This window comes from Brachycentrus maculatus, unplaced genomic scaffold, assembly GCF_059751285.1.
Source record: "Brachycentrus maculatus isolate JH-2025_06_01 unplaced genomic scaffold, ASM5975128v1 h1tg000186l, whole genome shotgun sequence".
Classification (NCBI taxonomy): domain Eukaryota; kingdom Metazoa; phylum Arthropoda; class Insecta; order Trichoptera; family Brachycentridae; genus Brachycentrus; species Brachycentrus maculatus.
This window is the reverse complement of record NW_028280937.1, coordinates 1243869-1388047: the sequence shown is the minus strand read 5'-3', so window position 1 is coordinate 1388047 and position 144179 is coordinate 1243869. Positions and strand designations below refer to the sequence as shown.

At 32.5% G+C, this 144179-nt stretch overlaps 6 protein-coding genes across 17 annotated transcripts in view; 2 read left to right on the top strand and 4 right to left on the bottom strand.

The window, feature by feature from the left end:
• The window catches only part of hlk (hulk), a 49887-nt gene extending 2485 nt beyond the window's left edge, over window positions 1-47402 (bottom strand). The window contains exons 1-24 of one of the 4 annotated variants that reach the window (XM_088262682.1): window positions 47192-47402; window positions 31785-31967; window positions 29556-29696; window positions 27144-27173; window positions 21579-21761; window positions 21357-21500; window positions 20570-20752; window positions 20242-20373; window positions 19483-19797; window positions 18480-18794; window positions 17055-17369; window positions 16344-16532; window positions 16124-16264; window positions 15696-16016; window positions 14856-15038; window positions 8568-8699; window positions 7746-8069; window positions 6905-7093; window positions 6560-6697; window positions 5093-5206; window positions 2608-2790; window positions 1667-1798; window positions 912-1068; window positions 629-795 (exon numbers count right to left, since the gene is read on the bottom strand). In XM_088262682.1, the coding sequence (XP_088118808.1) occupies window positions 629-795; window positions 912-1068; window positions 1667-1798; window positions 2608-2790; window positions 5093-5206; window positions 6560-6697; window positions 6905-7093; window positions 7746-8069; window positions 8568-8699; window positions 14856-15038; window positions 15696-16016; window positions 16124-16264; window positions 16344-16532; window positions 17055-17369; window positions 18480-18794; window positions 19483-19797; window positions 20242-20373; window positions 20570-20752; window positions 21357-21500; window positions 21579-21761; window positions 27144-27173; window positions 29556-29696; window positions 31785-31967; window positions 47192-47381 (4501 nt within the window). In that variant the 5' untranslated portion in view covers window positions 47382-47402. The remainder of the gene's footprint in view (window positions 1-628; window positions 796-911; window positions 1069-1666; window positions 1799-2607; window positions 2791-5092; window positions 5207-6559; window positions 6698-6904; window positions 7094-7745; window positions 8070-8567; window positions 8700-14855; window positions 15039-15695; window positions 16017-16123; window positions 16265-16343; window positions 16533-17054; window positions 17370-18479; window positions 18795-19482; window positions 19798-20241; window positions 20374-20569; window positions 20753-21356; window positions 21501-21578; window positions 21762-27143; window positions 27174-29555; window positions 29697-31784; window positions 31968-47191) is intronic. The other 3 variants (XM_088262684.1, XM_088262683.1, XM_088262685.1) reach the window with 3 other exon arrangements.
• Window positions 47403-56110: 8708 nt separating this feature from the next.
• Window positions 56111-67403, top strand: cn (Kynurenine 3-monooxygenase cn). Its single transcript, XM_088262631.1, has 10 exons — window positions 56111-56232; window positions 58090-58159; window positions 59150-59340; window positions 60400-60448; window positions 62295-62382; window positions 63229-63400; window positions 64034-64285; window positions 64804-65040; window positions 66214-66375; window positions 67062-67403. Exons 1-10 carry the CDS (start codon window positions 56164-56166, stop codon window positions 67191-67193), a joined length of 1422 nt encoding a protein of 473 aa, XP_088118757.1. The 5' UTR covers window positions 56111-56163; the 3' UTR covers window positions 67194-67403.
• A 357-nt stretch (window positions 67404-67760) lies between these two features.
• LOC148307889 (2-acylglycerol O-acyltransferase 1-like) lies at window positions 67761-79406 on the bottom strand. Of its 3 annotated transcripts, XM_088262632.1 has the most exons (6): window positions 79306-79406; window positions 78485-78579; window positions 73164-73391; window positions 69883-70326; window positions 69224-69423; window positions 67761-68546 (listed from the first exon to the last, which is right to left on the bottom strand). In XM_088262632.1, exons 1-6 carry the CDS (start codon window positions 79306-79308, stop codon window positions 68389-68391), a joined length of 1128 nt encoding a protein of 375 aa, XP_088118758.1. In that variant the 5' UTR covers window positions 79309-79406; the 3' UTR covers window positions 67761-68388. The 3 variants fall into 3 exon arrangements, with proteins under 3 accessions (XP_088118758.1, XP_088118760.1, XP_088118761.1); XM_088262634.1 differs by lacking the exons at window positions 78485-78579; window positions 79306-79406 and adding an exon at window positions 77138-77337; XM_088262635.1 differs by lacking the exons at window positions 78485-78579; window positions 79306-79406 and adding an exon at window positions 74254-74308.
• An 843-nt stretch (window positions 79407-80249) lies between these two features.
• On the bottom strand, window positions 80250-85494 carry LOC148307888 (uncharacterized). The gene is made up of 3 exons (XM_088262636.1): window positions 85132-85494; window positions 82473-82836; window positions 80250-81203 (listed from the first exon to the last, which is right to left on the bottom strand). The coding sequence occupies exons 1-3, from the start codon at window positions 85346-85348 to the stop codon at window positions 81053-81055; spliced, it is 732 nt and encodes a 243-aa protein (XP_088118762.1). The 5' UTR covers window positions 85349-85494; the 3' UTR covers window positions 80250-81052.
• An 826-nt stretch (window positions 85495-86320) lies between these two features.
• On the top strand, window positions 86321-90873 carry LOC148307887 (uncharacterized). Of its 2 annotated transcripts, XM_088262680.1 has the most exons (3): window positions 86321-86674; window positions 86821-87036; window positions 88869-90873. In XM_088262680.1, exons 1-3 carry the CDS (start codon window positions 86468-86470, stop codon window positions 89442-89444), a joined length of 999 nt encoding a protein of 332 aa, XP_088118806.1. In that variant the 5' UTR covers window positions 86321-86467; the 3' UTR covers window positions 89445-90873. The 2 variants fall into 2 exon arrangements, with proteins under 2 accessions (XP_088118806.1, XP_088118807.1); XM_088262681.1 differs by lacking the exon at window positions 86321-86674 and having other exon boundaries at window positions 86781-87036; window positions 88869-89586.
• A 3514-nt stretch (window positions 90874-94387) lies between these two features.
• On the bottom strand, window positions 94388-137310 carry LOC148307886 (uncharacterized). 6 transcript variants are annotated; one of them, XM_088262675.1, is made up of 10 exons: window positions 137265-137310; window positions 131612-131759; window positions 112788-112897; window positions 111262-111408; window positions 101707-101786; window positions 98960-99475; window positions 96369-96474; window positions 95398-95516; window positions 95007-95082; window positions 94388-94612 (listed from the first exon to the last, which is right to left on the bottom strand). In XM_088262675.1, exons 2-10 carry the CDS (start codon window positions 131731-131733, stop codon window positions 94599-94601), a joined length of 1290 nt encoding a protein of 429 aa, XP_088118801.1. In that variant the 5' UTR covers window positions 131734-131759; window positions 137265-137310; the 3' UTR covers window positions 94388-94598. The 6 variants fall into 6 exon arrangements, with proteins under 6 accessions (XP_088118801.1, XP_088118804.1, XP_088118800.1 ...); XM_088262678.1 differs by lacking the exon at window positions 111262-111408; XM_088262674.1 differs by lacking the exon at window positions 94388-94612 and having other exon boundaries at window positions 94663-95082.
• Between the last annotated feature and the right edge of the window lie 6869 nt (window positions 137311-144179).

Below are 144179 nucleotides of genomic sequence, written 5' to 3'. Positions count from 1 at the left end.
CTACTTAACCATAGATGTCACTGTGCATGCATTGTGGTTCAATTAATTAATGTATTATCCATAATAAATATCCACAAATATTTCACAGTTATGCTATTTACTATAGATATCATGTGTTCATGGCTGGTTTGATTCGTAGATATGATAGTAATAAATCAGCAAGATTAAATGAATGTTACTTTTGTATGTTTGACTTTTTAACCATAGATATCAGTGTGCATGCATTGTGGTTCAATTAGTTAATATATTATCCATAATAAATCTCAACTAATATTTCATAGTTTTGCTATTTACACATAGATGTCATGTGTTCATGACTTTGGTTTGATTCTTAGATAATTTATATTGCTAATGAATCTACTGAACTAGAGATGGCAGTACAAGGTATAAAATTATTTTAAAAAAAACATTAATTTCATACTTCCAACCAGCATAAAATAATACTAGCACAAAATTTCTCTTTTCTTGAAGATATCTTAATCAACATAGTGTAAACTCATTGAAATTTTCTACTAGGTGAGTATGTATACTTTATATAACTCAATTTCCTCTAGTGTGTACACGGCAGAAGATATTTTTTTGGGGGATGAATGTGAGCTAATTATACATAAATAAGAATAGTACTTACAGAAAAATACAACTAATAGAGGTGACTCATCCATCAGTCTTTCCAGCATCCTATCATTTACAGCTTCTATCTCGTCCGCTAACTCTCTATTGTCATCATCTATCAACCACTCAAGAACAGATTCTTCATTTTGTAAATCTCCTTCAAATAATAAAGGATTTCCATTTCTGTAATACACAAAGAGTAACAATAAATGCTTTTTGTTTAATTTTTTTAGAATGCACATCCTCCCTGTGCTTAAAATGGCAGGATATATAAAAAATGCAAAAAATCTAAATTTTACCTGAAGTACACCATAGCAGGGAATGTTTTGATAGAATAACGTTTAGCAAGTTGTGGATCTTGTATTTTGACCATATGAATTCCAAAAACATCGCACTCATCATCCACTGTTTCCAAGCCTTCTAATATTTGATCACATATATTACAATTTGGTTTATCTGCGTAACAAAAAGAAACAACAAAATATTAGTGTCAAGCTCATTACCTGTAGGGCGGTATTAATGTACTTTTATGTTTTATACAGTAAGACACAATTAATTCTGGTGATACATTTTAATATGTTCCAGCGTTAAAAATCATCTTAAATCTTAATCCATATACTAGTGTGATATTAAATCAGACAGCGCTGCGAAATTGCATGTGTACCTGATTCCGAGCGAAATCAATACGATTTTGAATAATCTCAATATAAATGCATTTGTAATACTAAAAAGTTGTAAATATTTTGCTTTCAAAAAAATGTTTTTCTGTGCATTAGCTATTCAAGAATAACCAATTATGGTTCTTTTACCAATCAAAGATATCCTTCATCAAAAATAAAAATATTCAGAACATACTAATTTGCGCCTGTGTAGTTTTTATTGCAGTTCCCTTCTAGATTTTGAGATTAACTGAAACCTTAGTATTATGCAATATAAATTAAAGCTACACGCTGACCATTAATATAATTCACCCATTCCGTGTCAGAATGTAAACAAATGAGGTCTTTTATATTTCTGGTCAGACTTTTATTACACAAATGTGTTTGAAACTTACAAAAGTACACTGCGAGATATTGTGTTTCTTCTACCATTGTTTCTAGCATGACTCTAGTGATCAATTCTATGCGATCTTCAGTTTTCTGAGTTATTAACCATTGCAACACTTCTTCTTCTTCAGCAAGAGATCCTAAAACAAGAAATAGGTTATTAATTTTTGAAAAATCATATGTTTTTTACACAATAAAGATTATTAATATTGATTAATTTTTAAAATTTGAATACAATAAAGGTAATTAGTTTTTGGATACACAATAAAATGTTCGTAACTGTCAGTTAGATTTTAAAAAATCTTTCAAATGCTTTTTTATATATTATTGCAAGCCATACATTGATGTAATGAAAAAAAGAACACAATTAATTACATTTTTTTGACGCAACACTCGATACATATATACCGGAAAAATGTGTCTATATCAACATTTCTATTTGTTTTTCCATATATGTCTGCGAATGAAGCAATAAAATGATAAACATTTCACCTACAACAAATTATTAAGAGAGGAAATGATTACAACATGAAATAATTATCTCAGAAAAAAGTAACTGCTTACTCCAGGACTCGAATCTGGGACCTTTGAATGTCGCGTCCCCTTCTCTACTCATTGAGCTGAGCAGTCTGTTACCTAACTCAAAAATTAATCAAACCTGTTGATTGTAATACACTCTCAGAATTGAAAGTGGTATGGCTGCTATGTTGGAAGTTCGGGACTCGATTCCCAGGGAATCAAATAAATATTGGCGATTTTTCTCTCTAATATTTATTAAGTACTAAGACTGGTACCTGAAGCATAGGACTGATCCTCTTACCTTTATTTATTTAAAAATCAAGATAACAGTGTGTCAATATGATTCAATTTCCCATGCATTATTGGATTCGGATAAGGGTTAGCGGGAGTCGTTAATTAAAGCTGTGGACTATTTATATTATTGACCAACCTTCGAAAACATTGGGTATATTTTCCTCAAAATAGACTAGAACTGGGAAATCGTTAACGCCGTACGATTCTGCTATAGAGAAATCTTGAGTTTTTACAAACTTTATTCCGTGTCTATCGCAATCATCGTCAATATTTTCCAACTCCTCTAGTATTCCAGTGCACTGCTCACATTCATCAGAATCTGTAATACATTCGAAAAACATATGTTAAATTCAGTAATATAAGTTCTATTCACTTTTGTTCACAAAAATCTCACTAATTCTTTTCGGGACTTTCCAGCTAACATAAAAAATTAAAACATGAATGTATTTTTTACAATTACATTAACATTTTATTAAGAGCAGGATTTGTTTTCTACGTGTAAGAAAACTCCTGTATTATAGAGATTATTTGATAATAACATTTGCAGACAAATGGTGAAGTTAAAAAACAAACAATTTTAGGTATTTTGATGCGGCTAAATATTCATTTTTGTGCTATTTTATTATAAGTTTTAGTTTATGACAGAGGACCTTGAGTCCGAAGTTACTCTACTGCTGGATTAATATGACATTAAGATATAAGTAAATAACTAACACTAATCTATTAAAAACAAATGATTAGTAAGTAGAGTAGCTTACATTTAAATAATAATAATACATTCACATTAAAAGTTGTTCAAAAGCACGTGAACATTTAGTAAAGAATCTAACAAGAATATGGTAAACAAATGTACCATTAAACATATAAATATTATATATATTTTTGTTAACTCTTTTATCAAATATAGTAATTTAAAGATACTCACACAATATTTTGATATGTATGAAAAACAATGTGTTGTAGTAATTTGTAAATTTGTTGTAATGGGCTATTGTCATTTGGGACAAATATTGGATTTAACATACTTTACGTATAAAATGATTATCAAGATTCTCTTTGTATTTATACAAATGTAATACATCTTTATTTTTGTGTATCATTTATTGCATTACTTCCAATGTGTATTAAAGTTTTCACGGGCGACATTTCCACATTTTCAATGCGTCAAAAGGATATGTAAAATCGTTGTAAGTTTTGTAGCTTGTATTATTTGGCGTCAAATAACTAATGACATGGCTTGTGATGACATCACAAATTCTTATTTTTACTTATCTTATCTGCCTGATTTCCTTACAGATTTCAACAAAAATAGCACCGATTGAGATTTATGAGTAAATTATTTGCCAAAACTATCGGTAAGTCATGAAATATATTGTAAATCATTTTTGCGACCAAAATAAAAATAAATTAATAGGTGAATATTATTCATTGATTGGTGAAAAATATCTAGCAAAGTATTTTTTTGTAGAGTAAAAATTAATTGACTCAATTACAAGATTTTTTTCTCAGGATATATATAACTTAGTTTTGTTTACTCTTTATGTTATCATTGTGATATAGTCGTAGTCAACTGTATAAAGTGTGAAAAGCATTCTATTGTCAAGTAATTGCAGGTTTCTAATGTATGACATGCTATGGCGTTTTTATTAGTGCTAAATTGTGTTCAGAGATAGATCTAACAGTAAGGCATAAAATAAAAATGTCAAGTCTGAGTTTTTTTTAATGGTAGATAATTTTCAGGTTACTTGGATTATATAGAAGATTTCTGTATTTTTCTGAAATCATATGAATTATGCTCTTATTCTGGGAATTTTACCTCTTGGGGAAACTGTAGTAAAAATAATAGTAAATGAAAACGAAATTTTTTTAGTCATCCTAAATTTTTAAATTTTGCATTCTTCATCTTTTTTATACATAATTTCCAATTATGTTTTACTACATACCTTAAAATTTTCAACTTATTTTTAATCAACTTTATATTCCTTATTTTTACTTATATCTTTAATCTTTACTCTTTTTTACCATATCTTTTTAACTCCGTAAATTTGTATACACATGCAATAACTAAATAAAACGTACGCTTATTGTCTACATTGTGTATGTACCTAAATGCTTGAATAAAATAGGATAAAAAATTACATTAAATTGAAAATTGCCCTCTGCATAGGATTACCACATTAGATGTAAACTACCTACCTGGCAGAATCAGTTGATCTGAATCTGCAGCCCAGAGTATTGAAGTTATGTATTTGTCATTATTCCATTGAAAAGTAAACTTGGAGGAAGAAATAGCATTGGAAGATTTAAGACATAGTAAAGTGGTATTTGTAACAGTCAAACTGTTGAATCTATGTTCTGTTTAGGTTAGCCCTAGTCTAGATGAAGCGATATGGCGCGTCCCTAAGAGATAAAAAGAGAGGCCCATCTCTCGATGAATTAAATTGTTTTGTTAAACTTTATGGATGTAATCTGGGAAGAGCGTTATCTACTATAGATGTAATAACAAAAAGTAAAAGTGGCACGCGGATCGCTTCACCCTGACTACAGGCTCGGGTTATATGGTGCGTGGTTAGCGTGTAGCGTCATGCGAGTTAAGGCAACTGGAGAGGGGTGTTATGTACCCTCGTCTGCTGGGTGAGGATCCTCTTCAGAGTGGACGGCCGCCTCGTGCTCTTTCTTGGCGCGTAATTTACGCATCACTTTGGAATTGCAAATATCGCACAACGTTTTGTTCCCTAAAGCAGTCGATATAAAATAAAAACAGTGAAAATAATGTTAAAACAACAATGAGAGGCTGCATATTATATTCTTTTACATGTAACACAGCATTATTGATTATTCAAAAGTGCGTTAACCCTCTTGCTACAAGAGAAATTCCTCAGTCACAAAAACTATTATACACCACGTTTCAAACCCATGTTGAATAATTTCATGATTTTTACCTATGATAATTTCAACATGAGGATACATAAGTGACCACTGCATATCGCGCATTATCAGTATTGAGTTATATCAAATACATAAATATTTGTTGGAAAAAACATTGAAAATACCTTACCGGGAATCAAACCCGGAGTCTCAGGTACCCAAAAATGCCAACCACTGCATAATAAAGGCGGACATATTTGGAAAAATTATTTGTAACGGGTCTATAACATGGTGTATGGATTTATAACATTAAGATATTACAGAACTTGCAACCATATAACATATATTTTTGGAATTATTCATGTAGTGAAAGGGTTTAAGCAAGCGATTTATTTCCTTTTAATGAAGATGAGAAATGACAAAGTTTAGAAGCGAAGATATTCACAGGGACAAACATTAACTCTCAGAAATGATTTATTTTGATTTGCAGCGCAAGAAAATTCAAAATTGAATAATTGATTGAAGCGATCTTCATCACAGACAAGTTAAAAATAAATGGACGTGATTCAAATTATATAGTTATGCAATACTTAGCAATGTAAATGTAATGACAAAATGCAGCTTCAGCAAAATAAAATAATTCAATAAGAAAACCACCAGCACAAGACATTGAATGGTAGAGAAGGAGTATGATGAACAATTACTAATGGGTCATTAAAAGACAAGGAAATAAATGATTTAATAGATATTTCTTTTAACAGGTATCATCACGGGAACTCTCACCAATGCATTTTTAAATGGAATAATATAAAGTGATAAGTGAACAATTAACAACCTTTACCTTTTTAAAAATAGTAAATTTGTTTTAAAAATGAAACAATAAGTTTTCACCTTTTTACAATATGTAATTTAAATTAAAAAAGTAAATTGAATTCAAATTTACTACTGACCGTAGTGGTTACAGGCCATTTATAACAGGCATTATTTTGATTAGTATGTGAGTTTTAAATAGCCCAAAATGAAGCCATTCTTTACATTTATATGCACATATAAATGTATATATATTCACTACGTCTCCACTTCTTATCCTGGCAGAGCTCTATCAATTTATCATTTACAATGGTATAATAATATTATAAATTTCATGAAAGCTAAAAAACCCTGATGCATTTTATATTTATTTCTGGTTTTATAATTAGGGCGATATTAAACCTTCTTACAAAAGTAAACGGCGAGGGATCCTTCTTCCTCGATGAGCTTCAAGAGTTCCTCTCCTTCAAGGGCTTCTATTACATCTCCGGCTGGGTCCTTTTGAGTCAAGAGCCAGTTGAGAATCTCCTGCTCGTCATATAAATCACCTAAACCAAAATGCATTCTCAATTCAATCAATTCCATCATATAATATAACAAAAGCCTGTCATTTTGGTTGTCTGACATGCAAGATTTTCGAGGAGCCGGTATATTAATTATATAAGAATAACATATACAGTACAGTAATATAAATTTGTCATTAGAGCTATTTGTTTAATCCATTAAAAAGTACAGTTCTAAGTATTTTTACTTACCGGCGTAAATAACTGGTTCTTTGGATCCCATTTTAAAGAAGAGAATAGCCGGCAAAGCGAATACACCAAATTCTTTAGACATTTTCTTGTCGTCGATTTTAACAAAGTTTATTCCCGCGCCATCTGCTTCATCATCAATGTGTTCTATTTCCGACAAAACTCTCGGACATTGTTTGCAATCATTGCTGTCTGCAAAAGTAAATGATTTAATTATACATGATGGCTGATTGTACATCAGGGAAATTGGTATCCATTGGATGAGAGATCTCTGCTAAGAGTTATCTTACTTCAAAAACAACAGAATATACTTAGATAATGGGCTAAAATTAAATTGAAAATAGAGGCAAAAGAAGTTATTTTGCTGTAAAAAAAAATCAGATATTGCTTGGATTCATTTTAAAAATACTTGCCAGTATTAAACACTTAATTCTAAATGTTGGTTTGAGTTCGGTACCAAAACTATATTAATTATCAAAGAAATTTCAAACAGGACAATGAATTTATTTATTGAAGTAAATATATTCCTTAAGATGGGGGCCGTGAAGCAGAAATACGAAGCAGGCAGATGGATCAGTTGAAAGAATTAACCGGGTTCACACTAAACACCGCCATCAATTTAGCCTAGGACCAGGGGGAACAGAGAGGAATTATGCACCGAGTGCCAAACATCCCAGAAGCCCACAATGCTCGGCGTTGTTCAAGAATGCAAAGAAGAAATTAAAACTATAGCACTCATAAATACATAGGGATGAAAAGACATGAAATCAGAAGTACAGGAAAGTGCATTAAAAGATGTAAGAACAATGATACATGCAGTATTATAGCTTTGTGGATAACTTACAAAAAAACACGGCCACATAGTCAGACGTTTGCCTGATCTTTTGGAACATTTTTCTGTTGACCCTTTCTATATGGTCCGTGAGCTCCATGTTCTCCGGATTAGTAAGCCAATCCAGGATTTCTTCTTCATCATCGATGTCTCCATCGTAGTTGATATACTTTCCCTTCCGGAAGTAGGTGATGCCTGGAGGGTCCCGGAATCCATACTTTTTGGCCATCAAGCGATCACTCATCTTCACAATTTTTATTCCATATTCTGCGGCTTCGTCATCTATCAATTCCAAATGACGGAGAATCCTCGGACTGTCCGGATTACCTTCCTTATCTGAAATATTCGAGAGATACCTAAATATTAAGTGAATTCAAGATTTTTTTAAATTGGTGTATGGGTTGTATTTTTTATATTAATCTTCCTTATCCTTACTTACCTCCAAACAAGCCTCTAAGATAAAGGCCTTGCGGGTTATTAAAATAATAAAAAAAAAGCATCACTGTTTAAGAAGAATGTTCAAAATATTGTGAGTTGAGAGAGTTTAAAATGAAGAAGTAAGACGCATCAAAAAAGACAGAGAATTTATGGACACGATGAAATCTAGAGCACTTTGGCTATTTTGTGAAGGGAAAGTATTACATATTATATTACAAGGCAAAATCAAAGGTAAACTATAGAAAGAAAACGTTTATCCTGACTCAAAAACATGAGATAGTGGTTCCCCTGTAGCACTAAGTCGCTTTTTAGAGCGTCTGCAGACATAGTAAAAATAAGCGTGATGATTGCGGCCTTCAGTGTGTTCAGCGGCATAATAAGATGTAGTATACTTACAAAAAATGACCGCCAGGAATTCCTTGGTCTCGATATACTTAAACAGCTTGTCTCGTTCTATGTCTTCGATGCTCTCATCATCTTTTTGTTTTATCATCCAATCCAAAACACTACCTTCATCCAATAAATTTCCTGGAATCAGTTTTCAATAACATTTTACAACCGCACTTGTACAAAACGATAAGTATGTATAATATTTCATTTTTCAGAAATTGCTGGCATTCGCAGCGCAAATCCGATGTTTGGCTTTCCTGAAATAGTTTTATGTTCTGGAATATATTATTTGTAACGTGAAAAAGCCTAGAATCCACATCCTTGGAGTACTTGAATATTATATATAGTAGTGTAGAACTCACCGAGTGAATGATGAATACGTCATGCGCAACGCGCTCACATCAGGGCATGTGAGGTAACTTGGTAATGTGAGGAAGCATGCTCAAGGAAACCAATGGATAATGAATAACATCTGTTTAGTAATATAGTAACAATTTATTGATTTACATAACACGATGTAGAAGTAAAGACAGTTCTTCGATAACACTAAGTACTTCCGATAAGGATTGCAAGATCATGTCATAAAATCGTCAATTTTGGATGCTTAAAATTATGAGAAATCGGCTGTATCACTTGAATTTGTACTAATCACTAGCAAGCGTGGTGTGAAGCACTCTGCCATTCAAATATTGGTACATTTCTCTTAGCCCAAATTCAAATATACACATTTTTATAAAAAATAAAAGATTTATTTATCAAAATACGATGTTCATGTATGAAGGAAGTGTCTGAGATTGTTGTGAGATTAGACTTCCGTATCTTTTTTTACAAAACTATATAACATATAAGATGGTAACTGACAAAATCGATTCCTGATATAATAGGAATATAGAAATCTTTTGGATTCACTTTGAGGAAGTGTTACACGATGTTAAAACGATATGTGTTTGAAAAATACTAAATATAACACTTTACTCTATCAATATGTTATTATACTAAGTATATTATTATCAACAAGAAAACATAACAGAATATAACAACAAATTGATTATGCACAATACTACTCCGTTCTCTAAACGTTTGTATAACAATTAGGATAGATTTAAAATCGCCTTTATTCTACAAGTACTTTTGATTCCGGATTATCAAAACGATTCAACGAGGGGTCTCTATATTTAATATTTACATCTAAATTAAGTAATTTACTCAGTTCTGTTTAAAAATTTTGAACTATTTTCGGAACAAAAATGCTTTAATCGAAGCGGCTAACTCCGACTGGCCGGCAGTCACCCGGCCGTAAAATGCTGATCTAGGTTACTACGAGTGTTCACTAGTAGTGATGTCTGTATGGAGAGTGGTGTCGGTGGAGGAACTCAAGGGGACACAAGTTTGGAGTGCAATGTTAATATTCGTAAAGCAGCGAGTTAGATGCACACTGAGTTGCGGGTGAGCCGGAGGTTTGGAAACAGACCAAAGCATTCGAAACTCGTGTCCTCTCGAAGGTCCCGTCACGAGTGCGCGGGGTGGAAAGTGGATACCGCGGCGGTGTTGCGCAAAGGCGATATCGTCGCGAGATGAAGGGATGACGGATTGTGTTTACCACCACCAGATATTACCGCTCCCAAATAAACCTTTCTTCCCCTTGGCTCCCTTCTCCGGCTTGGTGGCCACGGCCTTGTTCTTGCCGTTCTTGGCGAAGGCCACCGGCGTCATCTTGTCAGCCGTCTTGCCGTTTCGAGGCGTGGCTTTCGGCACTTTGGTGGAGCTTCCCACTTTGGTCGGGCAGCATTGGTACGGTTCGTAAGCGGGTTTAGGAACGGCCTTATTCCCTCCCAGCCCGATGTAGAAACAGCCATCGCCTGCAGTCAGTAAACAATATGTCAGAACACGTACAAAGGCCGCGTGCGAGCACACAAGCGAGAGAACACAAACGATGCCTCATGCTGTCGCATACCAAGCATTATTTGTTCATTCCATCAATACGTGTTGTTAGTATAAAAACATCAGATCATTTTGCAAGCAGAATGTAAAGCTCGAGTTGACATTGTTGGACTGTCTGCAGACGACAACTTGATACAGTTTACAGAGAGAGATTAGAGGACACGGAGCGCGGAGCGGGTACTCGGAGTGGCCATGCAACTCGGTCGGATGATGTTCGGTTAGGTGGCGGTGGCGCATGACCATGGCGCATGGCGCTCCCGAACCTTGGAGGGGCACAAGTCGGGGACATTACCGGGGTAACTCATCTCCAATTACCTGTGAAGAAACGCTTGATCTTGGAAAATATACTTTCGTCGTCTGAATCGTCGCTGTCAGTGTCGTCAGAATCGTCACTGTCCGACGAGTCGGAATATTTTGGTAATTTCCCTTTTTCTGACTTCTTTTTAACATTCGGTTTCGAAGGTGACTTTTCTTGGGCATGTTTCACATTGTTCACATGTTTCTCTGTCTTCATTTTATTCTTGCTTTTAATTTTACTCTTCTTATCACTGGTTTCGTAACCGGAATCATCTGAATCATCTTCGTCTTGAGAATCATCGGTTTCAACATCTCCATCGCTGTCACTGCTTTCATTAGAATCTTCATCTTCAGTGTCACCATTTTCATCATCATCAGTGTTATCATTACCGGTGTCAGAATCATCGTCATCATCATCATCATCATCATTACTATCACTGTTATTATCAGAATCATCGTCTTCTTCGCTATCATTAGATTCGTCACTATTATTATCACTATCATCACTATCATCATCATCATCATCATCCCCATCATCGTCATCATCATCACTTTCATCATCTTTATCGTCATCATCGTCTTCATCATCGTCATCGTCATCCTCATCCTCATCACTATCATCATTATCTTCTTCACTATCGTCATCATCTTCTTCGCTGTCATCATCATCATTTTCATCACTATCATCATCATCGTTGCTGTCACTTTTATCGTCATTATCGTTACCTGTTGGCATTAGTATTGATCATGCATATTATAAGTAGTACTCAATTTGCCAGAAACTAAATATATTTCATTACAATAATTAATGACAAAAGCTACGATAGCAGTAAGCTTTAAGAAGATGAAACATTTATAATTAAACATTATAGCTTTAACAGACACATGCAAGTTTATCTTTGAACGAAAGACAAAGTATATTTAAACGAAATAAATGATATGTATTTTAATATATTTCAAACTATCTCATTTTAAGGATGTGGATTCTTACTTTTTTGTTCTACAAGCCACTGAAGAACTTTTTTCTCATTCTTTAGACTACCTAAAAATATATGGATTCATACATTATTGCCTGTATATTGATGGGATATCGCATGGGCAGTGCTGTAGTCGGAGGGGCTCTGTGTGACATCTTCTGCCATACTCGCGAACATAGCATGCATCCTCTCGTCCAATCAACACATTCTCTACCCGCCATTGGATCACACAACAACGAGGCATGTGACATTTATTTACGGGAAACACTTAAAAGTGTCTTAACATACTGTTGGTAGAGAGCGGGAGACGCTGATAAGCGTTCTATTTGCTGACCTTTGCGACTTTTTTAAAACTAATAAAGAATATGCTATTTTAAACCATTAGATAATACTTTAATGCACATCCACCGTTGTTCTATGATCAAGACTCATCGTACTTCATTTTCATTTTCTTCCATTTGCCCTTTTTCAATTTACAGTACAATCTAAAGTACAATACAATAGTAAAATGCTTATTTATGAAGTGATGTAATAAGTGTGTAAATATAAGGTGTACAATATCTAGGGTTGCCATATTTGCCAAGCATTGATACGAGACGTTTAAGTGATGAATAAAATCTAAAATGAAAAAAGTAGGTACATTATGGTTTATTTTACGCTAGTAAAATATAAGGAATCTTATTTAGCCCAGTCATATCACTGAATACAGGACTATCCTAATTGCGTACAAGGAAGAACAGAAGAGGTAATCAAACTTTTGAAAGTAAATTATCACAATAATTTAGTAATTTCTTTTAAATATTTAGATTTGGAATGTTTGAATATTTTTAAATAAAGTTAAAATTTTATGTTTTTATTATTAACAAATATATTTCAATTTTATGCTCTTTTTGTGGACCTAAAAATAAGTAACGGACTGTGGTAGAGTGGGTTCGAATCCAGAAACTTATAGTCCATGGCACCAACCACAGGACCACAAACCGACACAATATTAGCAAAGTTAAAAACCCTCTGCACAATAAAATCAGTAGCATAATGTACATAATACGTGAATTAAAGACTAAATTATGTTATATGCAATTGAAGATAGTTTTGGATTCAGATGATGATATTATAAAGTTGATTTGATTTTTTTTGCAAATTTTTCTTAAAGAAGTATCGACGTTAGTGAACGTCAAAATCCGTCTGTCAGTTGGTATGATGTATAGCAATGACATCTGTGGAAATTCGTATGTAACTTGTATCATAGCACATGAATTTCACTTTTAAAAAAATTATCATTTAAAAAGAACTCCCCAGAGAAAGTTGGACATCAATTATTGTACTTCCGGAAAGGTTAAAGTGATAAAAAATAATAGCTTTATTTTACTCCCAAAGTTTAAAAGAATTATAGGAATAAAATTGAATATGTGTAATTTATATTTAACCTTTTTTTCTAACATCTTTCTACACTGTACGACTAGCTGAGTGATCGTTGTCACCGCCGGTTATCTCACATAAAATTTGGGGAGATAATGGCAAAAATTATGACAGTCCCATATATACAAGACATATGACAACCCTAATAATATCACGCAAAGCTTGCGTTAATGTATACCCTCTTCCTTGTAAAATTTACGACTACAGCACTGATAATAGGAACATATGATATACATTTTAAGACAAGTAAATAGCTATAATTATACATGTAAAATTTTTTTAGCCCCATGAAGTAAATTATGATTTCCAATTTTCTAAATTAAGAATGTCTGAAAAGGTGGAGAAAACATCTTTTTGCCATAGAATTAATTTTATGTTGTATGACATCATGCTGTGTAGAAAGAAATGTTGGTAGAACAATATTAAAAGGAAAACTAGACATGTGAAATTATTAATGTGTTATGTATTCGTCTCGAATTCTGATTTATATTTATTTTTATGTGTGACTTACTAAGTACTAACTCGATAGTGGAATTGAAATCCTGAATGAAAAGTCTTCACCAATATTTTGCAAAGAAAAATCATTTTGAAATAAACCTGATTTGCAGCACTGGAATTAAACAACAAAAATGCATTTACCCTTAATCTTCCTGACTTTTGGAATTATGTAATCTACGAGAAAATATTTGCATTTGCAAAATAATAAAAATGAAAGGTGAAAAAACTAAAGCTGAAAAAAGGGGTAACTTAGTTTTATAATTAAGTAATATTCAAAAATTTCTTTTCATTTGAAATAATTAGTATATTTGTTTACAAAATTTAATACCTGGTTGCAGGTTAAATACAACTGTTACCATTTAGTAGCGGTTTCATTGATTTTACGCAAATTCGGTACTAAGATTGTAATAATATTACATAAAGAATTGACATAAGAAGCTAACTTTACCCAATCTAACCAAACGTAGTTAAATCATACCTCGCTTAGACTGTGAGATTGGTTTCATTTGTCAAATTCAGGATTATTTCAAATTTTACTTGTTGTGGAAGTATTTTTTTTCAATCATCAAAATATTAATTAGTTCATTGTTGTAATAATACAGGAGTATACCAAATGCTTCTGCTAACCCCTATCTGCAACTAATGGTGCATAGGGTAATGCATCTCATCACTGAGATGTTAATTACATGAAGGCAAATTGATCGGTCCTGCAGTTAAGTTGGTACATGGAGTCAAGGGTGATTTTAAATAAATAAAGATCAAAATGAAAAGTATTAACTTTGGGGTTTGGGACCTGAGAATCGAATTCACAGCCTCAAAAAATAGGAACTAAATGCTTGAATTGAAACAAATATACATTTAATTTTTTCTTCTTTCATTATAATGTAAAACCTTTCAATCAAGTCTAAGAATAAAAATGTTTTGGTACATTGTACTTATGTACTAATGCACATTTTTCAAACAGCACTTGTACATTGTACACTTAAGTTGTGCTTGGAACAGGTCTGTCCGCTTCTATCTACATTAATAAAAATTCTCTTTCAAGCTAGACTATGTCTGTTTCAAAAAGGTGATAAGTGTGAAAAAATTGACAAATGGTCAACTGGACCAACTGTAATTTTCAAAGTACAGAATATTATCAGAGTTGGAAAAACATACTTACCATCATACATTATTGGTACGCCAGTCTCATAGTACACCAGGGCCGGGAAGCTGAAAATGCCAATCTCGGAGGCAAGCTTGGAATCTTTGGACTTGACAAATTGGATACCGTGTTTGTCTGTATCGTCATCAATGGTCTCTAGTTCTTCCAAGATCTCAGAACAGGTATCACAATCATCACTATCTAAAAGAATACAAAAGGTTAGATATAATATCACAATTATATTCATAAATTTATTTTGTACATTTACCTGGTGATTAAACAATGATTGAAAAGCTAAACTTTTTACTGTGGTTATTCCGAAAATATCCATTAATTTTAATTGTAAATCGGCCCTAACTTTTTACTTTTAAAGGCAAGATCGTAGCTGTTTTCAATTTCAACTGGCATTAGATTACAAATGGGGAAAACAGTTATTAATGGCAACATCACTCAATAATGGGAATACAGTTGCTAATAACAGCATATTAAACAAAAAAAACTTATAGGTTTAGCACAATACTAATTTGATATGAAAACATTGAATTGATATGAAAACATTGAATTGATATGAAAACATTGAAACATGAAAACATTGATTTTTAACCAGGTCGGGGTAAAATATTAACATTGTCGCAGACTGTTATTTGCTCCATCCAAGAATAAGACAAAATTTAGCACAGTAAAACAACCCACATAAATTGAAACCTTAGTGTATCGCTAAGATAACAACCGTCACAGACAGCATGAAACGTCTTAACTCTTTACCCTATGACATTTGTAGATCAATAATATATGATGGATGGATATTGATTGAAGAATTTAATCATACAAACAAAAAAGGTAATGAAAGATACTAACAGAAAAACACCGCCAAATGTTCGACATCATCGATAAGAACCCTCAATGTTTTCCTGTCGACGCTTTCGATCACATCCGGTTGCGAGTTGTGAAGATTCAAGACCCAGTCCAAGATGGCTTCTTCGTGCATCAAGTCACCATCGTAGATAGTCCGGAACTTGTGGCGGTAGAAGGCGAGGGCAGGGAGAGATGGGAGATCGTACTCCTTGTCGATTCCCTCGTCAGATGTCTTTACGAAATCAATGTCTTTTTCCTCACACTCGTCGTCAATATTTTCTAACTCCAAAAGGATTTTCTGGGACTTCTTATCTCCTTCTTTGTCTGGAAAATAATGATAATTTTGGTAAAAAAATATGCAAAATTTGAAATGTTTTCAAACGGGTGTTTGATACATGAACACAAAATGACATGATGATTATTATACTTACAGAAGAAAACGACAATATGTTCATTTTCCTGAAGAATTTTTTCTAACATTCGTGTGTTGACTTCTTCAATTTTTCCAGGAATTTCGAGCGTATTCTCATCAGTCAACCAGGACAATACTTCATCTTCATCCTCAATATCACCTGAAAAATATGGTTTTAAGTAATCATATTTTCAAATAAAATTATTCACTCTAAACAAACTAAGTAATTATTTGTATACCTTTGTACACAAGCGGATCTTTATTTCTGAAGAATACAAGTGTAGGGAAGTTCTTGATTCCATTCTTCTTGGCAATTGTCAAATCTTCAGTTGTTACAAATATGATGCCAGTCTCATCCAGTTCATCGTCGATGTTTTCCAGCTCATCCAGGATGTTGTCGCAGTGTTCTCCTTCTTCGCATTTACCACCTGGAAAAAAATCATTACTTCCAAGTAAAAGTTATCTAACAAATTTGATACATGTTTTCAGTATTATTATTACATTTTAGGCTGATTGTGATTAATTTGTTAAAAGTTGAAAGTTTTAGTTTGATCCATTACATCTTGCTCATTTTATTCATGTATGCTAATATCGTAACAAGAGTTGTGGGTATGGATTATATTGTGATTTGAAGAAAAAATATTTGCTGGTTAAACAAAAAAATAAAATAAAAATTTCAAATAATAAAAGAACTGCTAGATAGCTTTTCCCAGTTTTATTTTATTTGACTAGTAACTGGGTTTTATCGTTGCCGGTATCACCAGTCTGATGATGTCGGTAACGAAGAAACCCAGTCCCTGAACATACAAAATAAAAATGGAAAAAGCTTCATAGTTGGAAAAATAAATATATTGTATTATTTTATTATATAAAAAAACAGTTCCACCAAAAAATGCCATAACAAAAGTAAAATCTAATATGCATTTATTGTAAATTAAATGTTGACTTACTGAAATAAACCACTACATATTCATATTCTTCAATGAGGTCTTTTAAAATTTCATCAGTAACTTCCTCAATCGTCGCCGTGTTCTTTTGTTTGATGAGCCACTCCAAGACTTCTTCTTCGTTCATGAGTTCTCCTTCATAAATGGCTGGGATTTTTTCTTCGAAGTAAACCAGAGCTGGCAGGTGATCTATACCGTATTGTTTGGCCTCGGCTTGATTGTCCATTCGGACTATAACAATACCTTCTTTCTCCAGTTCGTCGTCAATATTCTCCAACTCATTCAAAATTCTTATGTCTTGTTTATCATCCTTGTCATCTAAAACAAAGAAACGAATATTACTAAACAACTTTGCCCTCCACACTGTTTAGAAGGACTATGATTGTTTATTATGTAGGTACTATAATACCTAAGCAAACTTTTATATTTCTGAAAAATTATTGAATGTTTAGAACTGTTCAATATCTTTCTATTAAATGATCTTTGAGTTTTGATTTGGTTTCCTAGCTAGGAGATAAGAAATAAGTGTAAAATATCTATAAGGAAATGTATGGAGCATTCCATTTCAACTAGAGCACCTACTTCAATCAGGTGCATATTTTTTAGTTTGTTTTTTATAATTTTTTTTATGAGATACATATAACATAGCTACTTTCCATATTAGGGTGGGAGTTAACAATACAAACAATTATCAAATGTAAAGCAATAAGTAAAAAGGATTGGAATCCCGTGGTTAGTGCCTCAGACTCTGAGTCACTAACTACACAGAGTTCCTGGTTGGAACCCACTCTACCACAACTTAATACTTATATTGAATAATGGGGGGCCTGAACCTACAAACATGTTATAAATTTAAATATTTTTGTGTATAATTATAAAGATTGAACACAAATATTTTGTTTAAAAAAAATACAAATAATTACTTATAGCGTATTTACTATTATTATCATCAGAGAACTTAAAATAAATAAGTGATGAAATATCGCTTTTATCTTTTTTAAAAAGAAATATTTATGTTCTTCAAACTTAATTTGTGCCGTGGACTCAAAGTCCACTACACTAACCACAGGACCAAAACCGGGCTCAAGCAACTAAACAGTAATAAATCTTAATAACAGCCCTTTGTAGATTATATAAATATCATGATAAATGATAAATATTGTACCTATAGATTTGGCATTTAATTTGTAGAACTCCATTTTAATTTATGTACGTTAAATCAAACAGTGATTTTTTGAGTCTACAAAGTTGTATTTTATTGTTAAAAAACACAAAAAATCAGTGTTTGATTATTAATACATAAATTAAAAGATAAATATTGTATTTGTAAACTTTTAAGGAAAAATATTTTTAATTAATCAATTAAATGTCGACAAAAATTAACAAGCAAAAGCCTGGCTTACTAAAGGAATGATCTAAGGTACTCACAAAATATTACCGCTAAATATGGAGAAGTCTCAATGAGGCGGTCCATCATCTCGTCGGTGATTTCTGGGATCTCGCTGTGTCTCTTCTGGTGCATGAGCCAGCCGAGGAGCTCGTCCTCCTTCATCAGGTCCCCCTCGTAGATGTGGGGGATCCGCTTCTCGAAGAACACGATGGTCGGGATGGTGTCTATCCCGTACTCCTTGGCCTCTTTGTCATCGTCGATCTTGACAAAGGCGATGTCGTTCTGGTCACATTCGTCGTCGATGTTCTCCAGTTCAGCGAGCACCTTTTGACTTTTTTTTTGGTCCTTATCGTCTGTAAAACAAAATTCAATTCAATCAACTTGAACCATAAATTACATTGAATTTTTAACTTTTTGAAAATTTCTATTACGTTTGATAATCGAAAACCTCATATTGTTTTTCTGAAATGTAAATGGAGATAATCAAAGCGGAAATGTCTCATTTCTTTTTACTTGTACACATTTTTATTCTGGGGTTTAAGTTTTTTTTTTAAATTCACCTTAAATTATAATCATGTCTTGGATCATGAAAACATAAACATATAAGTAGAAAAATTTGATTATTAATTAATTTTATAAAAACATTTTTGATTGTTTTTATTGTATGTATATGTAAAGATTTTTTTCAATTAAGTAACTATGACTACTGTTACTTTACTTTTAGATTTCTATTTCCAAAGACTTTTAAAGATTTTTTGGAGCTTTGATGTTTTTCTTTTTCTTCTTCTTTATCTTGGTGTAGGCTTGTGGCCTGTTTTTAAGAGGGATTAGCCTACTGCGATGTCGATTCTCAGCTATCGACCCATCTCTGTGGTGGTCTGCCCAGGAGTCGTCTACCATGGGGTTGGCCGTACAGTGCTATGTGGGGGAGTCCGGATGGTTCTATTCTCCTCACATGCGAAGGACACATGCGAAGAAGAGAATGGAACCATCCAGACTTAAATTTTTTTTTTATCTGGTTAAATTTGACATGTTACTTACAGAAAAGAACAGCGACATAGGGCATTTTTTCAATGATCAGGTCCAACATTTCATCGGTGATATCTTCGATTTCATCACTCTCCACTTGGTACTTCAGCCATTCGAGAAGTTTCTCTTCATCCTCCAAGTTGCCTTCATAAACGGTGGGTATTCCCTTCTCGAAGTACAACAGAGAAGGTATCTTCTCGATGCCATACTCCTCCGCCTCGTCGGGGTTGTCAATTTTGACGAAAACAATTCCCAGAGCGTCGCATTCGTCATCGATGTTTTCCAATTCATTTAAAACTTTCTGGGATTTTCTGTCATTGTTATCATCTGCAAAATAAGAGATTCAACGAATATTAATTAGTCAAATATGAAATACAAACCCCTTTCTCTAAATTTAAAAACTATGTCACAAAAACCATTTGAATATGTTGATGTTTTTTCTTCTGGATTTGAAATATAAAATTTAAAGTATACCGTGTTTTTGATTATACATAGTTTTATAGCACATAAAAGTTGTAATTTTTGTTTTGTGGAAATCTAAAGGTGGAGACTGACCCGAGCATTTTGTCGTAACAAAACGTCACAACGCTCGCGGCGAGCATCAGCGAGCATCCGAAACTATGGATGGAGCGCTCGGCTCGCTGTACTGACTGCCTGAATGCTCGCATCGTAACATGTTACGTTACAACAAAATGCCCCGGTCAGTCTTCACCCTAATAATCGTACTCAATTTAAAAAATTGTACTCAATAGCAATAATAATTAAACTTACAAAATAAAACAGCCATCGTTTTTCCTTCTTTAATGAGGCGGTCAAGCATCTCGTCGGTTACATCTTCAATTTCGTCCTTCTCTAGCTGATCCACTAACCATTCCAGGATTTCATCCTCATTTTCTAGGTCACCTAGAAGATGAAAAAATTTCATCCATGATTAATATTTATTCCTCTTCTTCCAACCCCTAGTGTACCCGAGTGGTGTGAGTTATAGTATACATAACGAGGAAAACAGAAACATAATCAATTTCAAAAATCAATATACACCAAGAGATTTCTCTTGGTGTATTCTCGCTATTTAGAGAATACTTAAAATGCCAATTACCATCGTAAACGTTTGGAATTTGCTTTTCGAAATAGACTATGGCCGGGACTGAGTCAATGCCAAAGTTCTTGGCTGCAGCGTCATCATCGATCTTTACAAACTGAATGCCATGTTTGTCACAATCATCGTCGATTTTTTCCAGTTCGGCCAAAACAGTCATAGAATCGTCGTCTCCGTGGTCATCTGAAATAATAAACAGGTATCATTACTTTAATTGTTTGATATTAACATCAATTCATCATTTCCTCTCACATATTCAGAATGGTGAATTTCTAAATTGTGAAATCCTTTATACAGTTTTGTATCACTGCATAGGAACTTTGTAAAACCGATATTAACTTTAACTTTTAAAAATGCCTTAATAGCTTTATAAGTGTATTATTCCTTCATCAAATAAAATTACAAAAATGTCAAAAAAACAAGTTTATGTTAATTTTCATTACTATATTTAATGTCATATTATTATTTAAATTCTTTATTATTATATTTTTTTAATGTAAACAAGTAAAGTATGATGAATTATGCTGAGTATTGTAACAAGTTATTTAGATAAATCATGAAAAATACTGTCCACTTAGGGAATTCTGTGGTTTGAAATCATTTGGCAATATATGTTAAGTTCTATGAATGTTGTGTTTTCTCATTTTAAATGTAAATCTGCATGTTTTTCATGCAAGAGTAAAATAGTGATCATTTATGATAAGAACCTCATGACAAACTGCTCAAATAGCTTGGAACATTTTAGACTAGTTTTGTTGAATATTATATATTTCTTGAAATAACTTACAGAAAACTACGACTAGATTGTCAATGTTTCCGATCAAAGTATTGAGGGTCTTGGCAGTAACATCTTCAATAACGTCCTCTTCGTCTCCAGTAGATTTGTTCGCTACTAACCATTCTAACACATCTTCTTCCCTGCTCAATTCACCTGTAAATGTGGTTTTGGTTAATTAAATAAATCACAAGAAGTGTGTTCGATTTAAGTGACCATCTTCAGTCGGCTTACTTTCATAAATGATGGGTATTTGATGTCTGTAGTAAACGAGCTTTGGCAATTCCCCGAGATTGTATTCTTCCGCCAGATCCTCGTCGTAGATCTTCACGAAGCCAATCCCGAGCTGGTCCGCTTCATCGTCTATGTTTTCTAATTCTTGTAAAGCCTTCGAACACTTTTTGCACTCTGGTTTGTCTATCACACAAATAACAAGATATTATAGACAGTGCAGTGTCAAGATCATAAAAAGTAATTTACATTAAACTATTTCTTGTTTCTGTTAAACATTTTTTATGGGTGAAGTAAAATAAAATAAAAAGGTAAAAATCACATACAAAGTTAAATATTTACATCACGTATTTAATTATTTTTATTTAGGGAAAACCGGGTACAAACATAACACTTTTTACATCTGACTCAGGTATTGTTTTTCTTGTAGCTATATCAATGAAATGAATTAAACCATCATATTGGTACCTAGTTCACACATTCATACAATGGTTTAAATTTTATCAGTAAAGTTGTAATAATGATAAATTTGAATAACTTATACAGCGCTATTTTTGTAAAACAATACCTCAGGAAGTTATGTAATGTTTTCTGTGGATGTGTTTGTGATTATTTTAATCCTAGCCCAGTTGCAAAAAGGGACAAAAAAATTTAAATACCTGTTGAGATATGATTTTTTATGTTTGCATTTCCAAATAATCTTCTAAAATGCACAGAAAATATTTTGTGATACTGGTAATATAATTTTTCATTAGAACATCAAATTGATATAATATTCAGTGATAAGAAAGGGTTTTATTACAAAAAAACTAGCATAGCAAACAAGTAGGGCTATATTACTTCATAACGGTGTTACTTTTGTACCCAGTCTCTCCTACCCACTACATTCTTTAAAAAAAAAAAACTATGATACATTGCCAAACGCTATCACGCTCCAACCCTGCCCACTTGGCTGTTAGGCTAGTGTGAAGTATCGCCGAGTTTTGGAGTACTATTGCTACAAAGTGTAGATGACTTTCATTTGGCAGCTTTCCATAATAAGACCTACATATGTATGATTAAGAGAGAATGAATGAAAATTGAGTTGGCCAAGATAAAAATGACATAATACATGATTTATCTTCTCGCCATTCGTCACCTAACATTTTCTCACGTTCATAATATGTTCATAAATAGATTGAGATTGCAATGAATATTGCCACCAATATGCATACAATATGATGGAGGAATTATGTAAGTGCCATTTTAATAATTATACTTATACGACTTACTTTAATGGAGTCAGTTTGTAAATGTCTTATTCAAATGATGACATAAAACGTCCTGACATAAACCATATAATGGAAGCGTAACGCTTTGGGTCACAAAAGAAGCCTAGGAGTGTGAGAACAAGACCGAGAATTAACTAACATGGAACTTTCATAATAAATTTGCACAGATCTCGTTGACTTCAAAAGCTTTGATTGGCCCTGACCCCTACCTAGATTTTCAATCAATGTGTTTTAAACGAACAATCAAAAGCCTTTAACACATCCTTAATAGAACATGAACATGAATTTAAAGGGCATGTTTTTTTAAGGGTTATTGAAAGTAAAAATATTGTCAAAGACCATCCAATGTGCCAACAAGCGAATCTTATTAGGAGAACAATGGATTCTGCTATCCTGGATAGGAGAGGTCAGTCTTAGAATATCAATTGTATGGGTACTATGATGAAATCAGTTGCCAAAGAACTTAAATAACTGATATCATTAAAATCAACTCTGAAACAAATGAAATTTCAGTAGAAATATGGCTGGTAAACAATGAAAAAATTCACGAGTAGATTGATGTCATGCAGATCGCAAGTATCCAAAGGATCTGTGGACGATTTGTCAAAAGATAGATAAAATAAGAACTGTCGCAAGAATGACATGGCAACAGGATGTAAAGAACAAGAAATAGTTGAAGACTTTAAAGGGTATCCATGCTGTGTATTTAGAAAAAGGAATGCATTGATTGAGTTTGATTTGATATCTCACAATGTAGGTTCAATTAGCGATAGAAAGGATGGTGTAAACAATAGTTCTGGTGGCTAGAGATGGCATACCAGACGTCCCGTGATTCTGGCAAGGCGCCACGTTTTGTCAGACTATTTTACCCTCTGAGACATCATTATGTATCGAAATTAACATTCTTCACTAGACTATTGTCAGGCTCCCCGATTACTGGATTCCGATTAGATATGCATGTTTTAAATATAAATGTAACATACAATGTGTCTTGTGTTAATTGGATACATTAACAGTATGAAGAACATAATAATGATTTCAATAGTTTGTATTATGTACAACGGATTTTAACACATTTATTTACAAAGGTTTTTGAGATTCGCTAGAGACGGGTATACTTTTAAAATTTTGCTTTTAAAGCAGATGTTACGGACGTTCCAACTAAATAATTACTAAGGTGGGGTTAAGAAAATCTGTTCATAGTTTAATACTACGCGTAGTTGTTGTATCGTATCTACGATACCATAGTAAAATTAAAATCTAAAAATCAAATTATTATCTAACTCAATAAAAAGTACACTGATTCTGTAATCTGTAAATATGACACATAAACTTTTGTAATATCTATTGTTGGAATGTCTATATTTATACGATATCCGTGTATGAACAAACCATATGTTTGGGTCACGATATGAGTAAAGGTAATTTTTCATGTTTATTGGTAACAAATTACAGGTCTCAATATAAGCAATACTCCAGTTATCAAAAATTAGCTAATTTCAGATATATATGTACCTACACATAATTATTTGATACATACACGGTATATATTATAATTAAGGATACCCATCGCTAAGCCAATCAAAGCAAAAATTTTAGATGTTATACGAAATGTTACTAATCCTGGAAACGCACCAGATTTATTTTGTCATTGAAATAGTAAAAATAGTTATTTACATTAAATACTGAAAAATTGTGTGCAATATCAATTGTGTGTCGAGTGCTCCGGCACTCGATGTTTTTGTGTAAGTTTTTTTGCTTGTGTGGAATATTGTGAGAAACATAGTAGGTATTCTGGAAAAACACGTGAGAAAAAACACAAAATATCTTCAATAAACTGGAAAGCGGTGCTCGTGCATCGTGTCTGAAAGGAAAGTATAAGCGGTAAAGCTGTGGAAAGGTTCACTCATTCTTCTGCAGTCCTTCTGTGCTCCTGGTAATTCGAGACTCTAAGAGCCGCCACTAGATACTAGAAACTTTACTAAACACTAAATAAAGTGCATATTTTCAAACCAGGACCAGACATACATCCCACTAATGTGGAATAACTATGTAAGTTCGATAATGTGGACCACTTTCATTTTGTTGATACCCAACAAATCTGAGTACAATCAAATTGTCAAATCTAGATAGTTTAACATCCCTATATGTGCTATCCCAAGGGTAAGTGTACTGATATATTTCTATTAGTCCCATAATAATCAACCTTCATCTTGAACTTCATCTTAATTAAGGGTAGAAGTCACACAGAGCTAAGTAAGAATTGTAGAAGTGCATAAATAACAATAAAAATTATCCGCATGGTAATTAATATTTGTGCCTTCTTGCATTTTTTTTAGTTTTTTTTTTTCTTGTAAAAATTATTTCAAAAATCAATGGTGGCTTTTTACCATCATACACCATACATCTTTTAGATTTCAGTGATTTTTTCTGAATTTGACCAACAAAGAAAAGTTCATCTAAAAAACTTTATTAACCAGCTTTTGTACCATTTCAAAACGCCATTTCTCAACAAATTTATACCTCCAGTGTATTAAATTACTTCGTTAAAAGTTAAAAGTTATCCACGTTACTTCATAATTTGGATAACTTTTACTTAGCTTCTGGCTTTTGTTTCTAATGACATTGGCATTTTGAATCTGGTTTTGGATCTGTATTATCAGGATATTATGGTTACCGAATTGAAAAGAAATTATATTAGTTTTTTAATGAACATAAGTAAGGTAAAAGTTATCTAAACTGCAGTAGCCAACTCATTAACTTCTTATTGGAATCTACTTGTAGTTGGTGTTCTGATGGACTTTTTTTTTATTCCTCCATATAATGAGCTATTAACTCCATATAGCAATATGGTATCTTGTGGACATAACAATAGTTGACTTTTAAATGTAGACTGAAAGTTTATGTCTCTATCCATATACTGATGATATATTTACAATGATTGAGTATTATGCTTCAGGTTTTGAAAAGGACTACAGTACACTTACTAATGGAACTGTATATTATATCCTAAGGATATTAAAATAGATATCTATTTTATCACCCATTAAGAGCTAATTTAACTATTTGTACTTATGCCTTTGTAAATATAACTACTAGAGGTGTAATATCTTTATATCGATTTCATCAAAGTGGATACCATTTTAGCATCATTTTCATGTCCCATCCATTACTTTTAAGTATGTTTGTTAAATTTACTTCAAAGTGTTTTTGCTTGGAACGAAATATATCACAAATATCTCATTACTTTGTGAGAAAATAATATATAGGAGCAAGGTTAAGCTTCGCACTATTAGAAATTACATAATGTTGGACCAGACGATATATTATAGTTTTCCACTTTGATATATCTTGGCTGCTGTTCTCTTCGTATTCCATTAATGTTAAACGCACAATGAAAGCAACACATAAAAAATGCATTTAACGCATCTTCTGTACTACTCCGACTGATCTAAAACCAAGCTTTTCCCTGCCAAGTTGGTGGCAAAATAGATATTATACTTACATTAAACAGATTTAAAAATTATCTTTTTTTATTTCCCCTTCCAAATTAACAAATAATAGATATTCAATGTACAATTATTGTCTTATATTACAGTATCATTCACCTTGAATGTATCACGCAGATGTTAATTCTTTTCTACTCGCACCACATCTGACTAAGCACAGTTTTTAATTTTGAGTTCCTTTTTTAGTGAAAATGTGGAATGAACAATAGCGTGCAACACTCAGAGAGTGAAAACACTTGAACTCTAATCAGTGGGTATTTATACAACTTCACATGTATGTGAACTTCACATTCACATATTAATAGTATTTGATTCTAGTATTTTTAATTAAGCTAAAATAACATAAAATTAAAGTAACTTTAATCACAAAGAGTAAACCCACATTTAGGAAAAGGTTGTAAAATTTAAAAAGTTGGAGCCTAAGTGGGGACATGATAAGCATCGTTGTATGATCCGTAGATATAACTCAGAGTTACTTGAATGTAACGAAATTAAATAAATAAAAAATAAAAAATGACTGTCAGAGTGTCGTCATGTTAAACTATGAGGGTTTCAGATAAAAGCTGAAAAAATGCTTGATTGTACCTAGGTGAGGGTAGAATGCGTGTATTTTCTTTACACTTTTAACATGAACGGAAGTCTTTGAGAATAGCACAAGTAAACGCCTCTCCGTTAAATTAATGTCATGTTAATACAGTGAAGCGAACAGCCCTCGAAATGCAATGTAGGTAGAGAACATAAGAATACTAAACAAACACAGGAATGCCCTGTTATCTGTCATTACTTACTGTTGGAGGCACAAGTCTTGGCGTCCGGACCTAAGCGGAATAAAACAGTACTATGATAATCACTATACGAAATGTAATTTAATATTTTTTAATTCTTTCTCCTGCTTGCTTCATTAATACAATAGAGGTGTTTGGTAACTTGACACATTATACGTAATACTGACAACTAAATTGGACAAACAACAAATATGCGGGACAACGGACACATGTACAAAACATAAATGATGTAAGATTAATCCCCCTTACAGAGGATCCATAAATTTGTCTATATTCACATTACTTCAATGTCACTGATAACATCAATGAGTATCAATGTTTTATTGACAATACATTGACAATTTTATTGATTTTCTCCAGAGGTCTTAAGAATTTTATAAAAAAATCTAAAACAGATTTCGAGACTAGGTACACATTTTTTTCATATTTTTTTGTTTTCTCTATCATATTTGATTTTGTTTAATGGTGTTGGCATCAACATTGTCACGCTTCATAATCAGTTATGATTTAATTAACTTAGTTAAAAGTTTTACAAAATTTTAATATTAAAGTAATGCTACTAGTTTCGGGAGGGATACTATCCCGAAATTAGTAATGTTAATAAAAAATTAGAATAACTAATACTTTTAACTTAATTAAATTAATCAAAATAACATGTTTTACATGTTAAATAATAATATTATAAATAATTAGCAAAATTTATCAAATTTAGGATAAAAAGTTTTTAGAAAATAATGCAGTAAAAGAAAAGTTATTTAAGAGTTGATAAATTTCATTCTTGTATCTTTTAATTAGATACAATATTATCTGGATCACCAGTAAATATATATTCCATTTTTTTATTCAAGACTGTGGACTTTAAGACTGATCACCTTGCTTTCATATAATCACATTTACATCAAATGAAGAGATGAAGTTTGGTTTACAATGCCCTCAAAATGTGAAGGAATAATAAATTAATTGGGTGTATTCGCTCAAAATCTGTACGAGATTATAATTCATTAATTCTTGTTTTTAAACTATTTTTTTCATAAGTAAACATCATAGCTGTCATTTACACAATTATATTTCAACATTGCAGCGTATTAATGGGTATCAGTGAAGGTATAGTGAGAAAGAAAAGAGAAGAGTGTTGTGGGTGTGTTTTTGCCGTGTGTAATATATTAATAATATATTAGCATCACATTTATTATTATATATCTAGATATTGATAATTATATTTTCAAAACATATATATCAAAATTTCTTTTTAAATCATAAAATTTTGCTTTATTCTGTACAAAAACATATAGCAAACAGTTAGATACAACTAAAATACTCTATCTTATTTATACGAGTATAATACACACAATGTGTTTACTGTCATTGAATAATCTCTGTTGTGGAAAATTTGTGTTTTTTTTCATTAAATTTTCGTCATTACGAAGAAAACAAAATAGAGAGATTTTCCAGTAAGTTTGGACGAAATCCGCTAGATGTGCTATACAGAATTGATAATAAAATTTTAAACATAACCTAAAAATTAAGCCGATTTCGACTATTATATACTTAATCGATGTTTGGTCGTATTTTTACAAATGGAATTACAACAATGCCTTACAGACATATTATGATTAAATTGCAACATCCATGTTACATTAAACTATAAATAAATAAAAAACGGCGGGCTAGTGACATTAGCGAATATTCGCGGTAGAATTTACGTCTGTGGTTTTGTTACAACGTCAGATTAGACAAAAATTAACGATACAAATACAAATATGGAATATTATTGATACAAAGTTTTTATCTAGGGCTTTGCACCGAGTTTTTGCACTCCAAAGAATATTTGTTTATCTCGTATTCAGGAAGATAATAATTTTAATAAAAATAAACAAGATTGTAGATAAGAAGTATAGGATTTACATTATAAAATCTCAACAAAGATGAAGAAGAATATGGAAATCTGGTTATTTACAAGGCTGTAATAGGCTGGTTAAGTGATCACTTTACACACGAAATATTCACCCATGATTGACAACCACGCTATATTTTTTTATGGAACTCATACATATATAAGTGATCAGCTAACCAGCCTATGACAGGTCATAAGTCCTGTAAATATTCCATATTCTTCTTCATTCATGTTGAGATGTCAAAATGTAAAAAGAACTCATAAGTGGAGGAACCCAGATTTGTGAACAAGGATTTGGACACACCTAAAAATGTTGTCATAAAGTTTACATTATGTAAATATTCTCACATAATACCAATACACGTATATTATCCAATGAAACTGAAACACATTGTTTATATTATTTCTAATTATATTTAGGTATCTAGATACTGCTTTGTGTCATGTTTTATATAATAAATGTGTGCTTTGTAGTGCTGTGGCTGTATTTTGCTATAAATGCATGGTAAAGTAGTACTTACAAAACAGCACAGCAACGTATTCAGTGTCCTCGATAATTTTCCCTAAAATTTTCTTATGAACTTCTTCTATTCTGTCGGGCCTGTCCATTGCTTCTAAACTCGTCAAGAAATCCAAAACATTCTCTTCGTCCATAAGGTCACCTAGAATTACAAATAATCACAAATAAAATCAATTCAAAATGAATTTACATGTAGTTACATTTGAAAAAATAAGTATACTCTTCTTCTTCTTCTTCAAACCCTCACATAAACGAAGTGTTATCTTGATCCTTAACACATGAAGGAAAGGTGATCAGCCCTCCACTTCAGGTACCAGTCCAGAGTTATATTGAATAAATATTGAAGTGAAAAAATCACTTATTTTATTCGACTCCCCCTGGGAATCGAACCCAGGACCTCCAACACGGTAGCTAAACGCGTTAACTATTACACCACGGAGGCGGACAAGTATATTCATAATACGATTTATTGTTATTATTATATTATTTTTATTATTATTATTGCCATAATAAAAATATTTTAAAAACTTAAGCCATCGATATTATGTCGCTCACTCCTTTCAAGAACGTCATAAATCAAAATACTTGATTTTTCAGGAGAGCGTTTTTAATGTTAAATATTATAATACAATGTAATAAAAATAAATATGAAGCCACTTTTTGAATTTTTTACTGTGCAACAGATCTGTTTAGGTAAAAGCTGAAGGTTTTTTCTCCATTTGAAAAATATTTAGTATATTTGAAAAACAATTGAACAATAATTTTTCTTAAAAATGCAAAAACAACACTTTCTGCCCTGTAGCGGGTAAATATTAAGTTTAAAATATGCCGCTTTTGCTGGGATATAGTACATTTTCTGGGCATTCCGAAAACATAAACAACTGAAAATTGACAATTTTTGATTTATGACGTTCTTGAAAGGAGTGAGCGATGTGTTCCCGTTATTTAATAAAACTTTAAAATTTTACTACTAGAATTGCAAACAGATTTGGCTCTCAAGAGAATTTTTAATTGTGTATTATTTGGTTCTTTGGCTAAAAAGTTTGCCGAACACCGAGATAGGCCATGATCGGAATGTTACGTGAAGTTCTCAACACAGGGATTATGAAGAATATTAGAGATCATATTATGTTTTATAATGTGTACAGCAAAACCTCGATATAACGGACGCTCATAGCTGAAATTCATAATTATAAAAATAGGTTTAAAATAAAGCAAAAACTCAAAAATATATACATAAACACTGTATTTAGATATAAATAAACAATAGAAAACACAAACAAAATTATATTTATTGTCTATTGTGAAGTGACGTTGCTGTTTGATATCTACGCGCTTGCTTTGAAAAAGGAATCAAGTTTTCTTTGCACTTTTGAAGTTTGCTGATTTTGTTTTAATAATCAACTCTCTTAAATGTATAAAATGCGTTTAATATAGTTGAACTTCGTTATCTGACGAATAGTCAGTAAATGTTATTAGATCGTCGAGATGTGATCTTACCACTGATAACTTCATGGCCGCTAAAACTTTTACATGCGGTGATACTTGAATTTAAGCATGTATAAAAATATTTTTATTAGTATTTAACCATATCCGCTCCCTATGTGGAGCATATGGAGTTCACAAACTGCCTCCAGGCTTTTTTCCCGAAGTTCAGACTAGAACTGCTGACGAATCGTCGGCAGTGGTCGTTCTGGGCGGCGCGAACCTGATGCCTTGTAAAAGAGGCAACCTAGATTAAGGCGCTTGGGAGGCATGCGGAGTACATGACCTAGCCATCTGAATCGCCTAAATCTATATAACATTACACTGCGGGAAGGGTAATTTTACCGTTTCACTCGACTGGTGGTGTTCGGCGGGAAGGGTAACCTTTTCACTTGACTCATCGTAAATTCCGTGTAAGTTATTTTTACGCATGACTTTTGCGGCATCTTTTGATCTCATATCAATGTATACAGTATGGTTAAATGTTATCACTTCTTTTCACAGATGTTTATCTCTTTTATGAGCGCGAATCCGCCCGCAGATAGTGTGTAAACAGGATTTTTTATCCGTATTATCCGAAGTTCGTTAAATAGAGGTCCGTTATATCGATGTCTTACTGCATTTTGAATAGGTGTTTGATTTATAAAACATCGCATGAGACCCCATTTTGAGTATTCCGCCATGAACGGAAAACAGGGTCGAGTAGATAGAGCTCGCGTATAGTATGTGGAGCGCAGATACTGACCTTCGTAAATGATCGGTTCCTTCTCACGGAAGTACGTGAGGGCGGGGAAGGTCTTGATGCCATAATGCTTGGCCAGCCTCTTGTCGTTGATCTTCACGAAGTCCACTCCGAAGCTGTCCGTGTCGTCGTCTATCTTCTCCAGCTCCGCGAGAACCTTGTCGCACGTCACGCAGCTTCGGGCATCTGCAAAACCGGACAAATGCAATCAACGAAACAGTCTAACACATTGTCATACGTTTATCAACAGAGACAAAGCCTCTGTCAAATTATTTAATTATTTATCGTATGGTAGTAAGTTGTCCCATCACATCGACATTCTCAACATAGCACAAATATGTGTAGGTAAAAATATAAAAGGGTTTTCTTTCTTTCTTTCTTAATGATAAGTATAAAAGTGCGGTCCAAACCCTCCTCGGGAGATCGATTCCGAAATCCGAATATTTTTATGCTAAATATATTATATCAAATTGATTTATTGAAAAAAAGTAAAGGTGTTGAGATACATGGTTTGGGCATGTGAATCCAATTATGAAAAAATAATAGTAAAACAAATTTATGAGGTAAATGTGGCTGGCAGAAGAAGCAGAGGAAGACCGAGGAAAACTTGGCATGATCTGACCACTTTTAAGTATCTCAAATACTCGAAAGTTATTAGTCAGGTGTCAGTATTATTGGATTAGAGGAGATCCATGAACGTGGAAGAGGCGAAGATTGTTTGCAAAGACTATATGTACACACACTTGTATACATACATATTTATATACATATATATATATATATATATATATATATATATATATATATATATATATATATATATATATATATATATATATATATATATATATATATATATATATATATATATATATATATATATATATATATATATATATATATATATATATATACATATATATATTTACATATAAATATAACTTGTGATTATATTATAAACTGATAATATTGTTGATAATGGGATATTCCAGATTTAATCCGCCATAGAACTGTTCGTTAGCCCTTCGGACCAATGCAACGTGTCTGTTTAGTTTAAATTTAGCCGAGGAAAGTCAGTTGCGATCTTGACCCGTTTCCAAAAACTGTATTATTTGTGGTGCACTTCAAAACATAACTGCGTTTCGTAAGATCGCTAGATTTCACATTTTATTACGGTATTGAAATAACTTATTGAGTACCTAAGTACCCAGCAAAATGGGACTAATCATCACTTGAAAAACACAATAACATATTAGTAGAATGTGCGTGTGTTCGCCCTGATCGTCTGGGAATTTTACGTATACATACATATATATTACGATAATCCTTACGGTTTATAGGAAACATTTTTTGACCATATACGACAAAGATGGCAAAGATGGGTATCCAGGGTTCTGCGGTGGAGACCATGGGACATGAAGAGAGGAATAGGCCGGCCCCAGAAAAAATGGGCCGATGACATTGTCCCCGTTGCGGGTAATAAGTGGATAAAAGCCCAAACGAGAGAAGTCTGAAAAATTTTAGAAGAGGCCTATATCCAGCAGTGGAAAGACGTGAAGATACGACAAAACCTATAAACATAGTTTTCTGTAAGCGTACCTATACCAAAATATGAAATCATGCGTTTATGAATCCAAATGAGCCCTGATCCCAAATAAGGTCTATTTTCACAAATTCTCGTTTTGAATTACCATCAAAATTTGTAGCATTATGAATTTATATGGCGATGTTTTATTTATTTAATTTCTTGTTTATCCTTTGACCCCAAGTTTATGCTGTTTAATTAATCGGTTGTTTCTAGTCACAGTATGATAACGCCCTAAAAAATAAAAATCAGCGCAATTGTAAACCAAAACAGTGTTTTTTTGTCTCTTTTGTCCTTTACGTCATGTTACGGAAATTGACATTTTAACTACGATGTAAACATAATTTTAAAAAATAAATAAATTCATTTTCATAGCGGCATTATTATCTTCCTGACAAAACTGATGGACAGCCGGATTTTAAATGCTCAATCGTCAAATAATACAAAAACCCCGAGGTAATAAAAAGTTAACGTGATGTAAACGTATTTTAGAAAACTTCTGTATCTAATCGATGCTCAGAAACAAAAACAAAACTTTTCCTTTCAAACCTCTGTTTTAGCTTTCGTGAGTGTGATCATTTCTATTCTGAACGCTCAAATTCAATAGGAATAATAATTGTCGGGTAAATCGTGCAGTTGAATGCCGATAAATATCATTATCGTTTTTAAATAGATGAGAAGGATTATATTTTTAAAATAACGTAATAAAGTAATGAAAATGTCGCTGCTTCATTTTTATACAAAAATGTCAAGAATGTCAGATAGAAATGAAGCTGAGAGAAGACATTGTATTGTATATTGTGAAAGAGCGTAACATTTTCGGAACATAAATCATCGGCGCCATTTTTTATTTTCCCAATTTATCTAGAGTTTTTATTACGTATTACTATAATATAACACATGTTAATTATTAGGTAATTTTTCCAGTGGTTCTTCATTATCGATAAGGGAAAACTGTATTTAAACTCTCAGAATATTTTTTTCATTCATTTCATTTTAGTCTAAATAAATTAAGTTAAGGGGTAACTCGCAAACATCCAATTCATTTTACGATCGGCCGCGCGAGGGACCAGACTTGTCTCCACGCACATTTTTTAAAGAATAAATACTAGAATTACTTTTTTTATAACATATTATGAAAACAATTTTTTTCATTTTTCATATTCAACTCCTTAGGTAGGTACCTTTCAATAACACTTTTATTTTCAAAACCGTGTATTTATTTCGATGAAAAACTATTTTTTCCAATGCAAAAACGGTGTTTTAAGAAGAAAAAATAACAATTACGTTCAATGTTACCTGGGTTTAAAGAAAATTAAGTTGCGGGCTATTGAATATCCCGCCTTAAGGGACCCCTTTACAGCTAACCCCCCTTTCGATGGTAGATATCGTTTACTTCAAAATCACGATTTTTTAAATGCATATTTTAATATTTATGATCTACTGAAGTTTTACTTTAATATTATGCCATACAGTTCAGGTTGTTCACCATTATGGCAATCCTGTTTTTATCTTTACTGCAACAGCTTTGAACAATGCCTTGGTGACAATTAAACTGCTATTTCGACGTCTTATCCTAGGTTATCCTAGGTTTTTCCTTTCCACAACTTTTAGTGCCATCTACGGTGGAGGTTAGCTATTATCACTGAAAATTTAACTCGATTTCAATAATACCCTGATGGATCAGTGGAACTAAACTTTTTAAGTCTTTTTCATACTTCTCTCCTCTTAAAATACCAAAAAGACATCCTGAAATCCTTCACGGGCGTTCAGATGCATGCCTGGGATATAATGCCGTTTGTCGTTGGCACACGTTTCCACCATCAGAGGTGTCATCTTCAGGACGCCAATAATACCATCTAATAACTTTATTTGTCTTCCGTTGTGGTGTTTAGTACTTTTTCTTTGTTTTTCAATGCATCCTTAAGTATAATCCATACGATATGTTGGGTTTTTAATATGTTTCAGACCTATATTATGTGATTAAACGATATTTGATTACTGGAAGCGAATTCTTGGCATACCTCGACAAAAAAACGACATCTACTCGAAGTTCACTTTTTCGCCGATCCCAAAATATCCGCGTGGACATAACGCCTCCCACGTAACTTAGTTTAATTTCGTGTCGATCAGGGACATAGATCTGTAATTTTTTTCATCGCACTCATTTCCGCATTGTAACTAAACAGAAAATAGCGTATTAGGTGATGGGTGCCATTAAATAAAGAAAGTTACTGTTTTCTGTTAGTGACTTGCGGTCGCACGGCGCTCTCCGCGAGCGGCCATTTTAGGACATTGCCAACACGAGAATAGTCCGCCCGGGAGTGCAAGACCCGACTCTTTTATTTCTCTCTCTTTCCGGCGAGGGAAGAAAAGGAAAACACCTTCAGCATCTCTTTTCATCTTCCGCGAAGAATACGATCTTGCGTTCGCTCACACTTTTTTTCGTCTCGTTCTCGCGGCCCGAAAGAGAAAAGTGCGACCCGAAGACTGACGGAACGATGATACGAACGGTTGGAAAATTTTCACGACGCTCGGTGACGAATTTCAATTTCAGGACCGGGGCTATCAAAATTAGTGATTTTTCTGTATTTATAATTAATCATAATTAAACTAAAAGATCATCAAACGGAAAATTTATCATATGGTTATTAGCAAAAATAACAATTTGAACGTCAAGCCACTAATAAAAATATGTACTAGCTTTCAAAAGTTCTTAACGATTAATTTTAACAAGGCGAAAAATTGAGAGAAAAAAAATGCAACCCTGTTATGTTACTCACTCATCTTTGACATACCTTCAATAAAAAAAATAACAAAGGTATCGCGTGTTACATATTCAGAAACTAAAACTATTTATTTTCTTCTAAAATTAAATTCACGGTGGGAATACTGCTTTTCTGAAACTAGTAGTGCTAATTTAAAATATTAATTACATTAAAACATTTATTCTAACACTTCAAACTAATTTAATTAAATCATAATTAATTATAAGTATACGTCTTATATTAAAATTATTATCGATCAATTTAAATACGCAATCTTTTAAAAGTTTGTATTTGAATCGTTAAATTACTGTCACGAAAAATTACAAAAAGTTTATATGAAAAAGATTAAACAGATTCTTCCCCCTTAATTCTATTTTTTTTAAAGCCTTGAATGTAATAATTGTATATAAATATAAAATTAACTAAAAAAAAACATTGTTAGGGAATTCATATAAAAATATATTTTAAATTGTAAAACTTCGTACAGACAGTATTACGAGATGGTAAAGATTTCTCTACAGATTCTGAATTATTTTACCAAAAAAAATCAGAATATTTTATTAGTCAGATTGACCATTACACTACGGAGGCGGACAAATAATTGATTTGTAATAAATTTTGGTAATTTTTAAAAATAATTATGGTTTGTTCATAAAATGAATGGTTTGATTATTAAACAATATTGACTGGACCAATCACCTTGATGTGATTTTAACCACGATAGATTTTTTTCAAATAGTTTCTTATATGAGACCACTTTTGAGTTTTTATTGGACTCTAGTTTCGATTTGTATTTTCACTAATACTTAGTGTCTAATAAAAACACAAAAGAAGTCAAGTAATTTTCTAATCAATAGATTAATATAATAACAAATGCCTGTACGCCATTTATTTTGTATGTATCTTCATTTTGAAATTCATTTACTTTTATGGACTCAAAAGTCAGCTGGTTGGAATGTTTATTATTAACAGAATTTTGAGGGTACTTAAATACTTGTTCACAAATCTAGATTATCTCCAATTAAAGGAGTTATTTATCATATTATTTTTTGACACATAACTCCTATAATTGGTGATAATCCACATTTGTGAACAAGTATTTGGACACAATCAAAATGTTGGTAGTAAATTATCTGGTCAAATTATAAGCTAAAAACAATAAAACCAAAAAAATAAAGTATGTGATTATAATCCAGGATTCGGACCTCACATACAAATATAAGAGTTTCTGCTGAATAAAAAAGCTTCTTCGTCTCATCAATAAATGTCACTGTCATGTTTCAAAATTGGATCATATGCAATATATATAGAAGTTCCTTTGGAAGAATAAATTTGAATAGTGTGGTTGTCAATCATCGATAGAATTGGTGAATAACATTCATTCTTGTACAATGTTTCAAAATTGGATCATATGCAATATATATAGAAGTTCCTTTGGAAGAAGGAATTTGAATAGTGTGGTTGTCAATCATCGATAGAATTGGTGAATAACATTCACCAATTCTATCGGTGATTGACAACCACACTATTCATTCACCAATTCTATCAATCACGTGTGTAAAGTGATCAGTAAACCAGCCTATGATGGTCGTAAGCCCCGTAAATAATCTTCATCTGAGATGTCAAAAAATAAAATAATATTTAGGGTCTTACTACCATTAAGTTTATTTGTATCTTAGTTTTGAAATTCATCTCGTTTTATGGACTCAAAAGTCAGCTGTAGAATTGAATGGGAACGTTTATTATTGTTGGTGAAGAGTCGCGGGACCTTGTTCTTGCTGAAGTGGAGCACAGGACGACAGGGCGCTAGCGTACGTGCGGCGGAACAAGCCCTGGGTGTGGACATGGACATACGTGTATAACAATTTGGGCAGTTGCCAGCTAGCTCGACAGAATGCGTTTTCTCTAACTACAAAGATTTTCAAAGCATTCAAACCGTGACGTGGTCACGATGAAATTGTGCATAACTTCGAATCATCCAATTAACCTTAGTTAATGTTCTATATGCTTGCAGATTTCATATCAAATTACAACAGCCAATGTGTCAAAATTGCACAGTTAAATCAGATCTACATAGGGACTATGCGATATACCCTCGAAAACAGATACGAAGAAATTGTATTGTATCATAAAAATAAATTATTTATCAGTGTCTACAAATCAGAAGTTTAGTTTGTTCACTAAGGAGTTGTTTATGTTTAAACATAAGTGAAGAAGAATCTGAGTATTTACACGGCTTACAACCTGTCATAGGGTGGTTTAAATGATCGCTTTGTACACGTGTAACATTCACCATTTTGCCCATGATTAATAACCACACTACTCAAATTTCGAAAGTTTTGTTTAACAAATTTATAAAATCAATCAACTTTGTTTTAACCACTTTTTATTAAAAAGTGGTAAAGACAAAGTTATTTTATTTTATAAAGTTTATAAAATGCGCAACAAAGTATCTGCTAAAATCATTCAAGAAAAGTTTTATTTATCCTTTAGTTTACACTTTCTTTCACATGCTAGTTCTTGGCATCATCTATGGTAATTTTCATCACCAATCTAATGGTATATTGAGTATATGTATATCTAAACCTACTAAATTAACGTTAGTTAATCAGGAAATTCATATAAAAATATATATTTTATTGTAAAACTTCGTATATATTGTATAATAATGCGAGATGGTAAAGATAACTGTAAAAAAGATTTAAAATTTTTTAATTGGTTGGTCAGATTGATCAGTCATCTTTGTTTGGTAGTCTTCTAAATAATTAATATTAAAAATGACGAATTTAGATTGATAGGTTGTCAACATGCATTTTTCACTAGTAAAACTGCAATCAGAGAGTGGTAGCATATGAATATGCTGTATAAAAAATCCTTTTCGAAGATCAATTATGCAAATAAAAAATCAAGCAAAGAACCAAAGAAAATCCCATATCTGAAAATATTTCAAACAAATTAGAAATGGTACAAACTGTAACTAGACCATGGTTATCTCGCAGATATCAAACAACACGAAGATTTGAGGGATCTCATCCTTACGGACGACATCAGGGCAAAAGCAGGAACAGGTTGTGTTTGAAACTGTAGGAAAATCTCGATGTCTTCATCAATCGATGAAGACACCCTGAAGATGGAGATTCCTCAACCTTTCAATCTTATCTCTTCTAAAACCCAAAAAAATTTACAAGTAAGATTTGATGAACTATGTTGTTGGCTTAATGCATTACTTCACCGTTTGAGAATTGGTGTTATTAAATAATAACGACCTTATTAGTCAAAGTGAGTCACTGTACGCCTGGCTAGCAGCCAAGCGCCATCACCAAACATTTGTAAAAATTCGTAATGAAAACCGGGCCATGAAGAGCAGTTCATTCATCCAACAGGTAAAATGACCCGACACGGGTTTATGCTATATATAACACACATGGATATAATTCCAACATCCCACGCCTTTGGATTCTTGATTGCCGTTAGAAATAACGCTGAAAATCATTTCAGCTGAACTTCTAGTGTCGGAATTGATTTCAATATAAAGCAACTTAAAGAGATTCAATGCCAAAATAAATTCACTTTAATGAATCATAATTCTATGCGAGTGATACAAGTTTCTAGTGACATATATATGTCGTATTGTATATATATATATATATATATATATATATATATATATATATATATATATATATATATATATATATATATATATATATATAATTTCTAAATGATATGAAACAATGTCTTCCAACTTAAATATAATGGTGGTCAAGGTTTATACCTTTTACACAGCGGTTTAAATTAATGGTCAGATAGTGCTTGTACACATAAGTGAGGAAAATTTATGAAATCAAAGATTGAAAAGGGGGGAGGAATAAGTAAAAAATTGAGGAGGGAGAAAATCCAAGTATATACACGAGTTTAATAACGTTACAGACGTTTCGTGAAGATTATCACCTAAGACGCAATTTTTACTTAGATAAGTAATTCATTCGATGATCTGGCAGTTTGGAAAGTGCAGCAACAACAAAGGAATGATGTGATATGTCGAGGAATGAAACCAAATTCTTTTATCTTTCCGTGGTCAGAAAGTTTAATTTCTGGTGCACTGAGATTAGAATATTGTAGAGAAGTGAACTACAATAGATTGAATGTCAGGTGTATTCGCTGCCTGTTTTCACATTTCAGGTTTATGTTTTAATATGAATAAAGTGGGTAGATATCGCGGGTCTCTTATTCTTTTATAATTTCCATGTTACGTGGAAGTTGTACGGTATTTATAACAAATAAGTGTAATATGTCATGAGACTGAGAGCCAATAATGAATCAGTTGTATACTTATATGGAAAATTGTGTTCTGTGCTCGGAAGATGCTATAAATGTTCAAACCATTAAAAAAGGTTTTTAAACCTATTTTGGAGAAGACAGTAGAAATAAATATAAAACATACAACTTAACGTAAAATAAAAGACGCAAATATTGACATAAGATTTAGGTGCATAACAATAATATTATTCGAGAAATATATATATATGGACAACCATAACTAAAGGAGTGTAGTTATAAATAGAGTGCAGATGTGAAAACCAAAATACAGTGCCTGCGTGTTTCATTGAAGAGTAAGCTACGATGTACATTAAACAACGCGAAGAAAGATTGCAGCTATTATTATCATCATCACAACCTCTGCTCGTTTATGTGATCTCAATTGCAGAACCAGAGATGCAAGAAATGCGATTTAGTGGGAAAAAATACAGAAATAACATAATTATATTTATACCACCTAAATGGTGATGAAGGTGGAAGATGAGAGTGGAAATAAAAACGTTTTTATACACAACACATCACTTAAGTAAACGTTAGAAAATTACTATACAAAAAAGTCATTTGAATAAATTTTCTTGCGGCAGATGCCACTATGTCTACAATTTTCTACTTCATTCAGTGTCGTGTCTTTATTCTGAATTTGGCGTTTATTATGGGTATATACTCTTCTCTGTACCATAGGCAGTGGCGTGCACAGATAATCAATTAGAGTAGGCAGTAGAGGTAGGTAGTAAGGTAAGCCGGGTGGGGTAGGCAGTAGATGTAGGTAGTAAGGTAAACTGGTACTACTTTGTAAGGTAGGGTAGGTACTGTTAGCGTTTTTATATGTCATGCGTGTAAGTTAAGATTGACGCCACGCAAGTTAAGTTACGCCCTGACCATAGGATATGGAAGAACTATCTCACTCCAAGTTGGGACTCAGGGATAAGTGGACGAATCCAGTTCCTGATGTTTGACAGCCATTCCACTTTCACTCGGGTTATCAAACCTCACATTACGTGCTCGAAGCACCGAATTTTCCATTTTTTGATGAATATCATGAGCTCCAAAGGGACCTAAGGCATAAAGGCGCATATTTGCAGGAGAGCCTCGTTTATTCTATTTGTCCACATACATATTCAGAGTATTTACACATCATTTCAAATGTCTCGATTTTGTAAATCGTGGAGATAAGCCTGGACAGACAAGACACTTGACGACTCGAAGCAGAAAACGTGATATTTCAACAATGGATACATGATATAGTGGAAGATGTTTCAAACAATAAAATGATACTGACACTGTTCAATCTGGAGATTTTTTTAGTGACCTTTAAAAGCTCTGCTGTGAGCAAGGTGTGCATCTACATAATAAAGAAAAATATTCTATTAATTTGTTTTAAAAAAACCTTTCACTTGATTTTCAAACAGTTTTTTAATGAAATACGGACTTCATGAAGATATTTGATTGAAAGCTCCGGGAATAAAAGTCAGACGAGATAAATTTATGACTCCGTGTAATGATCCTGTCAGAACGTGGAATAAACATCCGTCAGCTCTGGAACTTGCAAGAGAAGGAACACATTGCATCCGTGATTCGTGATAGATATAATTATGGAGTATTTATTATCGATTGGTTTCTGGTTATTTCTCTTGATTTTGCGATGTGAGAAAACAATATTCTAGATTATTGGGGTTGATTATTTCTTCCATGATTATTGATACAATCATTAAATAAGGATTATACGCCTAAAACGCATTTTCACTCCACCACTCATGTTAATATATGAAGTATAATATATTTTAGTCATACTCTAGGTACTTAAATACAACCTAGACTGTATTTTTTTAAATTTTAAAATAAGGAAATTGACGAAAAAGTTTTTTTAAACAACGCCTGATTATGAATTTTGAACCATGGTACCTTACATAATATTTATTTTTAAATTTTTGACAAGCAAGAGGTGATACTATTAAAAATAATATTTTTTTTATAATCTTTATATTTCCATTTTCAAAAAAAATCTACCCCATAACGCTTTATTTTCTTATCATATCATTTCGCTCACTCCTTTCAAGAATGTCATAAATCAAAAATCGTCAATTTTCAGTTGTGCGTGTTTTCAGAATGCCCGGAAAATGTACTATATCCCGGCAAACGCGGCATATTTTTAACTTAATATTTACCCGCTACAGGGCAGAAAACGTTGTTTTTGCATTTTGAAGAAAAGGCATTGTTTAACTATTTTTTTAAATAAACTAAATATTTTTCAAGTGGAGAAAAAACCTTCAGGTTTTACCTAAAAAGATCTGTTGCACAGAAAGAAGTTCAATAAGTGGGTTGATATTTATTTTTGATACATTGTGGTATATTTTTAAACTTTAAAAACGTTCTCCTGAAAAATCAAGTTTTTTTTATTTATGACGTTCTTGAAAGGAGTGAGCGATTTGTGTTCTACGATTTATCGTATTTATATATATATATATATATATATATATATATATATATATATATATATATATATATATATATATATATATATATATATATATATATATATATATATATATATATATATATATATATATATATATATATATATATATATATATATATATACCTATAAACGAGTATATTTATATTAAACCGATTGAAGACATGTTTGGTATTGAATTTACCATAAAGCCCCTAATTTCACTGTCAACATAACGAATTTCAAATTATTGTACTTCAGATAAATAGGAATCCAGATAATAAAAGAGTCCTGGGTAAGGCAGTTTGTTTTTTGTGACATAATCAATTCATATCGTAATGATTTTTTTCTGTGAATTTGCTCAATATATAAAAAATACCCAGTCGGATATTAAAGGATCTCAGTTATGTTTTAACATGAATCGCTACATTACGCAGATAGGAAAAAGATGAACGGTTGTTAAAATCAAAGAGAAGAAGAGCAAGGGGGAGACCTTGACGGACGCCTGTATCCTCAGGCTACAGAAGAAGAAAAATTTATAAAGCTTTATCGTTGACGAGTTTCGCGGAATGGTCACTGGTCACCGGGCAGTGGTCACATTCAATCACTCAGTGCGTATCCGAGTTAGTAAACTGGAATCTGTACCGTGACAGAGACAAACGTCTGGTTTAGAATTCCGGGCTAAATATACACCGGAACAATTCTTTCCCAACCTAACCTAACGACAGACGGGCTTGTGACGTCACTGCACTCCTTTGCTTGTGACTTCGGACTCTTATAGCTCAACTGGAAACCACCACTAGACGGTTCAGTAAAGACATGCAACACGTGGACAAAATGTATTGCATAGATGAGATGAAAAACGGACACGGATGGTAATTACGTAAAGTAGTTTTCATTTTTCAAAAACGATTTTGAAATATAATTTATGCTTTACGGATAAATGAAATTTAATTTTCCATATATTATGTTTATCAATATTACATAATGTATGCAACTCTGCTTTGGAGTCATAACTCGTAATATCCATAATGATATACATACACAGGAATGCACAAAGAAATATAATTAACAGAGGAAGACTCGGAAGTGGACAAATGCTAACTAGAAATGTCGCACTGCACTATCGTCAAATGACTTTATTTTTAAATCTTTGAAAAATAACTCACAGTAATGCTTTTTTGCTATTAACCCTTTCCGGTCCACCAAAATTTAAAAAAAATCTAGGTAGACAGTTACATTCCAATTTGAAAAAAAATATTTTGTCCTCTACTCCACATACTGTTGTAATAGATTCGAGTGACAAAAATGTAAGCTTGGAATTTAAATAAATAAAATTTATAAAATTATGAAAAAAAAGTCAAATAACATCCGACATTGGGACCTGAGAGCAAAAAATCAATGTCGAATGAGATTCGACATTTGACCAGTAAGGGTTAAAAGTGTTCATGATGTGGTTTACTATATAAAGCTTTCCTACGATGTTTCTGTTGTTGATTTTCTTAAAAGGAATAACCACCAAAGCCTTGTTAGGGGTTAAAATCTGCAGGTAGATCAGTAAGGATTAAAAAGATTAATGTGAAAAATTTATCACAAACGCCCAAACCAATTGAAAATAAGTATTCCTTAAATTCATTCTGCAATTTGCAAGAATCGAAACCGCGGTGCCAGTTTTGCAGTCAAGCGTCTACTTAATTACGCCCTCGGCGCCTGATCTAGTACCAAGGATTCGTTCGACAATTGTGACATTGTATAATGTTATCTAACAATGTATACGAAATTAAAAATGTCTGGAAGTTCCACTATATTTCGAAGTTCCACGGTATAATACGTGTATCTATTTGTAATACTAATTTCTTCCATGCTACATTGATACATTGATCACATCTATAATAATTAAGACTGATCGTCACTCCAATAGTCGCGACCCAACTGAAAATTAACATTTGACGATAGTATTTAATATTCGAGTAAAACTATTCATTCAAACCCATATCCGCACCACAATGGTGCATAGGGCACTGCATCATATAAACGCAGTGTTATCTTGATCGTTAACACATGAAGGAAAGGTAATCAGCCCTCCGCTTCCAGTACCAGTCCAAGGTAATATTGAAAAAATATAAGAGTGAAAAATCACTTATATTTATTTATCCCCCTTGAAAATCGAAGCGTTGACCCCCCTGGGAATCGAACCCAGGACCTCCAGTACGGTAGCCGAGCGTGCTGACCATTACACTACGTAGGCGGACTATAAGTAAAACCATAAAGCTCTAAAATAAATGGTTTAAAATTATTTAAGAGTTTCGATTCTGAGTTTCAATTGAAATCCATACACTCTGGAAAGTATCCCCTAATATTTCAGATCATTACTGAAAGATCATTATTTTCTTATGGAAAGTGGATGAATACTGGTAACGACAGTAAGGATTAGAGACTGAAGAAAGGAGAGTATGCTAACTCTGTGCCGAAAGTGGCTAGTGAAGATTTTGTACTTAAAAAATATATTAAATTTTAGAAGTAAGTCTTTTCAACTGACCAATCAACCCCTTTAGGGTACGAGACTGATGAATCTGTTGCTCAAAACGCCAGATTGATACAGCAATCAAGATAATTAGGTTACTCTTTAAATTGATTTAAAGTAGCACCTGATATTGAAGAACAATTCATTTCTGCTCACTTAAAAAATCTTTAGATTTCAAATAATATTTTCCTAATTTTTTTGTTTTTTTGTAGGTTTACTTGCTTTTAAACTAGTTATTAAAAATATTTTATTTTTAAATATATTAAATCAAACATTGTTTTGATTACCTTGTGACATATATTTATGAAAATATAGTATTTGGGATCTTTATTTATTTGTGTAGCAATAAAATTAGATACGGTGTTTGAAAATGATGCGGAATGCATCAAAACACGTGTCACAGTAGATTTTAAGAAATAGTGGTATTTACTAAGTAAGACTTAAATTAAAAATAAAATTAGGTGACGAGCAACCAATCAAATATTGAAAATGGAATAATAGTTTCAAAAAATTGCAGGTATTTTACCATAGATGAGAAATAATTGGTGAATAGTAATTGTGTACATTGTCGGTTACAATTTGTACCTACATATGTTGGTTGAAGTGGAGGTGGACAATGACCCTTAAGAAAAATATACGTTACCTCGTGACGTTGCTAAAATGTCAAGGTGGTGAGACAAAAATATTTAGATCCTAACACCCTCATGCTTGCCCGAAACCTTAGCAATAACAAGTATGTTGGTGTTACTTTTCAGGATTTGGTTCGTGTTCTTAGGAGATTTCAAGAAGCTGAACTTCAATATTGTCATTTAACATAATATGAAGAAGTCAGTAGGAAATAGCGATACAAGTTAGTCATTAATGATTCCACAATACGAGTTGCGGAAGCAGCTCAAAAGAACTTGATAGATCATGATATAAAGTCAATTAGCGCATTACAACAAAAGAGATAATTTAGGGGCAGATAAACAAACAACTTGACTCAATTTCAGTAGCAGCTGCGGATTAAGCGTACCCACGTTTTCCACGATTATTTCTAGATCTTCTTGGATTACAAAACGTTGAGAAAGACAGGATGGCGTAATGTATTTTAGAAAACAAGAACATATTTATATCCGAGTGATAAAGAGCCGCTCATTGAAAATGACGGGAGTTTTCAGATTAAACATTCGGATAAAACTGCGGGGAACTTAATTACCTAACACCACCGGCTCGGAGGCGTTAAAAAGGGGCTTTAAAGTCTGTCGTCTTTTACAAAGCAAATTCGTCCACGCTACGTGAACGGCTTGCACGATCGAAACGCCCTGGCCGGGCTCGTCAAAACATTCTCGGAGAATTGGGACATATGACACACTTTTCAGCAAGGGCCCAGATGATGGCCAGTCTCGTACTAATAACGCACCACTTCGGACCTTTCCTCGAGCGAGGTTTAATCTCCGACTGACGTTTCTCAGCGAACTTCGGCTCGTCAGATGCTCGCTGACTTTAGATATTTAAAGCACTTCAATAAAACGGTCGACCGGGCGGTTGTTTTATTTTTCAGAGTTGTCGCCAACCGAGATATCATTCGCAATAGTATTTTGGTACAGCGTTTTTTAAAGATTTTTAGCGTAAGAGTAACACGATCGAAGACGGTCGAGGTATGAAACCGGGGGTCGAAGAGATACGGAACCCAAATCCTATCGAAGTTCTGGATCGATCACACTGACATGGTAGGAACATCACGCACACAGACACACGGAAAGCGTCGGACGCACTTACACCAGTACACGGCGACATAGTCTTTCTCGTTGAGCACCCTCTCGAGCTGTTTGGCCGTGACCTCTTCGATGATGGGCTCCTGCTCCTTGGGCGAGGGGGTCGCGGCGGCGGGGGCGGCCTTCTTCTGGGCGGCCAGGCAGGGCGGCGCGAGGAGGGCCAGCAGCAGCAGCGGGAGCGCGCGGGCCAGCATGGCGCAGGGTGGACCGACACTGCACGCTGGCCGCCCGCCGCGCCGCCCCGCCCTACCGCCGCCCGCCGCCCCGCCCCGCCCGCCGCCCGCCCGACAGGGACGGACCTCCTTCTACATATATCTGCCACTATAACCGAAGATTCTCGGTGGAATTCCATTGTTATTATATTGGCTACGGACCTCGAAACTGAAATCCAGGGTGCAATTCATATTGCTGATTGCATCGGCAGTACTTTCGGCTCGCTATTCGGACTCCATCATCAAGACTGATGTGATTTATATTTCCTAACTTCTTTTAGGAAATTTCCATCAATAAAGTTATGTTAGTTGATTTCTATTAATAAGAATAATTTAAAAACTGATCTTTGGATATTTTGATAAAGTTCACCCACTCTAAGAAATAATGAACTTAAAATGTGCATTTTAAATATTTTAGTACACATTGTAACAGAGTCACGAAGAAAAATCTTTCGCTGAATATTTATAACAATTAACAAATAAACTTTTGGGTTGTTTCATACTACATACATAACAATAGTTGTTATATTAACGTAAATACTTCCAGTCGCGATTTCATTTATGCTTGTGTTTAATGCCCAAGTCACACACATTTTGTCCAACACTTTAAAATACGACTAATGGCTAAATTTAATAGAATTTACTTGATTTCAAATCAAATTTATGGCAAGCAATAGATGGCAATACATGCGGTATACCTATCATTTGTCGTTGGCCGAGTTAAGTGATAATTTTGTTTATTTTGTAACATTCATTAATCTGCCGCAAGCCCTGTAAAAATGCCCAGACAACTTCTTCGTCCCTACTGGGATGTACATATTATATCGTATTATCGTATTTCTTTCTCAAAAAATCTGCGTGATCTACATACTTATATCTTAAATGTGAGAAGTTATTGAGGAAAACAATTATAAAAAAAAACATATTTTAAAAACAATAATTTTACTTTTTGTTACATTACATCAAAGAAAAAAGTTTTGAATTTAAAAATTCTCTGTACTCTATATAACATACATACATAATTTTATTATCTTTTAAATTTATTTTCTTATATTATTATGTACATTAAATGGATGCCAATTACAATGTACCTTAAATAAATAAGTGCGAAAAGAAAACGATAAAATAAAGTTTATATAATACTTTAAATCGTTACTAGCTGAACTTAAATGGTGCATAGGACATCGCCTGGAAGCGGATTTAACTTGATCATTAATTAAAAGCAACGTCAGCAGTTCTGCGTTCAGTTGGATCTAGGAGTGGAATGCATTTGATAAAATGGAGTTAACGTAAATGATGGTCAGGGTGAAATACATTACTGCAAGATAGGTGAAAAGTAGTAATGGCTAGTTCACAAGGGGTTGCATACCCGTACTCGTAGCCGACAATTAATTTATCAGATAATTGATTTTATAAATTAGAATGTATTTTTAACGAATTGTGCTACAAAGTAATCTATTATACAATACATTGCTCGGATTTCTAAAGAAAGCCGGTTGAAAGTTTGACATTTTAATGAAAAGACCATTCAAAAAAGAGATTTATCCGTTCCTCAACTTTTGTATCACACCACCCTAAATCATCATTTTAAAATAGTTTCTCATAAAATAGTAAAACGCATAGGCAATCTGGATAAAAAAACACAAAGCGAACGCAGTCCCAGTGTGTTCAACGAAATTTTAGCAAGTTTATGACATATAGTACAAATAATATACAGTAAAAAATTACATTTTATGCACTTTTTGTTTTGAAACTAGTGTAATCAACCATTTATTACAATTTATCTACCTTTTTTCGAATCTTGAGTAATATTATAAGGGGAAAAACACATAACGACGTTTGATATTAGGCGTTGAGTTTGATAGAGCCGTTTTTTCCTCACGTTTAAATTGATCGTAAAATGAAGTTTAAGAATTCCACCAGTTGAAGTTTTAATTTACCACTAGGCGACGATTTACCTAAAAAAAAACATTTATAACAGTCGAAAATTAGTGGGGTGAAATAAATCAATATAAATCTAAATATTTTATAAAATTTAATAAAAGTAAAACATTTTTTTTTTACTAATATTCTGACTTCAAATATTGATGGAAAGTGATCCAAAGAAATTTCATGTTTTTTTTTTATATCAATAATACAAGTAAATTAAAATTAGGTACATTTTTCTTATAGCCGGATCAAAGATATAAGAAATTGAAAATAATTGGCTTACCATCACGCCGCTTTCTGCAGGTATATGCAGAGAGAATAGAATGCCATACCGCCAGTCTTTGCCTCTCCCTTTCAAATGGGTATTATATCTTGGCTATATCTCTTTCCTCATGAAATATGAGTACCTACCTGAAGAGACTTTTTTATGTTAAAACGCCGAGCGGAAAAAGCTGATGTGCAATAGAATGGAATTAGTATCGAATTTAGTAATAAACATGCAGTATAGACTGGCCTGAACTAGGCATATTTTATAATGCGATTTATCTGGGCCGGGATTCCATACGGAAGTTACAGCTTTAACATATTCATTGATTTTATTTTTTATACCATTTTCGAGAACCCGTTTGTTTCAAAATGTCAAAGCCGTTACGAATAAAAGTCTTCGAGGAAAGTTTAGGTCCAGTATTCGTTAAGTCACAACTTAGTTTTCTCTAAATCCAGGTAATATTATACGAAATTGATTTTTTTCTTAAAACACCGTCTTTTCATTGAACAAATAAGTTTTTCTTCGAAATAATTATATGGTTTTGAAAAGAAAAGAGTTATATGAAGGTATATTCTAAAAAAACAAAAATTATCCAATGAACAGACATGTGACCTCTCCAGTGGTCGCCCAGCGATTGGATTATGTGTTTGCGAATATCCCCTTAAAGTTATCTACATTGTTTTCTATTTCGTTACAAGTTAAAACGTTAACGTCCGTATGTAATCGATACCCTTGAACGAATGAAATTCGTTACCTGAGGTATTACTATACCTGCTGTACATTTAGGGGTTCTATTATACGAGTACACAGCAAACGCACTTAATGAATATGTTTATATTGTACGTTTGCAGTTGCACCAAGAAATGATTCCAAACAAAAATATTAATGTAACCCTAAGTTAAATTATCTTACATCTTTCCGCTTACATTGTATTCTGTAGGTTGGAATTAAGATTAGCAGAAAAAAAAAGGAAAATAGATGTGTCCACAGCAACCGAACTGTTTACTCTTTCAAGCAAAGTCCATCTTGTCTTGTCACACTTCCACAGGGCGTGAGCGTAACTTTACGTTCTTACGTTCTCAACATGTTTTCATTATTTTTAATAAAAAAGAATTTTATAAATTGATGATATCAATGCTTTTATTCAATAAAGGTTTGATAAATCGAGGCTGTTAATTAAACCCCAAGATGACATTAAAACATTTCTGGTGTGATCTTGTAGACCATTTTAGGTGGTTAAAAAAAAGTTGCCACCGGATGAATAAATCAATAAAACTATTGATTTATTATCACTAAATAATAACGACTATGCATTGGTTCGACTTAAAATATCAAATCTTCAAAATATGTAATGATAAAAACAATATATGCAGTAATATTTATGTTTTGTACCTACTGACATTTCTTGGTTCCAAGAACACTTCCAAGAATTTGAGTAGTGTGGTTGTCAATAATGGGTAGAATTGGTGAATGTTACACGTGTGTAAAGTGATCACTTAAACCAGCCTATGACGGTCGTAAGCCCCGTAAATACCCAGACTTTCATATTCTTCTTCATCTTTGATGAGATGTCAAAAAATAATATGAAAATAACTCCTGTAATTGGAGATAATCCAGATTTTGTGAACAAGTATTTGGACACACTCAAAATGTTGTAAAGACTTCCTCTTTCTTTATTTAAAACAGTGAGGTTTGTCAGTTACTGTCGATGTTGATGCTTCCTTTCACGTGACTTTCCAAAACTGTACTTCAATTATTTGCCATCAGCTAGAGATATTTCTTTCGTTATTTGATTCGGCAGTCACTTTGTGGTAAAATCTATCCATTTTTAATTAATGTTTTACTTAGTAAATACCACTATTTCTTAAAATCTACTGTGACACGTGTTTCGATGCATTCCGCATCATTTTCAAACACCGTATGAAAATGATGCGGAATGGATCGAAACACGTGTCACAGTAGATTTTAAGAAATAGTGGTATTTACGAAACATTAATTAAAAATAGAGATATTTCGACTAGGTAAGATGTGAAAAGCACCACTGATTATCCTTTTTCTTTCGTCGTTTATTCTTTCAATATTCCTACGCCAGTTTCTTTTTCATTCTTGCCTCCCTCTGGTCACCTCATGCACTAACACCTTCTAGTATCATTCAGTCATTCCAGACATTTATGGTAATTTTAGTCAAAGAATTTTGCTGTAACGTATATGCTTTAGAGTCCCCATTTGGATCACCAGGCCAACTGGCACCTTACCACTTCCCACGAGTAGAACAAACTCTCAACAAAGTATATTTATCATATATTTATCGTTCATCTAAATTGGTTAATGATAAAAATGTGGATTTTGATAAGTTCAACTCGTCATTGTTAGCGCTGAGATTGCCTACATTGTAAGTTGACATTTATATCGTGGCGTGTCCCTAGTTTTATATAATTTGTCTTGGACTAGAGCTTTGATCTTTCCCTTTTCCCCTTTTCCTCCCTTCCGTCCCTCTTTCAGGTATTTTCACAAATTTACAAATGCGTAATGTAGTAATTTATTTATTTCAACATATTAATACATAAATCACAAATAAAATATTTCCCGATGATTAATTTCCACTCATTTTGAGACATGTAAGGAAGGTAAGGTAAGAAGTGTGTTTAAAGGAAAAAATGAGAAAATATAATACAAAGTATTTTTTCAGTTCATTCATTTCGGATCCCTGACTGGGTTTTATTTTATATATGCAGGCAGCTGGTTAATTTGGGTATAGACAATATATAGTATGGACCTTACTCTAAACTAACTTGTGTTTATCGGCTCTAAATGTATTTAATTATGTCTTTGTGTATTATACAAAATGATTAATTTCTCTGTTAAAAATTCGAATAGTACAAGTGCTTATTTTATCTAACTTATGTATGTGAATTACTTGATGTAACTATTCTGTACAACTCTCAAATAAAATAATAAAATAAAAAATATATTAAAAGTATAAATTCATCCAGTTTAGCAGTTATGTCCCAAACATTGAGAAAGCCCCGCACCATGTGGCGTCTATTTTTATTTGTCGGTTTTGTCAAATGTTTGAGGTCTCCGATCAGTCGGGAGATCTGTGCCAAGTAATGTGTCTACACGATGGCGAGGAAGGAGGATGGCACGAGCGCCTCGACTCGTCCCAAGAAGATACGCTGCTGTCGCGGCTAATATTAGACCAGCCCTAGGCTAGCGAGACCAGAAGCGGATGGAGTCATTCGAGATTTAATATATTGCCCAAGATTCGTACTTTACTGGCGCTATTATAAATGGTGTCTTGCAATAAATGAATTTTGCGCTGCATCGCCTGCGCCATCCATTACGCTTCCAAAGCAAAAATTTAACAAATACATTTTGGCATCTCAACATAGATGAAGAAGAATATAAAAATCATGGTATTTACAGGGTTTACGATTGGTTAAGTGATTACGGGATAGTTACAGTTACAGTTTCATAATATTATAAATATTTTTTTGGGACACAAATATTCCCATCAAGTCATAAAATATAATTTATTTGTAATCATATCTATTTTAGAAGATAATAAATAATAAAAAATAAAAAATGCTTATGTAATTAACTATTTATAATACGTTTACTTTGTATTAATATTATGCTTAATATTTTATTTAGATATATGAATACTAATTTAATAAAATAACGTTATCATTATATGATATTATTAATTTTAATTAATAGAAACACCTTGATAATGACATGTGTATATTTACATAGTATGAAGATGAACGATGTTATCAAGGGAGATGTGCATTACACAAATATGTAAATAAATAAACGTCATTTAAATACATAAATAATTTATTAAAGGGTCTAAATCATTACTCACAAAATTGGTGCTATTATTTGTTTTAATCAGAAATAAGGGGATATTTTGATATAATTTTTTGACATCTCATCAAAGATGAAGAAGAATATGGAAGTCTGGGCATTTACGGGGCTGAAGACATATTTATTTATAGACATTTAGGGGCCGTCATAGGCTGGTTTAAGTTATCACTTTACACAAGTGTAACATTCACCAATTCTACCCATTATTGACAACCACACTACTCAAATTCTTGGAAGTTCTATATATTTGAACTCATTTTGAAACAGTGTTCTTGAATCACTTGAGACATCTATTGGTGAGATGAAAATTCTAAAAATCTATCGGTGAGATATTTTGACATGATAATAAGAAGAATATTTTTATTTATTTATTTCATCATATACAAACATAATTACAAATTACAACAATGCGCCCTCACTGAGATTTCAGAGTCACTTGGACGTTAGGTAATTTAAAAAAAAAACAAATAATTAAAAAAATGGGCAAAGTGAGAAATATGTTCGATCCGCCTTGAAAGCTGTATAGCCCGGTAAACCCGTGTTGGATTACTGCACATTGCATCTGCCTCATTGAAGAAATAACTATATTGTATTTTTATATATAAATTTTTTTAGCTGTGCGTTCGCCGCTTAATCGGAATCACACCTTCAAATCAGCAATTCTGGAGGGTCAATGATGTATTGAGTATCAGGTAAGTATGGATTTACATTATATAAATACATTTATGTATGTATGACTGTATACTTATAAGTAATATACATACATACATGTCATGTTCACTGTATAGCAGACGTAATGAAGCAAAAGTATTAGCTATGTGTCATTTGATACCGAAGTCGTAATAGAGTAAGTTCAGGTATCGTCAACCTAAGCTGAAATTCTAATGCTATTATTCGTAAATACCTTATATAAATTGGTAGCTCTCTTGTTGGCTGAAGCAGGAGCTTCCGAGTACTGTACGTAGAATAAGGATGTCAATTATTGGCACACTTCCATTTATTGTCAGTGCAAAATCAAAAGAAAAATGTTTTATTTCTAGTTACTAAATATATTTTCTACGAATTCTACGATGGAGACCTTGGGAGAGCAAAAGGGGTGTTGGAAGACCCCAAAAGAGATGGTCTGACGATATTGCCGCTGTGGGGGGTAAAAACTGGGTGCAAGCAGCAATCAACCGGAGAAAAAAGAAGGCGAAGAGGCCTATATCCAGTAGTGGAGGTCAGAGGGCTCACAAAGAAGAAGATGAAGAAGAAGAAATATGTATATTTTAATTTGGTTAGAAGTTACTGCTTTTTAATATAATCCCGCTAATAAACATATATATTTTGTACAAGAAGTTTAATAAATAAAAATAAATTAAAATTATATGAGTATCGTTAATTTCACTACATTTTAGTTTTGGTAACTGTTATTTCTTTTAATTATTTTCATGCTGTGTTTTTACTTTTATTTTTTTATTATATTTTATACGAGGTATGTAAATGTTTACTATATGCCATATGAATCTTAGAGGCTTCAACATTTCAGCTTAAGGATTAGAATTAAGAAAAATATATAAATAAATTACTCTTTTCCATATTATTCGATAAACATGCATTTATCGTCACCGTGGAGAGAAATATTTTTTTTTTCTTAATTCTTCTAAATAGTTTTGGTATTTTTTCTAATAAAATATAATTTTATTATAAGGAGACAAAATTGACACATAATCTCTTTTGGCGCTAGTAAAATATAAAACTTTGGGTTGATATTTGACGCAATTGACTCTTTCCATTTCATACAGTTGTCATTTTTCGACCTCGACGATAATTTTATCGTGGCATATTGATGTTACATTTGTAATACGAATGTTGTTTATGTAACAAAATAACTGAGATATAATTATTTTATTACAACACAAACCTTTAAGCCATTTTATACAACAAAAAATATTTATTATCTTTTATAGCTGATAAGAACTGATACATTTTTTGAGAAAAAAACTAGGTTTTATTTTTTACTATGAACCGTGATTGCGTGACATTCCTACGTATATTTTGCTACTAATAACACATAACCAAATGTCAAATGGCGATGTTGATAAGTTAAACTATCTTTACTTTAGAGCTTTAGTGGCTATAAAAATCGTCATCAGTCGCTCAACCTAAAATAATAAATAAATAAAGTGTGTATTACTAAAAAAAATATAAAAAATATATTGTTTGGTTTATATATTACGAATAATAATACTATTACGAATAATAATACTATTACGAATAAAAATAATAATTATAATAAGGTTTAATATATTACGAAATATTGTGGAACAATAAATTTTCAGAAGATGCCAGTGATAAGTATTGTGTTGTTTTTTTTTTTTTTTTATTTAATAAATTTTAAACAAAAACATCATGTAATAAAACATTCGAAGCAGTAGGTAAACATCAAAAATACAAAAATACTTTAAATCTCAAAATATGCATCTTCCTCGATTTGCTTACAATTAATTACGAAATCACACGACGTCTTCTGCCAATAAATTTTTGTGTCATCCTGTATTAAAATTTTAATGAGTAAAATCAACATAATTGTGTTGGATAAATAGTTTGAAATAAAAGTTTTGCGACTCCTGAAGGTTACGGGGAGTATATATTGTAGATAGGTTGGAAAGCAGTAGGCAATACGCACAGAGGGGTGAAGGCAGTTCTTCATCAGCCATGGAGCAGAACAGTGCGAGGAATGGATACAAGAAGAAGCTCAACGTCGCCATCGTAGGAGGAGGACTTGTAAATATAATTTTGTTTTAATATTTTAAACGGTCGCAATAGATCTGCATGGTCGCAGTGACCGCCATTGAGCCTCATCTAGAAATTATTAAAATTTGGACTAGAATATATACTAATTGAACCTTTGACAATTCATTAAAAATTATCACAATATGTGGTATTATTAGTGATGTTATTTTATATTTCAAGCCATTGGTAAATTATACTAAAGTCACAAAATCCCAAAAAAATGTATATAAAAAGAGAAATATTTGTGTTTTTATTATTTACACAAATATATCAATTTCATACTATTTCTGAGAGCCTAAGCGGTTCATTTTTTGAAATAGGTATCAAATTGTGGTAGAGTGGATTCGAACCGAGAAACTCTGACTTAAGAGTCCGCGACACTAACCACGGGACCACAACCCGACACCATTCTTGAAGTGGAACAAAAAGCTGTTGATAGTCATCAACAGCTTTTCGTGGTTTTCTCGTCTCATAAAAAGAGTAGAAGCGAAGTTCTTTAATAAGTTGAGCTATTTTCTTATCATCGCTCAAAGTCGATTAATCTCTCCAGATCTTAACACTGGAAATAGAAATGAAGAAACGAAACTCGTGAGAAAAAAATACAGCTCGGAAAAAAAAAACAAAAAAAATTATATCAAATTACTCGTTATTACAGGTTTGCGTAGAATTATACATTTCTTTTAAATACATTTGATTCTACTTTATATTTAAACCGCCAATTCACCAAAATTTAAACTTTATACATGTGTAGAAAGACATTAACAGAAACGATGTGAAAAGAAGCTAACAGATAATCTCAATAAGTTATTATCGTAAATAATATTATTTCTTGACATATCGACATAGATAAAGGAGAATATGGAAGTCTGGGTTACGGTGCTTAGACCGTCATAGCTTGGTTTAAGTGATCACTTTACACACACTAACATTCACTAATTAAATGCCCAGAGGTCCATATTTTTCTTTATCTATGTTGAGATGTCAAAAAAAAATATATGAAAAATAACTCCTATAATTGGAGTTCATTCAGATTTATGAACAAGTATGTATTTGAACAAACTCAAAATGTTGTAATGTAAATAATTATACCTTATTAAAATCATCAGCTAGAAAACAAAATCTAGTCAAATTTGATATTCAAAAAAATCAAAACATTGTTTTAAAACAAAGCTTGTATTATTTATAAGAGTTGTTATAAAAAAAAATATATGAAAAATAACTCCTATAATTGGAGTTCATTCAAATTTATGAACAAGTATGTATTTGAACAAACTCAAAATGTTGTAATGTAAATAATTATACCTTATTAAAATCATCAGCTAGAAAACAAAATCTAGTCAAATTTGATATTTAAAAAAATCAAAACATTGTTTTAAAACAAAGCTTGTATTATTTATAAGATTTGTGATTATTCAATCACTTTACACAGATAATGACAACACTAACTGTTGACACAATTTCGACTTTGTTTTGACACGAGGGATTTTATATTGAATTTATTTAGAATATATTTGGTGAGACCATTTTACGATCGGGACATATAATCATAAGTCATTGAAATGGAGTTAAATGTATCGCAAATGTCAAGTGATATCGCTGAAATGTACCCACAGGACGAAGAGATGTATTCTCCCTTTTTGTATTATACGTGGACTACAGTACAACACACGGTATACAGTAATTTACTACAATAGATAAATGATGGCCTTAACTGGACGGGGTTAGGTCTTTTATATGGACCTTATGTAACAATGTTAAATATTAACGTTACATATTTCTAAATACGGTTTATGGAATATGAAATATAAAATATTTTATAAATATTCATAACACATTGCTACGTTTCAGGTGGGCTCCTTGGCGGCTTTGTTTCTAGCGAGGAAAGGACACGATGTGCATCTGTACGAGTATAGAGAAGGTAAGTTTTATTTATTTTTTAAATTATTTTATGATGTATCTCAAACAAAATTATTATTTACAATATTTCAAGTCCCAAACATTGAAACCATCTTTAAAAAAAACGCAATTTTTCAATTACTAAAGGGTGACAAATATTTCAATTTAAAAAAGTTTATCTTCGAGATTCTTAAATGATTTTTCAACTCCAAAACGTAATACTAAACAATTTTAACAAAACTTCAAATATTTGGGAATTAGATATTTCAATAAACTCCCTAAAGAAATTTAAAAAATAAAAGACACAAAAATTCTTAAGAAAAAAAATTATGCCCATTACATATAAATCTTAAAAAAAGACTATTATACCATTAATTATATAAAACATTAAACCTTGAGTGTTAGTCCCTCTCCAAGCACAAGAGCTCAGTCTCTTTTTTGGAGATGCACAGCGAATGTAAAAAAAAAAAGAATCTTCAAGTTTGAAACACACATTCCAGAGATATTGGCTAATAAAACGTATTTGGCTTTAGGTTTGTTGTTTATTTTTGTTGTTTATTTTGTAAGGTATAGTTTATCTGTTGTTTAATTTTGTAAGGTATGGTTTATTTGTTGTTTATTTTGTAAGGTATAGTTTATCTGTTGTTTGATTTTGTAAGGTATAGTTTATTTATTGTTTATTTTGTAAGGTATAGTTTATCTGTTGTGTAATTTTGTAAGGTATAGTTTATTTGTTGTTTATTTTGTAAAGTATAGTTTATCTGTTGTTTAATTTTGTAAGGTATAGTTTTTATCTGTTGTGTAATTTTATAAGGTATACCTATAAACTATAGTTTATCTGTTGTTTTATTTTGTAAGGAATAGTTTATTTGTTGTTTAATTTTGTAAGGTATAGTTTATCTGTTATTTAATTTTGTAAGGTATAGTATATCCGTTGTTTAATTTTGTAAGGTATAGTTTATTTGTTGTTTAATTTTTTAAGGTACAGTTAATCTGTTATTGTTTCGTTCAGACATCCGCCTGACCCCGCACGTCCGGGGGCGCTCCATCAACCTGTCCCTCTCGGCGCGTGGCTCCTCCGCCCTGGGGGCCGTGGGGCTCGAGGGGGCCCTCAGAGCTCACGGCCTGCCCATGTCGGCGCGCATGATACACGCTAAGAACGGTGAACTGAGGACTATACCGTACGATAGCAGGACGAAACAGGTACCCGGGATTGTGTTTTTTTTTGACAATTTATATAGCGCCGTTTTCGTGAGAAATTACTTCAAGTGCGCGTTAAAATATACAGTACAGTAAGTCCTCTACTTACGTGATTTCGACTTATGTGAATTCGTACATACACTATTTTTTTCTGAAGTCGTTTGTTTACATAAACTTTTGTGTTGATAGGATAGTGAGAGAGAGAAAAAAAGAGAAAAACAGCCAAATATAACCCCTAAAATGACAAACAAATGTTAATTTGATTTATATGAATGGGGACCACTGTGAAAATTATAAAACAATATGAAAAAGGTGTCCGATATCGCATGTGCTCATAAAATGCCCATTTCTACGATTCGAACAATTATTAGAACGAAAGTTCGAATTAAAAATCTTACATACATAATCATGTAAATTTAAATCAGTACCAATACAATCTACGATAATTAACAAAAAATAGAGGAATATAAATAATTAAAAAGTAGTTTATACTTAAATGTAACTACGTATTTACACATAAATAAATGCATGTAGATCTATTCTATTTTCACATGTGTACTATATCCTTTGAAACTATCGTATATTATTACATACCATATTTATAAAAAATCGCAAATATTTATTTTCGACTTACGCGATTTTTCGACTAACACGAAAACCTTTCGCGTAAGTAGAGGACTTACTGTAATTTAAACATTTTAAACGACACAATGTTACATAAAAATGACGTGAACTTTTAAATTATGGTATTTCTAAATGTTATCATAGTTCTCGTTGGCAGTACTTACTAGTAGGTACATCTACTGATAAGGGTCATAAAAATAATTCGATTATTTAACAAAATTTATGCTGTTGAAAATTATTTTAGATACTAAGAATAATATAATTTTTCAATTTATTATACCATACATTTTTTTCGACAAATTGATTTATTCTATATGTTTTTAATGTGTCCTAAACAGGGTTCACAAATGATTGTGAAAGTGGGGATGAAATCCAGCATTGTGAAAAAAGATTTACAAATAAAACTTTTTTTTCAAATGTTTAACTATTTCATTTCAGTGCATCAATTCGGTAGGAAGAAGATTTCTAAATGAAATATTACTAACTGGTAAGATTTTTGTTGTTATAATTTTCTAAGTAGTTTGACTCCAATAATACGTCAATTTATACTTCTTCCTTTAACCCTCACCAGTGCTCAATGGTGCATAGGGTACTGCATCGTATTGACAAGTTAAAAATTAAGCATATTCGAGGATTTCTACCATTTGGTAAAAAATTGTATGTTCATGATTATTATTACTTTTTTGTTTAGAACCGATATTTTTGTAATAAAATACAACTTCTGACCCTTATCCGCACCCAATGGTGCACAGGACCTTGCATCAAATTGATAAATATTAAATAAATATAAGAGTCAAAATCCCTTTTACGAATTTTTACCCCACTGGGAAGATATAAAATTTACCCCTCAAATGTCAAATATAGCCAAGGAATCGACCCCTAGTTATCAATTTCATCCCTCTACATAATCCAGCCAGCATACATAGAATTAGTTGAATTTCTTACCTGCGTCATGAAGCCATTCATATTAATGTTGTATAGTTTGCCGTCACGAAGGATAGGTCATTTGATATTAGGAAAGCGATTGGGTGTCGCCTGTAATATAATACTAGGCATGTGGTCTCACTGCTTTTTTTATTACGTACTTTATATAATAGAGAATGCACTCAAGATTGTGTGAAATGTAACAATAATATTATCACGATTTATGCTTTTGTCCGCTCGCATAGTGTTCGCTCGGTTAGCACATTTGGCTACCATGCTGTAGTCCCAGGTTCGATTAAGGGGGATCAAAATACGTATATTGGAAGCCAAACTCGCTTGTTTACATTAGTTTGCGAGACTTTGGTACAAAGATCTTTCAGCTTTCAGAAAAAAACATCTTTCAGCCGGCTTCAGAGAATAAAAAATGAATCTGGATCCGCATTAAGGCAACAGAAGCTTTTAAATTTAACAATTCATATGATTTTAAATGAAATAATTATCATATTATTTCGAGAAATAAAAATACTTTGTGTTCTGATCCATTCACATTTTTTTATTTAACCAACCAGTTTCGCCAACAACCTGTTGCCCTCTTCAGGGTTACATTTATTACTAAATAATATTAAATAGTACTACTAAATTATTACGAAATAATATTTATTTATTTATTTCTAAATAATATTAATTATTTTATTACTTTATTACTTTAATTACTTTATTACTTTATAATATTAATTAAATAATATTAAATAGTAATAAATGTAACCCTGAAGAGGGCAACAGGTTGTTGCCGAAACTAGTTGGTTAAATAAAAAAAATGTGAGTGGATCAGAACACAAAGTATTTTTATTTCTCGAAATAATATATCAATATGATCCACAAAGTTAATGCTTTCAATATTCAAAACGAAATAATTATCCTTTGAAAGCGAGAAAAGTTTTTAATTTAATTTAGATACTTTTGTGTGTATGTTCGTACCAGTATATTTACTAATATTTCAGTTAGATTATATGAATTAAAATATTCTTTGCTTTTTTTTATAAAGTAAAAATAACACTTACAAGCTGCGTTTATATTTAAGCTTAAGGCCCAATATACGAGAAATCGCAACATAATTTTCTTTGAACTCAGGTAACATTTAGTAATTGAATTTTTTGCTCAAAACATCGTTTTTTAATTGGAAAAATAGTTTTTCTTCACTATAAATATTTGGTTTTAAAAAGAAAAGAGCCACTGAAAGGCAAGGACACGTCTAGCCCCTCTTGCGGTCGATCGCAAGATCGACTTGCGATCGATAAATGAATTGTATTTTTGCGAGTTCCCTCTCAAAACCGCCTCTACTCTAAATCTGGCACTGCATAGAGCTAACCTTTTACCTAGAATAACGACGTGATAACTAATGTCCACAGAAACGAAGAAGTATCCTAATGTCACCCTTTACTTCAACCATAAACTGGTCGACGCCAGCTTGGAACAAGGCCGACTGCTATTCTTACAGTAAGTATTTCAAATTTTGCATTTAGTACTGGTTCTTAGATGCACAATATATCTTCACTTAACATAAAACACGTCTCTATGTCAATTCTAATCATGTTAATTTTCCCATGGAACATTGATGACATAAATCCATTTGAATATTATTTGTTGACATCTCAATATAGATAAAGAAGAATATGGAAGTCTGCACATTTACGGGGCTTACTTAAAAGCCTCTTTCATCTCACCAATAGATGTCTCTAGTGATATTCTAGTGATTAAAGCACAATCTTTCGAAATTGAATCATTTATATTGAACTTCCAAGAATTTTAATATGGTTTGCGAGTGTTTTTGCCTAGAATTTTCACTCATGAATTACATGAAACTATAGTAACTTTAAACATTAAGAGTAAATCCACTCACGAGTAGGCATAGGCTATGAAACTCATACTTAAGTTGAAGCCTGAGTAGGGACATGATAAACGGTGTTGCATAAGCCGTAGCTAGATTTCAGAGTCACTTGGACGTTAGGTAATTAAAAAAAAAATTGTGGTTGTCAATCAAGGGTAGAATTGGTAGATGTTACACGTGTGTAAAGTGATCACTTAAACCAACCTATGACGGTCGTAAGCTGCGTAAATGCCCAGACTTCCATATTCTTCCTCATCAATGTTGAGATGTAAAAAATACTACAATATCCTGACTTTGGAAATACATTTCACCTGTTCCACATTCATTCATCTCCTCATACCTATCCGTAATTGGAGATAATCCAGTATTTGGACACACTCAAAATGTTGTTAAACCCTTTGATGATGATGAAACTGCAATCTTCAATTGACTTCAGCGTATTGTTCTGGTCGCAGGACGCGGAGTGGCTCCACAGTGGAAGTATTGTCCGACCTGGTGATCGGAGCCGATGGGGCCTTCTCCACGGTCAGGAGACACATGATGAAGGAACCGTTATTCGACTACAGCCAGACCTACATAGAGCACGGGTACCTCGAGCTCTGCATCCCTCCCAATGAACGCGGAGAAGTAAGAACAATCATTTTGATTTTCGGACATTTCAAGTATTCAATACTTAAAAGATAAATAAGCTATAAGGATAAAAATGTAAATGTTCGTCTGTGAAAAATGATCAATCTGTTAAAGCTATTCTACACATCGGGCTCTTATTGTCATCAATTCTGGCAGCAGCTACGCGGCCGATATCATTTTCTCGACTTAATGGAAAAAAATTAAGACATCAAATAAACACAATCCAAATACAAAACTTAAAATTTTCATCCATATGAAAAATAACAGCCAAAAAACATCGGGTAATAGCTTTTGTGACACCTTGTATTTAACAAATGACAAGAGAAAGCTCACTAGAACAATGTCAATTTATCATATCACAAGAAAAATGGATATTTCAATTTAGGATTCCAACCCTGGTCGATTTTTAAAAACATTTCACTTGATTCTGGGCCTTGGAACCACAAATGGTGGTTACTTTCCATTGCTGGTTCCAAAAGGTGTTATTCACTCAAACAAAGAGTTTTAGTTTTTCGGTTTAAAATCAGCTGACCGGAAAACATAATATTTTTACTGCAATATCATGACACACTGTGATTGCAATTTTTTTCTTTCCATTTGTTAAATATTATTTTTTTTAAATGTTTTTAGTTTGCAATGCCGTGCACCTACCTTCACATCTGGCCACGAGGAGAGTTCATGATGATAGCCCTCCCGAACCAAGATAAGTCCTGGACGGTCACACTGTTTATGCCTTTTACAAAATTCAAGAAATTAGACTCCCCAGAGAGTTTGTTGGCCTTCTTCGAAGCCAATTTCCCTGACGCCATTCCCCTTATTGGAAGCGATAAGCTGATCGACGATTTCTTCAAAGGGAAACCTCTGCCGCTAGTTTCTATTAAGGTACATTTCATATTTTTTTAATTTATTGGCAAAGCACCCAATTTTGGGTGATACCTGATACATTTCATATGTTCATGATACAATATGTAGTACTTATTTTTGGATCAGATTTTGGTGAACCATCTTTGGCAGAACGAACAATAGGTTATCCTTTACAACCTAAGCATTATTTGGATCATTGATTTTCATACAAAATACAGAGTCTTTAATGCAAGTTCCTTTGACTTTTTCTTCTTTCTTCGAAAACGACACAAACATATCTTATAAATTAAGCTTTTACTGACATGTTTTTACAATACGAGTCACTACTCGCCTGTAAACGATTTACCTTTATATGGAATGGTCCTATGGTGTTCCGTGAGCGTCTGTTTCTGCCTCCATCTGATATGTAACTAAAACTAACTGTATCTGTAACTATGTGCTTTTGGCACATATTACCAAGATTACTGTATATATTATATGGGAATTCATAATACTTACTTAACCTAATATCTAAAAGCTTATTCGACTTTGTACAGTGCCATCCATACCACGTGTCCGACAAGGCACTTCTCATGGGAGACGCGGCTCACGCCATGGTGCCCTTCTACGGACAGGGTATGAACGCAGGGTTCGAGGACTGCCTACTGTTGGACCGACTTCTCAGCCGGTCTGGAGAGGAGGGTACCCTGCCGCGAGTGCTGCAGGACTTCTCTCTCCAGAGGACCAAGGACGCCCACGCCATTTGCGATCTGGCCATGTACAACTATATTGAGGTAAATAAATCTGCTTCTTCAAACCCTAATCCGCTCCCGATGGTGCATAGGGCCCAGCATCATATAAACGCAGTGTTATCTTGATCGTTAACAAATGAAAGAAAGGTGATCAGCCCTCCGCTTCCGCTTCCGCCAGGAAAAAAATCACTTATATTTATTTGACCCTCCCCTGGGAATCGAGCCCGGGACATCCAGTACGGTAGCCAAGCGTGCTGACCATTACGCTGTACCCATTGAGGTAAATAAATAGAATTTTTAATAAATCCTTTAGAATTCGTGACTGAACCGGGGTAAGAGGGGTAGAGGAGTTGTTCCAGACTGCGCAGGACTGCAAAGCCTTTGTCAGAGTGATCACTAACGTTGAAGGTACCTGACAGGCTGCAACTAGAATAAGAAATAGATCCTCCTCCATATTGTTGTTAGCGCGTTTGGTACCATGCTTGATATCCCAGGTTGAAATAAATTTAAGCAATTTTCCCCTTATTTTGATTTAATAACACCCTGTACTGGTACCTAAAGTGCAGGACTATTCACATTGTCATGATATAATTAACGATTTTAACACTGTGTTCATTGGATGCGATGCCCTACGCATCATCTGGGTGTGTCATTAAAATATCATCCAGGTTACTGAATGGATTCGTAAACCTGCGCCACGGCTTGAATAAAATTAAATCCCTGAGTTCTTTAGTCAAAGATTCTGTCCTCAATTTTCCTTTCATATACCACCTTCTATTTCTCATACATATCCTTTTTCATATAGCAGTGATGTCTTTCACCCCTCACATACGTCTTTACACCCCATCAAATATTATCTACTAAAAATGCAACAACAACAAAAACACAAAGCGTGGGCTGATCACCCTAAATACCTTAATATAATCAACGATCCATTTAATATCGCGTCATTCTGATGCAGTGCCATAGGGGTTTGAATAGGGTTGCATTGATTTCAAAGATTTATATGAATTTAAGGTTTGTTTAGGTACAAACCCAACAGCTGCTATAGGTCGAAATAGTCAGCCATTTCTTTGAATGATATTTTCTCTTCATTAACATTTAAGATGAATGCTTGATACCTTTTCCATGGACTTCCAATACTGTTTTACTCTGTAATTCTTTTCATGTTTTTTACATTTTATATTTTACTTTTTTTTCATTCCTATTGCTTAGATGCGAGACCTTGTGACAAGAAAATCTTACCTCTGGAGAAAAAAACTGGATGACTTTTTATTCTGGGCTCTTCCTCTCGTGTGGGTTCCTCTCTACAATTCTGTCACCTTCACGGATATGGGCTACAGCAGTTGTATCAGCAATAGAAAGTGGCAAGATAAGGTAAGCTATCTTTGAAAAGTATATTGTAAATTTTTAAGCATAAAAAGCTCTGTACCGTAAACAAATTAAGTCCTTTTTAATGTACTGGATGAGTTCTGTGCCAGAAGCAGAATGAGTCTTGTACCTATGAGCAGAATGAGATAGTGAAAACAATATTAAGTATCATATTATTTTATGACATCTCATCAAAGATGAAGATAAATATGGAAGTCTGGCCATTTACGGGGCTGACGACCGTCATAAGCTGGTTTAAGTGATCACTTTACACGTGTAACATTCACCAATTCTACCCATTATTGACAACCACACTACTCAAATTCTTGGAAGTTCTATATGTATGAACCAATTCAAAAACGTTTATTTTTGAATTACTATGTAGAACTTCACTAGAGACATCTATTAGTGAGATGAAAAGAAGCTTTTTATTAAGCAGAAACTATTATGTCAGTATGTGAGGTCCGAATCCTAGATTATAATCACATACATGAGAAACGCCAGAAAATATCATTTTTATTTTTATTATTTAAGCTTATAACTTGACCAGATAATTTATTTACATAATTTATTTAATATGAAAATAACTCCTGTAATTGGAGATGATCCAGATTTTGTGAACAATTATTTGGACACACACAAAATGTTGTGAATATGAATTAAGTATGATCGTTTGGTTTTTTTTTTTCCAGATGTTGACTCGAGCTCTTTACAGCTTAGCCACTATCGGTATTATTGTTGCGGGAGTATTAACGTTCCACTACAGACGTTTTTTCATGGATTCATGGTTTTCCCTATTTACAACTTACAATGTATTCGAATGATATTTAAGTACGAAAACAAGAAATCGTAAGCATTACGTAGAATACCTGCAAGCATCTAAATTATTATTGTGAGTTTTTCGTGAAGTTTGAATGTCCTTAATATTAGATTTTAACAATTCATTTATTTAAAAATATACTTTATAATTTTTATACTTAATTTTACAAATTTGTGCTTTTTTGTATTTAAATAAATATTTATGATTTTAGTAACATTGATTTCTTGATTTAATAACTAAAATAAGGTTTAACCCTTACTGATCCAATGTCGAATCTCATTTGTTATTTTCCTCTTAGGTCCCATGTCGGACGTTATTTGACTTTTTTTCAACATTGGTATTATTTATTTAAATTCCAAGCTTACATTTTTGTCACTTGTATCTATTACAACAGTATTTTCTTCAAATTGGAATGTAACTGTCTACCTAGATTTTTTTTAAATTTTGGTGGACCGGAAAGGGTTAAGGCTGCTAATTTATCAGTAGCTCGTAAGTTGATCAGAGTACCTACCTGACTGGGCGTCAGGGAACAACAGAACTGTTATTTTTTCTAACTAATATGTGTAAATCATTTACATGCATATTTATTTTATTTTATTGTTTAGCAGTTACAAATATAACAATGCATAGAAAAATATAAAATGTTTAGTAGGTACCTATGATATTTTTTAAATTAAAATCTTATTACATAATAAAAACCAAAAAAATAGACAACATAATACATGTTTCATACAAGAATCATTAAAATAATCTATAACTTTCAACAATTTCAAGAAATCGTATAATCTTTGATGTGACATGATAAGAATGTCAGGTAATTTTAAGATAAGTGAGTGAACATTTCAGATTATAGTATTTTTTAAATGTGAAGGGATTAAATTTAAAAATACGGAATCCAAAAAACCATTATCGATAAAAAAATTGTTGAAAAAAAAATTGTATAATAAATTATTTATAATGTACGTACCTGCGTACCTACCAAATAATAATGATGTTATGTTAATTTTTACACCAAACGGTTCTATCAATTTGTGCATTTTAATTCATTAAAAAATGCAAAAATATTCTTTAAAATAATGTTGAAAATTAGTACGAAAAATCTTTTTATGGCAATCAAATAAATTAAGATTAAATAATAAATTGGAATTTATCGCTTGAACAGTCACAGCCATGTATTTAAGTGGTGCTTCAGAACGGATTTATTTAATAAAGAGCTGCGTGGTTTCGGCATTTGGTATATATTTATATTTTTCCCTCTCAAACATGTCTAAAAGGTTGTCCATAAACTGCATGTGCACTTTGTCAACCTCTTCGTCAGTCGGGTTGAGATTCTTGGCGACTTCCATTGGCTTTCCAACTGAAAAAAAATTAAATGCCATCAAAATTGTGTTTCCACACACCGCACCCTCCCCGAGGTATTCCCAACACGACTTTACATGGTATACTTTCAACACCTTATTCAACAACAACAAAAAATATATGGAAAAGTAATCAACAATTTTGACAAATAATATAATAAACTTATTAGTTAAAATTTTATTATTTTTACCTTGATCAAAGTGGTCGACAAACTTATTAGCCGAGGAGTCAAATATGCACATTAAAACAAACAAAAAAATCTTGAGAGAAAATCTGTTTGTAATTCTAGTACACCTGAATTATAATTTTAGACCTTTATTAAATTACGGGTAAACTCCATAAAACTTAACTCAACATAAGAACACTATTATTACGAATAATGTCCTCGCATCTCCTTTGAATGTTTGAACAAGAACAGGTTTGTATGTCGTTAATTTTATCATGTTTCTAAGTTCTCATCAATAAGACGATTTCTCAGTTTGTTTTTAATAAAGTTAACGCTTCAAAAAGATTGTTCGCTTGAATACGTAGAGTCGAAGACCCTTCCCGCGGATATTTGTGCCGGAGCCGCACTAAAAAGGTCAAAGGTCACACTCTGCAGACCTATGGTCTATCGTAACATCAGTATCAGTAATCCCAAACTGTCTCTACCGATGGTTTTCTCTGTTCACTTACCAACTGTGGTGACTGGTCTCCTTTGCGGCACTATTCCGACAGAGTATTGGAAGATCCCTCTCCCCAGAGGTATGACTGGAGCGATGCCGGTGATCTGCTTGAACCACTCCTGGCACTGGCGAACTACTCCTCCGGGAGGGTTGGACACTTGGTCGAACAGTTCCGTCTCGCCGAACGAGAACACGGGAACTAGCGGAGTACTGAACAAAAGAACAATACAAAATATTGGCACGGACTGCAACTACTATGGACAAGAATCTCAACAGATTGTTTGAGAGATGAATAAATTAAAGAAGAGCAGACTTTGAGTGAGAGAATTATTATAAGTATATTTCTTCATATGAATATTCTGAGTAAAATGTCATGCGAGTGCGTAGTGGAGCTACTAAAAAAACAAGAATTAGAACTGGACCTAATGTTGACCCCTTTTGACCACCGGTCGGTAAAAATGAACCTACAATAATGTTACTAATAACGACTGTTTTTATATCACAGCGACAGACGTGTATCTCTACGATTCATTTTGCTGCAGAAAATTGTCAAACTGTAAAGTCATGGAGAAATGAAAAAATACAAAATTTGAACTTCTCGATTAACGGAATTAGGATGTACATAGTTTTATTGTTGTTACGATTGAAGGTGTTTCAAAGGTAACTTACCCATATTTCATGGCTAGCTTGATGAAGCCTCGTCTCTTAAGCAGAACGACTCTGTACTCTCCAGAGTGGCAGTTGAGGGACTCGGCGGCTCCGCCCACCATTAGCGCGGCGCAGCGGCCGCGGCCGACCTCGGGGTCGAGCAGGTACGAGATGCTGTTGGAGGAGACGCCGCACACGCCTAGCCAGCGGAGCAGCTCGCGGAAGAAGGGCACCATGAAGTGGCCGCCCAGCACCAGCATGTGCGGAGTCATGCCGGGGAAGAGGTCGCGGAAGCCGAGCGCGTCCGTCGCGAAGCTGCCGAACGCCCCGGTGCACAGCACTCCGTGCGGGAACACGCAGAACAAGTAGTTCTTCTCGGGGTCCAGGTCGGTGGTCTTTACCAGCTTCAAGGGGAAGAAATCCCTGAAGTAAGACCACCACTGCCACTCGCGCACCCATTTCCAACTGAGCAACAGACATGAAAATTACTAAATGCAAATTTAGGAGTCGAATGTTCTATTCGTTAAGGCCCAGTATTCGTTAACGAATACTGGAATTCATCAAGGTAAGGAGTTAAAAAAATGTATAAATTTTTTTTTTCTATATACACTTGGGCCTCCTATAACGCGATTTTATATAACACGGATGTATAAAATGTAGCATAATTTTTGTGTACACATGTATTGTACACGCTTTTTTATAACGTGATTTCAGAAAAATAAATGAATGAAATAATATATTTGTTATTAAAAAATTAAGTACATATTCATACAAACTATCTTAGATTTTTTTTGGTACACAAACCCTAATTTTGTATGAACTTCAAACCTTATATAACTCTGGTTTTTTTGGAAACATATAACCGTGTTATACGAGGCCCGAGTGTATATTCTGAAAAACAAAAAATTTCCAATTTACTTTCTTTACAAAAATTGTGCGTGAACAGACATGTGACCTCTCTGGTGGTCTCCGGTGGAATGAATTTTGTGTTTGCGAATATCCTCTTAAAAGTCGTCAACTATTAATGCTCAACATATCAAAAACAGTAGAAAAACTTTTGGTTTTTTTCTACCGTTTTGGTCTTTCATAGTACATTCAATTTATAACATATCGCTCACTCTTTTCAAGAACGTCATAAATCAAAAATCGTCAATTTTGAGTTGTGCATGTTTTTGCAATGCCCAGAAAATGTACTATATCCCAGCAAAAGCGGCATATTTTTAACTTAATATTTACCCGCTACAGAGCAGAAAGTGTTATTTTTGCATTTTGAAGAAAAGGTATTGTTTAATTAATTTTTAAATATACTAAATATTTTTCAAATGGAGAAAAAATATTTAGGTTTTACCTAAAAAGATCTGTTGTATAGTAAAAAGTTAAATAAGTGGCTTGATATTTATTTTTAATACATTGTATTTTATGTTTGAACTTTAAAAACGTTCTCCTGAAAAATCAAGTTTTTTGATTTATGACGTTCTTGAAAGGAGTGAGCGATATGTAGATATCGCGTACGTTTGAAATTTTCATAGAGTAAAACGATACATTTTCATATGAGATTGGTATCAACAATCGAAAAAAGTTAAATGAATATCAATATTTGCAATACAATACAAATCAATCATCAATACAAAACCAATTATCAAACTGATATTTCTTGAACGGAGGCATAAAGAAAGTTATTGTATTTATTTCAAATATTACCTACAACGGTTATTTAAAAATTTTGCTTACTGCTCGAAATTTCTTTAAGCTTGACGATACTTGATTGCGTATACATTAATTTTAAGTATACATTACTGAATAAATTATCGTTTAACAGGGTTTAATAGGATACAGGGGCGAAAATTGTTCTTAACTATCTTTTTTATATTATATTATATTATAATTTTCATAAAATTTCCCTAACCTTGAGTTAGTTCAGGACATTCGCTCGGAGGGTTTGTCCTTCCCGCTGAATGTCCAACATCTTTTATCAATTAACTCCCAAAATATCAATAGTGCGCTCATAAAAAATTAAAAAAAGTATGGCAAAATTGTTTAAGTAACCTCAAGTAAAATCATTAAAAAAATGTTTAAGTAAAATCACTAGTATGGCATGTATCACTCAATTTTGGGTGCTTTGCCAATAAAAAAATATAAAAAAATTCATCAAAATGTCAATTATTGCCGTGATTTTTGAATACGGGTAGCAAAAATGTATTATCTACAGCCCGACAGTGTAATTACAAAGTGTTTGTAGATAGAGTATAAAGATGAAGAAACTGAAAACCACATAAACTTAGTCTTAATTGAATAAATATTTTGATGGATTACACACACACACACAATTACCTGCGTTATTATATTATAAAATGAGGTACATATGTTGTAGAATGACCTTTAAAACTATGATTATTCATAAATCTGACAGGTTTATGTTTGATTTTGCAAAAAATGTGAAAAATAACCAAACAGAAGTCGTTAATATGTAGGCAAAATATTTGCAGTTGTTCAAATAAAATTATACGTATAAATATCAAATAATAATATTGAGAAAAGTATTTGAAGTATGTTTGTTGCGTTTTTATTTCGATTTCGAATTCCGCTTTTGGGAACAAAAAATTATAAAAAAAAAAAATATATATAGTGATTTGACTAAGCCAAAAAAGGTCACAACGTTCAAAATAACATACTGGATAAGGGTTGCTAGACGATTCCAACAACTTCCAATGTACTTATTTATTTTCTGTACATGATGTTTAAATAAATAAATAAATAAAACTACAGCAAAATATATTGTTTATACACCGTTATGGTATTTGCAAATGATGCGGAATGCATCGAAACATGTTTCATAATACATTTTAAGAAATGGTCGTGTTTACCAATTCAAATTTAAATTTAAAATGGATAGATACTACCACAAAGTGACTGCTGAATTAACTAATTTCAAAGTTGGGGGTAAGGGAAAATAATTTTTTCATGATGACGTCCGTCATATATCTAAAATTCTAAGTTCGAGTAAAACTGATTCAGCTATAAACTTTTATTATTACTTAACCCTCGGATTGCGTAGATTATTGACGCCACTAGATTTTAGGTCCTGATTGATGTTCTTGCTACATATTTATTAAAAAATACAATGCTGGCTTAAGGAGATTGAGACAAGAAATCTATATTTTACAGTCAGCTCGAGTTTATAATTGTACACACTCCAAACATAGTATTTAGTTATAATTTACATGTGGTAATCAAGGAACGACAGTTCATCATTTCTCAACGTTGAAATTATTTCTCAAAGGCAATACGTCAACAAATGTTACCTCTTAGCTCCGAAGTTGCAGTTGTCCCTGTTCCTGGCGATGATGATGGCGTACAAGAGCATGAGCCAGTAGTAGTTGGTCCTGATGAGAAACACGGCGAACGCGATGCCGAGCAGCTCGCCGAACAGCATGACGCATATCCACGCAGTGGCCGCGACCGTCTGCAACCGCCGCTGCCGCGGGAGTTCCCAGGGGGCGAACTTTATACCCAGTAACTCCATCAGCCCCCTGAATCAACGCAATAACATGCTCATAATCCATGTTTTACTCATGAAGGTCTCTACTAAATAAAAATAAAACCTACCCTTCACCAAAGATGATGCCAATAACTCAGATGTGAAATAAGGCGTCAATTAAAGGATAAATATGATTTCCGAAATATGAGTAACATGGTTTTCAATCTTGGACAGGTGGTCAATATTACACGTGTATAAAGTGATCACATAAACCAGCCTATTACGAGTCGTAAAACCCAAATACCCAAACTTCCATATCCCACTTCATCTATGAAAGTACGCATGTTTATATATATATATATATATATATATATATATATATATATATATATATATATATATATATGCGTACCTTTAACAGGTGTTTTATTAAGTTGTTTGCTTTATACAGCTTTTTTATCACAATGGCAGCGTCTTCTATTGAATGAAATACTATATAACAAGCGACAGGTGGCGTGGCGTAGTTGGGTAGACGCTTGACTGAGAAACTGACGTCGCAAGTTCGATTACCGCCAGTTGCAAATTGAATTTAAGAAATATTTATTTTCGATTGATCTGGGTATTTGTGATGTATTTTTCACATCTACCTTCCCTAGCCATACTATCCTACATGCAGACAAGCCCCTAAAAGTAGAGGCTTTGCGGGTTATTATTTAAAATATCATGCTTCTTGGCAACTGCTGTCATTTAGCATTTTTTATGTATCGTTGTTTCTTAGATTTTTACATGCTTTCATGTCCACTTGACTAGTCTAAGACACAGCAAGGAGTGGTAGGGTACAGAACAAAAAAAAAACTTAATTAAAAAAAATCGTTTAACTTTTAAACACAATAAATATGACCTTCTGAACTCACTTTATTCCAATTCTCCGAATTAACTTGTTACGGATATCACTAGATTTGTGTGACTAAATTCATTTTATTGATATACTTTAAACTTGACTACATATGTTTATTATTATTACTATTTACATTGTTATCGTATATTCTTATCTTCGGTCACCCGATTCACACTCAGGAAGACTGAATCATGAGTGAACACTAATGTTTAGTCAGGAGGTGAGGTATACCCAACGTGAAATGTTTACAAATACAAAAAACATGATTTGGTATAGATTTATGTAAATAATATTGACTTCAGAGCGTCGATTCCATACAAAAGAAAACATTGTGAAGATAACTTCAACTTTTCTTCTGGTCTGGTAGTTTTAAACTGATTATCAACCTGTATTATTATGGCTGGTATTACACTGAAAATATTACAATGTATAGATAACGAAGACATTACTTCTAGGGTTTTATTTCTAACGACTGACAAACATTTTGACTTTTGAAAACCAGTTTTTGATTAGTTTTTTCAGAAAGTCAAAGTTACCGAAAATATAATCAATGAATATTAATTTTTTTATCGAATCGAAGTAAAGATAATGTTATCTAAACCTCTTCAAACCCTTATCCGCATCCGATGGTGCATAGGGCAGTAAATCATATAAACACAGTGTTATCTTGATCGTTAAACATGGAGGAAAGGTGATCAGCCCTCTGCTTCGGGTGCTAGTCCAGGGTAATATTGAATAAATAATACAGTGCAAAACCATTTATATTTATTTTCCCCCCCCCTGGGAATCGAACCCGGACCTCCAGTACGGTAGCCGAGTGTGCTGACCATTACACTGCGGAGGCGTTATATAAACTACCCAGTTGAAACATTAATTTCCGTTAGTAAGCAATCATCCAGGAAGTTTAAGTTACGGAAAAAATAATTAGCAAAAATTTTAGTTCTTTATTGAATAGGAGTTTATGTTATCTAAACTGCGAAATAAACATGTCAATTTCCAATTGTAATCGTAATTGTAATTTCCGAGGAAATTTAAATTATGGAAACAGCGAATAATCATGAATATTTGTTGAATATCTGATGTTATCTAGAATCTAGACTACAAAATCAAAACGTTAAATTCAGTTTATAATTGATGTCTTGATAAATTGAACGAAGATAAAATATTTGGATACAATTTTAAAAAGCGTTCATGCATAAACTTATTGCAGTTTTTTTTAGACTGTTATTTTATCACGACGGGATAGATAAGAATATTTGTAAAATCGTTATCAGCTAACACAATTAAAATAAAATAAAAACATTAATTATTACCGAGATAACATCGTACCTAGGTATATTACCGCGAAAATACGGTGTATCTTGTATATATCCTCGGTAATTTCGGATGGCACAAAAGTCAACAAAATAGCCGTAATAGTGGTAGATCTTAAATTGCATGGAGCAGCTGAGATCTGAAGATATCGTGGACATTTGTCCATGAGAAAGCTTTGTTCGAGATAGGTGCCACATTTGCTCACAGTCGGTGAAAAACGAAATGAGTCGATTCAGAACGCTGTTTGGAGCTATTTCAGTGCAATACAAGGATTTTTCATCCAGTATGTAACAATGGGTAAAATGTTGATCCATTACTTTACTACAGAGTCAGCAGTGAACTTAGTGGACAGCAACCAATGAAAGCCGTCCAAAGCGACCAAAATCGCAAATGTCGCTGGCAAGATTTTACCCTCTGTATTTTTTTAAAGTGTGCGGTATTTTATTCATCTTTTATCTTGAGAAAGGAAGAATAATTAAGAGCGATTGTATGTGGAGCGTGTAGAGGAAGAATTTGCGAAAAAACCACCCCAAAGGAAGAAGTTTTATCTGTCATCTTACGAACTTATTGAGTGATGTGATATTTCATTGATTTGATGATTTTTTTATCGCGTTAACTATTGTTATCTTCGTATGTATTTATAGAACTATAAAAAAAATATGCTTTGCTGTAATTTCTTAGAAAATTTTATCAAAATCAGATTAAAGAACCCAGATAACACATGCAGTGGCAAGTGAATTAGACATGGGGGATCAAACTAAAAAATCTTTGATTGACTTAGAAAATGACAAAGGGTATTTGTTACTTTTTTGGTTTATATTAATTTATAGCTTAAGTCTTTTATATCACATTGTAAATTAGGAATTAGAAATACGCAATACGTAACTCAATCTGTGCAGTGATTGATATGATTAGCTTTTAATAATCGAATCCAAATACCGATTGAGTAACAACATATTTTAAAGAAGTCGTTATTCAATTCGGTATTTTGATTTGATGCTATTGCTAGTATTCCTGAATCAAGTTTAATGACTGATTTTTAACATACAAAATTCTTTCAAAACAACCTCCAGCTTACGACGACAGCTGTTAGTTGTTAATTTTCCCCGTGTTGCCAGGTGGATGTGAATGTTCGATGTATTGTGAGAATAGAACTTTACTTTTTCTCAAGAAAGGGTAAATCAATAGCAGTCAATAAATGATTACAACATAACCGTAAATTTTCAATTTAAAGTTACAAAAAAAGTTTTTAAAAAAATGCAGGCATGCGTCAAATGGCGTAAATCTTTAATCGATCTAAAGACTTTGATTTCTAACGACTTTGGCACTTTGAAACTAACTGAAGGAATGAAAGTCAAGAACGTATGTAACTCATTAATTTACACATGGAATTTCTGAGAAAATATATAAAATATTTCGTAGGTAAGTTTAGCTACAAATTATCGTAGAAAATCTAGTTATATATACAAAATCAGCTACAACTCAATAGGGTCTAGTGCGCCGATATTTGATGGAGTACATAAATAGGGACACGATCGTCGTATTATTCATTTGTATCTATCTACATATTTATTTTAAAAACTTGCCTGAATAATGAATCCAGATATTGAAGGATTTTGATAATATCATCCTTCGACGGAGTTTGACAAAACTTCTTATACGAGATCATTGTAGAAATATTTAATTATCTTCCACAAAACGTTTACTGTTTGAGCAACTAAAACCTTATTAGTTAATATTACTGATTGCACTGACAGAACTAATTGCACTGAACATTTGCAAACATTATTGTGGTAAAGTTACTCATATTTTGCGCAAAGTAGGTATCCTAAAATATTATACTGATAAACATAGTACAACATTTTTTTAAATACTTAATGGTGATAATTTTATTGACCGGACAGTCCAAGGAACAAAATGTGATAAAATTGAATTAGTCATATGTTTTAAGTTATCAGTGAATAATATCACAAAATTTATTATTATGCTAAGTGCGTTTTGTTACTGTGTTGGAGTAGCCGGGTTCGATACCTAGGAGAGTCAAAATATTTATTTAATATCACCCTGGACCTGAAGCGTAGCATTAATAGCCTTGCCTTCATGTAATTAACGATAGTAAAAAAACCTGTATTTGTGATGCAGTCCTTTATGCACCGACAGGTGCTGATAAGTCAGAAGAAGAAAAATACTTCAAAGATGATCAAATCATCGGTAGTATCAAGCGGTCCATCTTGTGGGGTGAAAGACCCCACAATATGGACCCCAAGAATTTTACGATGAAGACCTTGGGAGAACAAAAGGTGTCAGAAGACCCCAAATAAGATGGTCCGAAGACATAGTTGCTGCGGGGGGAAAAAATGGCTGCAAGCAGCAACCGACCAGAGGAAATGGAAAGAAGGGGAAGAGGCCTATATCCAGCAGTGGAGGTCAGAGGGCTCATGAAGAAGAAGAAGAATTATCAAGTGGAGAGCAATACACAATAAAAATATCAAGACACTTGATATAAAAAAGTGTACCAAATTTATGTAAATACAGGTCTTACAACCTGCCATTGGCTGGTTAACTAATCACTTTATAAGTAACAAATATCGTTTTACCCATGATCTACAACCATATTACTGAATACCAAAAAACCGTAAAAGTAAATTTCATGTAACAGTTGCTATACAAATTTCAGTGTAGTTGAAATGTTTTTGCAAAGTATTTTTTTAAAACATGAACGCTTGCTTATTCCCATCTCATCTTTCCTGAAAGATTAATAAATACTTGATAAAAACCGCTTTGTAAGGTCAAATCAAGTATGTATGTACAAAAATTTCAATACACAGAAAATATTGTACATATACTTACATACATGTAAGTTTTGAGGATTTATTGAGTTTTGAAATTACTTCTATGAATATAAATAAATAAAAAAACATGTTGAAACATACCAGAAAGCGTTTGATATTCCCTGTACGATGTCTACATTTCCGCTTCCTTCATTTCGCTTTCTAGCCCTCGCTATAGCGGCATCGAATTCACTGTTCTAAAAGAAAATGTTTTTTCAAACTGGGAGAAGATTTTTTTTTAAATACTTGCCTTGTTTTTTTAACACTATGATTACTATTTCAATTTAGGATTTTGATTTGCCCAATGGCACGCTCAAATTTTAAATACTGCAACACTACAAATTTGTTATCAACCAGTATGCAGTCTTGTAAACAGCAAAAAAATGAGAATTTCTGTTGGGTGTTAAACATTATATCGCCTTAAAAGTACCAAATAAAAAATTTATAAATAAATATTTGCTGTTTTTTTATTGAATAGAAGTAAACATAAAGTACTATGAACAGCATAAAGTTGAAGCATTCGCTTCCATATGGAATCCCAAGATCCCCCACACGATGGACCGATCAAAATAAGGCAGCAGCAGACACCTCAGTGGTTGGAGCGCTACGTGCAGCGCAGTCGAGGGATAACTGGAGAAGAGTCATTGCTTCTGCAAGGGTCACAACCCTCAGCAATGAGAAATAAGACGGAGAAGAAGAAGAATGTTTTTTTAAAACATATTTTATCCACCCTCATAGCTAAAACTTGTCAATTTTATTTAACTTTATGAAAAAACAGGTTACAAAAACAAAAATGAATGAAACAATTATTTTTAACTTTTTTGTGAAGTTGTCTTTTCTAAAATGTTGAGTTTTTTCAGACATCCATCTTAGCAATGAAATCGAAGGTATGTTTTATAATTTTTTTTTTAAATGTTACCCACCATCTTAAATAAAGAAACAATCTATTATGTAACAAGAAAAACGCAAGTCACTCCGAATGAACGGCATGAGCAGTTCACTTTGCGAGTTAAAAGAATACTATGTTGAATTCTCTACACACATATTTCATTACAAATCCTGATAAGATAATAAAAGAATTCTTTGTATTTATGTATGTATATTGGAATATATTTTAATGAAACAGTATTACATATCAGTTAAAGATAAAGGTCGCCATTTCAAATGATAATAATAAAAAAGCACTCCAAAGACACTTAATCCCATTTTGAATTGAAAATTTCTACTTCAGAAAACTAAGCTAATATGTTAAATGATTTCTTCTTCTTCTTCTTCTTCCAGGTTCCATCCCAACTTATTATCGACTGTTGGGGTCAGCTCTCCTCGTCCTCAGATTGTAGTTGATGTTGTCCTTCTATCATCAACATCAACAACATCACTTAGCCCATGCCTTCCAATCGTGTTTTCTTTCTGTAGCGTCCATGAATTTTGTGTTCTTTCTCTAGATGTCTCAAGTTATTTTACTACATTATAACCCTTATCCGCACCCAATGGTGCATAGGGCACTGCATCGAATTGACGCAGTATTATCTTGATCATTACTTACATGAAGGCAAGGCAACACTCTTGCGCTTCAGGAACCGGTCCAGGGTAATATTAAATAAATATTACAGTGTAAAATCACTAATATTTATTTTCACCCCCCTGGGAATCGAACCCGGGACCTCCAGCACGGTAGCTAAGCATGCTGACCATTACAATACGGAGGCGGACAAACCTTAATTAAATTCAAACTATGCAAATATGTAGTATTTTTATGACCCATGTCCTTTTTGCTTGCTTTTTATTAAAAAGTTCTTTATATGAAGTTTTAAGAAACAATTTTTTTGGAATATGTATTTAGACACAATGTATCAAATAAACGTACTTTATATTGTACATAAAATTTTATTTCTACAACTGAGTACTTAATGATTTTGAAACATTGTATTCACAAATCAGTACGGCGATTACCATCGGATAGGATAAACTGTACAAAAACCGCAAAGAATGCCACAAATGTGCGTATATATTTTTTAAATTACAGCATGTTTTATTAAAAGATAAAAATATTCATACAGAAGTATGTATTACGTGTGATGGAGAAATGTGAATACAACGATTCAACTGCTTTTTATTCACAATCCTGCATCAAATGCAACCTCTAGGATTTTATAGCACGCTTGTTTTGTAGGTAATTTGAAAAATCCCTATTTTAGATGCCTTGCAAAAATTCATTTAACTTCTTCTTCTTCTTCTATCCATGTTCGCTCCCTAGGTGGAGCATATGGCCAACACGAGTCGTCTCCAAGTCACTCTGTCATGCGCCATCTCCTTGGCTTCCTCCCAGGTTAGTCCGGCGTCTCGAAGTTCCGCTGAGTATGGTCGGTGAATGGTCGTCAGCGGCCTTCCGGGGCACCGGAATCCTCGGGGTTGGAAAAAGAGACATGAGGGATTGATGCCCTCAGGTGGCATTCTAAGGACATGTCCCAACCATGTCCACCTTCTTCTCTTCAGGACTTCCAGTATGAGGGGCTGTTGAGTTCTTCTCCTCACATCGTCATTCCTGACGAAGTCATACCACTTTATACCCAGTTTTCGCCTCAGGCATCAGTACTCAAATATGTGAAAATGTCATAAATAGATAAAAAAAAAACTGAAAACATTATAAATAAATATTTTGGCTAAACTTTAGTAACCATCTTCAATTATTCTACGGCAGGACGCTATTTCATCTCTAAGTCTGTCAATTCTATTTGTGATGTCTTTGTTTATTTCCATGTACGCTGTAACACTGTTGTTCTGGCTATAGATGTGAAGTGATAGTTGTGCATCGATTATTCTGTAAAAACAAAAAAACAATAACATATTTTTTTCATCTTTAAAACATGGTTTTCTGAAAGGACGATCATTATATTAGGCTGTTTGTCAGTACAGTTAGTTGTCCTTCGGAGTTCGTATATAATTTAACCTTTCCGTATGGATGTAAATGAACATCGGTGCAATATTTCCTCAAAGGAGTATCAACGTTAATATGAACGTAGAAGTCTGTCTGTCAGTTGGTATGATGTAACTTGTATAGTAATGACATCCGTGAATATTTGTATGTAATTTTGTCATAAACTAAAACCTAGAGATGCGGAGTTTTATTTTGTTTTTGTATAATTTCTATCTTCTTAATTCATATGTTTCATGAGATTTTTTCCATGTAAAAAGAACCCACTCCCCAGAGAAAATCAGGCATCAATTATTGTACACCCGGAAAGGTTATGTTTTATTTGGTAAATACCACTTTTTTTATAAATCTATTGTGACACGTGTTTTAATACAATCCGCATCATTTTCAAACACCGTATTTGTACCGTACGGTGTTTGAAAATGATGCGAAATGTAAAACTTTTATTAAAAAAGGATATATATTATCACAAATACCAAAGTCTAGAAAATCTAGAAAAGTCATGAATAATTCATTTGTTGTGTTCTATGGCCGAATGTGGAGGTATGCTTTATTTATTTTCTACTTAATATATTATGCATTAATTTAAATTGATATTTTTTTATTGATATAACTCCTTTATAGCTATCGTCATTTCCACATTTTTAAAAAATACACAGCTTGTCAAAACATTACTTTAAAAGAACAATACCTATAAATCCCTACTGTAATCATACAATATTGTCATATTAAAGGTAAAACTTAATGTAATAGGGAGTATTGTACATTTATGTATTCATTTTTAAATCAAACACAGATTTTTGAGTCAACTAAGTTGTATTTTATCAAAAAAAAAACACATAAAAATTAATATTGTGACAATTGTTTTGCCTAGTTATGGCATTTCGAAACGAATGACATTCTCAAAAAAACCTGTGTTTAATTTAAAAATTAATACAGAAATTAAAATGGAGTTTTACAAATTAAACGCCAAATCAATAAATAGTGCTGTACATTATGAGTTTTACTTTTGAACTAACTATGTAGATATATATCACGCATGCATATTTATTTATTTTTTGTATGATTTTTAGTTATCGCATTAATACAAATTATAAAAATAATAGGTGAAAATATTAAAGCAAGCATAAAAGAAAAAGAGTGTAGGTAGCTCACCTAGCTTTCAATTCCAGAGTTTTGTTTTTGATGTCGTAAAGCTGCACAGAATCCTCGGCTTTCTGAACGACTTCTCCGAGCCGAGTGTTGACCCACTCCTGCATCACGCTGCACATCTCCGTGTGCAGCTCTGCGGACTCGTTCAACTTGCTGATGTAGGCATTGGATAATTCGAGGAGCTTGCTGTGGTCGGAGCTGTCCTTGCTCTTAGCGGTGTTAAACTGATTTTCAATTGTTCCATCTGTCATTTCGCGATAAACTTCTAATAATTTTGGATACTTTTCTAAAATCCTATTTTCTAAAGCGGTTTGTAAGCATTTTTGTTCGTTGAATGTTAAATCTTCTATGACAATCGGAGATAAACCTGTAATAAATAGTTTTATATTTATACATTAAAACATTTCTCAATATTATTAATATTTAAATGAAGGTGGTGGTGAAGGGTGGTATTGTTTGTATGCTGTGGTAGTGATTGTCTTAACGAAGAGACGGGTACGTTTCGAAACCGGTAGACATAAAAATCTCGGTGAGTGGTTTTATACTACAGTATCTACTCAATGAATTAGGGCCACGCAGAATTTCGCGCAATTTCTCAATTCAAACAGGAATAACTCAGAGAAAACCTTGAATAAAACAACATTGAATTTTATTTACACATGAACACTTTATTACGCTTAAATTATGCATATATTTTCATATAAATATAGTTAGTATTTAGTATTTCCACCTTTGGCAGAAATAACTGCCTCAATTCTTTTTGGCATACTTAAAATGCACTGTTTTATCATGTTTTTTATTTCTTCGTCTTCTGACCAAATTTTTTGAATATTTTTTTTTAGACTGTCTACTGTCGGATTTGGAAATGAGTATACCTTATTTTTCAACATGCTCCATACGTTTTCTATAGGATTAAGGTCCGGAGAATTTCCAGGCCAGGGGAGCAAAGGCAGATTTTTGTTAGACAAAAATTTTATTATTGATTTAGCCCGGTGGCAAGGTGCCCCATCCTGCATGAAGGTGTATGGACCTTCTGTTGGGTCGAGTGTATGGTAGAAGGGCAATAAAATTCGTTCGAGGACCTGCTTATAGGAATTTTGGTTCATTGTTCCTTCCACGAAAAACAACGGCCCAGGTAAATTGTTAATAATACATGACCATATCATTGTTGCAGGGGGGTGTTTGATAACTTTTACCACACAGGCCTCATCGTAACGTTCCATTGGTGTTCTCCTGACGAATCGACGGCTCTCTGTCACGGCTTCTAACCGGCACTCATCACTAAAGATGACCTGAAAAATAATGAAAATTTAAGTTTAATTCAAATATATAAGTTTATTTACTAAAATGATATGTTGAAAATTCAATTTAAATAAATACCTTTTTCCAATCATCTACCGAGTAATTTCGATGTAGCCTGGCCCATTTTAATCGATCCGCTTTCATTCGTGGTGTCAATTTTGGTACTTTTACAGGGCGTCTGCATTTCAGATTTACTTCGTAAAGACGTCGCCTCAGTGTTGATACCGATATATTTATACCCTCTTCTTCCAATTTTATTTTTAATGTTTTTGCTGATGCACTACGGTTTTCTAAGGCACTTTGAACGATTTTTCGATCAGTCCTCGGTGTTGTTTTTCTAATCCTACGACAGTTCTTTCGCCGATTGCTGGTGGCGGGTGACTGATTTTTTATTGATTTTGAAATTCTATCCACTGTTTGACGAGAAACATTTTCTTTTTTTGAAATTTCTCTATTAGATAGTATTCTTAATTTCAGCAGCACTATAACACTAGACTTTTTTTCCTCAGAAATGTCTTTACTTTTTCCCATTTTGTCCTTTTCAAAAAAAACACTTGTGTTTACAAAATTTTTTATACTTTATGAACTAAAATTAAAAATTAAGTTTTTTTCACAAGATACGATAACTATATAACCTCTCTGAACAAAACAACAACCAGAACTCAAGAAACTTCACTAATAAATGAGATAGGACTATTTTTTGAACTTTCAACTATCTGTCTACCTGTGCTAATTAGGGACCTGTCTCAGAAAAAGGGTTTGAAATTTTGTAAAGGGTTAAATAATCCAGGTATATTTTACATATTATTGAAGGTAATATACATGATATTAGATGTCAATAGAAAACTTAAAGTATTAATGTAAAATAAATATAATAATCCAAAAGATTTCAGAGTACTCAAAAAAATAATGGGTGGCCCTAATTCATTGAGTAGATACTGTAATATTATGAACATTTTTGTTAAAAAATAAATAAGTAAAACATTTATTTCAATTTTAGTATTATTTATTAACAACATTTTGAGTGTGTCCAAACACTTGTTCACAAATCTGGATTATCTCCAATTATAGGAGTTATTTTTCATATTTATTTTATTTGACATCTCTACATAGATGAAGAAGAATATGAATGTCCAGACACTTACGGGGCTTACGACCACTTTAAGGTGATCACATAAAACCAGCCTATGAGTCAGCCCAGTCGTAAGCCCCGTCATCTATGTTGAGATGTCAATAAAACAAGTAGTATTTAGTTTAATTCGACTATTTTTTATACATCCAAGTTATTTAAAGTTTTATATAAGGCTAGTATATCAACAACAAAAACTTTTTCTGTGCAATATATCGAAAGTTTACTCACCAAATATATTACTCGATCGGTAATCGTTATCATTTAATTTGTGAAGACTCATATAAAGCGATAAATCGACATCGGCTAAAATTTTAGCTAACTTTGCTTTGATGGAATCCGTCAAATTAGATTTGCATTTAGTTACATCTTTCAAGAGGTCAACCATTAACTTTTCTTTAAAATATTCAAGTTCTAGGTCTTTGGTCGGACGATTGTCACTTTCCATTATAGTTTTATAATTGTGAAATTATGAATGATTACTGCTTTTCTCAAATTACGTTGATTTATAAAACTAGGTTATATACTAGAAATATATACTATGCTCGTCCGGTTTCACCTTTCAGTTTTTGAACAAAGCGGTTACCCGTTGACAGCTGGTTGAGATTTCAAAGAACTGTGTTCATAAACACTACTCGATGAATGCCAAAGTTTGATCATGTGCGTATTATTTGTAACATAAAATTGCTGGTTTTGAACCTTACTGAGTAAAAGAAAATTTTATAAAAATTGCTGAATATCGTTAAATCGTTGGATAGGCCACAAAAAATGTCCCAAGTTTTAGTCCTTGCAAAGAGTGCACAAAAATAATATATTTATTAGAGATGGTATTCTTCCCCACCGGGAGCCAATCATTATCTTTTTTTTCGACTCAATGCAGACTAAGGGCGTCTGTGCATTACACGGTTTTTTACCGTCCGGGACGTCAGTTAGCATATAAAACGGATGATTGGCTTGTGCTTTTGTCCATCTTTTATCGGATTGGTGCTTTTGATCGGTGTGTGAACACGTTGCGCGGAAATTCGATCACGCTAAGCTGTTGTAGTCGCTTTCATTTTTCAAAACCGGACTGCTGGACGGTAAAATTCTATGCAGTGGACAAACGCCCTATGTGAGCTTGTGCACTTCACGGAATTTTATCGTCCAGCAGTTCGGTTTTGAAAAATAAAAACGAGTACGACAGTTTAGCGTGATCGAATTTACGCGCAACGTGTTCTCGCACCGATCAAGAAAGATGGACAAAAGCACGAGCCAATCATCGTTTTATCACGCTATCTGAAGTGCCGGACGGTAAAATTCCGTGAAGTGCACAAATACCCTATGTGTCGCCATAGATATTACAGAAAATATAGGTACCTACATATTTTTATGTTCTCTCTGCCTAGCCATTGCCGCCATTGGTTAATTTAAAATGACAGGTATTTAATGATTTAATCTGTGGTCGAGCGCGTCTTGAAACGGCCTGGTTTTGTGAATTTAATATTTGTACAATAAAAGATATAATCTACATTATAGTGTGCTGCGAATTGCCCCTGTGTATATTTTTTTCGCGTTGACATTGTACAAAATGAACATTTATCCTCGAGCGCGAATGTCAAAGCGGCAAAAGCAAATGCTGGTCGATTTCGCGGAGCAAAACAAGGAGTTATTGTTTTGTAACGTTAATACGCGGACTCTCGAACAATCGAAAACTTTTACAGAAAAGTGGAATGAGGTAACGCAGGCTTTAAATAGTTGTATCGGACCCGTGAAGTCTGTGCAACAATGGAAAGCTGTGAGTATTCATTTTCATTCGTTCGTTATTTTTTTGGCCACAATTAAAATTGAAGACTTATTTTACAAACTCGTTAACCTTCATCTATTTAAAGAGATTAGCAAATTACATGAGATGCCTAAAGTACTCAAGTCTATCGATTTCAGTCATTTTCAGAGCTTAAGACAAATGTCAAGCGTAAAGCCCGAGAGATAGCGTACGGAACTCGCGAGAATAGTAGACCTCGGATGAGTAATGTGGAGGAGCGACTCCTGTTTCTGGTAGAGAGTTGCTTCACTTCATCCGTTCCAGACGTCCCAGATGTCCCGAATGTCCCGGACGTGGCATTGGACCCACTCTCGCTAATAAGTATAAAAATAGAGGTAAAATTGCTATTCTATTTGAGCACCATCTTTACCCTTTTTTTCCATTATATCTAAGAGAATTTAATCCTCACATTTTTGCGCATTAGTTTCACAATACCACCATAAATATGGTTAGTATATTTGAATGAAATGTATGTAAATTCAACAAATTATGTTATGTCAGATAAAATTATATATGACCGGAATTCAATTGAATTATATATTTATGGAAAATTGTGTATGAATATAGTAAATTATTTCCTAATTATGAATTAAAAGCTAACTTCATTATATTATCATTTCACAAAATTTACAATGACAGGCACAGTGGCATAGTTGGATAAACTACAAACTGGCATTGTGGGTTCGATTCCCACTGATTGCAAAACAAATTTAAGAATTGTTTATATTCAGTCAGTTTCAATTCACTTTTCCCGTCCTTTCCAACTGAGTGCTTGGAATTGAATTTTAACAATCTGTTAATGCTTAGCATTATTTTATTAATATAAAAAAAATTAATGCTTTAAAAATATAAAATATGTGTTAACTATTATTATCATTTCTAATAAATAATAAAAGCAAATATTTTTACTATTATTATAGGTAACTGAACTGTTTTTAAAAGCTCATTTTCATTTGGTTTTGTATCATGTAATTTATTTATTTTTTATCATTAGACTACTGACTTGTTGAAGAACTAACTAAGATGTGTTTTTTTTACTAGTTAGATTGTAGATGGCAAATGGATAATCTGCTGTACTCAATTAAAAAATTTAAAAAAATATAAAAATATAAATGCATAAAAACAACATATTTTCTAGTAAAACAAGCTAGAATTGATTGCACATTGTATTTTATTTTTGCTGTCATATTTACTAAAGGGTCCGCCAAATAACTTTTTTTTTTCAAAAACAGGGCGCAAAACATCGAGTGTAGCTTCGGCTGTGTGGCACGTAGCGCCGTCCTGTTGAAACCAAATGTTGCCAATATCCTCCTCTTCAATTTTTGTGAACAAAAATCCGTTCAACATGGCCCGATAACGATCGCCATTGACTGTAACGGCCACTCCTTGCTCATTTTCAAAGAAAAATGGCCCAATTATGCCTCTGGACCAAAATCCGCACCAAACAGTGACTCGTTTTGGGTGTACCGGCTTTTCAATGTATGCGTGCGGGTTTTCTGTGCCCCAAATACGACAATTTTGCTTGTTTACATACCCGCCAAGATCAAAATGAGCTTCATCCGAAAAGATGATTTTTTTGGCAAAATCGGCATCTTCTGTAAGTCGATCGCAGGCCCACTCAGCGAAGCGAAAACGCATTGGATGGTCAGTTGGCTTCAACTCCTGAACCAATTGGACTTTGTATGGCGTCATACCAAGGTCTTTATGCAAAATTCGTCTCAATGATGTCTCCGAAATGTTCAATTGTTGAGAACGACGGTGAATTGATGTTGATGGCGCTTCACGCACACTTTTTGCCACAACATCGATATTCTCGGGTGTACGCACTGTTTTTGGCTTTTCACGCTTTGGTTTATCGATGAGGATGCCAGTTTCTTTCACTTTTTTCACAAGATAACGAACATACGGAGCTGACGGTGCTTCTCTTCTTCCAAAAACCGTACGCAATTTTCGCACACATTCTGCAACATTACCATGATTTTCAAAGTAATGTCGCAATATTTCCCAGCGTTGTTCAAGCGTATACACAACCATATTCGCTCAGCGGAAGGATAAAACTAATTATCTGTCAAATCAGACATGAGCTAAGTGTTACCATTCACGAAATAAGCACTAGTTGAAAAAAAAAACTTTAGATGGCGGACCCTATATTTGTTACGATGCCCAGGTACCCCCTGACCTCTCGCCGCCAGTAAAGTTCGAAGCACCAACTCCATCTGCAACCAGTCGACTGACAAACCCGGAGCCTGCGTTCATCCCGCAGCCTCTGCCCACCCCTTGGACACCGGCGAATGTCATTCCCGCGGATGACAGTCCTGCGGAACCAACCCGTCCATTGATGCAACGACCTGTATCCCCGTTTACGCAACAATGTCAGTACGCGTTCACGCATCGGACCCAGTCCCCTTTCACGCAACGGCCCCCGCCAGTTGGTCGGAGGCCACCGAAGCCCGATAAAAAACCTAATGCCAAAAAGATGACAAAAATATCAGAAATTGTCACCCGCCATTCCTCGTTAGTCTTGGAACAGATCAGAAGTAACGACATGCTGAGGCAAGAGCTGAGCGATGTTGCCAGATCTAATTCGAGAGTAGCGGATGCCGCAGATAGTCTAGTCGCCGAGCAAATTCGAAGTAACGATAATCTTTCGAGGGTGCTAAGTGAAGTGGCTTTATCCAATACAAAGATTGCGGAAGCCTTTAATAATTTTGCTGCCGTGTTGCAAAATTATAAGCCAAAATGAGCTAACGGGTTGATGCAAAAATGTATTTTTCTTTTATCCTGAAATCCATTGAAACGTTTAGGTGCTACATTCACATTGATATTAGATTTAGAATGTAACATACGGGTATATCTACCTCATGATATTATTTTCTTTAAAGAAATGTATTATTTTCTCAGTCAATATATTGATTATCGATGTTAAGGTATCCTAAATGAAAGATTATGAATTAAATTTTCAAATTTAGGTAGGGCTAGGATAGATATCGTAGCCCTACCCATCCACAGATGTGGATGAATGCGGAATGCGGATACGTTTCTTTGTTTCTTTTGCATCTGCACATTTTTAAAGACATACCATATATATATTAAGGATTACTCATTTTACCCGGCAAGTTAATTAAGAAATTATCAAGATTTGTAGTATCTCAACACAGACAATGAAGTGTATGAAAGCTGGGTATTTACAGGGCTTAAATAGGCTGAATTGAGTGATCACATCATACACTGTAGCATTCATATTTAACCAATGATTGGCAACCACATTACTCAAATTTTAAAAAGTTATTAAATTAGTTCAACCAATGTCGTAAGTCATGAGCCCTGTAAATATCCAGAATTCTGTATTCCCTGTTCAAATAAATCGTCTGTTTTTGTTGAGGTATCTAGAAAAATGTTAATAAGTATGTTCCTAAATAAAGTTAAGTATTTAATATAAACACGGTCGACATTTATTGACACTGTAAATACATCAACCTAGCAAGAGCAAGTGAAGCGTTCCTACAAGCCCAAAGTGTGAGGGAAATTGGACGGTCAAATTGACAATTTATAATTTAACAAACACATTAATAGTATTGCGTCAAACTCCGGTAGATAAAATATGCATGGTCAAAATATTTTTATTTTTGGGCTCGTTTAATTTAATACATAATTCGTAGTATTCAAAAACTAGCAAACAATTTATTGTATTAAATAACTGTTTAAAAGTTAGCTCGCTAGTAGTGGTTTTATTCTTGCACAATATCCGTTTATTCCGGTGTAGCAGCTTGGAAAAAAAAGGTGAATGGATGTCTATTTATTTATTATGATGAGGTTAAGTAAATGTTCTCTTCTGAAAAGAGCAAAAATTTTAATACGATAATTTAGTACATTGGGGTTGTGAAGAACATAATAATGAGATTAGTTTGTGGAGTTTCGTTTAAAGGTAGGTTATGGATAAGACGATATAGTTTAGCAAATAAAACAAATTAGGAGCAAAACTATATTTTGTGCGATGGTGCTACTTTGAAAGTTTGTGATCTAATTTGGCGAAAATACCGAAATACTCTATAGCAGCATTTTGGGAAAAACTGTGATATCGCTGACAATTTGTATACCAGCCCAGTGTACAATTTTTTTACATGCTAAAGCAACTCACGCCTGTGGTCTGAGTTGAAAAATAAAAACAAAAACTAAGTAGAATTTGACTCATCCAGATGTTGACTTGCCTTTATATACATTTTAATTTTTTTTAATCACAGTCAATGCTACAAGCACCATATTTACTTAAGTGATTTACATAAAAATTTTCCATGTTTTATTTCATGAGTTTTCTTTGACAGCGTCATTACGATGACATCACACAAACTTTGTTTTAAGTAAATTCTCATGGGTAAAACAAAAATAATCTGAAATGTGGTTTTAGTGTTAATATACAACCACAGATGGCAGTACAAGTGTCATTTTAGATATAAATGTCACCGGGCCTTTTGTGGCTGTTCATGAATGCCCATACTTTTCCCAGGAAAGTTTTGTTTGGATGGCCATACTCCCAGACAGGTTAATTACAATTGTCGTATGTGTTATATAGATAGATTAGAATTGTTGATTTCATTTATAAAGTGTTGAATGGTACAATTTTGTCCTCTAGGACCATTGATGCCATTTTAATAAATACGCGTTCAATGTATGAGCATAAAAAACATTTGTTTCTAAACATAAATCTGCCAACAACTACAAAAATATCACCATTCCATGTTCAATAGCTAAGACTGGAAGAGTAACTGTTTATTACCAATATAATTTATATCAGACTACTTCTTGACAGTCTAAGAGCAAGTTATTTTTGTTATGTATTGGTGTATTGACAGAAAACCCTCGATATGAGCCTTTAATAGATAGTTTATTATTAATAATTTTTTAATAAAAATATAAGACTGAATAAAACTATTTTTATAACTATTATCTAAGTATTTACAAAATAATAATTAGTTTATAAGTGCCATTTATGTAAAGCACTACCTCAATTCGTAATATGTCCAAACTCTAAAATAACATTCATTTTTAAACTATCCTGTTAAAATTTAGTTCTTTTGTGTTTTGGTCTAACTAAAAGTGTGAATTTAATTTAATTAAACCATATCCGCTCCCTAAGTGGAGCATATGGAGTCCACAAACTGTCTCCAGGCTTTTCTGTCGGCTGCCAGCTCCTTTGCATCCTCCCGAGTCAGATCCCTGTCCCAGAGTTCTGAAAAGAGAACTGCCGACGAATTGTCAGCAGTGGTCGTCCTGGGTGGCGCGAACCTGATGCCTTGTAAAAGAGGCAAGTTTTATCAAGGCTCTCGGGAAAGTAGGACCTTATGAAATTTTGATGTATCTTATTTTTTGCTTCCTCAAACAAAAAAATAATTAAAACTTTTATGTCAACCCATTTTAGGCCATATTAAATACATTTTTTCTGCTTTACAAATAATGTATTTTATTTTTACTTTTTTACTGCTGTAATTGTGTGAACAAAGTTAACATTTCCGTGTTTGCGACTTTGGCCATGCGAAGTTTTTGTGTGTGTAAGACTTTCCTAACAATTTTACTAGCCAAAATTTAACAGTGTCAATATTGGAACATGCAGAGACCTTGTAATTTTTTTTTAAACAGAAACATCCTAATTTATTTTTATCTTTGATGTAAATATAAAGATTGTGTTTTTAGACCATTTCCAGAACTCCAAATCTAGGTATATGAGGTGGTAATATTTACGCGTTTGTTAACTGCGTCAGTATGGTCAACTTTGCCAATATTAAATTGCGTGTGCTTGCAAACATTATTTTAAACAAAATTTCAACTGTATATTTGGCATTCGATATTTCCAAATCATAAATATGTCATTGATTTATGGAAAATGTTGTAAAATCATTACATTTATAAATTACATGTTTCGCTCTTAGCGTGTATAAAAAAGTGTTTTGATACTTTTAAAAGAAGGCAAGATGTTGCCGAAGCTAGTCAGATCTTCATACTAAAATTAATAATAGTGATGAAATAATGTTGCATTATTTATAAAAATAGTAGTAATCAATTTTGTCCGCCTCTATACTGTATTGGTTAGCGTGTTTGACTACCGTGCTAGAAGTCCCAGGTTGGATTCCCATGGAAGACAAAATAAATAACACATAAATTTTCATTTTAATATGTATGTAATATCATTACCCTGGACTTGTACCGGAAGCGCAGGACTGATCACCTTGCCTTGATATAGTTAACAATAAAGTAAATATTGTGTCAGTCTGGTGCAGTGCCCTATGCACTACTGGTTGCGGATAGAGCTTAGAGGAAGAGGAATATGAGCTTATATTAAGTTGTTATATTGACTGTTGACAAATACCGATACGATGTACTAATTGTACCTAATTTTTAATTGGTTTTGTAAAATATTATAAAAAGACCAGCAATTTCACTTAGCCCTTGCAAATTATTGTTACCAAGGATATGATCTGTGATTTAGTTGTAATAAAATTTTTAATAGGAATTTAATGTGGTATTTTTAGGAATATTAAAATGAATACTCTAATATAACAAATTGTGATCTTATATTTCAAACATGTTTTCTGCCACGAATTCTTTCCTTCCAAGTGATATACTTATTAAATTAGATTTTTAAAAATAGATTTCTAATGTGAATAAAATTTCAAAAACATACTACTATCAAAAATGTTTTTTTTTTAAAGTTTACATTATGTAAAATAAGCATTTTTAATCATAGTATGTTAACGATATTTGAATTGTGAGTGTCAATTTTTTTAAATATAATCAATATTTGAATCACTTACATTGTGACTTTGCATTTTATAACTTAAGACATAACTTTGTTATAAATCGCTATATATCTTATTTTAACTTATGTATAACTGATTTTAGATTTCTAGGTAAACAGCTTCTTACTCAAGACTTATTCATATGTAATAAACACTATTTGCTTATATCCTTGCAATATGCCGAATTTCTAAGAATTTTTGTTGAGTAGATTTTAATTAGTCTTCAAGAAGGAGCTGTTTGCTTCAAAACCGGTCGACATTATAGTTAACTTATACTAAAAAATAGAAAATAAATTGTCCGCCTCCGTAGTGTAATGGTCAGCGTGTTTAGCTACCGTGCTGGAGGTCCCGGGTTCGATTCCCAGGGGGGGAGGTGAAAATAAATATTAGTGATTTAACACTGTAATATTTATTTAAAATTACCCTGGACTGGTTCCTGAAGCGCAAGAGTGATCACCTTGCCTTCATGTAAGTAATGATCAAGATAACACTGCGTCAATTTGATGCAGTGCCCTATGCACCATTAGGTGCGGACAAGGGTTATAAAAAAATTAAAAAAATAAATAGTGATTTTATAATATATTTATTTTTGCAAATATGTTACAATTTTATTGTACATTTTTGAAAATCTAATTTTATGAATATATCATTTATAGAGAAAATCTATGGTTAGAAAATATCTTTATTATTTTACTGAAATGTATTTTTTTTATTTTTGTCGTGTTTCATTTTGTTTTTTCAATATTTTTTTACCATACATGTCTTTCCACTACTTTAGTTCTTGATTCTTCCAATTATAAAAAGTAAGAAATCCATCAGTTATGTTTTCAACCAGATGATACTTCACACTAAAGAACACACATTAAAGGAAAGAAGAATGAAAACAAAATAAATGTATATTTTATAAATATTTTATTTGTAATAAATAATGAAATACATTGTATGAATCATATTACAATTATATTTATTTTATATTAAAAGTATGAAGTACATTTTCACATCAATTTTAAGCTGTGTAAAGCAGTTATATTAATTTTTTTACAAAATATATGGCATTATCAATAATTTGTCGAAATATAAAGCGTGTATGCGTTTTTTTCATAACATCATTGCTCCTTGCCTATACATAAAATCAGAACTTAATTTAAACTTAAATATATTATCCTAATGTTTTTATATTTTTTTTGTATTTTTTCATTGATTAAATATTCGAATTTTTTAAATAAAAAAAGGTGTTTTTATTTCAATTGTTTTATATTCATTTAAATGAATCAAACTTTAGCAAGCTATGGGTTCTAATACAAAATCAAATTAATTTGTTTAGTTTCCAATATGTATGTGTTTTTGAGAACCGGAGAGCTATATTTGCAAAATGTTTTTTTTTTTCAAAAGTAATCGGTCGGTGTTGAGCTATTTAGTCATTATTTTTACTGGATGAAGTCTGGAATATAATATTTATGTTGAGTTTGGTTAGAACTGACTTGTGCCACTTTGATCATCGTAATGTTGCGTACCTGGAGGGACCTTGTAGCCGGGATAGTTGTTAGGAAGTGCATTCTTAGCGAAGAATGATGTATAATCCTTCTTCACCTGAAATATTATAAACGAAAAGTTTTATAACTAACTCACTATATTGCATATAATGGATACCGAACTGGCATGGATCAGGAGCTATCTTTCAAACAGAACACAAATGGTACAAGCAAACGGAATATTAAGTAACACACTGCCTATCACTTTTGGAGTACCGCAAAGAATCTTACTCCATTTGAGTTGTGAGATGAACACAGTCCTCAGTAATGAACTGATAAAGAAAAATGTGAATCTTTTCTCGAAATACTACATCTAGATCTTTTTGGTGCGATGTCTTCAATTAAGGAAGTAAAGTTGAATGTAAAGACATACCTTTCTCGGTCTGCAGGCAGGTCCTTTAGCTAGTGAAATTCTGGCCTCATTTTCTGCTGCCACGGCTTCCTTCACCTCCTGTGGTGGCCATTTCTGGTCTCCTCTCATATTGACACCTCCTGATACACAATCATCCAGTTTGAATTAGATAAATTTTAATGTGATAAAGTAGAATATAAAATGATGATACGGCATCCAAAATTTCACTTTATACTACCGTAGAACGGGGCTACTTGAACTTTTATGTGTTACTTGAGCCCAGTAAAAAAAAAAAGGATTTAAATCTGTATTTGGTCTATAATGATAAACGTATTGACATGATTCATTGTTTCCCTGACAGGTGACACTTATTGTCACGATACTTCGATCAATACCACGATCTAAATATATTTTTTGTACTGGGCTCAAGTAACACATCAAAGTTCAAGTAGCCCCGTTCTACGGTACTCTGTTTGAAAATCATGATTGTTTAGATGTCTCAACAGATACGAAACATCTATTTAAATGAAGAAAATAAAGAAGTCTTGGCATTCATAGGTATTGGCTAGGTTCAGTGATCTCCTTACACAATGTATAACATTCATCATCTACCCATTTTCAAATTTCCGTACTGTCTGAACTCTTGGAAGCTGTATATATAGTATTTTAACAACCGCTTTTGTATCTTAGATGGATCTACCATTTATTAAGAATTTTGTGAAGTAAATTTAATTTTCTTCTGTTGCTCCCAACACAGAAGTTTTGAAACATTTAATACATATACCTTTAAATTGTCCTTCAGAGTTTAAATGCAATCCAATAATAATAATGAAATATTGTTAACATTGAAAATCTTAGATAATCCCATAGGCAATATAGCTGACAGTAATGAATAAATACACGGTCTTATTTGCATTTACGTGAGGACACAATGCAACATGTCTTATTACATTTAATGATATTATCAAAATGGTTTCATCAAACATTTTTACCTTTGAATGAATTCGCTGCGGGTTGGCTAGCCACGACGGGGGAGGGTTTCTGATGGAAGGGGGCGCTAGGGCGGAGGGTTACGGTCGTCGGAGGGGGCTCCTCAAACTATAACACAAAACAATTATAAATATCCTTTTTCCTTTTTGCCGACTGTGCTAATTTGACTACCAGTTTTGTTATTATCCGAGGTTAATTTGCGATAAGAGCTCTCTTTGTACAAGTAATAATTATTTTGTGTATTCGTATCCTTCAAATGGTGGTCTTAATAACAGAACTTTTTTAACCATAGAGGAATAGGGTTAATAAGTATGTTTTAGAGCAAACATTACGTACTTGAAGGTTTCAACACATTAGAGATCTACTGGAATTAGTCGAAGATAGAAAACCGGTTAAAATGTATGGAGTATATATATATATTTAAAATAAGCAGTGTAGAACTCACACAAGCGAGTATGGTTGTGCAACCCCGAGAATGAGGCAAGTGAGGTAAGATTAGGTACAATTAACAACACATCCTTTTATAATTTGGTTAGTGCAGTTAGAATTGGTTTAATCATACTAAAATATGTGTATAAGGAATGTTTATATTAGTGAAACAGTGTACCTATTATGTACAAATTGAATATACCCTGTTTCCTGGTTTTCCATCTTTCAATGTATTGTTATAATTTCAGGAATGAGAGGGAAATATTTTTTGTGTTTTTTGTATAGTACGTTCGTTCCCTTGCGGGTTTCTCCTAATATTTACATGTTTTCAAAACATATATAAATCATTGCAATTGTGTCTGTAATTTTGGTGAATTTTCGTTGAATTATTTGATTCGTTTTTGGGTTTTAATAATAATTTAGATTTTAGCCAAAAACTCTGAAAACAGTTTACAATATTAGCGGAGCAACACATATATCTGGCAATGATGCGTACTTGATGATGAGGAACGTTATTACATTGTCAAGAAGCTTTCTTTTTTATTTAACACCAAATTATTGAATGCATTAACACAGCAACAACAACAACAACAAAAAACATTATTTTTGTATATCAAGCAAGTGAATAATCTAGCAGGATTATTATGGAACCATATAATCTCGTAAAGCTTCTGGTATTGTTAAAATGGTGATAAAACTATATATAAAATAGCATCTAGTTCATTTATTATAACTGCAGACAGTTGGTAGAATTCCATATTGAATTGTTGGGTAATACATATATCCAAAATAAAACAAGGTTTTTGTTGGATTGAATTCTACATTTATTTATGTATATCTTAATACGTGACGCGTTTCATCTTCTTTTGATAATGTCCTAAGAAGACGAAACGCGTCACGTATTGAGATATACATAAATAAATGTAGAATTTAATCCAACAAAAACCTTGTTTTATTTTGGATATATTACCCAACAAAGCATCAAGTTCTCCCATCCCTAATATGAATAGTTAAAAATTAAATTAGTGACTGTTTTTATACATTAATAATTGAGCTATGCTCCAAACCCTTCTCTAAAAATCATCAGAATAATTTCTGACAAGTATCTATTACTGCCAATACTTGCATATTATAGGTTAACATATTAAAAATACATACAAACCCAACAAATCAGTTAAAAAATTTAAATACCTTCAAATCATTTAACGTTTCTAGATAAGGTGGCAGCTGACATGGTCACAGAACACTTTGTTACCATATCAGCCACCACCGTAACTAGAAATGTTATATGGAAAAATTTCCGAAAATTATTTTAAAATTTTAGTACACTCTGATTTGTTATACAAAAATATACAAATTTAACGCATACACGTGATAGAGATGAAGAATTATTAAAAGTAACTGACTTTGGAGTTGTTCCACTACTGGATGGCTCATTCCTTTTGAGCCTCTCTCTTTTAACATTAACGGAGTGCTATAAGAAGTCCCTTTATTTCAATATTACAGGATTAGAATACCCATGGTCAAAGGTACAGTTTATTATTTGAATAATACAAAATATTTCTTTTGAAAATTCGATTATAAGATTACGCCAAAGATACACGATGCTCCACTAAAATATGTAAAATGTTTACGTCAGTAAAAATCTAACAAATTCCATTGCAATTATCACATAAGCCTACACAACAGCAAGTCACATTTAATTATATTTGTTTTGATAAACTGTGTCCCGTTATGTGATATGTCAATATTTATTGTAAAAAATAATGTAACTGTCATCAAGAAAGGTTTAAGAATCAAACCCAAGGCAGCTTATTATCTTATTAGCTTAGTATAATACTTATCTCTACATTTATTTCTAAGGATCTGTTCTTAGAAATAAAGGTAAAGATATGCATTCAGAGGTTTTGGTTGAGAATGCGGCTTATTACATAAATGCTGTGACCACCGCACCTTAGATGCAGTCTTTTCAAACATTACTCATTGCTTATAATATAATCTATAATCTACGTTGAATAACCAGTAATTTGATACCTATATTTTCTGTTTTTAATTTATATTGGCGCGTTTGGCTTGTTATATGATGGATAAAGAACTTTTTTTATTGGATTCGAATTGACATAGGACAGTCGTGACACAGGTTATGTTGAGAAACACCGCATACCTGGACCTGATGGGTGACAACGCGCGGAGCGGGGGCTGCCGGCTGCTGTCGAGACTCGCCGAACTTGGGGGCCGAGGGGAGGGTGCTGTAGGGGCTGTAGGGCTGGGGGGCCACGGGGGCGTACACCTGGGAGCTCACCGGCGGCAGAGTCACGGGGCTCTCCGAGGGCTGGGCCCCGAAACCGCGCGGAGTCACCGGGGCGAAGGAAGACTGAGTCTTGCGAGGGAAGGTGGCGTAGGTGTCCGGGAACGGAGGGGGGAAGGTCTGAGTCGGGGTGTGGGGCTGCGGCGAGCCCAGGGGCGGCTGGGGAGAATACGCCTTGGGCTGAGGCGAGAAGGCCTTCGGCTGAGGGGAGAAGGCCTGCGGCTGAGGCGAAAAGACCTTCGGCTGGGGCGAAAACGCCTTGGGCTGGGGGTTGTACAACTTGGACTCGGGAGGGCTGAAGGGAGCTCCCTCGCGCTCTATGGGGATAAGACGGGTGAGGGCGGGGGACTGGTGGAGCTTGACAGGGGTAGCCTGCAATCCCACCCGGAATTGTTGTTAAACTCACACACAACTGCGGGGTTATTGTGAAAGAATCCTTCGATTTAACTACATTTGAAAAAATCATCCCGAGTATAAAATATAACCATATATACTGTACAAACAGCGCATACAGCTACAATAAAACCACTCTAGAAAAAACATTGCATTTGTAGTGCCCGTGTAACATTTCTGGTTGCGGTAGTGACTGATTTGGTCACAATGTTCACATTAGGCACTTGGTGACCATATCATCCACCATCGTCACCAGAAATGTTACAAAGGTGGTGTATAAGTATAGTGTAGAAAATATGGTTGAAGTCTATTTTGGCTACTTTTATTCCTTCAACCATCCACGTAATGCCTTTTATCTGTAACGCGACTACACATGCAACACTTTGTAGTGTTATGCATCGGCTAAAATCAAGAGAGAATCTCAGTCTGAAGATGGATTTATTTTGAATTCTTTCACAAGAACCCTGCTGGATTACTTTTTGTATACATAAACTTTCACGGTTCTAAATATCTTACTATGACCACTTGTCAGAAATAAATAGAATAATCACAATTTCAAATGTTTTAAATTTATTCGATTCATTGGTCAAATATGTGTCTTCCTTAAAGATTAAAGTGAGCATTGACAAATATCTGAGAACAAATAGCGTGTTTGGTTATACAGTAGAACCCCGGGAATCCAAACTAATTGGGGCTTTGGCCTGTTTGGATTCAGAAAAGTTCAGATTAGAGGAGAAATTTGTAATACAGTACATACATAATACTTTACACTGCAGTAGTTTTGTTGTATACACCTTTTACATTTCTATCAATCAACTTTTTACATTTGAATCTAATATTACAGTACTTGGGCAGCAATACAGGTACAGTACTATATACTTTGTAAACTTTTCAACAATTCTTAAAGAAAATTAAGTTATTTTTAATAATTTTATGCAATAATTAATGTGTTCTTCAGTCTGCGTGTTTTTTTAAATGTTTTCCTACAAATATTTTTCTTCTAAATCTTATTCGGATATCCGGGGATATTGGATTTCCGGGTTCTACTGTACATGACAAAAGGCTTCATTAATACCTTTTTTACATGGTAGATTTTCATAAATAAAGTTGAGCAGTTGAAATCGATATGTGAGAACCAGACTTTTGCTTCAAAATAATAGATAATATGTTTGGTATTGATATCAAATAATTTATAATTGAATATCTGTATTCACCTCCCACCGGTCAAACATTAATTTTTATCACTTGGGTCCATCACATGTGATATTTTCTGATTACGGTGGCAGCTGATATGGTCACAAAGCATATTTTCAGTGCTCTGCGACGTATTAGCCTACACCGTGACCAGAAATGTCACGAGGAATTACAATGCAGAAATAAGGAAGTGACAGAATGGAAGCATCATGCTATATTTTATTATATTTACAGGGGTGTAGTGTTAGTATATTATAAGAACTACACTGTTAGAACAGGTACGGAAACCTTAGCCCAAAGCGATTATTAACTAATGACCGTTCAAAATGACACTGCTATAAAAACAGTACGTACAATGGAAAAAGTTGAACTAGTTATGGTAACAAGCCAGTAATATTTAATTAGTTCTTTAAACCTTTTTACTGCATCGTGTGGAAACAATCTAAAATACCTATGTGAAGAGTAAATACACAAAAAAAATTGGTATTTCTCAATTTATGAACATTTTAAAGATTTTCAAAACGAATGATTCTTTACAGCAAACATTTTCATACAGTGTTCAAAAATGATGCGGAATGCATCAAAACACGTGTCACAATAATTTTTTTTTAAATAGCGGTATTTTAAAAACTAACTAACTAACCATCACACCGCTTTCGGGCAGGGGTAGGAAGAGAGAATAGAATGCCACACTACTCTGTCTTTTCAAACATCCTCCGTTTCGTCCACATTTTTGCACAACTTTGCATTCTTTCTTATCTCACATTTTTTCATACATTTTTGCCTGCACTGCATTCAGTGTCTACTTTCATCCTTCTTTTGCCAGCGCCATGCTACCTTCATACATTATAACGGTATTTTTACTTCCACACATTACTGTGGTATGTTGGTATTTTTTTCAAGTGAAATATAAATTAAAAATGTTTTTTTCTATTTGGGCTGCAGTTTGGTGTATTGGGCAGATATGTACAAATCCTGTTAGGGATTAAATTAGTAGAAATGTAGATATGTCGCACCTGTCTTTGTGCAGGAGTCACGCTCTCTCCTTCTTGACCGTTTTCTTCGGCTGGTGGCGGCCACGCGACTCGTTTCGCACCTACAATTTCATCAGACAATCGTTAAACACATTTTATGAACTCCCACAAATTTAAACTGTATATGTCGCCTCTTGTAAAAAGCAGAAAAGTGATTTTCTAGATACCGCACCCCTATTTGGGTACATTGATATCACTTTCATTACTATGTATTACTACTAGTATAATTTTGTATAAATGAAAATATGTTTTTTAATAAATTATTCTATTAAAGGCTGTTGGGTTATTGACCAGTAGAACCAATCTCAAGAAATTCAGGATAGATATGCCGAGAAACCGCTTCTTCGAAATTTGGACCTCCTAAGTAAAATAAATGTCAACATCAATTATTTGTACAATGCTCACTGTTTCTTTTCAGTGCTCCTCTATAGTTTCACTACGCTAAGCTTAGTTCAATTAATACAGCCAACTATTATCTCTAACCTAAGCTACCACAAAGATTATTGAAGCATTCGGAATGTGGTGCTAAAGAAGCATGCTTCAAACATCATTAGTTTAAAGAGTTAAAACCGATAAAGATGATCTTAGTCTCATGGGAAAAGAGAGAAGTTATAGACTAGAAAAAAGAAAACTAGAGTTCCTTGGCTATTTCATGAGGGGGAGTAATCCGAAGTAACATGTATTTTATTACAAGGCAGAGTGAAAGGTTAATGCAGCATAGAAAGAAGACGTATATCCTGGGTTAACAACTTGAGAGAATGATTCCATTGTAGCATTAAGTCGCTGTTTAGAGCGGGTGAAACTAAAGTAAATATTACCGTAATAATTTAGAGATTTAAAAAAACTGTTTTCTTTAATTTTTTAATGGATAGAATAACGGTCCATATTTCCTGTGTTCTGTGAATCTACTAAAACAGTATTATCAATTATTTTCAAATAAATTATATTTTAAATATACAGTAAACCTCCCTATAACGTTTATATAGGTACCGCATTGGAAAAGTTGTAGGGGGTTAATATTTTTAAATTGTATTTTAATTTTAAATGACTCATTTCAGTCTTTTTCTAGTTAAAATGTAAAAATACAATTGAAAAATTAACCACTTATAACATTTCCTTTGATAATGCGGTACCCATCTCAACATTATAAGGGATTTAACTGTACATGGGACTATATTCCTAAATTATCCATAATTTGTGTGAAAAAATCAAACAAAAACAACTGAATTACAATATTTAAATAAGATAATATTTTACATGTATGCAAGTGGTTAATGCGGATGACAAAACAAAATTAATATAATCATGCTTTAGTTTGGTGATATGGAAACATAAGGATTAATGGTGACTACAACTAGTAATGATTGCATTTTTAAAAGAAAATATTATGCATGTCATATATCGCTCACTCCTTTCAACAACGTCATATATCAAAAAACTTGATTTTTCAGGAGATCGTTTTTAAAGTTTAAAAATGTAATAAAATGTATTAAAAATAAATATCAAGCCACTTATTGAACTTTTTACTATGCAACAGATCTTTTTAGGTAAAACCTGAATGATTTTTCTCCATTTGAAAAATATTTAGTGTATTTAAAAAAATAATTAAACAAAAATGTTAAAAATATGCCACTTTTGCTGGGATATATGTAGTACATTTTCTGGGCATTCCGAAAACATGCAAAACTGAAGATTGTCGATTTTTAATAAAGGGTCCGCCAAATAACTTTTTTTTTTCAAAAACAGGGCGCAAAACATCGAGTGTAGCTTCGGCTGTGTGGCACGTAGCGCCGTCCTGTTGAAACCAAATGTTGCCAATATCCTCCTCTTCAATTTTTGTGAACAAAAATCCGTTCAACATGGCCCGATAACGATCGCCATTGACTGTAACGGCCACTCCTTGCTCATTTTCAAAGAAAAATGGCCCAATTATGCCTCTGGACCAAAATCCGCACCAAACAGTGACTCGTTTTGGGTGTACCGGCTTTTCAATGTATGCGTGCGGGTTTTCTGTGCCCCAAATACGACAATTTTGCTTGTTTACATACCCGCCAAGATCAAAATGAGCTTCATCCGAAAAGATGATTTTTTTGGCAAAATCGGCATCTTCTGTAAGTCGATCGCAGGCCCACTCAGCGAAGCGAAAACGCATTGGATGGTCAGTTGGCTTCAACTCCTGAACCAATTGGACTTTGTATGGCGTCATACCAAGGTCTTTATGCAAAATTCGTCTCAATGATGTCTCCGAAATGTTCAATTGTTGAGAACGACGGTGAATTGATGTTGATGGCGCTTCACGCACACTTTCTGCCACAACATCGATATTCTCGGGTGTACGCACTGTTTTTGGCTTTTCACGCTTTGGTTTATCGATGAGGATGCCAGTTTCTTTCACTTTTTTCACAAGATAACGAACATACGGAGCTGACGGTGCTTCTCTTCTTCCAAAAACCGTACGCAATTTTCGCACACATTCTGCAACATTACCATGATTTTCAAAGTAATGTCGCAATATTTCCCAGCGTTGTTCAAGCGTATACACAACCATATTCGCTCAGCGGAAGGATAAAACTAATTATCTGTCAAATCAGACATGAGCTAAGTGTTACCATTCACGAAATAAGCACTAGTTGAAAAAAAAAACTTTAGATGGCGGACCCTATACATGACGTTGTTGAAAGGAGTAAGCGATATGTATGTTTATGTATTTTATGAATTAAGATTTTTGAAATTTAGAAATGCTTTTAAAAAAATATTTACTAAGAGTACTATTATTTTTGTACGTTTAAGTATCAATAAAATGTACATAAGATAACAATGCAATATAGAATGAACACGAATTTTATGGTTCGAGCACACTCTACCATAACTCGATTCCGATTTTTAATAACGGATCTAAAAAAATCGTTTTAAAAAAATATTTATTTGTATAATAGCAAAACAAACATTTCTCTTTTTTGGAAAAAAAATAACGTACCTTTAAAATTCCACACAGGTTACAAAATCAATCATTTATCATTTGCTACTCCTATTAGTTAAATAAGAAAGACCTTATTGTATGCTTCTTTAAAGACAAATAAAAAAATCGCTGGCACAAGATTTTTCTAGCAAAACGTGGTCGTTCGGGATTATTTTGAAGTATGAATTCATTCGGAGAGCATTTGCCAACATTCTGTACCAGCCTACTCATCCGATCGTCTCTCTGCTTCGCCAATGGCCGTCTCTCTTAATAATATTGCTATCAAGTCTCATCTCGCAAGAATTTAGGCCGAGTCTATCTTATTAATAAATAGCAGAGACACCTTTCGCGCTGTGACCAGCGGAATGCTTTCCGGCATAGATTGGGCCGTTCCGCCAAACCTATCACAATCATATCCCTGAGCGATATGTACTTAACAACTCAGAAAACTAGCAAATTTTCCGCTCATAAAAGTCTACACTGCGTGATATACTATAATACGAACATTTTCCATCTGTGCTGATAAATAAGACCGTAGAATTACTGTCATTTTTGCAACTGCGTCTTTAGGAAAATTTGTTAATTATCCGAGTTATTTCATTTATATTGCCAATCGATATATTTGGAATTGGACATTTATTATTCATAAAAGGACCAATTTTTCAAACCTTCTTGTTTTTCAGAAAAGTATATTGAACTGTCAAAAAATATACGAGTATAATATGTATACAAGGTTATCAGCCTTGTGCTTCAAAATATCACGAAAATTATGTTTACAAACATGTATTTTTGATGTTGGCCCAATCGGGAATCGAACCCGTAATCTTATATATATATATATATATATATATATATATATATATATATATATATATATATATATATATATATATATATATATATATATATATCATAATACCCAAACGCACTGTCCGCCTTCGTAGTGTAGTTGATAGCACGTTTCGCTACCGCTCTAAAGGTCCTGGGTTCGATTCATTCCGAGCTCAAAATAAATATACTTAATTGATGTTACACTCTAATACTTATTTGATATAACTCTGACATAGTATTTGAAGTTATCACCTTGACCAAATGTAATTAACGATCAAGATAACACAAAGTCGATTAGATGCAGTTCCCTATTGTGTGTGTATACGAGTTAGAAAAAGAAAAAGTAACGCGTCCACAAAACGCTACAGGTGCGGACAATATTATCATCAAACGTAAAATTAAACAGTAAAAATTACTCATTTAATGCGTGACTCCTTCATTGCTTATTAAAATAATAGAGCGTGAAAATTTAAATACCAACTTGAGTTAATTTTCAATACAACAGAGATAAAGCAACTATACGAAAGAAATATGTACGTTGGGACATTCATTCGCAAGGCATTGGCTGGCTTAATTGATTTATTTATTTGTGTACCTATTATACTGTGTAACGTTCATCATTTTGCCAATTATTGTCAAATCCAGTGCTTGAGTACAATCAAATTAATAAAATAATCATTCAAAATTTTAATATTTTTTTTATTAACACACTATCTGCGGGCGGATTCGCGCTCATAATAGTGATAACATTTAACCATATTGTAAACATCGATATGAGATCAAAAGATGCCGCAAAAGTCATGCGTAAAAATAATTTACAAGCAATTTACAATGAGTCGAGTAAAATTACCCTTCCCGCCCAACACCACCAGTCGAGTGAAACGGTAAAATTACCCTTCCCGCAGATAGCGAATACATGACCTGCATACATAATTTTTGTTTTGTTCGTGAAATGTTTGGAATTGTGTCGGTGTATGAAAAAACGTGGTGAAAAATTAAATAAATGACTTACGAGGGAAAATGTGGTTGTGTGAATGGAACCGAATGCGCGCGCGTGCAGTCGGCGGTTGATAAAAAAGTAAAATGGCCGCGGTGGCGCGATGCGAACGGGATTTGGTGTAAAGTTACAATGGCAGGTAGCGGATTCCGCCAAAATGTATCTAAGGTGAAATCAAAATAAACCTGACGGGAGCGGTTCGGGAATAGTCCCCCCACCATTCCCCGGCCGTCGGTGGAGGGGGCGCCAGGGCCGCGATGGAAATTACATGCACTCACATCTGGATAACGCGGAAAATTTGCGTCACAACTACCTACGTGTTTCCGCGTAAATCACAACCATTGTTCTTTCACCTTTCAATGATTGTATTGCACTATACTAGGGGTCGGCTTGTCATGGAAACAGGATAACAAAGGAACCAGAGAGACGCATGTGTCGCTCACTCCTTTCAACAACGTCAGAAATAAAAAAAACTTGATTTTTCAGGAGAGCGTTTTTAAAGTTTAAAAATATAATACAATTTATTAAAAATAAGATCACGCCACTTATTGAACTCTTTACTGTGCAACAGATCTTTTTAGGTAAAACCTGAAGGTTTTTTCTCCATTTGAAAAATAATTAGTAAATTTAAAAGAATTATTAAACAATACCTTGTTTCCAAAATGCAAAAACAATACTTTCTGCCCTATAGCGGGTAAATATTATGTTAAAAATATGCCTCTTTGCTGGGATATAGTACATTTTCTGAGTATTCCAAAAACATGCACAACTGAAAATTGACGATTTTTGATTTATGACGTTCTCGAAAGGAGTAAGCGATGTGTCATATATAAAGAGATGGATCACACAACTCATCAGTTGCAATTGATGCTGCCGAAACTAGTCTAACATCTTCGACTCGCTACTCTGTTACATTCGAAGACATTTTGGAAAATCTGTCTTGCACTGTTTTCGTAGATAAAGGGTGAAGAGCCGCAAACGTCTAGACAAAGAGCCTCGCGAACCTCTCCTGCCGACCTCTGTACTATACATACATGCCTACGCCTCCGTAGTGTGATCACACGCTCGGCTACCGTACTAGAGAACCGGATTCGATTCTCGGGAGGGTCAAATAAATATAAGTGATTTTTCACTAATATTTATTCAATATTACGCTGCACTGGTACCTGAAGCGGAGAGCTGATCACCTTTCCCACATGTGTTAACGATCAAGATGACACTGCGTTTATAAACATGCAGTGCCCTAGGCTAATACGTATCGTACTGATGCCGTGTTATCTTGATCGTTACTTACATGAAGGTAAGATAGCTTCAGGGATGAGTCCAGGGTAATATTAAGTAAAAATTAGAGTGTAAAATCACTAATATTTATTTTCACTCCCCCTGGGAATCGAACCTAGGACTTCCAGCACGGTAGCTTAACATGCTAAAAATTACACCACGGAGACGGAAAAAAGGCGGCTGCTTAGCAAAAATATACGAAAATAAAAAGTCTATTAAAGTTTCTTCACAGCTAGCAATTTGCCTCTGTTGATTGGTTGTTTAAAAACAGCACACCTATTGCAATTTACAAATACCAATGCTATTTCTCTCTCCTTCTCGAATTTAAGTACAGATTTCTGAAGAGATTGTATGTAATATATGTTAGTACGCAGGTACTATTTTCAGATTTTCCTGAGCAACTGTTGCGAGCGGCAAAAAAGTTTTTTGTTGTTGATAGAGATCTGGCAAATTCCGTTTGATTCCAAGAAATAATGGACTTGCTATCCAATTCTAGGTAACAGATAAATACACAAGCAGATAAGAAATAATTATCTTTTTTAGAATATTTAAACTGTAACTTAACGTCATTATATTACGGGACGAATGACTTGTGAAGTGTTATATATTATGGCGCATGTTCTTACTATTTTATATTTGAAAAATGTCAAAATGAATCGCCATAATGTCTGCCAATTTTTTTCCCAAAAATACAGCTTTTGGCATTTTTACTTCACACTTATTGATTAAATTTTATCACATAATTTGCTTGAAAATCAGGTGTCATTTGAGGTTACTTTTAATAAGTAAAAATAAAATTAAAATTTGTTCAGTTGAATAATTTTTCCTTTAAATATTTGATTTTGATCAAATATGCTAAACACTTGGAAGCGGTCAGGTCAGGAGTTGAAATAATTGGCAGAAATGAATGACGGGATGCATGAATGTGGAAGAGGTAAAATATGTTTCCAAAGATAGAGTAGTGTGGTGTTTTATTCTCTCTGCCTACTCCTCCGGGAAGCGGCGTAATGGTTGGTTAGTTTAATTAGTTGAATAATTTTTCCGTAGCTTTCTGCTGATTAATTAATAAAATTATGTCTTTAATTAGTTGATATTATGCTAATTATTTCAATTTTGCCTTGGAATAAATTTTATAATAATTACAAAAAAATAAATAAAAATAAAATAAAACCCTTACCGCACCCCAATGGTGCATAGGGCACTGCTTCATATAAACGCAGTGTTATCTCGATCGTTTACACATGAAGGAAAGGTGATCAGCCCTCCGCTTCAGGTACCAGTCCAAGGTAATATTGAATAAATATTACAGTGAAAAAAAATCACTTATATTTATTTGACCTCCCTGGGAATCGAACCCGGGACCTCCAGAACGGTAGCCGAGCATGCTGACCATTACACTATGGAGGCGGACAAAAAATAAGTATGCATATACTATAATTTACCACACAATAGTCGACAGAGATGTAACAAATTTAAAAATAATTTCTTTAGCTTGACTATGGGGTGTCGAAAAATCGTCCGAAAAATATCAATATTTTATTTTGGAATATCAGCATCTCAAGCGTATGCGAAAAAAGATGTTTACTGCATAAAAGATGTTCATTACATACATAAAGTAAGAGTTTCTGCTTAATAAAAAGCTTCTTTACATCTCACCAATAGATGTCTCTAGTGAAGTTCTAGTGATTCAAGAACAAGGTTTCTAAATTGGTTCATATATATAGAACTTCCAAGAATTTGAGTAGTATGGTTGTCAATAATGGGTAGAATTGGTGAATGTTACACGCGTGTAAAGTGATCACTTAAACCAGCCTATGAAGGTCATCAGCCCCGTAAATGCTCATATTTCCATATTCTTCTTCATCTTTAATGAGATGTCAAAAAATAATATTAAGTAAGAAATGAAGATATCAGGAATAGAACCAAAATAAAGAAAATCATGGATCGCGTAGCGAGACTCTAGTTTATAGACAAAGACAGGACCCCACAAGATGGACCCCAAAATTTTAAGATAGAGACCTTGGGAGAACAAAAGAGGCGTAAGTAAAACTATGTAGATTCTACTTAGTCCAAAAAAGCAACAAAAAAAACGTACCACAAAAAAATGTCCCTTACTGTGTTTTAAGTTTGGACAGCCGAGTAGTGGAGGCCAGAGGGCTCATCTATAATCTATGATATTGACATCGTCCAAATGTCATGTGATTTCACAGAAATACGAGTATTTTTTAGGGTGTTGATCTTACTGCCTTTTAACTCAAGACTGCTCATTCGAACGATTCAAAACTGCTCGTTGTCACATGTGGTGCGAGTTGAAAAGAATAACATTTTAATGATACGTTTTTTTACTCACAGCATCATATACGAGTATTTGTGTATCGTATTGTCTTGTATTATATTATAGAATAAAGTATGGTATGTGGTATTGAAGTTTTTAATATGATCTATATATTTATGTATATGTAATAAATACATTCAGAAATATGTCTTGTTTTTAATAAAAACAACAATAAATTACATACACATGTCTCTGGGAATGAATATATATGTGCAAACGGAACACAAGTTGATCAAACTGTTATGAAGGTAGGCAATCATTTATCCAACAAGCCTTATAGGCTGATATCGATAAACCATCTCATAGAACTTCACCTCGAAATATTAAATCGAAGGTTCCTCTCAAGTTACTCGGACAAAGTTGAGTTTTATGAGTAAAGAATCAATATTATAAAGGCCGTGTATTAAATGAAATGAGAGCTCAATTAATAAAATATTTTAAAACGACAATTGTTAGCTGAATGAGTGTGTGAACATTATCCACATTTATTATGATTTAAAAATAATATTTATTAATATTTCGTTATAAAACTTTTATAGAAATCGTCCAATAATTGATTAATATCAATGGTATTAAAAGCTCCTTAAATGATAGAAAGAAAAGTTCATTTTAAAATAATATTTTGATTTGCTTTTTTCAAGTTGAAAAAAAATTACAGCCCAACAATTATTCTCCCGTTTTTTTTTTAAATGCAACATGATACGGAAAAAATAACTTTCCTAGGTTTTTTAGTGACCTGGAAAAATCTACGATTTCCAAATACCAATTGGAAAATGCATTGGATCAGATTTCACTTAAGAGAGCTTGTAGGTTTGCAAAATTATTCAAAAGTAACGTTTTATTTTAATGAGTTATATTACGATAAAAATTTACCGAATGTAAACAATATTTATGAAATTTCAAGGCACGATTTTTTTCTTTATTATTCAGTCACAGTCGCATTTTTGTGAAAAAAACGGGTAGAACAGTTGATTTGATTTACTTTATATAATTTTTTTACATTAAAAAAAATTGTCGCGTTTATAAATCAAATTTCTATGAAAGTTTTAAGCGTCTAGTGATGATATTTGCATTATTTCACATTTAATGCATTAATTGTAATATGCGTTGTGTAAAAAAAAACATTTCAGATACCTTCTGTTCTCGGGCGAAAGAATTTGGCCGAATAAGTATTATTCATGTTGATCTGAGTATGATCAGTGGCAGGCTTAGGTGGCCAATCGATTTTTCGGTCAATCCTTCGTATATATGGGTCCCTGTCCCTTTCGTCTCGTGTATACCCTTCGGTGATGAGATTTAGTTATTAATTTGAACCATTAGATTTAAAATTGTGTACCTTTTGCAAATCTCTAACAAAGGGAGAAAAATAATGATGGTTATCACTTGTCACTAATCAAACTACTTATTCTGACCTTATGTTCCATAGGACACAACATAAATCAAAGCAGTGCAGCAACTAAATCGAAATAAATACACGAAGTTAAATACACGAATAAATGCAATATTAAAACCTTTTGTCGATTTTGACCCCCTTGTGACTCGAATCCGAAACTACTGGATACGTATTTTTTCTATTTTATCAGAAATTCCAACAATCTGGATTTCAGGAAAAAAAGTGCAGTAGTTATAAGAGGAAACACGTTTTTTGTGTACTTTTACAAAAAAAAATTGTATGTTAACTGATTATATTGAAAATGACACATAAATATGAAAAGTGATATGCATAAAAACGGAAATTGACTAAATTTTTTCGTTACAGGAAAACGTCTATTTTTTTTCAATTATAATGTTTTGATCTTAACGTGGGAGAAATACACAATAAGGGATGAGTAAAAGTTTTCATTGATAATTTTAAGTCAAGTAAACGAAAAAACCTTAATTTAGTAAATATATATTTACAGTTAAATCATATCAACAAATTACAGTGTCATTTATAGAAGCTTTCAAATATGTCATAAGTCACCTTGTGCATAATTAAAAGTTTAACTATTTTGAATAAAATATGTGAATTATTACCGAATAAGATCTTGAAAGGTCAGAAAAGGGTTTTAATAATTTGATTATTTTGTACAGTTTTGCTAGCTAAACATGTTTTATTATTTATTTTTAGTAATTATTATTATCATTTACCTAGCTCATTTAATTTGACTTTAAAACAAAAATAACAAATAATTTTGTTTTTATCATGGAACGTGATACAACAACAAAAATACGTTTAAAAAACTTATGTAATATGTACAATACAAATATAACATATGTTAAGAGGAGAATATTAATCATAAGGAATAGAACAGAGACTTGCAAAAGTTACACAATTTCTTCAACGCTTTACTTAAATTAACAAAATTAATAAAAAGTTTAAATGAAGACGTGACATTATCTGTTTACATTAGTTGATTTAAAATACATGTTTAATATTTCATTTTTATATGTTTTAACATAGTGGATGAATAGCTTTGGATGAAATAATACATAAACTTTCAAAGCCAAAACATTCATGGGGTATTTTTCTAGAGATATTCACAGCCAAAGCAGACATTGACACGTCATAATAATATACAAGTTAATTATTCAGAGCAGGTAGTTGTTGAGAATTTGGACAGAGGTATCAGGAGAATATAAGAGACAATAATATACAGGTTAGTGATGGCTAGACTTACTGGCTCCTTGTCCAGTTCTCTGTCTCTGTTCCTCTTCTTCCAACATCCGCAGGACAGCGGAGTTGGCTAGATTTGAGGGCTTCGAGCTCATCGGGTTGTTGAAGTCGATTCTGGAAATGAACGGTAATTCTCAATTATTCATTTTAATTTTTCGATATTCATTCAAACCCTTATCCGCACCCTAATGCTGCATAGGGCACTGCATCATATAAACGCAGTGTTGTATTGATCGTTAACCCATGAAGGAAAGGGATCAGCCCTCCGCTTCAGGTACTTGGCCAGAGTAATACTGATTAAATATTAAAGTGAAAAAATCACTTGTATTTATTTGACCCCTCCCGAGGAATCGAACCCGGGACCTCCAGAACGGTAGCCGAGGGAGCTGACCATTTCACTACGGAGGCGGACAAAATTAAAATATTTTTCTTTAATTGACTAAAAAGCTGTATTTTATGAGCTGGCAACAACTCTCAAGTAAGGTAAGATAAGATCCGCAGCAGTGGATCAGTATCACTTATGTGAACTGATTAATTCTTCATTTCATCGACATTTTTTAAGATCGTTTTTAAGACAAACAATCTGAATCAGTAAGTCACAAATCCGTCAATCAGTGAACTAATGAACGGATCAACGTTCGTGAACGAGATTCACTCAAAATTGGGATCCGATCACACAATCAATGTTCCTATATGTATATGAGCGGATCATTCATTCGCAAATGCTCCAAGCCGTTTCGAACGGTTGGCTCTAAATTAAGTTTGTAAGGCTTTTTCTGCTTTTAAGTACACGATACATTTCTAAGGATATCATAATAAACCTAAAATAAGAAGGGGCGGAAGGCACTTTTTTGCTAACTTAGGTTGAAAATGCGAATGTATTTATATATCTATATACTATTCATGATGACATCATCGGAGTCCTGCGATTCACTGCATTTGAAATAACCTAGGCTTGAACACAGGAAGTCCACTCATTCCTCCGCTGAAATTGCTGGTGTCGATTTACATATTTGTATTTTCAGTTAAAACTCAACCAACATCATAATGCGTTAGATCTATTATTTAAAAAAATGAAATGATTTTTTAAAATTCATTTCTTTTTCTCAATACATATTTTGGGAGAACTTGTCCCAAAAAAATGGTCACTATATTTGATTGCTCATGTCTTCCCGAACTGACTATTAACGATAGTCATATCATTATTTATTTTATTATTTTTCATTAATTGATTCGGCAGTCATTTTGTGGTAAAACCTATCCATTTTTAAATAAAATTTATTAGTAGATTTTAAGAAATAGTGGTATTAACTAAGTAAAATTTTAATTAAAAATTGTTATTATTCATTTAATAAACTTACATTTTTCAGTTCAATACAATTTTTATACATTTCCACTCGATACAATCTTATAATTTTAGTTGCGCTAAGCATATACAAAAAAGAAACTGAGCTCTTGTGCTTGAAGAGGAACTTTTTCTTCTTCACATATATTTTTACGCGGTACGAAGGAGTTATCTTATTTAGTTTTCTATTGTATAGTCTGTATATGTATGTTTGTAGAGTTCGTTAAGTCATATTATGTAATTTTTGTATGAACTACAACAAGGTGAAACTAATAAATTAAATAATACCTGTTATTATAATGTCAAAACGAAACAATTCTGTGTCTATTATATCATATAATTTGAAAGTAGAAATGAATTTCATCGCCAATGCAGCGGACTGTGTGCCATTTATCCTAATATGGAATATTATGTCTGACATTGTGCCTTGAACTCATTTTTTTTAACTAATTGTCTTATGAAATATAGACTGAGACGTAATTGTCGTCTTTAAGTGAAAAATGGTTGATATTATTTTTTGACATCTCAACATGATGAAAAAGAATGCGGTCTGGGCATTGACGGGGCTTACGACCACCATAGGCTGGTTTAAGTGATCACTTTACACACGCGTAACTTTCACCAATTCTACCCATGTTCTTGGAAGTTCCATATATGTGATCCAATTTCGAAACATTGTACAAGAATCACTAGAATTTTCACTAGAGACGTTGGTGAGATGAAGAAGATTTTTTTATTGAGCAGAAACTCTTATATTTGTATGTGAGGTCCGAATCCTGGATTATAATCACTTCAGGAGAAACGCCTGAAAATGAGATGATGTTGAGATGTCAAAAAATAATATAAAAAATTAATCCTATAATTGGAGATATCCAGATTTGTGAACAAGTATTTGGACACTCTCAAAATGTTAATACTTATTTCTCTAATATTGTCCCCCAGACTCTTGAGTAAGAGTTTCTCGGTTTAAGCCCACTTTACCACAATTTGAGACATATTCTAATAATGAACCCCAATGGCTCACAGAAATAGTATGAAATTGTAAAAAAAACTATTTTTGTAAAAAAACACAAATATATATATTTTTGGCATAGTACGGGCATAGTAAATAGAAATGGAGGGATGCGGAAGAGGCAGTGGAGGACTGAAGACTCGTGAAGGCTAATAAAAAAAAATATAAGGGAAGTTTTCGTAAGGCATGTTTAAAGGAAAAAAAGAGAAAATATAACTTCTCAATATCACAAATCATTCCATAAAGTATTTTTTCAGTTAATTTATTTTGGATCCCTGAATAGGTCCTAATTATATGTGTATATATGTGGGGTAGCTGGTTAATTTGGGTATAGGCAATATATTTAATTTCTGTGTATGTTTGGGTGTTTTATATTTATAAGCTTTGCAGTATTTTTCTCAGGTGGTTTTATTTGAACACAATATAAAAAAGTGTAAACGGATGTACCCAGTTATTTGTTTGTATAATTTTTCTCACAGTTTAAAGCCGTCTGTTTGCAGAATAAGACAATGTTAATTGTTGATGAAATAATGTTTTTTTAAAGTAACAATAACAAAATTATTATATACTTGCATTATTTCTGGATTCTCACTCGGCGGACGTACAAAAGATTCGCAACATAAGAAAGTGGAATGAATTAATAAAGTAATTACGTCATCGGTAATCGACCGGGAAAGTGAAGAAAATAAGTTATAGATACTAGTAATACTTGATACCTTAATGGTTGTTCAAACACACCTACAATTATCAGATAATGAGATGTATTTCAATATTATAGGTGTCTCAACTTGATATGGAACATCTATCGTTCCTCTTTATATGAAAAAGATGAAAGTCTGAGCATCCCAAGGCTTACGACCTGGCATTTGGCTGGCTTTAGCGATCACTTTATGTACTTATGTAACGTTCGCCATTCTGCTCATTATAAAACAAAAACACACAAACATAAACTGAAGATGGAAGCGTCTGTAGCTTCTGAAACTAGTCGTTAAAATAAAATAAATATTATTCAAGTGGTAAAAAACAAGTGTTTTTCTTTTACAATTTAATCACGTTTTACCACAAAGTGAATACGGAAACAATAAGTAAAATATTCTGCTCATTATTGAATATCCATATTTCATTAATTCTTGAAACCTGTATATATGCAATGGGCTCGGAACCTTCCACGTGTGGGTACGATTTTCGATACATTTGGAAGGTTGAATGTGGTGACACCAGTGTCACCAATTTCTCAAAATTGGTGAAGTATTTATTTAGCTTGCTTCTCATCCGTTTAGTGAATAATCCAGTGTCTGATATAATAAATAGTATTAATATTGATAGACGAGTATATTACTACTTTTAAATTCAACAACATTATAAACAACTTTTATTAAATACGTACTTAATTAAAATTATATAAAGTTAGATATTTGAGAATATCTAGAAAGCCTTGAAAAATCCCGCAGGAAATTCGTAATGCTGATGTCTGATAAAGACGGCTGATTAAATTAATAATTTAATATTTTTAATTACTATAACCATTCATTAAAGTTTTTTCTATGGTGAAGAATGTACAATCTATCGTTAGTAATCTGCATATCGCACCGTAGCGTGAAGTGATAATTCTTTAAACATATCTCCATTTTTCTATATTCGATCTTATCTTCATCGTAAAACTATAATTATTATACCTCTTAGTTATGACGTGATTTTCTAGAGTGATTTTATGTGAAAAGCTGATTTCTTGTTTTAAGAATTTATTGGCTCGTAAAACTTCATACATGCATACTTTAGACCATAAAAATAACCCAAAAAGTTTAGTTCTTATGCTATTTTTTACAGTCCAAAGTTTAGATTATAAAAAATAGCATAAAAAACAAACTTCTTGGATTATTTTTCTGGGGATACACATGGTTATTTATAGTTACAGAAATTAAAAATAACTATTAATAGAAAGAAAATAATTGCAAGATGTTTTTTATTATTAAATTAGTTTTTCAAATATCTAAATACTGTTCAGATATTAAAAAAATAACATTTTTATTCGTAAATGATATATCCACTTTCAAGAAAATTCAAATACTTGAAAATTTTTGAATTACAGGTCAGGAGTAGGAATAATCGGCGGGTACGAATGAAGAGATGCATGTGGAAGAGGTGAAGAGTGTTTACAAAGACAGAGTGGTGTTACGTTCTATTCTCTCTGCCTTTCCCTGCAGGGAAGCGGTATGATGGTCAGTCAATTAGTGAGTTTGAATATATGGAATATTTGCATCCTGAATGTAAACGATCAGTTAACGATAAAATAAATATATTTTTTATTTAAAAATTGGTTACATAATCTTAATTTTCTAAATCTAAAAAATTAAATATTAAAAAAATATATATAATACGTTCAATACCAAGATTATAAAATATATAATAATGTAAAAAAACATGTTTAAATTAGCAATAAAAGTAAATTGAAGAGCAAATATATTTTGCGTCATATTTCAATTGTTGAACCTCCTACATACTTTAATTTTTATTTATTATATTTCGTTTAATTAAATTAAAGAAAAAAAACATATTCATTAATTTCAAAAGTAAATTATTGAATCTTACCCATGATTCGATATGATGCTCGTCATCTTGATTGCGCGAAATTCACCAAAAATTAATTGCACAATTTAGCCGATTATTGAAATAAATAAATTATTAATAATTCAGATTAATTTTTTAACTTTGGTCAAAAGTATAACGGTTTATTGCAGAATGCAGTATAAGGCAGTATCGGGCTGCAGATACAAGTACCGGACTACCACATGGAGCCGGTCGTAGAGTCAAACTAAGATCGGAAGACCTTTACCACAGTACAGATATGGAGTATGACCGATCCAGAAATATCGGTGCAACCAGTTGATACCGTCTGTCCCGCCAGTGACGCGCCGTGAGTCTACTAAACGTGGTTAAAATAATATTATGACAAATAAAGATGTTGTAAAAAGAATGATTCACTTTCAAAATACATTAAGAATCGTCATCGAGTCTGAAAATGCTTTAAGTTGCCAGAGAATTTATGTGTAAGACAAAATTCCACAGTGGAATGTCATTTACCCTATGTTTTATTTTTGGAATGATTAAAAAAATGGAAAATGTCGAGAAACCCGATTTGGGAACAAGTATTTTGACATACTCAAAATGTTATGAATAAAATAATTTTGTAAAATTTTAAGCTGCATAAAAAATTGAAAATGAATGTTTGCAAACAAAACAGCTAGCTTCAACCCATTGCATTATCAATCAAGTGACCAAGATATGAAGCGATTGAAACAAATGGACATCAAGCTATATTGCTTGTGATGAAATTAATCTTTGTACACATTTAAATACGGGACTTTATCGCCAACGTATGTTATTGATTATGTCTTTTGAGACCGACTCGTAGTATAATGGTAAGAGCATTTGGCTACCGTCCTAGAGATCTCGGGTTTGATACCCAGGGAGGGCAAAATTAATATAAGTAAGATTAAGATAAAACTCCGTCAATGCGACGCAGTGTTCTTTTCACCATACAGTTTGGATAGGAGTAGGAAAAATTTTTTTATTTAAGTTTCACATTCACTGTGATAGTAGTTTGATAATGCCCTAAAAAGACGAAACAATTGTCACGAATTTTATTATTTATTTTTAGTTTTTTTTTAAAAACTAAAATAAACAACTTAGTAGACTCCGAAAATCAGTGTTCAATTTTAATATTTAATGTATTTCACATTCCCTTTTGAATTTCCAGAATTTAAGTTTCAAAAATACATTTTAAAGTGTCGATTTATTTTGACGGATTTCACCAGTTTTCTTCATCTTTATTTTCTATCCAACCTTTGCGTATGGCTTTAAAAATCTACGTAATATTTCGTTTACCTATATACTTTATTTATTCTTAGTTACACCTAGGTTCAGATAAACTGACATTTTCATATTCTCAATATTATTAATATTTAAAGCATTTACTTTGTGGTTAGTCATTTTTACTTATTTATTTTTTTACAAAAATGTTAATAAAATTAGTATATAACCACTCACCGAGATTTTAACGTCTACCGGTTTCGAGACGTACCCGTCTCTTCGTCAGGACAATCACTAACACAGCATGTAAACAATACTACCCTTCACCACCATAGCACCATTTACACACTCAAAACTACACAAAATGTCTAACACATGCGATTTTTGGTCGACCCATGCATGTTGTCTAACACATGCATGTTAGTGATTGTCCTGACGAAGAGATGGGTACTTATCGAAACCGGTAGACGTAAAAATCTCGGTGAGTGGTTATATACTAATTTTATTAACATTTTTGTAAAAAAATAAATAAGTGACATTTTCACTTATTGATATTCTAGATAAAATATAACATTAAGGCATTACTCTACGCCTCTGGGATCAATTAAGTACCTCCACATCTCCGCGTTCGCTCGCCATAGCGTGCAGCAGAATCACTACATACTTCTGGCGAGAGGTGCAAACCTGCTCACCATATCTTGTGAATTACACATTTCTAAAACTATAATTGCGTGATTTAATAGCTTCAATTAACGAGATGAAGTGATTACGGAGATGAAACCATCCTAGAAAATATTGCGATCGGATTCAACAACTGAATCTAACGACGATATTTAATTAATCGCTTTTTAAACACGAAATCATTTATTTTCATTCTGAAAGTTTATATATAGGTACGAATAATTTATACATAACATGTGAATACTTGTTTGTCGAACCTCAAAGAAGAGACACCGTACAGATTTTTTTCGATTGATCAAACTTTAAAATTTCCAGGCACTTACTTTTTTACTACAGTTTTTACCTATTTCAAGATATGAACTTTTAAGAAAATATATCAACGTTTCCAAAGATTTTTGTTAATAAACTGGAATATTTAATTAGCGTATTTTTAGATAATGATGAACTTAAAAAAACAAAAGAAAATAAACTCTAAAAGCGAAATCTCATATCCTGAAAACTACAACTCAGAAAATATTTAACGAATATTACTATACGTTTTGATTTCGGCCACATCATTAAATCTTGGCTTAAAACACAGACAAAACTATAGAAATTCTATGCTCTGTGTCCGCCTACGTAGAATAAAGGTAACCGTTTTTGACTGCCGTGCTGTAAGCCGGGGTTCAATTCCTAGGGATTCGAAATAAAATCATATGTAATATTTCACTCAAATATTTATTCGATATCACTAGTATCTCATGCACAAGAATTTCCTGAATACCTTAATTGCGTGCAAGATTACACTGCTTCGATATGCAGTCCCCTATTCACCATTACATGCGAATTTTAGATATATTAAGTCTGCCATTAAGTTCATTCAATATGAGTGCAACGAGAAATACGCAGTTGTTATATTACTCACATTTCAATACATATAATTATAAAGGGATTTTTTATTTAAAGGCAAAAAAAAGTTTTTTTTTATCAGAGCTTCTTGGTTATATCATGGTGAGTCTCCGAGAGTGCATCGTGTTATTCTTGTTGCATTACTGTCGGTCAGTCCTGCACTTGTGTGGCGCCAATGTAGGCCCGCCGGCAGATTTGCAGTTATTCTGCTCACAGGGCCTACATCTACAGGTCAAAAATGCAATATATTATTTACTTTCCCGTTTTTAACCTACTCCATTGAGAATAAAGAGATACTGATCAAAGGGAGCCTTTTTCCATACAAGCTTATTTTATATCTTTCAAAATAAACATAAAAAATATTTAGAAAGCGTAGTTTAGTTAATATTTTTAACGACATGAAAATACTAAACCGATTTGAACAATTTTCCAACATTAAAAGGGTTTGAATTAAAGCTAGGTTTTCTATTATTCTAACTTTAAACATGTCATTAAACTTTAAACCTTTAACAATTTTGAGCCAAAGCTACCTATGCTTTCATTTTTCTAACTTTAAAAAGTTTTGAGTTTTATACCATACCTATTATTGCTTTTCTGTTATTGCAGCTTTATAAAAAAAAATTGGGTAGATTTTCATTGCAGCTTTAAGTAATTAGGAACTATTATTAAGTTATTGAAAAGAAAAAGTGGAAGTCTATATATTTACAAGACTTAGGATCAGCTGTTGGCTGATTTCACATTTACTCCCTTTATTTAGCGGGTAGCATTCAACTTTCTAACAATGATGTTAAACCATATTACTCAAATATCTGGAGTTGTGGAGGTATATTGTGTATACTTCAAGTCAAAAACATCCATTTTTAAATGGGTAACATACTTCAGGGTAGACGTCTAAGGAAGAAAATTGTATTTAAAATAATTATAGCGGTGACTTTATCCGAATTACTTGTACTTGTATACATATTTATTTTATTGGCTATTGAACAATGTGACGAATAGTAGCCGTCCTACCTTAAACGGGCAGTACTACACGATATTTATGATGTAGGAATACGTTCGGTAAAAGCAAACATACAGAATTTTCAACATTCAAGTTTTCCTCGCAGAAAGAAAGTAGTTTTTTTCCTGATTTATCTTTCAAGTAAATAACTACAAGAAATTTATACGACACCACCTCCATAATATAACAATCATTTATTCCTGTCAATATAAGATGACCAAATAAGGCAATGCCTGTATATTTCCGTGATAAGATACATACCTTCAATAAGGCAGTAAATGGTTTTCATTATATTGCATTTAACAGATGGTTATACGTTGGCAGTTTAATTAATACGTAGACTGACGTCATAAAGCAAAATGTACTTAATTTAGAATTTACATGTCTGGGTCCTCTTCAAAGTAACACACTCCTTATCATTCATCGTTCACTTTGTTTAATACCACTTTAATTTAGAATTTACGTGTCTGGGTTCTCTTTAAAGTAACACTCTCCTTATCATTCATCGTTCACTTGGTGTAATACCACTTTAATATCTACGTAATCACCTCCCCGACGCCCACACTCATTCCACTTTAGGAAACAGTCCTGAAACTTCTTTTATGATGTCCTTCAGCTCCTTCGTCGCATTTGCCTTAATCTTGAGAATAGTCTTAAATCTTGTTCCTTTCAAAGGACTTTTGAATTTTGGGAACAAGAATTAGTCAGAAGGAATGAAATCAGGTTAGTAGGGTGGGTGAGGAAAAACAGTGATCGCGTGTTTGGTCACAATTTCACGAGTTTTGAAACCTGATAGAGCTGGAGCGTTGTCGTTTCATCAACTTTAACCAATCAATAGTAAAAGCATATAAATTATATTCTATTTTGTGTATTCGGATGATCTGCAAAATAAGGTACGAATAATCAAGATTCTTCTGTACCGTTAGATATTCGTATTCTGTTCCGCTGTAAGTGCAGAATTCCCGCCAGAAATAAATCCTCGGACAGATATTGGCGCCAAATTATTGCACACGACATTTGCAGACAACTTCAGGTGAATCCAGTGGAATAACGACTCGACAGAGGATTATCTATGTGTGCCATAAATAATATGAAACGAATAAATAATTATTGTGGAATACAGTGTGATTTTGTCAGGAACTACGCTTGGATGGCTTGGCTCTGGCCAATATCTGTACCCGACGGATTCTCCAGTTCTTTGGACACGTTGCGCGTGGTAACGAGGATAGCCTGGAACGACTAGTTGTGATCGGTATTTATATAAAAAAATTCCGATCCTAGCCTGGAGGGAAAGAGAGGGAGAGGAAGATCCCCTCACGATGGACCGATAAAATTAAGGCAGCAGCAGGCACCTCAGTGGTTGGAGCGCTACGTGCAGCGCAGTCAAGGGATAACTGGAGAAGAGTCATTGCTTCTGCAAGGGTCACAACCCTCGGCAATGAGGAATAAGACGGAGAAGACGTAATTTTGTATTTTGAAGTGAGACTTCTTAGGCGGCTATGCAATAATTGATAATTGTACGAGAATGGAGAGTGAAATGAAAGAGCAAGACAATTGCTGACTGATATCAAGGTCCGGAAGGTGTCCTAGCAGGAGATCTGGGGGATGTGCTAGTAGGAGAGAAGTACGAGGTGCTGCATCTAATCATAAAAGGCAAAATAGACAGATTTCCTGGTTCCGGAATATACGAGATTGGGCAGGGACCGTCGAGGCGCTGTTTAGAGCTGCCCAAGACAATGAAAATTACTCTCAAGTGATAGTCGATGTCAGAGGGACCTGACATGACACGCACAGAGAAGAAAACAATAACAATATTCGTTTTTTGACTTACCTCAATTTTCTATTCCTCCCTAATCACTTACAATACTCTTATTTTTAAACTATTTAATTTTTTTCACTATAAGTAGCTTTTCTAGCCAAAAAAGATTAATATGTCTTATATTATCTCCCTTCCACACCTGTCTCATTACGTTTTCTTCCATTAACTTTATAATTTACGAATCTAACTCCGGTACGAAAAAAGTATTTATTTTATTTGGCAACTTATCAAGAGCGTTCAAAATTAACTTCATATATTTTTTTATAATCCCTCCTGACAGAAATGAATAGCTGTCAAAGTAATAAATATAAATATAATTGAAGTATGAAGATTTTTTTACTTGGCTCGCTTCAAGTCAATTTTCCGGAAGGTATAAAAGCTTTTATTGATTTTTCGTGTTAAACCGTTTTTGATTTATGGTGATCATGTGAAATATACATTTGAAGACCACGTGGAAATAAAGTAAGAAAGTCAGAAATAGCATTCTTAAATTATTGGATATTAATATATTTAAAACCATTGTATTTAATAAGTTTGATAAATATTTATAATATAATCAAAAATTGGTCAAATTTTACTTAAATATTCATCAAATTATTTATTAACTTGGATAGGTTCCTGACGCGGGGGACTGATTATGTTGCCTTCCTATAATTAACGATTAACTAAACATTGCGTCGATTTGATGTAGTGCCCTATGCACCAATGGGTGATAATAAGGATGCAAGATATTTGTTTACATAGGCGCCGTGGCGTAGTTAGGTAAACGCTCGACTGCGAAACTAGCGTCACGGGTTCGATTCCCGCCAATTGCAAAATAAATTCAAGAAAGATTTATTTTCAATTGATCTGGGCGTTAGTGATGTATTTTTCACGTTTACCTTGCCTATCCTTACTATCCTACCTGTAGACAAGCTTCTAAAAGTAGAGGCTTTGCGGGTTATTCCTTAAAAATAAAAATAAATGTTATAAGATTGTGATAAACCTCTCTGTATAATAATATTAATAAACAACAAAATTGCATCCAACAATCTAAAACATTCATGTATTTTTAGGATTTTTCACGTCATCTTTGTGTGAACAAAAACTTGTTTTCTGTTTTTTTAATTGTACGTTTAAAAAACGAAAAATAACTATAAAATAATCTTTTCATCTTTGATGAGATGTCAAAAAATAATATGAAAATAACTCCTGTAGTTGGAGATAATCCAGATTTTGTGAACAAGTATTTGGACACACTCAAAATGTTGTAAATAAATTATCTGGTCAAATTATAAGCTTAAATAATAAAAATGAAAAGGTATTTTCTGGTGATTCTCATGTGTGTGATTATAATCCAGGATTCGGACCTCACATACTAATATAAGAGTTTCTGCTTAGTAAAAAGCTTCTTTACATCTCACCAATAGATGTCTCTAGTGAAGTTCTACTGATTCAAGAGCAAGGTTTCTTAATTGGTTCATATATATATATAGAACTTCCAAGAATTTGAGTAGTGTGGTTGTCAATAATGGGTAGAATTGGTGAATGTTACACGTGTGTAAAGTGATCACTTGAACCAGCCGATGACGGTCGTCAGCCCCGTAAATGCCCAGGCTTCCATATTCTTCTTCATCTTTGATGAGATGTCAAAAAATAATATGAAAATAACTCCTGTAATTGGAGATAATCCAGATTTTGTGAACAAGTATTTGGACACACTCAAAATGTTGACTATAAAATAAATTTACAATTTTAGTTAATCTTTTACTTAGTAAATACCACTATTTCTTAAAATCTACTGTGACTCGTGTTTCGATGCATTCCGCATCATTTTCAAACACTGTATTTTAAGAAATAGTAGTATTTACTAAGCAAAACACTAATTGAAAACGGATTGATTTTTCCACAAACTGACTGCCGAATCAATTAATGAAAAAAATTACAATGGCTGCAGATGATTAGCTGAAAATGGATATGTAAAATTAAAATAATAAAATATGCAATAAAATTCATTAGTTTTGCACCGGTTGAAAATAGCACAAAAATATTTTAGTTAGGAATGCAAATTGTATTTATAGCACGAAAGGAATATTAAATTAAAGCCCTTGTCTTCCATTGTGACGCAGTTGGTCCCAAGCCAAATAGCGCGTTATTGATTTTTCTAAAAAAAAAACAAGTTCTAACTCGCTTAACAAATTCTTATTGCGGTTGGTATTTAAAGGACAGTTTGTAAGTTTCGTTCACTATTATTGTTTTAATTTATTTGTGATTTAGACATCTGTTTTCCATTAGTTGATTCGGCAGTGTCTTTTTCAGTAATATATGTCCATTTTTAATTTAAGTTTTACTTGGGAAATATTACTATTTCTTAAAATCTATTGGGGTATTAGAAAATGATGTAAAATGCACCGAAACACATGTCACAATAGATTTTAAGAAATAGTGGTATTTACCAAGTAAATCTATTTTCTAGCTTAAATTTTTGAAGAGTTTAAATTAATGAATATGAATATGTACATATTTCTGTAAATAAATTGTTACAAGACTTAATTAAAATGTACCTACTCGAAATTTTGTTATAAAATATGTTTATCGGGTATTGACGATTTGAAGTACCTACCTATCCATTTTTTTCTGTTGTTTTTATTAAAAGGAATAATTTCTAGCAGATTTTCCAATAAGGATGGTTTTTATATTTGAGAGGGAGATTCACAAAATGGATCAATCCATCGAATCTTTCCACAAGATATCCTGTGGACATTCATGTGTATATACTCTCTCTTACCCTTATCTGTACTCAATGGTCCAGAGGGCACTGCATCCTACAGAAGCAGTGTTATCCTGGTCGTTAAGTACACAAAAGAAAAGTTATCAGCCCTCCCATTTAGGGACCAGTCTGAATTATTGTAAATTTCTCAATGTCGACGTCATTCTAATCCTCGAGACGCACATTTGTGGAAGCGTCTGCCACGCGCGCGATGGTTGTCCGTTATGACGTCAGTTGTTGTATAAACAGGAAGAAAAACCGCCACTAATTTTAGATGGTACACGAAAATATGTCGTCCGAAAATATTGAGCTTTGTGTTCACTTCAAACTTGCACCTGTTATTACTTTTTCATTTTCTTTTTGTCCATGTTTAAAGTAACACTGCCAAAGTTTTTTTTTTAAATCTTTAAATCCTATTTCAGATATTTTAAACGTGATTTTCTTATTTATGACGTCGGCATATGTATAGTACGAAATCAGTATCTGTATCTTTTTTATTGCGTTATATTTAAAAACCTTTAAAATCTCGAACGGCATCCTCCACAATAGGCGACAGAAAATTTATGTAGACGCATCGCTAACCAATCAACAATTAGGAACAGAGTGATTAAAAACCATTTATGGGATATTCTCTAACACATAATTCATTCCACCGGAGACCACCGGAGAGGTCACATGTCTGTTTACGCCTGATATTTTTAAAGAATGTATAATAGGTATTTTTTTAGTATTTATTCTTACTTATCAACAACTTTTTGACCATATAATTATAGCGAAGAAAAACTTGTTTTTTCAAAAAAGCAGTGTTTTGCAAAAGCGGCGTTTTAAGAAAAAAATCAATTACATAAAATGTTACCTGGATTTAGAGAAAATTTAGTTGCGACTTAACGAATGCTGGGCCTTAAAAGCATTATAAAAACAACAAAGGGTGATAATACAATTGACGATCAGCATCATATAAAATCTTGGTCGGATTTGTTATATAAATGTATATAATCGTATATAATCTTATATTTAGTGAATAAAAATAATTATAAAATTTGTACATTGAGACGTGTCTTAAATAAATACCTGCATATTGTTTTAGCTTCCCCAGCCTTTACAGAAAATAAATACAAAAGAAAACTGTCAATATTTAGTGTTTAAGTTCAATTCTCCAGTGGAAGTATATTCGCAAAAAACTGAAACTCTAAAAACGTAAAAAAAACTCTTTTTAAATACTGTTATCATAGCTATTAAATAATTGACAATACTTTTTCTTTTCACACAAAAGGAAAAAAAGCGTGATTATTGTGCTTGTGAAGCGAGATTCTTTAGTGGAAATGTTAGTTAAATATAGAAAATCTTAATAAACGTTTAAAAAAACTGTTTAAAAACACTACCGTCATAGGTACTGACAGTTAGTAGTTTTTCTACTGAAACACAGAGGGGACTAATATAAAGTAAAAATGTCTATCTAAATATAGCCTTACATCGTGCGCGACATCTAGTCAACAACAGAGGGTGATACGTATAATAATAAAATACTTATTTATTGATTCGGCATTAACTTTGTGGAATGACATGTTTATTTTATTAAAATTAAACACTTGAATATACCACTTTAATGAGACACCAGTTTTAATATGTACCAGAAGATGAAAACATCTGTAAGTTTTCGAAACTAGTCGTAAATATAAATAAAACTAATTGATATTAGTAATGTTAGTAAATAACCACTCACCTGTGGTGAGTGGTTATTTACTAACATTACTAATATCAATTAAAATGTTTGACCACAAAGTAAATGCTTTGAATATAAATAATATAAATAAAACTCATTAAAGTGGTATATTCAAGTGTTTAATTTTAATCAAATATAACATTTAATTAAATAATCAAAAAGTTTTTTTGTTAATTTATTTTTTTGATATTATCAAGGATAATTATGAATTATCATGAACTGCCACAAATGTATTCAATGAATGTAAAGTTACCCAATGCTACACGACTTACCATCCAATCTGTGTCAATACTAACTATATACAATAGAAAACTATAATATAAGAAGATGAACAAGATATATCGCTCACAGAGAAAATCCTCCGACTGAAAAAAAGATGACCCTCGAAGTGGTTCTCTAATTCAGCACCGTCACTTGGCCATGTTAACAGAGATGAAGAGGACAACGTCAATGAGGATTCATTTATATTATCACGTTTATTAGGGAGATCTGTGGCGAGTTTAGAGAACTTAAAAAACGTTAAGGAATTCACAAGAAAAGTTGATAATTTCCAAACTACTATTTCATCTCTTCAAATCGAAGTGCGTGTTTTAGATAACCAAATCTAAATATTTAAAAAAAATACTGGTCTTCAAGAAGACTACAATAAATGGGATCAATAGCAGAGAATGGAAAATTTAGAAGTTAAAGGTGTTCCTTACAGAAACGGTGAAAACACTTATTTACAATACGCTGAATATGAGCACACGGGGTTGGTACTAAATCCAACCCCGATAAGACAAAAAATAGATCAAGAACAGTACTTGTAACTATTTTATCTAGATTAGTTAAATAGGAAATCATTGACGTTACAGGAAAAATGAATAAAATATATCTAAGAAAAGTATTAAATAGAACAAGTTTAATAAATTAATGATGGGGGAGAAAACAGAAAATTACTTAGAAATTTTAAGACCAAGGATGATTATATGGATCAGCTAACAAATAAGGAAGACATTGTAAAGAGAACTGCAAAACCTGGCTTGAGACAGGAAACTTGGTAAATCTAAGAACTTCTTCGAAGACGATGTGATATAACCCTCGAAACCTTTTGGCGATTATTTTCTTTTACTGAATTCAAATTTTATATATATTTAATAATACTCGTACGTAGGTATGCAATGACATGTTGAATAATAACTTACATATCTAAATTTGGATCAGAACCAAGAAAATTCTAATTATAACACAATAAGAATATGTCGTCAATTAATTCGTGATTCAACAATTTTGGCGAGATACCTCGAGCCAAGCCTTGATTTGCGAACTAGTTCAATAATTTATTACTCAGGACTGAACTCGATATTTTACTGCTGTATCATATTGAAAACCATGAAGGTGACCATGACAAATGGTAAAACATCAGTGCTGAAAACTAGAGTTTCAAGGGACAAGGCGAACAAGAGCGCGATGTTCCAATAAATGTTTCAATTCATTTCCATCGATGAAGTTTCACATCAACAACCATCAATAAGTATAACTCATTTCCATTTTTTTAATTCATACAGCTTTGTTTTTTGTTGTTGTTTTTTTTTAATTTGTATTTGTTTAGAACATTTTGAGTGTGTCCAAATATTTGTTCACAAAATCTGGATTATCTCCAATTACAGGAGTTATTTTCATATTATTTTTTTGAAAAGAAGCTTTTTATTGAAACTTTTTTATTAGTATGTGAGGTCCGAATCCTGGATTATAATCACACACATGAAAAAAAACGTGATCAAAAGCTTTTTATATATATATATATATATATATATATATATATATATATATATATATATATATATATATATATATATATATATATAGAACTCTCAAGAATTTGAGTAGTGTGGTTGTCAATAATGGGTAGAATTGGTGAATGTTACATGTGTGTACAGTGATCACTTAAAGCAGCCTATGACGGTCGTCAGCCCCGTAAATGCCAAGACTTCCATATTCTTCTTCATCTTTGATGAGATGTCAAAAAATAATATGAATTTGATTATTTTTCTGCTCCTTATCTGCATCCAAGTTATGCATAAAGTACCATATCAAATTGACGCCGTGTGTTAGAGTTATCTGTCCTCTATTTGTGGCACCAAAACGGATCTATGTAGGTTGTGATCACTCCTGCATACCAGATCTAAGAGGAGTGTAAGACGTTTGATACGATCCAGATGACCCAAAAGAAGGGGGTCTGGTTGATACTATTTTCTTTTTCGCACCCTTTTTCGGACCTAATGGCGCATAAAGCACAGTATAAAATTGATGCAATGTTATGTTGATCGTTTATTATATGAAGGCAAAGAGATCAGTCTCACACTTTATGTACCGGTCTAGGGTAATATTAAATAAATATTAGATTTTAAAAAAACACAGTTTTTATTTTAAGCCCCCTGGAAATAAAGCCCGGAACCTCCAGCATGGTACCCAAACGCGGTAGCCTCTACACTATGGAGCCGGACTATAGAAGAGGATACTATCATATGTCACATAAGGAAAAAGAGTATAGGTAGGCACTTGCATGCATATAATGTAGGCACTTACATACGTTTTGAATAAATTTTCGGCGTTATTTATACCCAAAATAATTAACCAACATCAAAACTCCCCAAATAAATGTGTTAACATCGAGTTCTTTTAATGTATCAAAATTGGCTTAAAATACTCCACATTTTAGTGTCCCAAAAATAGTTTAATGAACAATCGATGACACATAAACTGTTAATAAACATATGTGCCGTCCGTTAAGACAAAACAAAGAAGAAACCATTGCCAAAACAACTTATTTCCATCGTACGCGAATCATAAAACTTCGTGAGTCAGAAAGTGCGGTGAACAGGACTTGGCAATTACGTTTTGTATTTTCGTTTGTTATCCGTCATTATTACTAACGGATTCAATCAGAATAAATCTAGACAAGTCTAAAAGCACATGGGATGATATTCAAGGCGATGAGTTCATGTATTATTTTTTGTCTACGTATTCCATTAAGATTGAGGTGAAGAGTGTTGCACGTTGTTGACTCACACTGCATTCAACAGGGTTGCCAAAAATATATGGATTTTTTTTAATGTACGTTTTTTTCTTATCTTTTATCCCTCATACTACTTTAAATATATATTTATAAGTAAACATAAATAAAAACTTGTATCCTTTAATTTTTTCTTTCTACTTTTGTTTGCTATATTTTTTAAGAATAATTTTTCTCTCCTTTTAACTAATTATTAAAGTTACTTTTACCATTTTGTATATAAAGTTTATACACATGTATATAAACTTTATATACAAAATAATTTTATTCATATATTTTTTTTTTCTACCTACATACTAATTTGTATTTATTGAAAAACATATTTTTTTTAACCATAGTAGTATATCTTTTGAAAAATTATTTTTTGCTATGTTTTTATGTATTCGAACATACCAAATGATTTTTTTTCATCACTTTGTATATTTTTCTTTAATATTTTAAAATAAGCGTTCATAGAAATAAAAAATACCTTTACTTAATTGCTATTTTTTAATAACAACTTTTTGTGATTCTAAAAAAATATTTTTATAAACATTGGACTCAACCCTATTCACAGGTGATAAATATGGAATTCAATTCATGGGTGCTTTATATATTAAAATGAATAAGATGTCTCAAAGACGAAACACGTTTTTATATGCTTCCCAAACCACGTTGGACATTACCGAGCTAAAGCTCAAATGGAAATATTTCATAAATTTATGTAGGTAGATGAGTACTGAAATGGAAATTGTAAATCCACTTACCCAATGGCTCCATTGTTGAGGAGCTGAGTCTGCTTGTTGAGAGTCTCCTGGATGTTCTGTTGAGAGTACAGACCAATGGGGGAGTTGAACTGCTTGTTCACCATTCGTGGACCGGTCGCCATTTTAGGTATCTCGAATTCGTCTTATTCTGGAAACAAAATATTTCCTCACAAAATTACAACGATATTTATTGTCAGTATAAAATAGATAGAAGTAATAACAATTTTTAAATAACAATTTTAAAAATTTGAGCTACTTTTTTTCTTTCTATATTATATTTTATTATTATATCACTCACTCCTTTCAAGAACGTCATAAATCAAAAAACTTTATTTATCAGGAGAACGCTTTTAAAGATTATAAATATAATAGAATGTATTAGAAAATAAATATTAAGCCACTTTTTAAACATTTTACTGTGCAACAGATTTCTTAGGTAAAATCTGAAGGTTTATTCTCCATTTGAAAATATTGAGTATATTTAAAAAAAATTAAACAATACCTTTTCTTCAAAATGCAAAAACAACACTTTCTGCCCTGTAGCGGGTAAATATTAAGTTAAAAATATGCCGCTTTTGCTGGGATATAGTACATTTTCTGGGCATTCCGAAAACATGCCCAACTCAAAATTCACGATTTTTGATTTATGACGTTCTTGAAAGGAGTGAGCGATATGATATATTTATACAAAACAAACCCGACCATGATTTGATATGACGCTGATCGTTGATTGTATTGTAACCCTTCGTTGTTTTTATAATGCTGTTAAGGCCCAGCATTCGATATAGTACATTTTCTGGGCATTCCGAAAACATGCACAACTGAAAATTAACGATTTTTGATTTATGACGTTCTTGAAAAGAGTGAGTGATATATATATATATATATATATATATATATATATATATATATATATATATATATATATATATATATATATATATATATATATATATATATATATATATATATATATATATATATATATATATATATATATATATATATATATATATATATATATATATATATATATATATATATATATATTTATAAATATATCCGTATATTTATAAATATGTCCGCCTCCGTAGTGTAATGGTCAGCACGCTTGGCTACCGTTCTGGAGGTCCCGGGTTCGATTCCCAGGGGGGGTCAAATAAATATAAGTGATTTTTTCACTGTAATATTTATTCAATATTACCCTGGACTGGTACCTGAAGCGGAGGGCTGATCACCTTTCCTTCATGTGTAAACGATCAAGATAACACTGCGTTTATATAAAGCAGTGCCCTATGCACCATTTGGGTGCGGATAAGGGTTTTATTATTATTATTATTATAAATATATATATATATATATATATATATATATATATATATATATATATATATATATATATATATATATATATATATATATATATATATATATATATATATATATATATATATATTTATATATATTTATATACATATATTTATTTTATTTAATATGTGTATATTACTTCGGTAGAAACACAATCTTCCATAAATATAAGACCACCCTATGTACTCATAGCACATATTTTCTACTACAAGCATTAAAAGACATTTCGTGTTATTTTTACAAATTTTATTTGAGTGATTAAATTAATTGTACGTGAATAAAAATTATGAAATAAATAGTATTTTTTTTTAATTTTTTGCTTGTTCATCCTTATTTATAATATCTCTCGAACACTTTCTGCGTTCATCTAACGCTCTTAGCACGAGTGATATTATTTATTCGAGTGCTTATGCACTATATCATGAATAAGGTATTCTAAGTTTCTGATACAAACCAATGGCGACTCGTAAATTTAAATTTTCAAATTAATTCATCGTAAAAAAAACAATTTACAACCTGGTAGAATGTCGTTGTTCTACTAAACTTGTAATTAAAATATGCATAACTTTAATTCATTCATTGTGTCGATTAAAATATATAGGTTTTTTATTTAAATGAGACCACCAAGTGTTCTCATTGAATGTTTTATTTCTAAAACGTTCCAAATCACAGTGTGTACGAATATGCAAATGAAATACTAAAACTCAATTATTTATTGATCTACATAATGACCAAATTGATGGTTAAAATATTCTTTGATTGCCTTACAGGTGAGAATTTTTCTGTCTCCCATGAATAATAATTCCCGTTCATTCACGCCAATTCATTAATCAGGCTAAACAATTGATTTTTAACATAACGACATCCATTAAAATCCAACTACGTCTTGCCATTCAATAGCTACTATCTGCAAACTGTCATATTTTATGCATTTTTGTCATGCCTAATATTGTTATCAATGTTAGATGTATTCCGATAAATTATCAGCATAATGCCAGGAATAGAAAAAATATTTTGAAAAAGTTATTTTTATCGTCAAAACGATAATTAAAGTAATAATATCTTTTATTTTCACGAATACATATCGCTCACTCCTTTCAAGAACGTCATAAATCAAAAAACTTTATTTTTCAGGAGAACGTTTTTAAAGTTTAAAGATAAAATACAATGTATTAAAAATAAATACCAAGCCACTTTTTGGACTTTTTAATGTGCAACAGATCTTTTTTGGTAAAACCTGAAGGTTTTTTCTCCATTTGAAAAATATTAAGGATATTTAAAAAATAATTAAACAATACCTTTTCTTTAAAATGCAAAAACAACATTTTCTGCACTATAGTAGCTAAATATTAAGTTTAAAATACTTAGGGACTTAGTACATTTTCTGGGCATTCCGAAAACATGCGCAACTGAAAATAGACGATTTTTGATTTATGACGTTCTTGAAAGGAGTGAGCGATATAATCATGACATTCGTAAAGTGACGAATAGGAAAGCTAACTTATTTTTGGAAATCTTTTAAAAACGATTGATCGTCATTACACATTCGTATGTCGTTTCAATATTGAAAAGACACGTTGATATCTATTGATTTATATGTAATGTAAAATATTTTAATGAACTTTTCGTTACATTGAATACCTCCAACATGACATCATAAAATTTTATCAGCTCCATTTGACCCTGAAACGAATTTCAGTGCAGCATCTCATAAAAAAGAGAATTTTACTATCCAAGATATTTTATAACGCAAATCTTACTGACGCGTTTGCCATTTTTTTTGGTAAACATCTTATCTCCTAATCACCTGAGAGAGATTTTATTTTTGGCAGCGTTCACCAACTCTGTAGTTCACTTAGCGAAGGAAGGTGTGCAATATGTTTGGCGGATATCTGATATAAAAACTACTTATCTCGACTGTGTCTGGTTTTATTGCGATTATCAATCGGAGCAGGGTGAATCAAATTATTTTCAGGGCGATAAAACTGTATTTTATTTTAAAATCTTTATACGTTTTATACGCGGAGAATTTAACGCCATTAAGTAGAGAAATATTTGCAGTGGATGTTGGATATTTAGATGTTTGGTAACTACGAACTAAGTTTACTTGGATTGTACAAATTTATTAAATTTGTATTTTAAGTGTTTTATTTTTTATTCACACATACTGGATTTACAACACTTAGTTGTATTAACAGGATTATCATAATTCTTGTTATTTATAAAAAAATTGGAATATTTCAACAAAATAATAATTTCTTTGATATATCACAGATGAAAAATGTTTTGATACGGGATTTGAGATGGGATTATAAGTCTGAAGATAACAGAGCTATGATCTATCATTTCCTAGTTTAAGTGAAAACTTTATACACTGTGTAGCATTCACCACTACCCATAATAATCTAGGGTAATCACCCACAAAACTCAAGTTATGGTTATTTTTGTCACCGCCTAGGGTTGAAATTGGTCAGTTAATAGAAATATTGAATGAATGATTATTTTATGAATATATGACAATATTTTTTCATATTTGACAAGATGCCTGAAAATGCAATTGAAATTTTATTGAACTACAAATTTATTCTCAATATTTTGAGTGAGTCCATATTGTTGACAAACTAGTAAAATTATTAATAATATTAAAAATTTTAAGACAAAATTAGTATTAAAAGCATAAAAACATGTCTTATATATGTAGTGGTACCCCTCTTTTACATGTGGAAGAATATGAAACATTCTGAATATATTTAGGCAATATTTGAAACAGTTTAATAGTTTATTCGTTTTTAATAAGTAGGTTTATTTTTCTCTCAAAATTACGTCAGTAATAAAATCATTAATGAACTTGTCAATTAGGAACAATGCCGCCACTGTCGAGGTATTATAGGAACGGGTTAGTATATTATTATATTAAGTTTTGCGGGAAGAGCGAGGTACCAAGAGAGCGAGAAAGGGATAGGATAGAGAAGAGGAAATACGCGCCGCTCTCCTCTCTCCTCCCACGTGAGGCTAAAAGCGTTGCAGGGAATATTGAATTTCATATTCAAAATTCCCAACACTTTCGATTTTTACATGTGGAAGAGTTCATCGTTTGGTTTCTGTGTTTTTTAGTTATTTCGTACTGAGCAATATTTCTTTTGTTTCCAGCACCTTGCCTGAACAGCACGCTTTTACAACAATACATAATAACAGGAATATTTCGACATTTTTTAATAATCATTTGAAATTAAAGTTTATAAATATACAAACAATTTTGTATAAATCACGAGTATTATGATATCTTGTGTACCGAAAAAATCGGTTATATATCACAAAAAAATATTTTAATAACACGTTTTAACTTATGTATTAATTGTTAAATCGAACACAGATTTTTTGAGTCTACTAAGTTGTATTTTATTGTTTAAAAAACATATAAAAATGAATATTGTGACAGTTGTTTCGCCTAGTTATGGCATTTTCCAACTAATGTGTTTTAACTTAAACTTTTTAAATAAAATTAAAAAAATGAATTATTTATTCAGGTTTAAATGAAACGGTTGGCTTAATTGCCGTTAAGCGACAGTTGTGCATTTCGAAACAAAATTGTATTTTCTCTTAAATTTATTTATGTCCGATTATTTTAGCAACTCTCATTTATTCTTGTAGTTTTATCGACAGATCAACGACAAAAATACAATGAATCGAATCGAATTTAGATTTCTGGCAGTTTCTTCAATTCTCTGTCGACAATGTCGTCGAGTTTTAACGTGTTATAAAGGACACAGTGTCACGGAATATTATTTTGAGAATCACGAACAGAAATAACGTTAGAAAAATTTGGCTGAAGTCACCTTAACACACGACACTAATGAAATCACAAGGATAATAATTTTACACAATCTAATCGTGTTATTTAAATTCACAACGCAATGAATTTTAATTTAAATAATAATAAAATAAAAATACTTAAAAATGCTTGTTAAATGTGATTGCTTTATTTTTCGGTTTATTATCAAGGAATTTAAGTATTGTAATAAATTAACTTGCTTTATTATTGGCTCAATTTTATTAACACGTAAATGAACATTATGTGCCTATTTTTTATTATTCTATATTTTACTACCCAAAATGCACAGAGAATCACGTAGATATTAAATGAAACACACTTAAATTATTTTCAAACTTCCATTACATCACTGTTGTTAACATAAACTATTTTAAGTAACCTCACAAATAAATCACGATGCTTAAAATATGAATAATTCTAAATATTTCACCTTCAAATGCAACAAATATTTACCTGTTGAGTGTGCGACGCCTGTTACGGGGACGCTTTGGACGCTACTGTCCGTTGGAATTGGGCGTCGCGCCGTCGCTCCGGCAGGCGTCGCTACCTCCGTTCTACCTAGCTTCGTATATTATCAATCTACCTACGCTGGAGTAATTTTTATAATGAAAGATATTGTCCATACACCGAATCAAGATAATATATTGTAGAAGCGTCGGAAATTGTTGGCAGAATTTTTCAAATGGTTATTTTTTTAATTGATACACACTTACTCTTGGACTCTATTAGTAGAATCAACACGGTTGTAAAATAAACAAAATTAAAAGTGAAAGTAAATCAATCAGTAATGGTTTGATTTAAATTAAGTATTTCTAGATGAAAATCTGTGTCTTCATTGTGAATAAAAAAAAACGTCCAAACATTTTTGCTCATTCATGATTTAAAAAAAAACATTTTCTGAAAATTTTATAAAAACATTATTAATCGCATTTTACTAACACTTTTTTCACAAAATATAATCTACCAAAATATTATATTTGGTAGATTTTATTATCTGCGTAGTGTATCTTACTGTACTTCTTTTGGGTAACAAATAAATACTTATCGCCAACTATTTTTTCAGAAACATCAACTTCCTGAAAACATGAATCTACAGCTGATTTAAAAATACTAAACTTTAAAAATAATATGTTTGACTTTACTGTCTTCTCTGCTTTAAAATATTTCCTTTTTGAAAAAATCACATCATATTTTATCTAAATAAGTAAAAGTAAAAATCTTCATTTAAAAAACTTTAACTCTTTTCGATGTTATGTAAATTATTGAACTTCAGTTTTTATACAATACACATAAAAACAAATTAAGCTTCTTGTTGTATTCAATATTCCAACTGTTTTTTGAAAAATAAATAAATTTCTACACGCTGGTGATGTTTTGAAATGGATGAGTATAAAATCTATAAATACACATTTTTTAGTACTGCATTTCAAATTAAGTCACGCAGTGTAAATGAGTATTGCATCAACACCTCTAGATATATGACAATTTTTTGTTGTTGTTGTTAGTTACTGAGTCAATGCTCAAAATAATATTTTTCCGTTGCGAAAACTTAAAAACAAAGTATTCAGTTATGTAACAGGTTAATGAGTATGTTAATTATAAAATAATTAGATAATGCAGTGGGTAAAAACATATGTTATTTTCTAAGCGATTAAGTAAAATTGAGATGATTTTTCGAATTCCAAACAATTTGGTGAAATAGTAAATTAGCAAAGTAATTCATTTCTTTTTTTTCTTATTCTCTTTTCCTTCAAAATATTTTTAAATTCTTGAGAATTTTCTCTCAAACATCGAGTGGGTAGTAAAAACTGTGTAGGTTTTTTCATATCATCATAATCGAGATTCGCTCTATCATAAAAAATAACAACTAAGATTATTTATTTAATATTAAAATCCTTATTACAAAATAACAGTTATTGATCATTCTAGCTTAATTAACGCGGGATATTCAATAGCCGCAACTTATTTTTCTTTGAACGTAATATTTAACGTAATTGAATTTTTTGCTTAGAACACAGTTTTTCAATTGAAAAAATAATATTCTTAAAAAGATTTATTGACAAATAAGAATTTAAAAATATATTAAAATATCTTTTCAATATATCGTGGGTGTAGGTACTGGCAAAAAACCTTTAAATCAAATTCTAATATAAATCCAACAAAAAAATGTCCGTGTAAATACGAGTGTCGTACTTACACAGCCGGTCGCTTACTAAATTCTATGCTGTCGATTACCCCCTTATTGTTTTAATTAGTACATTGTAGTAATATCTATCCATTTTTAATTTGACTTGAAAATAAATTTATTTTTTACTAGTTGTCATATTTTATTCTGTAAATCACTTCTAAAATGTGGCATTACTGATTGGATTGTGATAATTTATGAAAGCTTTAAAAAAATTACTTTAAAATATTTATATATACGCCGAAATAACGTCGAAATAGTGTGTTGAAAACAATTTTAAGCCTAAATTATTTGAAAACTTTGTTGTTGAACTGAGCCTTAATTAGTGCATAAGGTACTGCATAGCACCAACGCAGTGTTATACTGATCGTTAATTAAATTAAGTCAAGGTGATTACTTCTGCGCTTCGGGCATCAGTCCAGTCATGATATTAAATGAGAATGTTTTTTTTTATTCTCTTGTAATCGAACCCGGGACCTCCAGCATTATAATCAAACTCATTAACCACTTTGGTATGACCCTCTGCCTACCCCTGCAGAGAAGTGTCGTGATGGTTAACTAACCAACTAAGTAACAACTAAAACACAACTGTTTTTATTAATATTTCCTTTCTTCCCCATGGAATGTCATTCACACGTCATTAACGTCAAAACTGCTATATTGCAAAATAATAACCTACCAAACGAAAATTCTTATGAATGAAAAAAACAACAAATTTAAAATGTAATCAAGTGATAATATTGAAAGATTTTGGTACAATGAAATTCATTGGAAAGTTGTGAAGAAGAGCTCTATGCTTATATTGTGTTTCTATTTTAAGCATGTGTGACGTAGTCTGTTTTTTTTTCTTGCTCGTATTATTTCTCAGCTTTTCACAGTGATGGAATATCATTTTACGGTATTCTGTATTCCTGTTACTATTTAAGATTGTCATCCCTATGCGTCATACCTTATCAATTTTTTAATGTTTATTTATTTAGTAAATTATTGTCTACCCCATGCGATGCGATGATTTTTTTATAAACGCAACCGTTTCTAACATCAGTAAGCATTTTTTTTATACCTTTATGGCTTTTGTTCTTTAAGAAAAATCACTTGGAAAAATAGCTTTTATTGCCAGAGCAAACATTTCTTTATACGATTTACATGAACAAAATTTTGTCCTATTATTTTCAAATGCCAAACATACACTATTTTTCTTGAAAATTGATGTACAATGACGTCCGAAAACAAGTGACATAACAGGAATGACTTTTAAAGCGTTTTTTATCATGAAATACATCACAACGTTGGGCAGGACGTTTCCCAGACTTTCATATTATTTTCCTTATAGAAGGATATTTCGTCGAGACATCCTTAATAAATAAAGACCAAGGGGCTCAGTTAAATTCAGTGTTTGTTTCCAATCGAAAAATATGTTTCATTCATAAATTCGACAGTCACTTTGTGTTTATATCAATACGCTTCTAATTTTAATTTAACTCGGTAAATACTACTATTTCTTCATATCTATTGTGACACGTGTTTCGATGCATTCTGCATTTTTTAGACTTAGCTTCACATACGAAGTTTCAAAATGACGCGGAATGCATCTAATCTAATATATAATCTAATCTAATATACGATAAATCGAAACTTAATTTTCACTATACCGAGGTAACATTTGACGCAATTGAATTTTTGGCTTAAAATATCGTTTTTGTATTGAAAAAAACATATTTAAATATATATATATATATATATATATATATATATATATATATATATATATATATATATATATATATATATATATATATATATATATATATATATATATATATATATATATATATATATATATATATATATATATATATATATATATATATATATATATATATATATATATATATATATATATATATATATATATTCCAAAAAAGTCAAATTCCAATAGACATTTTATTTAAATCGTGCGCATAGCTATGTTCGGTTTCGGTGGTATTTACCAAGTGAAATTTAAATGAAAATTGAAAAATAAATTCTTGAAAAAAAGCACTTTTCTTTATATTCACTAAATATTCAACCACTGGCCGTTTGTCAACCTAATAAATGCTCCGAACAATTTGTATTCCGATCAGTCCATTCATCGACATTAATTACGTGTAACCTATTACCGTATTATCATTACAAAATGTGCCCTCGGCACGGGAAAACTCAGTGAGGGCACGTTACCGTAATTATGGATATGATGATAATAAATAAATATGTCCTCGTATTATATGTATGTCACTCATATTATGGATATGTCCAATCTTTGAAAAATAAATATTTATATAGGAACAAAATGCGCGAAAGAAGAAGAAAGTATGCAATTGACAACAATTGATGGGGTAATAGAGGTGGTATTTACTAAGTAAAACTTACAATATTTTGATTGTGTCCAAATACTTGTTCAAAATCTGAATTATTTCCAATTTAATTAGTTATTTTTTATCTCAATATAGATGAAAAAGAATATGGAAGACTAGGCTTTAAAGTCTGTATCGTAAGCCTGGCAAATACCCTGACTTCCACATTCTTCTTCATCTATTGTATTTTGAGATGTCAAGAAATAACGTAAGTAAAACTTAAAATAAAAGCAGAAATTTCTTAGGCAACAAATAATTTATATATATATATATATATATATATATATATATATATATATATATATATATATATATATATATATATATATACATATATATATATATATATATATATATATATATATATATATATATATATATATATATATATATATATATAATCCAATTTTGAAAAATTGTACAAGAATCACTAGAATTTTCACTTGTGACATCTATTGGTGAGACGAAGAAGCTTTTTTTTTTTGAACAGAAACTCTTATATTTGTATGTGACGATATCATTATCATTATCTCCTATAATTAGAGATAATCCAAATTTGTGAACAAGTATTCGGACATACGCAAAATGTTGTTACCTAATAATAATAAATAATAAAACCCTTATCCGCACCCCAATGGTGCATAGGGCACTGTGTCATATCAACGCAGTGTTATCTTAATCGTTTACACATGAAGGAAAGGTGATCAGCCCTCCGCTTCAGGTACCAGTCCATGGTAATATTGAATAAATATTACAGTGAAAAAATCACTTATATTTATTTTACCCCCCTTGGGAATCGAACCCGGGACCTCTAGAACGGTAGCCGAGCGTGCTGACCATTACACTACGGAGGCGGACGAAATTCTGTTACCTAATAAATATTATTTAAAAACCGTATTAGCATGTAACGTGTTCATGTCCATGGTCCATGGTTCGTTACAGTCTGTGGGCGAGTGCAGTGATGGAGGTAGAGCAGTCGGCGGAGTGGGCCGCCCACGGCGGAGTGGGACTGCGGGCGGCGGCAACAGGTACGGCGTGGGCGGGACACGGCCGAGGATATTTCGGGACAAAGAATGTGTGCTTTCGTGATGTATCCACTTGGAGCTTACTTACACTATCGCGGCGCATTCGGAGAAGAGCGCGTTGAAAACTATTTAATGGAGTTAAAATTACAGCAATAACGGTTCGCTTTGAAAAGGCGAATTTCTAAAAAGAAACCTAACAATTTTTATTTTATTTATTGTTTCGGTATATACTTTGTGGTAAGACATGTAACAATGATTAAGGAAACACTTGTTTTAATACCACTTGAGTTTATTAATTACTACTAGTTTCGGAAGCTAAACTTCCATCGTCAGGTCTGAATAAAAACTTTTAAAACTTTTAACTTTTTTAGCTTTTATTCGAACCTGACGATGGAAGTTTAGCTTCCGAAACTAGTAGTCATTAATTAACTCAAGTAGTATTAAAACAAGTGTTTCCTTAATCATTCTAATAATTTTTCATTCATTTTTAATTTAATATTTACTTGGTAGTTACGACTTTTTCTTAAAATTTATTGTGACACGTAATTCGATGCATTTCATATCACTTTCAAGCACTGTATATTAATTTTTTTTATAACTTCCGTAGCAGGATTCTACAATTTTTGGATATAATATTTGGATTTTGGATTTTCTCAACTAAACGTGTGACAAAACATAATTTGTTTTTATACGTAGAAAGATGGAAATTAGGGAATTTCTGGAATTACGACCTGACATGGTTATTTCATTTATTAAAAGAATACTAACATACGAAACGGATCATACAACATAATTATCCAAAATGCATGATCAATAATGGGCGGAATGCTGTGCCTTGAGAAGAAAATGGATAAGAAGAAGAAGACTGCGATAATTATTACCAATAAAATTGAGAAAGGTATATAGATAAGATAAGCCATCTGAATCGATTGAGTGAAGAAAGAATAGTAAAACAAATTTATGGAGCGAAAATGGTTGGTAATAGAAGCAGAGGAATATCGAAGAAAAAAGAGTATGATCATGTTTTTCAAATACTTAAAAGTGGTCGGGTCATGAGTCACACACAGCAGTCGAAATAATCGGGGGCTATGTATGAGGAGATCCATGAATGTGGAAGAGGCGAAGATTATTTACAAAGATAGATTGGTGTGGCATTCTATTCTCTTCACCTATTTGTGATGGTTAGTTTTTTTTAAAGTTATATAATTAGGAAAATAAATAAATGTTATATTATTAATAATAATGTACCAGTGTTTGGAGTAATTTTTACACGTTTGTCTCTTATTATGATTATGCAAAAGTTTATACGAGCATGAGTTACTCGGGAAAATTTCCCTCTAGATAATTTCGCCCCAAGAATGATCGTTACCAGTTTTCATAAAACATCCGAGGTTTCACATAATGTCGCTAGATGGCAGTAATAACGTAAACCCTCTGAGATTTCAGCATCTCCCAAAATCGAGTCTTTAAAATGATGCTGGCATATCAAAGCAAATTTTATGAATAAAAAAAATCGATTCACGATACGACAAAATATGTAATTATATTTTACTTTAAATCTTTGCGCTGAGAGTATCCGATTTAAAGAAATCCAAACCCTCGTACAATCTCCCTTTTGCCCGAACAATATTCTCAAATATGATTAAACATATCATAGTTGTATAAGAGAAAGTGACCAACTAACAATACGTAAAATGCTCAGGAGGGTCATTTTTGCTTGGCAAAAAAATAAACATCAATGCAGTTAGTCAGTTTTAACAATCAA

Excerpts from the sequence above, each read along its gene's own strand:
- cn (XM_088262631.1), top strand. The coding sequence starts at position 56,164 with ATGGAGCAGAACAGTGCGAGGAATGGATACAAGAAGAAGCTCAACGTC. Across the intron at positions 56,233-58,089 it reads CCATCGTAGGAGGAGGACTT|GTGGGCTCCTTGGCGGCTTT; the intron begins GTAAATATAATT and ends GCTACGTTTCAG. Across the intron at positions 64,286-64,803 it reads TGCCGCTAGTTTCTATTAAG|TGCCATCCATACCACGTGTC; the intron begins GTACATTTCATA and ends GACTTTGTACAG.
- LOC148307889 (XM_088262632.1), bottom strand. Across the intron at positions 69,424-69,882 it reads AAGCTAGCCATGAAATATGG|TACTCCGCTAGTTCCCGTGT; the intron begins GTAAGTTACCTT and ends TCTTTTGTTCAG. Across the intron at positions 68,547-69,223 it reads GAGACCAGTCACCACAGTTG|TTGGAAAGCCAATGGAAGTC; the intron begins GTAAGTGAACAG and ends ATTTTTTTTCAG.
- LOC148307888 (XM_088262636.1), bottom strand. The coding sequence starts at position 85,348 with ATGGAAAGTGACAATCGTCCGACCAAAGACCTAGAACTTGAATATTTT. Across the intron at positions 82,837-85,131 it reads CCGATCGAGTAATATATTTG|GTTTATCTCCGATTGTCATA; the intron begins GTGAGTAAACTT and ends TATTTATTACAG. Across the intron at positions 81,204-82,472 it reads ACTCTGGAATTGAAAGCTAG|AATAATCGATGCACAACTAT; the intron begins GTGAGCTACCTA and ends TTGTTTTTACAG.
- LOC148307887 (XM_088262680.1), top strand. The coding sequence starts at position 86,468 with ATGAACATTTATCCTCGAGCGCGAATGTCAAAGCGGCAAAAGCAAATG. Across the intron at positions 86,675-86,820 it reads CTGTGCAACAATGGAAAGCT|TCATTTTCAGAGCTTAAGAC; the intron begins GTGAGTATTCAT and ends TATCGATTTCAG. Across the intron at positions 87,037-88,868 it reads TAATAAGTATAAAAATAGAG|GTACCCCCTGACCTCTCGCC; the intron begins GTAAAATTGCTA and ends TACGATGCCCAG.
- LOC148307886 (XM_088262674.1), bottom strand. The coding sequence starts at position 131,733 with ATGGCGACCGGTCCACGAATGGTGAACAAGCAGTTCAACTCCCCCATT. Across the intron at positions 96,475-98,959 it reads TTGTCACCCATCAGGTCCAG|TTTGAGGAGCCCCCTCCGAC; the intron begins GTATGCGGTGTT and ends TTTGTGTTATAG. Across the intron at positions 95,083-95,397 it reads CTGCCTGCAGACCGAGAAAG|GTGAAGAAGGATTATACATC; the intron begins GTATGTCTTTAC and ends ATAATATTTCAG.